This window comes from Cyrtonyx montezumae, unplaced genomic scaffold, assembly GCF_038088225.1.
Source record: "Cyrtonyx montezumae isolate F1298 unplaced genomic scaffold, pur_monq_1.0 scaffold_8, whole genome shotgun sequence".
NCBI lineage: Eukaryota > Metazoa > Chordata > Aves > Galliformes > Odontophoridae > Cyrtonyx > Cyrtonyx montezumae.
Window position 1 is genome coordinate 95,636,738 of NW_027072089.1, and position 105,601 is coordinate 95,742,338.

General features: G+C 37.2%; 3 protein-coding genes across 17 annotated transcripts in view; 1 reads left to right on the forward strand and 2 right to left on the reverse strand.

Moving 5' to 3' along the window:
• LOC136058928 (immunoglobulin kappa light chain-like) overlaps positions 1-7,054 on the forward strand; it is a 13,941-nt gene extending 6,887 nt beyond the window's left edge. Inside the window, exons 4-6 of the mRNA XM_065752752.1 lie at positions 4,631-4,924; positions 6,118-6,189; positions 6,840-7,054. Coding sequence (XP_065608824.1) covers positions 4,631-4,924; positions 6,118-6,189; positions 6,840-6,979 — 506 coding nt within the window. The 3' untranslated portion in view covers positions 6,980-7,054. The remainder of the gene's footprint in view (positions 1-4,630; positions 4,925-6,117; positions 6,190-6,839) is intronic.
• A 13,410-nt stretch (positions 7,055-20,464) lies between these two features.
• On the reverse strand, positions 20,465-71,072 carry LRRFIP2 (LRR binding FLII interacting protein 2). 15 transcript variants are annotated; one of them, XM_065752717.1, is made up of 26 exons: positions 70,821-71,072; positions 62,580-62,684; positions 54,877-54,963; positions 53,447-53,497; positions 50,972-51,025; positions 49,543-49,608; positions 47,073-47,138; positions 46,103-46,177; positions 45,561-45,608; positions 45,437-45,481; positions 44,128-44,175; positions 43,971-44,027; positions 40,402-40,509; positions 37,969-38,013; positions 37,169-37,273; positions 36,652-36,723; positions 32,411-32,581; positions 31,855-31,947; positions 30,022-30,114; positions 26,459-26,560; positions 26,077-26,209; positions 24,761-24,810; positions 23,512-23,632; positions 22,845-22,924; positions 22,209-22,313; positions 20,465-21,486 (listed from the first exon to the last, which is right to left on the reverse strand). In XM_065752717.1, exons 2-26 carry the CDS (start codon positions 62,667-62,669, stop codon positions 21,376-21,378), a joined length of 2,076 nt encoding a protein of 691 aa, XP_065608789.1. In that variant the 5' UTR covers positions 62,670-62,684; positions 70,821-71,072; the 3' UTR covers positions 20,465-21,375. The 15 variants fall into 15 exon arrangements, with proteins under 15 accessions (XP_065608789.1, XP_065608793.1, XP_065608791.1 ...); XM_065752721.1 differs by lacking the exon at positions 30,022-30,114 and having other exon boundaries at positions 70,821-71,071; XM_065752719.1 differs by lacking the exon at positions 49,543-49,608 and having other exon boundaries at positions 20,466-21,486; positions 70,821-71,071.
• A 25,435-nt stretch (positions 71,073-96,507) lies between these two features.
• On the reverse strand, positions 96,508-102,935 carry LOC136058899 (golgin subfamily A member 4-like). The gene is made up of 4 exons (XM_065752682.1): positions 102,841-102,935; positions 98,339-98,404; positions 97,075-97,389; positions 96,508-96,582 (listed from the first exon to the last, which is right to left on the reverse strand). The coding sequence occupies exons 1-4, from the start codon at positions 102,925-102,927 to the stop codon at positions 96,508-96,510; spliced, it is 543 nt and encodes a 180-aa protein (XP_065608754.1). The 5' UTR covers positions 102,928-102,935.
• Between the last annotated feature and the right edge of the window lie 2,666 nt (positions 102,936-105,601).

The window sequence follows — 105,601 nt, forward strand, 5'->3', positions numbered from 1 at the left end:
GCCCTTACCTTGGTGATCAGGTAGTCACCATTTACTTAGTATCTATAGTTAAAAATAAATTATTTTCAAACATCTATCAAACCTTGCAGGATTCTGTTTCCTTTATAAGGGCCAAGGTTTTGGACTAATTAAGAGAGTAAAAAGCTTGTATTGACCTCATGTTTATGATCTGGCACCTCACAAGCACATTGCTAGCTTATTAGAAAGTCATAAAGAAAAGAATTTGTTAATATTTCTAGTAAATAAATTTGCAGCAGGAATTGCAGCAGCAATATTTGATTTCTTTAAATGCCAACCCCTAAATATTACCAAGGAATCTACCACAATTTTATCAAATGCACTGAAGTTCAGTAGTTTAAATAGCTACAATTATTTTTTGCAATTTTATATTCTAAATTATACCTTTCTTATATATAGTTTATGCTTACATCTACTTACACAACTTAATTAAGCTGAGATTCTGCCCTTTTAAATCAAAAATGTAAAGACGAATGCATTCATTAGTTGTTGCTTTTTTGTTTTGTTTTGTTTTGTTTTCGTGTGTGTGTGTGTGTTAGTTTTTTGTTTGTTTATGGATAAGAACATGAAGTTCTGAATAAAAATCCATTAGACTTGAAAGTCCAGACCAGTGTTACAGCGAAAAGATGGTGCATGAATTAAATAAGGGAAGATGTGGCCAATCTAAAGAAAACTACAGAGCTAAAACCTCATTAATAATATTACTAGGTACATTTGCTAATGACTCTAGCAAAAATAACAACGATATCATGAGCATGAAGATTAATTGAGTACCTACCTCTTTATTTTAAGGCAATCTAGAGGAGAAAGAATGTGGTATATTATTCTAAAAAAATAATACAGATGACAGAAAAGTGATGTGGAATTTGCAGTAGTAGAACTCATCTCAAATTCCCTGAAATTCTTGTGTGATACTTCCATTTTGGTATTGACACCCTACGGTATCATCAGTATTCTGTAGGCAATTATGGTAGAAGCTGGAGGTAAACAATCCTGACCCCACATCCATTTAAGCAGACTCCAATGGACCTCAGTATACAGAGAGTTAGGTCCAAAATTAGAGAGAGCTCCTACAGCAAGCATTGAAAGGAGGTGCGGCTGTTCAGGACTGTCCAGCCCAGATATCCTGTAGTGTCTTTCATTAATTAAGTTAAACAGTAGCCCGAAGTGTTTCTTTATGTGTACCATGTTTGGCATAAGACTCATTTTTCCCTCTAAATTATTTAATAAGAAAACACAATCCTTCTTAATTACACCATGATATGAAAGAACTACCTAAATAGTTACCTAAATGATTTATTTAGATAAAGGTTATTTAAATAATCTAAACAGTTACACTTTCAGTTGCCTTCCACTATTTCATAGAAATTGTAAATGGATCACTGAGTAATACTGTGTGATGAGTTTCAGCTTTTGTGCATTAATAGATTGAGCTACAGAAACAGCCTATATATATTGACATCACCAAAACACAGTTTGATTTTGCCCAAAGATGACGAAAATGTGGTTGACAAACCTCCACTTCCATGGATCTTTAGAGACCTTACTTTCTTTTAGGGCATAGAGAAATAGGCATAAAATCTGTTACAAAATGACAACCGTGAGGGCTTGAAAGAGATAAAGGAAAGGTTTCAAAATGAGTGGTCAAGACCTTGCATTGTTTCACATAGAATTGTTCGAGTTGGAAGTGACCCTTAAAGGTCATCTAGTCCAACTTCCCCGCAATGAACAGAAACACCTACAATAGATCAGGTTGCTCAGAGGCCCATCCAGGCTGACCTTGATATAATCAAATAAAATCAATGCTTTTAAAATCATGTGGTCAAAAACACTCAGCATCCCTAAAAAAGAATTACTTTTTAAGAAAAACAAAACAAAATAAAACAAAACAAACAAACAAACAAAAAAACTCAAGGATATACAGTAGCTTAATCAATGTCTCAGAAATCAGCAGCTTTGGTTTATTCTAATATCTTTAAACAAGTAACAGTGAAGATTAGCTTGAAATAGAATTTTAAGTACATTTCACTGAAGTCTCTTTGGGAATAGAAATATTAATGGAAATTGCACTCATAGTTTCCACATATTTTTTTTTGCTAAATAAGTAGACTCTTTTTATTCATATAATGGTCTGAGACTTGTCTGACCAAGATGTCATAAACATTTTCTGTAACAAAATATAGCAACATGAGTTATCTCAGATATGTGGCACTTGTACAAGACATTTCCATCAAGTCATTTTAAGTTTGTTTTTGTTTGATTTCTTTTGTTGTTTATTCTTTAGATTTTGTAATGGCAAGTCTGTGGACTGAAGGTTTATTGGAAGCTCCTTCTTTAAAGTTTCTAGGGAGGCTCAACATAGGCAATGTAATTGCCAATGCTTCAACGCATTCCAAGATGCTGTCTATAAGCTGAGCACTCTCAGCTCATTTTGTGGGGTCCAAACAAGGATAATTAAAATTTCAACCTAAGTCTCCCTGTTTTATTACAAGAAAAGCCATATACTAGCTTAAGAATTATCTGAAGGTTAGATCTTCATAGTTAATATTATTTTAAAAAGATATTGGTACCTCTTCATATCAATTTTAAGGAACTGTTCAATAAAATAAACAGCACATATTTTTGAGAGTGTAACTAAAGAAAAAAAGGCAGCAGAGTGTAGACGTTTACTACATCAAAATTCTTCAGAAAGTATTGAGTTTTGTGCACAGAAAAGTCAATGTAAATCAGCTTGATAACTTTACAGATAAGCGAAAATGCAACAAAATCTACAAACAGATTTTTCACTTCATACACACTCATATTTTCATGCATACTGGAAAAACTTAATTTGTTCATCTCTTCTTTCTCATTCATTTATTTGTGTGTGCATATAAGACTCTCCTGTGCAGACAAGTCACAGTTATTCAAGCAGCACATTTCCTCAGTATTGCAGTATAATTTCAGTATCTCATTTAAGCTAAGCACCTAGAGTCTTTTTACGGTAAATGAAAAGACGCTAGCAATTCTAGAGGTGGGAATTATTCCATCTTAATAAGAAGTCTCTAATGTGTGCAGGATGAAATAAGATCTGGAAGCACCTCTTTCTGTATATTAAAATTTGGTAATCCCAGAGAAAAACATCAAACCAGATGATTAAGATCTGGCCAGTAAGATAGGTAGGGTAATTTATTAAGCACTGAAAATCTAACAGAAACATCTGCAACAGTGATGAGTCCTAGCAAAGCACAATGCCACTGGAACAAGAGCTACATCATGATCTTCTAAATATATACTATTCTGTGACTCTGTGAACTGTGCATCCAGCCATCAAAAGTCAGTGGTGTGGTTTACACAGAAATCCAGTGGGAGAGGGTTGATAAGGATACAAACACTAGATCTATTTTGATAATATCAAACAAGTATTTGTCTGGACAAAATTGGGCTGGTTTGGACTCCTCCTAGCAAGCTTTATTCCAGAGAGGCAAATGAAATAGAAATTAGCTACAGTTAGATTGTGGAAATGGATCACTTTTTTGTTAAAATATACTCAAGTAAGTTCATATCAAGCAAGTTTCATAAAGCACATCACCTACTAGAACCCTGGTATGGATAGCTAGCTATTTGAATACGGAAACATTATCTGGATATTACATGTTCTTCCACTTTAGCTTTGTGAGGTTTTTTGCCTTTTCAGCTGTGTTAATTGAAACATTCCCATCATGTTCACTATTAAAGGAACAACACTGTCAGCCTCCCACACCCAGAGCATTTTGTGGTTGCATTTTCCTGGTTTTATCAAAGTCTTTACATAGATCTAACACTTAGAACTTCTCAAAAAAAAAAAAATTGCCATTTCCTGTTTTGTTCAAAAAATCACAGAATTAATATCACATTTAAAGGAATCACTTATTTACAGTAGACACACGTTAATTAGCAGTGTATTGTTGGCTTTATGATAGGAACATAGAACTGCTGCCTGAGGAGAAGCATGAGCTAAGCTCTCTAGATATTAGCATTCAGTGATCAATTAAGAATTTAATTAATGTTTTGCCACACACATGGCAGAGTATGAAAGCTTATATCAAACAGTCTCTGGACTCAGAAGAGTCTATAGACAGTACAAACAACAGTGAGTTTAGACTACTTAGTAACTGAGTCCTTTAATTTTGCGCTTGATTTCTTGTGCTATAATTACACAGTTTAGTTCTCTATGAAATAGCACATTTAAAAATGAGGTTGAAAGTCCTATTTGCTATTCCCACTCATTCAAAAGTTTTATAACTGGTTTTGATTGTAAATCAAAATCTGCTACTTGGGTTCACTAAAATAATATTTAATATAAACTGTGTCTGAACATCAAGTACAGTCAACTCAAATGAAAGCTTATTTTTACATAAAGGATAGCAAGAGTTGTAATCCATCCATCCTATTACCTAGAATTTATTTTGTGGATGAGCCATTGCTATTCCCATCCTAAGTATTTAGTAACAAACTGGAGAGCTAAAGTGTTTGTTGAGAAGTTAAGAAACATCTGTCTCTGAGTAACCATAACTTACTGCCATATGCTATCAATATTCCAATTCTTCAATTTGTTCTTTTATTTTTTCTTTCCCTCCAAAACCAAATCCAGACAAAGGAAATTCTGCACCAGCGCATTTTGAAATCCTTCGGGAGAGACACAAAAATGAACTAGTGTATGTTTGTCTGATTGAGAAATTCTACCCAGGAGTTATTCGGGTGAAATGGATTGATGAAGCAAATAAGGAGGTAACACAGAACGTAGTAACAGGAGATGTCTGGAAGTCTGCAGAGGAGGAGACGTACTCAGTCAGCTCCTGGTTATCTGTACCACTGGAGAACAAAAACAAGAAATATTTTTGCAGTTATGAGCATGAAAGTAAGGAGGATTCACTGTCTACACAAGGTAAACACTGCATTTTAAATTTTTTTGTTCTACCTATTATGTCTTTATTTCCTTTTTAAATTATTATTTATTTTTATTTTTCAGTAAAATTTCAGAAACTATGCTGTACGTTTTTATTCCTGAAAGCTTCTATATTCCTAGGTACAAGAGATAAAGTTCCTACTAGTAGAAACAACCACAGCTTTCTTAGGAGAAAAATTAATCTGTGCTGATTTTGCCAAGTGAATTTCCCTTTGTGAAAGGGAAAGAGTAGTTCTTCAGTGTTACCAGGTGTCAAGTAGTGATACACAAAAAAGTTGCACTGACCTGGGTCTGTTACTTGTCAGTACACTGAATTTCTTCAAAACAGCCTTCAATACTGCAGTTATAAATGTCTGAGGCACAAATCCCTCTGACATTAGTCATGGATATAATAAATGAAGAACTTAAAAATAAGGCCTGATGGGTATGTAGAACAATGTTTAAATATGTTACTTATGCATGGTCTCATTATCAAGAGATAATAAACACATTATATGTGTATATATATTTATATATATATAATTTAAATACTGAAAAACTGATTATGTAAAGAAAAATCTGAAAGACAGTAAAATTTCAGAGAAAAAAAAAAAAGCAATCTATAATAAATGGCTTCAACCTACAAACTGTTTAAATCATGGTAACACCATTGAGAAAACTGCTTATTCTGGATAGGTGAATCTTTCCTGGGGTCAACTTGCTATAGATGAATACAGCTCCACTCCATGAAAACATGGTCATACGTAACTATTACTTTCAAAACTTAATCTGACAAAAATATGTTTCAAGTGTATTTTGACAGGGGTATGTATTTAAGCCCAACTCCAAACACAACAAAGCACAAGAAATGGAAATTGTTTTAGAGGCACCAATCCACCAGTAAAATAGCAAATTCCCAAGAGGGAACATTAGATCATACTCTGCCCAAGAGGGCACAGGCAAAGCCCCTCATTAAGGCAACAAACACACATCTGCTTCTGGATGAACATTTGCCTCCTTCAATTCCTTCTATGATAAGAGTACTAATGGTGAACAACTAATCTACAGACAGGTCTTGAGCGTCCAACTGTTTTTAATACTAACTTCCACTTCATTGTTGCTCTTTTTATTTCTACGTTAATCTCTGTTAAAATTAAAGACCAATTTTGTCACTTAAACTCTCTTCCCATTAGCTTCCTCAGAGAGCTCTTCTCAGGAGCAGGACTGTGGCACAGAGCATGGAAATGGCACAGTTTTTAACAGAGGTAATGACAATGAATTAAAAATAGGGTAAAGCAATGTGAGACTAAGATATCACTTAATTTGAACATCGTGAAAATGATAATTCTAAATAGCTTTCAGGAAATCCATTTAATTCTAGGGTCGGCAACTTATAAAGGCTTCTGTGCTACTCCGAATCAACATGTTGTGGAGTATAAAAAGGGGCTCTCTTTCTCTGGTCTTTGTTGTTTGGGCTACTGTACTATGTTATTTGACCACATTAAGTGCCACTACTTTAAATACTCAGCACAGTTAAATACTCAACACAGCTGATGTGCCTTCAGACTAGCAACTGCTCAGCACTGTAGACAAAGAAACTTTGCTTCAGATTGAATGAGGATCTGGGAAATACTGTGGGCGCTTGTGTCAAAAAACTGATGCAAAATGATTCCAGCAGATACTGTGTTGGTGGTGGTGCTCTTGCAGAAGCTCTTGCATAACAGGGAACAATAATCTGGCATCCAGTCTAGCACTAGGAAATCTGCTGCATGTACAGCCTGCTCAGGGGAAAGTCAGACACTGTATTTATATGCTTTCCATTGCAGCTCACATAGATGGACCACACACCCTGGTTCTACCTGGTTTTTTTTAGGAGGTTGTAGAACACTGATGTTTTGCCTTGCATTTGTTACAGATCACTTGACGCACAAGGCAGCACAACTGGTGTACATCGTTCTGCTTCTGAAAAGCTTCATGTACTATGTCATCATACTCTTCTTCTTCTTCAAGTACAGAACAAGGACTGCAGCCAAGCCCTCGGGAAAGAAAACATAAATACTGGTTTGGGAAAGGTTTAAAAACATGTCTTCAATTTGCTTTGCTGTATAATTTTCCACATAGGTTCCCGTGCTCTCCGTGCTAGACACAACAACAACAAATCCCAAGAGAACAGGCATATAGGGTTTGCTGTGCTTTACTGCTAGTGTTTTCCTAAATTTTTTTCTGAGTATTGAATGGAGGTGGAGGTGAACAGGAGAAGTAAGTTTACACTGCTTAGGATTTAGAAGACACTCTGTAATGCAAGGTGAGGAAGGTCCTCCTGCTTGAAATATATTTGCATGCATAAGCGTAGAGCTGTAACAGAACTTCCAAAACATAAAACACTGATGCATTTTGTCACTGCATTTAAGGATTAATTAGGAGCATTCCACTGCTGTAAATGCATAGATACTCATTTTTTACTTTCAGTGATTTATTGCAGCTCCACCAAACCGGGACTTGAATATTCTGAAGTGATACGTGCTTTAAAAGATTCAACTGGGCATGATTTTTAAAAGCAAAGGTAGTATTTTGCAGCAAGTTACACAAACATAGAAGCAATTCTAATGTGCACACCTATAGAAATTTAAGAAATTCACCAGGCCACGGGTCAGCACTGCTCCACAAACTGAAAACTTGCATATCGTGTCTTTACAGGTACAAAATGATTGCAATTATCACCTTGTTTAGAGAAATCATTTCAAACTGAGCAAAATCTTAAATCTGATGCTTCGATAAGGAAAGTGTTCTCACAGTAGAAAGAAAGTTCTCAGATGCTGTACTTTGAACTCTTCATCTCCAAGTTGTACAAATTTAGGGCTAGCCACTGCCACAAGTTCAGAGATGAATGCCTGCACCAAACCTGTTATGATGTAGAGGAATAAAAGCTTTCCTAGAAATACATTCGTGAGGCCTCTGTTTGTCTTACAGACTCAACCATAGTGTCTTGAAAACTTCAGTGTTTTCATGTTCATATGAATTCCTTGGAGAATGAAGGATCCTTAAAACCATCCTTTTTTGTTGTTGGTGGTGAGGTTTTTTTTGCCAGTTACATTTTTAAATGGGATGTAGTTTCACAAAGAAAAATAAAAGCCCGTTTAATCTTACCTACTGTACAGTAAAGCTGGGGAGAAACAATGTCCTGCTACAATGGGCCCATCCCTGCTCAAGAAAGGCTGCCCAGGACTATGGTCAGATATCTTTTCAGTATTTCCAAGGCAACCATCAGGAAATCTCTCAACTTCTTCTCATATGAGTGATACTCCAGTCTCTTGATTACCTTTCCTGGCTCTTTTCTGGCCTTTCTCCAGGACTTCTGTGCCATGTCTGTCTTGTACTGGTGAGCCCAGAAGTGGAACCCTCCAAAGTACTGGAAAACCACTGCTGATGTTCAAGACTGAACCAGGGACCTTTAGATCTTCAGTCTAACACTCTCCTAGCTGAGCTATTTCAGCACTGCCCTGGCGTGAATATTCACAAAAACTAAAGGAATGTAATTATCTTTTAGCTGTATTCAGACAAGCTTTGCAGACATCAGCTTGAGATTCAAAGTCATTTCAGGGAACAAAATAGAGACAGAACGGGCTCAAAAGAAATGGTCCAACCAGGTGCATCAGCACGGAATCCTTGCTACGGTACATTACCTCTGCATATAGAGTCTGTATGTGAGCCTTTAGAAATAGAATGGCTCTGGGTGAAGTCTTGAAGAGAAGCAGGGGAACAAAACTTCTGTTCCTGAAGGAATACATTTACCTTTAGATTAGAGAAGGTATATGTCACAAGGAAATCACTGAACAGGAAAATAAAGATAAAAAGTCAGGTCTCTATAATACGAACTTACTGATGAGGCAGCAGAATAACAAAAAACAAGGGTGATGGAGGATGAAGGGAAAGGCAATTTACTTGTACAAAGTGCTCAACAAATGAATGTGAATGGGAAGAAAATAAAAGGGACAGTGAAGAGCAAACTGTTCTTCCTACAGAAAAGGACCTGAGTATCCAGGTGCACAAAAGTTTGACCATGAGCAAGGAGTGTGTCCTTGTAAACAAAAAGGCCAATGGGTTTGTTAAAAAGAGCATGGTCAAGAGAGGTTCTCCTCCTCCTCTACTCCATCCTAGTGAGATCACATCTGAGGTCATGTGTCCAGTTCTGGTCTCCCCAGTTCAAGAAGAACAGGGCTCTTCTAGAGAGAGTCCAGCAGGGGTCTACAGATTGATTCCAATACAAGAGTCCCTTCCAACCTCTAAAATTCTGTGATTCTATGAAGTGAAATAAAACAGTAATAAAAGTACTTGGGGAATGCACTTACTGTAGATTTGAGAAGCTTAATTAATATCACTGTCCAGGCCTCCCTCACTGTTACCCCTTCCAGTCCATCAGGCTAGAAAAATAATCGTTTGCTTCAGTGAATCAAGGCTACTTTTACCAAAACCATACTCAAATCCACTTATGCCATCCCATATATCAAAACCACCTCAAAACCAAAAGTTACTGTCCATGTTGCACAATAAAATAGAGAGAAAACATGACCTTTTCAGGTTTTTGAACAAATGACCCTGCCCATAAGCAACGCTGAACAATGTTGAGAATTAAGCTTAGCTCGTAATTTATGCTTAGCTCTTAGCTCGTAATTTATGGGGTTTCTCAAGCACATAGATACAAGTCTTACATTTGCAACAGATCACATGCCTGTGTAGTGATGTTATACAGGCATATACTACTCACAACATGTTTCTGTTCTTATTTATTTAGCCCAAATAGGAGGACAAGTGGATGTTATAAGGCGTGGGGTGCAGGAGGGGTTAAAGGCAGGAAGATTTGGTTGTTTACTGGAAAAAACCCATAAACTGAACCAGTCACAACCAGTTCAGAGGAGGTGGGCTGCGATGAAAACAAGTGATAAGCTGAGGACAGTTAGACCACAGCCGTCCTGCCTTTTACCACAGTATATTTCTAAACCACGCTGATGGAAATACAAAGCGATAAAACCACATGCTGACGCTACATGTAAAAAAATAGTATAACCAATTGCTTGCTACACACCACGTTGGCCTAACTGTGTGCTTGTGATATCCACATGTAAGGGCTACTGCTGTTGCTGCAAAAACATAGCTGCTGTAGGAAGTCTGCAGGACTTCCATTCTTATATTTCATGCATGCATGCTGGAGTTAGATGCTAAGCGTTAGCTCCTGCTGTCATGACTTTCTTCATACTTGAAAGACACATCTACTCAAATGAGTGTCTTATCACAACAGATTTTCAGTGATTTCAAGCTTCTACAAATGTGAGCATTACAAGTTGCTGTGCTCCTGTCAAGGCTGCAAAATTAATGGAAGTACTGAGTAAACGATTACAGTCAATCTGGTGCATCTAATAAAAAGACAGAATGAAACACACATCTCTAAAACACAAAAGGACTAATGTACAGATGAATTTATTTGTGCAAAGGGATTTCCACTGTTTTCTTAATCTTGCTAGAAGCACTTTGTGTCCGATATTGTACAAGAAAATGCATGGTTGAGAATACTGATTTCTCTTCTACCGAAATTCCCTAGAATAGGTGATAAGGAAATAAACCCACGGATTCCTCTCACATGTATTTGCAAAGAGAAAAATCTGCATAAGGATTACAGAAGCCTGCCAACTAAGCTAGCTTCTGTTGATACCAGTTACCAACACAAATTTTAAAGGAGATCCCTAGAGCAAACTAATAATCATCTTGAGATTTTGAAACTAGCACTAAACAAATCAAAAAACTCAGAAGAACAGTTGAAGAGTTTGTTCCTCTGCACCTAAAGGGAAATAGATCAAATGACAACAATTGACAAGTTTTAGCTACAGAGTCTCAACAATCTCTACATATACTTTCACCATAGAGAAGTTTTATCTCATTATTTTACCAATCTCTTGACTAGGCGCACAAGACACCACTTTCCAGTAATTACTTAGTGTTTGGAACTTCTGGTATGCATCATGGACAAATATTTTTGTACCAGTTGGGAGACAATCCAATATGCATATATCAACAAGGTGTACCTTTGTGAGGTACTGAAGCACAGGGGAACCATTCCCTTTACTTGAACAATGAACAATTTCTTCTACTTCAGCCATTCTTAAAGAGGATCAAAAGATCTCAAATCAGAAGCTTCAGATTCTTGAGGTTTAATTCCTCCTTTAGCTGGAGCTTTGCCATTTGTGGTAAAGTGAATGCAAGATAGTCCTGAAAATAAATTAAGTAATTTCAAAAATGAGAAAATCAACTCTCATACTTAACTGAAGCACACCACAAAAATCTTAAGACACCAGTGGTAGAGGGTAACACTGTTCTGGTATTAAACAGAGTGAGGAGGGTAAAGAATTAAGTAGTTTTGTCCAGGTGATCTTCAAGATGAGTACCTTTGTCCTAGAACTAAAGTAAAAATAAATGTCTTCGTAGAACTTCTGCACTCTCCTTTCCAGAGAAATTTCTTCCACTCCTTCCCCTTCTGGTCTGCCATTATCTTTCTAGGATAGCCACAGAAGAAATGATGGAGGCCAGCCATATGGTTCAAATTTTGGATGGTCCTGTGTGGAGCCAGGTGTTGCACTTGATAATCCTTACAGGTCCCTTTCAGTTCAGGTTATTCTATGATTCCATTTAATCCTGAGATTTTTCATCATGCTCCAGAAGACCTACTTCAATCCCTGCACTTGGATTAGCCAGAATTCAGAGGCAAGTGAGCCCAACTCAGGCTCTCAGCAGCCAGAAACCAGCAGGACTTCCTGTGGCAGGTTCAAAGATGATAAACTCACAAGAACTAATCCACTAGTCAAATTATTTTGGGATGGAGCTAAAAAGAAAAAAGCTACCTATTTTCAGGAAAACTGGAATTCTACACAAAGGTTCTCACATTTACTATGGGTTTTCTACTGACCCATGTCTTCTTTTCTGGAGTCTTCTTCAGGGGAAGAGAAGATTCTGTTGTAAGAAATCACAGGCATTTCAAATTAAGCATTCCCCACAGCTTATTCTTTCTCTTTTAGGCTGGACAGCATATTTTCAGATGTTTCTCTTGGAAGGTTTTTAATTATCAAACCCTCAGGAAATCTCACTAGGGTCATTGCTGAGATACCTTTCCCCACGACAGACTCTGGCAGCAAGGGCTTTCAGTTTCACTGTGACACACTTGGGATAATCAGCTCCACGTTTGCTCCCTGGCAAGCAGTTTTTCCCACTTATTACAGCCTTGGAAGACATCTTCAGAAGTGTTGCTTTACAAAATATATCATTTTTGTAACAAGTGTTCTGGAAAGAGTTTGTCTCACTCTAAGCCATGAACCAAACAGCTCCTCCTGATGTCTTCTCCTTGCCCCTTTGTGTACTCCTAAGCCCTTAAGAAAGATCTGATGGGCACTGGGCCAGGTCCAGAGACAGCTTCTTCAGCAGGCAGGGCTTTGCAGGAGGGTGGTTTGATGTATGAGTCATTTCAGAGAGACTTTTCCTCATCTTCCTCTCTTTCCTCATCTTCCTCATCTTTCCTCCTCTGAAACAGCAAACTTGCTGCTTGTTTTGAGGCTCCAACAGTAAAATAATGGTAGAAATTAACTTTTCACAGCTTGCTTTACAGCTGGAGGAGGCTAATAGAAAGGGAGGACATGATCTGTCATTGAGGCTCCAGTGGCAGCTCACTGAGCTCCAAGCAAAGGCTGGTCATCCCTGGCACTCTGAGGCACGGTAACTGATAGATACAGCATCAACCTACTAAACCACTCATGAAGGCAGAGGAAGGGAATTAGTACAAAGGGAGGGAGTCAGAAACATCATCCATTACTGTTTTCAAATGTGGTCACAAGCATAGTAAAAAAAAAAAAAGGGAGTGGACTTAGAACTTCCTGCATCTTCAGTCTTGATCCACAGTGAAAGATTGGACCTCTTACGTGAGAATATTAACAGCTTATGTTAAGCTTTTGATAAAGCAGTTTGAATCCATGTTTTTAGTGGGAGCACCCTGCTTCCACCAGCATTCCTCAATCCACTGGCCATCAAAGCAGACTGCATTTAACTAGAACACATTTTCCATTTGAACTGTAAGTGCATTTTAAACTCTCTTTGCTCCCAAGTTTTAAAAATCTCTGTATAGGAAAAACTGACTTGACTTCACAACCCAGTGATCAGGATGCATCACTGACAACCTGTATTCCTGTATAATCAGTTTTCTTCTCCTAAGCATATCCTGTGTTGATTTGCAGTGCACAATGCTCTCTGCTGTCCTGCTTTCTCACCTGCACATGGAGCTGCCACTCACCATGTCAAAGCACTGCAAGGTTTCTTCGTGCATTATCAACTCCTAACTCTGTTTTAGAAAGCTTTCATACTCCAGTTCCTAGCAGATACAAAACAGACCTGGTCACCTTCATAGACATGCTGAAGGGCAGGGCACCAGCTGAAGATGTTTTCTGGGAACTAAGAAAAAAAGGGCTTGTCAGGAACAAAAATCCCTTCTGCAGCCAAGGGTCTTTCAGCATATTCCAGCAATCACTCTGAAACACCAGGATAGAAAGCAAGGGGCTGCCAAGTTTCAGAAGGCAGGTAAGCAGTGCCTTCCAAGCTGCAGCAAGAGAATCATCTTCTCTTTGTGATGTACATCCTAAGGCACAAGATAATGTCATCACTTAGAAGCTTTTAAGGCAGCAACTAAGCTGGGAAAAACGCATCACCAACATTTCTATCTTCACAACACAAGATAGCAAAAACTAACTTCAGTGTTTGGTAGACTCTCCAGAGGTGAGAGAGCACAGTGCCATCCACCATTCTCTCTCACCCAAAGGAGGGGAACTTGATAGTATATAACCAGTTTGGAGCTGGGATAGGACCAGAGCAGCATGCAGCACCCTCTGCTGCTGCCGTTTGCGAGGTGCCTGCCCCGTCTCACTTGTCACCGCCATCAGCAGGAGGCCAGCTCCCCCTCCCGCCCGTCCTGCAGAGAAAGGAGCTCTCATGGTTGCAGGGCATAGTGTTCTGCTACAAAAGCACACGGGAAAGCAGCAACTTCTGTGCAGCAGGACGTGAGATGTACAGGAAAAAAAAGGGAACATTTCACTTCTGAGGGGTGCTCCCACTGACTCCAAATAGAATGTAGTAAACATCAGTGCGTACCAAAAGCTGAAGTAGGAAGCTAGCTGCTCGTTCCTGAGGTCTGCGATTTGCTTCAGATTACTCCCCGTTGCTCATCTAGAGAGCGAGTGCCCTCTGCTGACAAACCTTGCCACAGTGGAGGCGTGTGGGTGTGGGTGTCAATGCTTCGGCAGCAGTGGGTTGGCTGTCAGTGTGGGTCCAGGTCCTCCTTCTCTTCCCACGCTTGACAAAAGCATTGGAGAAAACAGGGACACAAAGCAGAGTATCAACAGACAAAAAGCCTTGGACAAGGGTAAAGGACTAAAGCAGACAGCAAGAAGAGGGAGAAGTTGGTCACTACCTAAATTGCTTCTAATATCAGCTCTTGTGAAGCTTAGTCTGGATTTAAGTGTCCCCTGTGTTTCAGCACAGTCTGAGCTCATTTTTACACAGCTCTACCTGCTGTGTTTAAAATTACTCACACCATACTTTCACAGTGACTGCATGCAAACTACACAGAGAATAACTTTTAGAGCAGTGCCTGTGCAATAGAGAAATCATTCTGGTCATAATTCAAATGGGTGTGAATGACAAGGGAGGCTTCCTTGCAAACCACGTGCCTGACTCACGGCCACAAATGCATTTTTGTTTCTTGAAAGTTAGTGTTCAGGAACAACTTCCAAAAAACTATTTCACGGATCTTTTATCAAGTCCTAAACCGATGCAAGTAAAACTGACCTTGCCTGGGGGCCTAACAAACTTTTTGCCTGCAAACTGAAGCTTCGTAGCAACTAAATGAAGACAATTCTTTTTATCTAGACACTTGATGCTACATTGATCTGGTGTATGCAGGACATAACAACATCAAATATCTTTGATACTTTCTTTTGTATATTCAACTTTGGACTATTAGGTATGTCTAATGTGTATCCTTCAACAGGATGAGGCTTTGACACACTCCCTGTTACAGCTCATGTCACCCTCTTCACTGATACATGCCTTAAGGCTCTCAGGAGATTAAAAACCTATTGTATAAAAGATCATGCAGTGTGAAATTGAATACACATACATGCATAATTTTGTTTCCACTGCATCCTAGAGGTAACCTTAACTCTACAGAGAGTAGTATGGTCCTCAAAACCCATCACTTGACATTTTCTAATTAACATTCATGAACTGCTTCCATGAAGATTAAAACTTCCATTTCATTCTTGGTGTCTGACACTTTCAGATGCTACACAGGTAAGTTTTAGGAGGTATCAGACTGGAAAGAAAAAACCAAGCAGCCTCGTGACAACATGCCTTTGTGGGAAAACTGTGAGGTGTTAAATCAAAGGTCTATTAAGTAAGAACAGGCCAGAGAGTAGCTGGAGGCAGTTACAAATGACAAAAATTGGGCTGAATGACAAGAGAATGAGAGAAAGTGTAAATAAAAAAACAACCACCAATGACTCATCAGCAGTCACTGATGTTCCGAAAGACCTCAGGCTTATCTGATTTTCACCATTATTTCAAGAACAAAGACAGTGTTCAAAATAACTCAGCAGATGCCTGTACTTGCTCTGATTGAAGCTTTATTCGAAAATAAAGAATCTGGAGCTTTAGGAATTGACTCTCCTTTCTTAAACAGCAAAAGACATCATAGGCTTCTCTCACTTTGAGCTTTTATCCCTGTAAAGCCAGAGCTAGAGCTGTGTTGTTGCCTTGGATGCTCTTCAGTCACACAGGGCTGCTGGCTGCAAGACAGCCATCTCTCATTACACATCAGAAATTAACAACAGTGCACACAGGGCAAATTGTAGCACAGGCTTAAAGCACAACACTTACGGCCACTCACAGCCATGGGCATGGAGTCTGCACCCTGCCCTATGTCTTATTTCTCTCTTTAAGCATTCTTTCAGGTTACTCTGACTTCTAAAATCAGCTTTTGCAAGGACTCTGCCATCTCCCACTTTCACAAAGTTGTCGCTGAACCACCACAGAAATGCAAAAGTTCAAGTCTGTGGGAAGAATGTCTCCAATGATGGGATATCCACTACCTCTCCGGGCAACCTCTTCCTGTGCCTCACTGCCCTTGCCATAGAAAAAAACATTTTCGTCATGTTTAATCTAAATCTCTCCTATTTTATTTTAAAACCATTTCCTCTTGTCCAATCATAACAGACAGTGATGAAGAATCTGTCCCCCTTTCTTATAGCTGCCCATAGATACAGAAAGGCTGCTATTGAGTTTCCACAGAGCCCAAACTCTCAGCCTGTAATTGTAGGAAAGGTGTTCCACCCTTTAGATCATCTCCATGGACAGACTCTGGACACACTCCAACAGGCTCACATCTCTCCTGTACCGAGGACTCCACATCTGGATGCAGTACTCCAGGTGAAGCCTCACAAGCAGAGTAGAGGGGCAGGATCACCTCCCTTGACCTGCTCACCACACGTCTTTTAATGGAGCCCAGGATATGGTTGGCTTTCTGAACTGTGGGGGCACATTGGTGGCTCATGCTGGTTTGCCATCCACCAGTACCCAAAAGTCATTTTTGGCAGCACTGTGCTCTATCCTTCAGTTCCCCAGCTTGCACTGATAGCAGGGATGGATTACTGAGGCCCAGGTGCAAGACTTTGCACTTGGAATAACAACCTCCTCTACCCCTCACAAGCAAGTTTATCTAAAAATCTCCCTGTGTGAATTCCCCATAATTAAGGCAACACTTGCTTTGTGCTGGGCCAGGCCAACAAGCAGGTTTTGACTTCTAGAAATGTTGGTAAGTTTTTGAAAACTGCTCTTCATTTGCCTGTCAAAAGTATGCACGTTCTGATTAAATGATCTGTGCTTAGCTTAAAAAAACAGCAACAACACAGTAGTAAGAAAAGGTACAACGGCTTAGAAACCTTTGCTAAGGACCAGTCCTGGTTTCTCACACTTTTTTACTTTTTTTCCCCATGCCTATACTTGCATTAAGACAAAATAATAGTGTCATTTTTCTTTTTTTCCTCATTAGTTTTTCGTGATAATCCTAGCAATCTCAGAAATACCTTGAGATATTTCTCCATACAATTGTTTGTCAATCTCTAAAATTCTGACTCACACCAATTCCTGGGAAACTGGATGCTTTTCTTCACGTGGTGATCAGCTCCCAGGAACAGACTCCACCAAAGCAACAGCTTTAACATTGGAGCACTGGAGGGTGCAGCCAGGCTATAAGATATCAGAACGGAAGAGGTCAGCGTGCTGGTTGAAATAGCTGATGTTCAGGGGACACAGTACACAAACAGAGGATGAGGGGACACCTGTCTCCTAAGAATGCCTCTGCATCTTTCACAGAGTCCTTCAATGATGTCTGTTCAGTTCACAGAATAGTTGGAAGGAACCTCTGGATCCACCTGCTCCGACCAAGTCCACAGAAAGGTTACTCAGGCCCATGTCCAGGCAGCTTTTTAAGATCTCCAAAGAAGAGACTCCACAAAAGCTCCTATGTTCTTGCTAGGAGTTCACTCCCTGGCACTGGGCACACCTCATTTTATTTGTGCTCTTCTGTCACATAGTATGTAACAGTCCCAGCTCTTCACAACATCCCAGGAACAGTCCCCTGGCAAGCAACAAGCCCCTTGAGGCAGTAGTTCAGCAGATGAAGGCCTGTCCCTGTCAGCAAGGAGTAACATGACACTACCTTTCTCCAGTTCCTCCCTCTTGCATATGTAATTATTTTTTTTCAGTGTTTTGTAATATGTCCTTTAGGGATTTTAATATTAAGTTCTTAATTCCCATATGAAATAGCTTTTCTAACAAGTTGTATCTAAGAAGTAAAGAAAATCTTCCTTTCTGGAAAGCCTGGGGAAACCTTCTGCCTTTCTTGTGTTAACACAGAGCACATAATTGAGCATCCCATCTACAGTTGATGTTTTGCAGTTGATGTTTTGCCCAAGGAAGAGAAGAGTATTTTTCTTTGTTTCAGTACTGCCAAATAAGATCACAGGAAGACACTGGTAATGGAAATGGAGAAAGGTGACACCTGCAAGGAAATGACTATTGCCACCACTCCAAGGACTTTCAGCTTGGCCACTTTGTTGACTTTTCAGGAAGAAATGAATAGCCACCCACCTGCAAATAAGCAACAGGCAGCTATCCTGCAGCATAAGCCATATTAGAGGGCTGTTTTAAAACTTCAGTGTACTGCATTACTAGACATCTTTATAAATTCTAAGTTGCTTGCAAACCTTATATTGCATCATAACTAATAGCATTGAAAATCATAGCCCAAAAAGCTACATAACTTGTAATTTTTAAGCAGAAATGACAGTTACTCTCTCATCATTCGAAAAAAAATATTGTTGAGATGTATTATTCTTAAATATTTATATGGAAAACTTAATCATGGGACAGGTCTGATTAATTCTGTTTTTATTTATTGCTTTCCCTTTCCATTTTTATTTTCATCTGACATAAAAAAAGGAGTTCACAATGGGCTGGTGAAATATTCTTCTGGTTAAGAACTGCAAAAGGTGACAGGTCCTACTAATGCCTAAAGAATCATACTGAGTTACATAATTCTGTATTATTTAGCTAGTCTAAATACTGAGAATCTCGGTTTTTGTGTTCTCTGTTGAATTTCTTTTGATTCTCCAGTAGTAAGAACTGGGGAAGCAGCACAACTAAAATGGCTAGACTAAGGGGCTTCTGTACTAAAAGCTTTTCAAAAGACTACAGACAAACTTGATCTTTAGAAAGGATGTACTGATGCTTTACCTATGCTTCAGGAGAAGTATACTGGTAAGCTGGTAATTCTTGACTGCCATGGTTCAATATTGAAATCACAGTTATCTCAGTCATAAGATGTCAAGTTTCAAAGCAGTTTAGAGGAAGCAAACCAGAAGATACCCTCCCCACCCTATGATAAGAAAAAGGTTTAAACAGAGGCTTTAAGTGTAGAATCTAGTACTGATGCATGCAGTTATTCCTCCCCAGGCACAGGTTAAGGGATGTCCTGCTGGAGGTGAGCTCTGCGGAGAAGGATCTGGGGGCCCTGGTGGACAGCAGGCTGGCCATGAGCCAGCAGTTTGCCCTTGTGGCCAAGAAGGCCAATGGCATCCTGGGGTGCATTAAAAAGAACATGGCCAGCAGGTTGAGGGAAGAGATCTCACCCCCCTACTCTGCCCTGGTGAGGCCACATTTAGAATACTGCGTCCAGTTCCTGGACTCCTCAGTTCAAAAAACACAGGGATCTCCTGGAAACAGTCCAGTGGAAAGCCACAAAGGTGATCAAGGGCCCAGAGCATTTCATATGAGTAAAGGCTGAGTAACCTTAGTCTGATCAGCCTAGGGAAAAGAAAACCAAGGGGGACCTGATAAACGTTTATAAATATCTAAAGGGAGGTAGGACGCAAATGGTTAAGTCTAGACCCACCTCAGTGGTGTGTAACAATAGGACAAAGAGTAATGGCCTAAAACTTGAGCATACGAAGTTCTGTACATGCAGAACAACTTCTAGACAGTAAGGGTAAGAGAGCACTGGAACAAGTTGCCCAGGGAGACTGCGGAGTCTTCTTCTATGGAGATATTCGAGACCCATCAGGATGCCTACCTGTGTGACCTACTGCAGGGGGATCTGCTTTAACAGAGGGGTTGATCTCAATGACCTCCTGAGGTCCTTCCAGCCCCTGAAATTCTGTGATTCATACATGCGCGTACACTCAGAACCCCTGAAGTATCTAAATCTCCAGAATATACACTATAAGACAAGTCACTTTTGAGAAAGTACACAATAATGAAGCACAGTTAACAGCAAAAAGCATGATTTATAAGATCACCAAACTACAATAGGCCCCGATCAACAAGCAGGTTTAGGGAGACCTACTACTTAAAAGATGTTTCAAAACACAGAAAGCATTTTCTAAGTCCAAGAGACATAAAAACATCAAAGGAAAAAGAAATTACACTCACTTTTCTGATGTAAACACGGCTGTTCCTTTGGAAAGAAGATCCAATAAAGACAGAAACACAGATGTTCTGGATTGCAAATGTCATGAAATCTATTTTGCTTTGAGAAATACTGAGAGGCAACCATTTGCAGCAGTAAAGTATCTGATAGAAGTCCAAAAAGAATGATTCATCTCGCATCAAATGTTTGGCCTTGCTGGCCTCAAGAGAAGGCTAACACTGTGTCAAGCAGCTGAGAACTGCCACTACTGGTGCTATTCGTTAACACACTTGTTGTGCCAGCTTGAGAAGAGTAGAAGTCCTTAAAAGCTTTCAGTGTCCACAGAGAATAAGCTACAGACAAAACAGTTCCAAAACAACTTTTACTGCCTCCATGACAGCATTATCAAGAAGTAACAAACATGCCTAGAGCAAAAAAAATAAAATACAAACTCACTACTTAAAGCTTTTAGATTAAAAAGCTCAAAATAAACTCTTTTACAAACAAAGATCAAAATTCACTGTTCTGTGTAACTTTGTTTATTCTGTTGGAACATCAGCATTTTAAAGAAAACACAAAACATCTGCTTTTGATCAATAAAGCATTCGTTTAATAAACTCCTTAGCCACATTTCCCAACTCTTCCTCCCACCCTAAAATTTTAGTTCACACTTCAGCAGCAGATGACAAATCCATGGTGTACAACAGAAGTTTTAAAATCTGTACTCTTAAACTAAGAGCATCAAGGGCTAGTACTTGACAAAATTATCTAAACTCTGATGTGCCCATGCAAAAAAAGCAGATTTTTATATACAGTCCCTATTTTCTTATAAATTTAAATATTTTACAAAAACGCATTTTCAAAATGTATAAAGTTCAGTGAACACCCCAAATGTATCTTAAAATAAAATGTTATCTGATTTCAAGGGTTATTTCAACAATGAAGTCTAAATTGCACCAGAGAAAAGGCACTTGTGCTGTGTGATGTCTTGAGCAAACATACGTTAAGTTTACAATACAGTAATACAGTGTCTTTTTGAATTCATGCAGTTGTCTCTGAGCATCAAACATCATTAAAGCAGCCAGAAGAGATCATGAGTAAACTTGATTCCACAGTAGTGAAAAATGTTTTCTATCACTAGGTCGAACGTACAGCATTGTGCTCCAGCTCTGACTCTAGAATCAAACGCTACAGAAAAAAATTGCTGTTATTCACAAGGGAATTCAAACTACATTTCATTTTCTCATAAGTTACAAAAAGAAGTATGTCATTTAATTATGAAACTAAAACACCACTGAACATCTCTGTGTTCAAGTAGTGTGTGCCAATGAAAGTCTGTATTTAAAAATGAGCTAGGGGCTAGTTATTCAAGGAGCAGTGCATTGTATTTCCAATTTCCACTTCACTGTTGAGATAGAAGCGCAGATCTATTTGCCTTCATCTTCTCCAGCCTTTTCATTAAGTGGCTGTTGGTCATCTCCATCTCTTCTATCTTATCCAGTGCTGCTCTTAACTATAAAATGAAAGCAGAAGTTACCACCACTATATTTAACTGGACTTACTGCTGTTTTTAAGCCTTGACAAAGAAAATAAAATCATAAATACAGCTATTAAACTTTTTACAAAAGCGCTGTGTGAGTTAAGGCGTGGTATTTGAAGAGTAGCCATATCATTACTGCAGCCAGATGAACAAGAATTCAACAGCTAACATAATAAAGGGGAAGCACTTTGAACATGAAACTCTGTCATCACCAAGCAACAATCCCATTACATGCTATCGAAAGGCAAGGTCCTCTCCACCACTGTCATTAATTGATGGAGTCAAATGCCCATGGGTAGCAGGCATCACACAAGTCATGCAGTAGTTCCAAGGCAAACGTTCTTTCCAGCTCCTTGTGAAATGTGTGATGGAAACTCCCTAGGTTGATACTTGATTATGGGAGGATTGGCTCCTCCATAATATTTACGGAAATATTAGTTTAAGATATATAAGTTACCACATTTAGAAGAAAATATAACTTCAGATCCTCTCTTTCAAGGTCAATACTGCATTGAATGGTATTTAGTACTACTTTCATGTGCTACTGTTGTCCTCCAAATGCAGCACTGAGAGTTAGAGACCTTCTGATAACACTAGAAAGCTGCAACAGAAGACTACTAAAAGAGAGAGCCTGGACACAAAAGGCAGAGTAGTTCAAGACAGAAAGCTCAAGACAAGGGAATCAAGTTAATTACCTCTCGCAGAAGTTTCCTCTTTTCAGCTTTGAGTTCATCTTCCACTTTTTCTGCATTTTCTGCTGCATTTTTATACCTTGCAACCTGTCCTTCCAGCCGTCCAATCTGTAAATCCAAACAAGACAGAAGGAATGATTACCCAAGCTGTTCCACTCAGAGCTTACCTACCACCAGCTCTTCCATTTCCAAAAGGACACTAACACAAGGCAACCTGAGCATCTTACCACCACATTACTTATCTATACCAGTTTACCTACACTTTGCTGATATGCTAAAAATCCCTGAATTTCTAAGAGTGCATCCCACAAACAAATACAACCTTCTTACAATTAAGCGAACATAAATTGATTTTCTTAAAATGCTAGCTTCAGTCCCTCTTTACATTCTGCTGTACACTCATATCTTAATAAATTAACTCCTTTTTCTTTTATGATTAGACTACGCATGGCTATTTTCTCTCAGGAAATAGAAGAAAATACAAATTTAGCATTGTTCTGTGCAAACTAAAGAACAAGTAGTAAATCAAATTAAGAAATATCTTTTCATAGTTTTCTCAAAAAAAAAAAAAAAAAGTACTGTAAAAGTTTGCAGAAAACAAGCAATGATATAAATAAATCTGAAGAAAGATGCACTTACATTTTGTTCCAAGGTGGTTATATCTTGTTCAGCTTTTGAAAGTCTAAACTTGTATTCGCTAATTTGTCTGTTGGCATCTCCTAGAAAAAAAATGACACAAATACTACTCAAAATAGTTCTCTATACCGTTAGTATTCCTTTGAATTAAAATTCATTAAAAAGACCATTTTATTTATATTCAGGTACGTGTCAACCTGTTAAATGAGTAAAATATTCAGCTAAGGAAATAATTCATTTGGAATGGAAAGCAGCCTAACACTTCTAGGAAGCAACACTCTATTTTGTTCTATATTTTAGTAACTTTTCATATGTTGCTTTAGGGAATGGTGAAGTCTTTTTAAAAAGGTTTTGTATCAAACAAAATAATCAGAACATATTAACAAAATAATTCAGCTAAAATTCTAAAAGCTAAAAACTGCATTTGTTCAAGTACTGGCACCCATCCTAGGCAAGACTGCCAGCTGAGAATCAACTAATCACGTACCAATATATATTTTTTGAAGTTATTACACAGTGACAAATTTCCTGCAAGGAGTGAAAAAATATGACATCATATATGCTCAATGACAGATCTATTCACAATACTACTACTGCATTACAACACAGGAAAAGGTAGTCAGCTTCATCTCCCCAGTAAGAAAGTTTTGAACAGTAACCATATACGTACTCTGCATTTCAATTAGCTGCAAGTCAGAACCATTCTCTAAGCCTACTATATCTGGATTCATGCCATCACTTTTAGAGTATTTCTGTCTTTCTTCTTCCAATTGCATCTTCAGTTTTCTAACCTGAAATACAAGTTCCATTTTGTGAAAAATGCAAATTCAGTAGTAGTACAGCTAAACATACAGTGAGGCCAAGTAGTACTGAGATGCCACTTGCTGAGACAATTCTGTCAGTGGAAGTAGCAGAGCCATGCAGGAGAAGCAGGGAAGCCATTCCCAGACATCTGCCTTTGCAGTCCTTTCCCCACTGTTGCTAGGTGAGTGCTCTCTGCATGTCATCCTTGCAATGGAAATTGCAAAATCTCCATTCAGGATATAAATCAAATCTTTTAATTGATTTTTATACCTATATGGCTATAATTTTTCATACTTTAATGCACATAAAATGTAGATATATTCTCAGCAAAAACAGATATTGACAACATCATTTTGTATTTTTTTTACATTTATGATATGTTCAACTACAAGCACAGAGACTAGTATTCTTAACAAATATGGACAAATATGTTAACAGATATAGCTCACTCAATGTATGTTTTCTTGAGCTCTCTTCTCAATATTGAAACTGCATTGGAACACAGTTACTTTGGTAATAGTAACCTTTTGTTTAAGTAACTGAAGTGAGTAAAGAAATAGTACACTACTATCACTCAGCAAATTCACAAAAAGACTCCTGAGCTTCCAAATATTATGTTTTACTTAATTAAATGTTTCTGGATAAGACCAAAAAGAAACTTACACGCACTAAACAATTTTTGTTTTAACATTATTTTTTTTTTCTTTCTGTAGTGCCAGAAACAGAGTGAGCAGCAAATTAGATGTCAGTTACTGAAATGAGGGCTCTTTAACAACCAAGATCCAGGCCACACTGATAAAGACACTAGTGAGAGAAGCTGATCATTCCTGGCAGAGATTTAGGTTAGATTTTAGGAGGAATTCTTTCTCTCAGAGAGTGGTGATGTCTGGAACAGCTTGCCCAGAGAAGTTGTGGATGCCCCATCCTTGGAGACATTCAAGGCAAGGCTAGATACAGCTCTGGGCACCCTGCTCAAGTGTGGTTGGTGACCCTGCCCACAGCAGGGGGGTCAAAACTAGATCTTTTAGTTCCTTTTCAACCCAGGCCATTCCATGACTCTATCCTGTACAAGGAAACACAAAAGGTGTATTTCTGAAAATAGCAGGTTGTTTTACCTGAGACAACAACTCTTCCTTTTCTCCAGCTAATTTTCGTAGCCGGACATCTAAAACAAGAGAATGCAATTAGAAAGCATGACTCTTTAAGTAAGGATCTATTTCTCGTAATTTTTGTTTTCAAAGCAAAACACTCTTCAAACAAAGCTAATAACACTAAGAGGACAAAACCTTGATATATCTCCTAGCAGTAACAATGGTTTTCAGTTAATAGCAGAAAAATGAAAAAAATACTTAATTGTTTAGTGTATAACAGCTCTAGAAGAAAGAGCTCTGAGTTTAGTAATTCTTCAGTGTAAATTAACCAAGACATCAAGTGAAGACTGGTTTTCAATAATAAAACACAGTTTTGTTTCAATGTATAGAGCAGACATTTGCAATGTGTTTTTTCCTAGTTGCATACTTTCCTCCTTGTCTAATTATTCTTAAAGATTGCTACCTCTTCAGGTAATGCAACAGGCTTGCAGAAAGGATACATTTATAGAAAGTTTTATAGTTTCTGCTCTCAAACCACAGAAAAATATTTGGGAAAGGTTCCACATGAATTCTTCAAAATCTAAAATAAGTTAGGAGGTCAGTAATAGCTTTTAAATACCCTGTCAGATAATGATATTTAATGATTACAACAGATTAAAAGGAAATTACAGCTTTTACAGTAACAAAGCATCACAACATGTATTTCACAACAGAAACATATCAAGTCCAGTCTCTATCTAAACAACACTTTAATAATTATATATCACATGCAAACATAATGCAAGTATATAGAGAAATTTATCTGCATGTTAACTTTCCTGTGTTTTAGAGGGTACTGAGTATGCACAGATTAACTTGTTTAAAAACAACTTAAAAGGTCTGGAAGAAAAAAATCTTATCTTTATCACTATTTCATTGCTTTTAAAACTTGTGGATTTCTTTTTCCTTACAAATATAATGAAAATCTGCACTTGCTTTACGCTAGTAAAGGCACAAATACAGTTCTCTATAAAAACTGATTATATATGCATACCCTCTGCACCACGTGGAAAAATAGATTATTCCAAAAGAATATACTTTTAGGCAAGTCTTAGATATTTTCCAATAATAGTAAAACAGAAATTGGACCCAAAAAACACCAAAGCACATACTATTTTTTTTTAAATGAAAAGATGCAACGTCTGCTTACTCAGTGTGAGTAAAGAAATAAATCACAATCTTAAAAACAGTGTAATAATGTACTCAGAAACCTCACAGTTTCATGGCATACATCAATAAAATATACTGCTGGAACAAAAAGCAAGACTTCATAAAGCCTTCTTATTTTTGGATATTTTTACCAAGTGGTCCTTCTCCTGCAGATTCCAAGACTTGAGCAGCTTCCTGTGATACAACTGTTATTGCACCAACTGCTGGGTCATGGTTTATGTCACCATTTGGTGTGCCATCTGGAATTATAACTAATCCATGTTTCTGAAAATACAAAAGAAAATTTGGTACTCATACAAGACCACTGCTAAAAATATAACAGTTCAGAACATTTTTGAAAAAGTTTCTTGAAGAAATTGAGACAGTTACAATGAAACACTGCATTTGAACTGCCCCAAGGTCACCTATCCAGACTGCACAAGATCAGTAACCATTCTTTCGCCTTTTCATTGACCTAGATTTCATGCCCCATCTTGGATTTCTGATACTGTAAAGTAGCTACTACCAACATACCTCTCCTCTCTTCATTGTTTCCTTCAGGTCAGCCAACTCCTCTCTGAGCTCATCTCGCTCTTTCTTAATGCAGTCAAAGTAATTTTTCTGTCTTTCTAGGGCCTGGGTTCAGGCAGATAGCAAGAAAAAGAATGGCATAGAGAAAAAGATGATAGATAGCAGAAAGATTTTTCTAAAAATAAATACAAAAAGCTTAATAAAAGAAATAAAAAGGGGTATTTTATGTATGTAAAATGTATCTATATCTAACATCTAATAGTTACATTTTGCAAGTCACACAGGTAGCTTCCTTGCCATGTTTCTCAGGACAAATTATTCCCCAAAGGGTGCTTAATAAATTCTGTAATAGAAATAATTTAGAATATTCTATTTTTTGATAGACTTTGATAAACTAAACACCAAAAGAATAAGTCATTCTTCTTAACATGGCCAGATACAAAATTTGCTGCAACTCAGTTGTCAAAGATCTTAAAACATCACACTCATTGAGATAATTTCTCTTAACTTCTACAGGGTATGGAAGTAGAATTCTTACCTCATTGAACCACTGCACATATTAAGTCTGACATGCACCCAAAGGTCTAGGTTATTTGTACTAAGCACCTTTCATTATAAGCAAAGTAATCACTTACAGAAAAGCAGAAACAAGTACTAGCAGTTCTACTCCAGCACGAGAAAGGATCACAGCTAAAAGCACAACATAGGGACATAGATGGGTCTGCCTACCTAACTAAACTGCATCTCTGTTACTTGGCAATTAATCAGACATTTTCGCTTGACTGGGCGGGATCCCAGTATTCCATTCAAGCTCAATATTGCATGCATTACAAATAATCCTGACTACACAGCAACTGCAAAAACATGCACAACTTTTCCCAAGAAAGTTATTTAACTAAACTCTGCATCATGCATTTAGGAAGGAATAATAACAAGAAAGAAATGAAGGTGAATACCACTGTATTGTTTGTTGTTTGTAATTGCTCCACATGACAATTGCCATATGCTGAACTTCAATAATTAGTATGAAACATTTAAAATATAGAATTTATGAGATATCCTTTCATTTCCAGACCCATGCTATATCTGTGTAACATCATCAGTAGTGTTTCATGTTCCAATTAAAGATGACTTTACCATTTTTGAAGCAGAGAGGGTGGGGGGCTTTTATGTTCACCCATATGGAAGGGTGAACACAGAGGTCTAAAGCCACATTGCAGAAGCAGAACCTGAGTCCCTGGCAGTGCCCTGTGATGCTGCTGGCCTTGCTAGAACAAGCTTTCTATCCTCCCCCAACACATAAAAGTGCCAGAAATCAGGAAACTGTTATAACTGCGTACACCTCTACTTATGGAGAGATTAATAATAACTACTCAAAACTGAAAAATCTTGGTAAAACTGCTAGTTTTCATATGCTTGAGGATTATGATTTGACACAGATTTTACACTAGATCTTATACTACTGCAATTCTTCTCTTGGGAAAATTAAAATAATGATAATACATTTAGGCCAACTGAACTCTGCAAGCACATTTTAACATACCAATATGACTGAAACCTGACTGTAGGTATTTGTCTGTGGTGCTACTTATTAAACATTCCAAAAACCTTCATGAAATCTATACCAAACTCAAGACACACCATTATTAATTTCAAACTGGTCACACACATACTAGACTAAAACAGCAGTATATTTTGATAATGAGCTAACCTGAAAGTTTTGTTCAACGTCCTCAAATTGACCACATTTAAAACAAAGTACAACAAAAGATTTTGATTGCTTTGTGAAAACAGGATAATATAAGGAGGCATGTGTAAAACAAGTCATGCCATCTTAGTTCTGCTTGCCTCTTTCTTCCTCTGAGGTACCATCAGTCTTGCATAGAATTAAAACCTACTTCTAAAATGTAAGCCAAACTACCCCCTCTGCAAAGCTTCAGAAATTCAGAAGCTGGAATAGCGTAGAATTAGCAAGACGATTCAGTATTGGGGAGAAAGACAAAAACTGTGGGCTAAAAAAAAATGTAAATTTTTTTCCCCCTCATAGTACCTAAGACAGTGGCATTATTACATTTCAGCAACTAGGAAATTTTAAGTTTGAAATGAGAACACAAACTGCAAGAAAAATCCTATAGCTTTTGACTTTGTGACTGTATATAGGAACTAAAGGAAAAAAAAAATTGTCACGATAGCTTTTAGTTCTTCAAACATTAGATAGACAATAGCTTCTGCATTAACTGTGGTGAGGTATTCAAAAGAAAAAAAACAGAAACTGAGACAGTCTGGTACAGAGGCAATGAAGAGTAAACATGGAAGAAACAACAGTTAACTCAAAGATAAAAAAAAATGTTCCTGGAGAAAATTCAGGAAAAAAAAATTCAAAGTTGAAACACTGTTTTTATGATGGAAGAGAGTTGCAGTATGGTTTGAAGGAACGAAACAAAAATGACATGAAGAAAGAGTTTTTTGTGGTTTTTTTTTTAATATTTTTTTTTTTCAAACAGACATGGACACTGCAAGCTAAAGATAAGTTTTCACACTGACTTGAGCTCCAACAAATACATTAATATTCAAAGAAACCTGAATAAGTCAAAACCCTAGTGTAAAATTAGTTTGATAGAAACATCCCTGAAGTTATTAAAAGGCACTTCTCTTCTGAAGACTATCCACAGTTGACTCCTTACCAGTAGGCAATTTACTTGCAGTCCAGAACAGCCACAAATTCAGGGCCATGTAATTGGGGTCAGCCTGAATCTGAAGCAGCTCTTCCAGTCTGACTGCCCAGAAGCAAAGAAGACAAACCCTCCCTGAGCTATAGTAGCTGCGTAATAAATACATGACTGTTCTTGCTGTACCACCTTTCTTGTTACACAGCAACCCCAGACATGCTCCTCAAAAGAGCTGATACAGCCAATGTTTCAAATTCAATTCTCAGTTCCAAGAGTTAGTAACAGTCAGCCTGGTTCAGTACTGTATTCAAAGTAAAGCCCTACAAGAATCAGGAGCACAGTATGGAAATGTGCATGTGTGGCACACGGAAATTCAACCTAAGTCTGTATGCATATCTTAGCACTAGGTATGCTACATGCAAGCTTAACAAGTATTCACTGAGATTTCTCTGCATTTTAAGCATTAGCACCTGCAGCTCCCTGGGTTTTCCACTATTCTGAATTTTGGAAAGCAGACAATATTAAAATCCACTGATTCTTAGGCAAACTGCTAAGATGGCAATAAAGGCAGCAGAACAATTTTTATATCTGTTAAGGATAAAGAAACAGTTACTTTTGCTAGTCTTGACAGCAAGTTAAAAACGTTGTGTAAAAAAACATTATGCATGACAGTTCATTCCATATTTTATTTGTATTAGTATTATTCACCATTATGTAAGAAAAGAAAATGAAGTTAATTTTCCTTTCTCAGATGAGATGACTGCAATACATTTTAGATATTTAAATCAGGAGCGGCCTTCATTTCTTTGGAGTACACAACATTCCTTGGGAAGAGGAGGGGAATTAGTCTACTTCTAAAATTAAAAAGACACTTTTGCCCCCATATTTGTTTCCTACCCCTATTTTTTTATCTTTCCAATTAATTGTCTCCTGGAGATCAAACACCTCTTTGGTTATGCAATCTATATTCAGCTGCATGCGTTGATTCTCCTGTAGTAAGCAGTATAAGGGAAGAATAAAAGAGGAAAGACAGGTAAGAAATGAGGAAAAAATCCCCCCCCCCCAAAAACACATTTGAATGGGTAAAGGAAATAAAGCAGTAAAAGACAAACAGAGTATGAACATGAAGTTAAAGAAAAAGGGTGACTAAGTATAGCATAATATTTTTTGTTTGAGTTCATGCAAAAGAACTAAATTTTACTCCATTATTTCACGTAAAGGGCAGGATTTTGTACAGCTAGCACTACTGCTCTTCAGTAACAGCTCCCATTGCAGTCTGGGGATAACAAACCCTCTTTAGATGAACAATTACAATGTGGCAGCTCCCAGATACCAGTACTGTTTGGAAGTGAATGTTCCATCCCACCTGCTAGCTTCCCCTAACCCCTCTCCAGATACACACACTCTATCTAGAACTGTTATCATTCTGTTATCTAGAAACAATCTTGTTTATGGGGTAAGACCTGAGAGGAACCACATAATAAAATGTATTAGGAAGGTTACTGCAACAGAACAAATTTTAATTATGTAAGATAGTACTTATGCAAGAAACTTTGATAGATTTTTAGCCTGCACTTGTATTCAATAAATTTGTCTACCATTGGTGGCAAAATAAATACTTCATTAATCAAATATAAAGCTACCTTATAGCCAATAAATTTAAAAGAGGGTGTTTGCAAGATACTAACCATTAACAAAAAAAAAAATTAAAAAAATCTATAACTGCTCAGGAGAGTATTACGTATATAATACCTTTTCCATGTAATCTGCTTTCAAAGCATTGCAACATTAGGCAAAAACAGTAAGACATATCTGTTTTAATAGAGGAGCTGCAATATCCAATACTGTTGAGCAAAGACATTCAGAAATATAGTAAATGCACAGGACATGACAAAAAGAAAAGATGAACTAATGCAGAAGATTCATTATCAGCCGATACTTTAAATTTAGTTGACAAGGACACAATAGAATTATATCTACGTATTTATAGCTATTTTAGGAACTAGTTACATTAAGCTGACAAAAAGCACTGAAGTGCTTTTTACACAATTCTCTTGACAAGTGGTTTTATCAGTATAGAAAACTCTTCTGAAAGCATAAAAAAGAATGTCTGAATCCAGCATCAAGGAACTGAAGTATACTTGCTGGCTGCTTTCAGGTATTTTAATCACAATATTTCAAGTGTAGCACAAAAGAAAAAAAAAGCAACATAGTTATGGCCCAGTAACAGGTTGACCAATGTAGCTATATTTATGCTTGACTGGAAAGCAAGAAATCAAGCAAACTACTGAAAACTTCAGTGTCTGATGGTCACAAAAATCAGAAATAGCTGAAATTGACATTTAAGGGAAAAGCAAAGAGGAATAATTTGTACTATCCACCCTTCAGAACTTCTGAATGTGTGAAGAGATTCTGGTTCAATCTCTGATTCAAGCAACATCTCTGTCCTCAGAAGAAAGTAAAAGAACATGGAATATTCATGTGACAATCATGTTTATCACACAAACAAAGAATTTTCTAATATGTAACATACTTGAAAATATTTTGGGGTACTTTTAACTTTATAAGCTAAGAGGCTCATAGCTAAAATTCTATCCTCTAAAACAAGATAAATTCTTTATTAAAAACGGGAATTGGTTTAGCTAATTTTGCGTGTGATGACTGTTCAAATCTTGCACTGATTTTATTTGTAGAAGCTCTATCATGCATAGTTATCATACATCAACATACCTCTATCAGTTCATCTCTCTGTCGAAGGCCCTCTTTAAGTTCATCCAGCTTATGCTGCAGAACACTGCACGTGTGTTTCTGTCTTTCCAATTCCTGCATTGAATTAATGATTTTTACTCATTTGTCGTTTCATATGCATCTTAAGTACATTTAAGTTAAAAAAGCTGATCTCAACGTGACATATTATCTGAGAAACTCCTGTAACAACTTAAATTCTAAAAACATAATATCTAAAAACCACAGATTAAGTTTTAGGCAAGTTCCCCAGATTCTTGCTATACAGAAAACTGATTTTAATAAGATATGGAACAGAGTCAAAGGACTCTATAAAGGTTAAGCATAATATTAATGATATCTATGTATTGCTTGAAAAATGCCACACAGATTTTCCAAAAAAAGCATGACCAAATTTGTCCTATTCAGTTCAAATGCAAATGTTGCTTTAGTATTTGGATAGATTTTTCTAAGAAATTCAGGCTTCTTATGAGCTATCTTCTCAAGGGAGGGGGAAGAAAAAGAAAAAACAAGAAAAGAAAATCATCTCAAAAATCATTACCTTTGACTTCTCTTCATATTCCCTATGGTACTCTGCTATTTGCTCTTCTTTCTCCTCAATAACATCCTTCAGAGTATCCACTTGATACACCAAGTTGTTTTTCTCATTGTCTAGTTGAGCATTGGAAACCATAGCTTTCTTGTACTTCTCTTCAACTTCAGCTAGCGAATCCTATAAGTAGCAGGAAGGGTTAAATTTGTCTTTTTGATTAACTGCTTTAATAATAAAAATGGAAGTTTTAACTGCTACACAATCAAACTCTGTAACTATTTTTGTTTCTAATTTATTATTGTATAACATCTTTATGGATATATAGATCAATTCCTACTATTCAGGTTATGTTATAGAAAGCAACAGATAATTATCATGACACAAGTATGAAAATTATAGGGTAGTATTCCGCCTGGCATTTAATGCATTGCAAACTTCATAACTTATAGGAACAAAGTATTAGCACTATATTATTTATTACATATTCAGTGCATGCACAGGAAAACACTTCAGAATGCAGCAACAAATCTGAAAGAACTCAGACAAATGACTATAAATGTTTACAGAAAAATCTCTCAGAGTAGCTTGAATTTTACTCTCATTTAAGAAAGGCTTTATAATCTAGATTCAAAGTTTAAAGGTAGACATCTTTTCAGTAATTATGATTATTTCTGCTTAAATTGCATTATCTTCCTACCTTTAATGTGTAGAATAAATAAAATTTCCTAAGAAATATCAAGTCATGCGTAGGTATCTTAACATCTATGCTTAATTATTTATGTTATAATAAGCCTTCATTTTCAGGAAGTGAAAGTGCATGTTCTCTCTTTTATTCTATCATGATTATACACATTTATACTTATAAATTCAATACATTGAATTCTGGACTTCTGTGGTGAAAAATATAGTATTTCAAAAACTCCAGAAGAAATAATTCCCGAGATGTCTAGATAGATTACAGATCAGAATAGACAACACAACATAAGAAGTATTATGAAAGGTACTGTGATCAACCAGGAGACAGAAAATAAGTAGAAAAGAAGATTCTGGATGAGATGCAAGCAAATAATGAAAAATAAAGACTACTTATAAGAGCATTCAGATAATTCAAATTTTAGATTTAAAAACATGACTATGCAATCATGACAAATCCTGTAATAGCTGGCAAAACAAAACACCAAGAAAACAGTAAACCTTTCCCAGAGATTCAAAGAATAAATCCATTTGGAGGAAAAAAGGAAAATAATACGAATGATAAAAGATGAATGACATAGGTCTTCTATATTTAACAGATTTAGCAAAAGCAATAACACAAATGATAAAAAAAATCAATAAAAAAGCCTATTATCAATCATTTCTGTGAGTGCCTTTGAGTGGAATCGTACAGTTGTGCATGTTGGCAGAGGTCCCTGAATGCCATCTGGTCTAAACTCCTAATTAACGATGGGCCAAGATCATGCTGATTAGAGCTCTCTCTAGTTTATTTCAGAATGATCACAAGGGAAGAGGACTGCACAATGTGATGAGATAACTTGTTCTACTATTTGACTACCTTCCTTGTGAAAACTCTTTCTTGAAGTCAAACTGGAATTTCTCTTCTTACAGTGCAACTTTTGTCTGTTGCATCTTGCCCTGCCTCTCTGTCTCTGTATGGAATCTGCTCTGTCTTCTCTATTTCTCCTTAAAGGCAGATGAAAATAGCACTATGACCTCACGTACCAACTTAACAAATCCACATCCCTCTTATTTTATGCCATGTGCTCTAGAACACTAGTCACCTACAAGAACTAAGAAAAAAATAAACAATGATTGTGAAACAAATGCCTAACTGCCTTTAAAATAAATAAATAAATAAAAGGAGACCTGCTTGGAGCTTAAAAGATCAAATTAACATGTAATTAATCAGCAAGTTAATGCAGAAAATCTGCAGTTATGGAAGAGGAATAAACCGATTTTGAGACAGAAGAGTGGCAATTGTTTCCAAGAAAGGAAACAAGCTATGCTTAAGAGTCCCTGACCAATAAAAAAAAAGTGAATCTTACTAAGACATTTTTGGAACTGTTTGTTCTTTTTTTTTTTTTTAAAGGGAAGACTGTCTCACAGAATCATTAATCTTGGAAATGACTGCTAAGAGCACCTGATCCGACCATCAAGCCATCACCTCACAACTATGTCCCTTAGGTGCTCCACCTACCTTTTGGTGGTGGTAGTTTATGAAAGCATGACTTCAGGATATAGCAACAGATGTTCCAGATCAGGTATAAATACTTGTAAGCAAAATGCACCTGTATAGTAGATTATTAACTATCTGACTTAAAAGTGATCAAAACACCTGAGAAGCTTTTGAGATTAAGCCAACTGTATAAGAAAATACTTTTTTCTTTTTGCATTGGAGAAATATTCATTTGTGTATAATTTTTATGCTACGTTCTCCTCTAGCTTAAGTTACCATAGCTCCATTTTCTGCAATTACTGATTTCACAATTATTTTCTTTTTTAACCATCATATTCCCTATGGTACAAGAATTATATGCATTTCCAGTAATATTCCAGTTTTGCAAGAAATAATGAAAATTTGGAAGAGTTTCTGAAACACCTGGATGAGTCAGTAGCATGCCTGAGAATTAAGCAGTAGAAATGCACTGGAATGAACAGATAGATAACCTGTTTCTAAGAAGAAATGCCACTGATAATTCTATCAGCAAAGCCAAAGGGCTGTACAAATAAACCTCTGTAGTTGGAACCAAATGATTTAACAAAGCAGACATCAGGATAGAGCTCCATAAAATGCATAAGAGAAAACCACTGAGGACAAATCCTTTCTAGCTGATGCAGGAGAATACAGAATAAGGCAAACTGAGACATTAAAATGTATGAAAAACTGACTAAATCACAAGTACTCAGATTGTGGTTTATTGTGCTGACACCAAGATTTGTAGCCAAGCAGAAAAAGAAAACTTCCTTGTAGCATGGGGGAACTACAGATATGCAGGTAGTGGAACTAGAGATCACTGCTGAAAAAACTGCTACCCAACTGCTGAAAAAACACAAGAAATAGAAGCAGGAACTCTAGTAGCTCTGTTTAAACAAAACACCAGAGCTTGAGAAGAAGGCAGTATCTTCCTAACTAGAAGGGTTCCTGAAAGAATTTCTCTATATTATTAACTCAGTAATATATACTATTATTAATAATTAAAAATAGTATAAAATTTATTCATTTTAAGTCAAGCATAGGTCAAGATACTACTGTATACTGTACACCTGTGCTCTTCGGCAAATCTAACAGATAATACACAAAAAATTCTGCTTTGTAATGACAGAACAGTTGACTTGACACAATAGTAAACATGCAGAAGTGTTAGTGGAAGACCCACTCCAAAAATACAATGCAAAACAAATATAAATGTAAGGTAAAACAAAGCTTTACTTTTATACAGAGCCATTCATGACCAGATAGAGAACAAATCCTGGACAAGATATTGTAAGCTGCCTGCTTTGTTGTATTTAGTTTCCCTTCAGTGCAGAAGAGAGACCAATCATAACTTAGATTAAGTGCAAATTTAATTGTGGGAAGAATTACAGAAGAAAAACATATTCATTCAAGCAAGCCAAAATACAGACAAATCTCACTGACCTAATACTGAAAATACTTGAATCTATAATTCAAGAGAAATACAACTGGAATTGAAACCACAAGAATCAAATAATTATCTTTTATAATTGCAGTCTACAGATGATCAGAACAAAATTATCTTCCCTGCAAGCAACATGCTTGCCTATGTGCATATCTCTCAAAAGTATTACTTCATTTTTGCTGTATAAAAACATATTCTTCCAGTTTCCAAGAAGCACTAATTAAGTTATTTGTCAGAACTGTATCTTACTTCATCGTTCCCCATCTGATACATAGCAACTATGTTGAATATCTATTTATTTGCTAACAAAGCACTGAAAAAGTATATTAAACCGCTTAAAATCTTTCCTCAAAAGACTCACTAAAATGTGAAAGTTAAAATAATGTTAACGTAAACCAAATAATGATTTTAAATGTACAATGAGATAGTATATCTTAATGTTTTATCCAAATGACAAACTTAATCTGATGCTCTCTATGCATTAAAAGTTAGGTACATGCTTTAAGGAAATTTAAGAACTTGTTAGTAAAGCTTTATTTAGTTAGTGAAACCAGTGATATCTCCATTACCCAAAAATGCCCATACAGAACGCATGCATGGGAGAAGCCCTAATACCTTTAGTTCTTTAAGTCCCTGCATGTATCTCCCCTCTACATCGTGTATCTGGTCCTTAAGATCATAGATATCCTGCAGGACATAGGAATGAACCATTGCATAAGAAGTATGGGGAAATAAATTTTTAGTTGAAAGATTATCAAAATGTTTATATGCATTTCTATCAAATGGCAAAGCCTGCTAGAATTCATACAAATTGTATTTTATTCACAACAACCATTAAAATAAGATTTTGTTTAACACACTGAATCCAAGCTATAAGAATTAAAACAGATCTCAAACAGGATGTAACTATTTCAAATTTGGCATAAACAAATTCTACTATTAAAATAAGCTATCAGCAACATAAACACCGATCAACACAATTACCAAGACAAAAAAACCTGAACATTTTCTCCCCAGTTGAAAATTAAACCTTTACAGCATTTTCTTAATATTACGGAACCAGAAGCAACCAGCATTCCTCCTAATCACAGATTTTAAAGCTAGCTCCAAATCCTTTGATAATGCAGTTTACCCGTAATTCACTGAGGGAGGTATCAGGATCCAATAAACTGCTTGTATCTCCACTTCCTCTCCTAGATGAGTTGCCACTCAGAGGAATTGAATTGCGAGACGATGGCTTAAAGAGGGGAAAACATTGCATCATGTATGACATATTGGTATACTTGATGTTATTATTTATAAATAACTTCATAATTGTAAAATACTTTTCTCTTGTCTTTGCTTTTTCTTATTCTTCTACCAAATGTTTTCCAGAACTTAAGTCACTTCTTGATGAAATGTTGGTTTCTGTTTACAGACATCTGATTTATGAGCTTAAAGAACAGAGGTTATGTGGCAGCATGGAAAAAAAAATAGAAAACATACCAGTTATTTTAACCTTTCAAGTTTATTTCCAATTTTCTGTTCAGAAGATATCCGTAAGGAGGCTGAAAAAGCACTTAAAATTTTCTCTCTCACACAAGATTCAGAATTCTCCAACTGAATCCAACACTTGTGTTTTTAACATCTTAGTCTCTTAAAATAACACCTTTCCTGCTGAGTGTTTTACCCAGAAAATGATTTCTACAAGAAATCAAATACCTCTTAAAAGGCAATTAAAGAATAAAATTATTTCCTTTGGGAATAAGATGCAATGCATTAATTTCGGTAGATGAGATATGTCTAAAAACACTTCTTTGCAAGTTCTTAAAAATTACAAAGATACACTCCACAAAGAAAACATGCATCATTTCTACTTTTGGAAATACTTTAATGTTTTTAAATTGCTGGATGAATACCAACTATCAAAAACTTTCATTTAAAAAGGCTTACCCTTGAAAAAATTTCTGAATGTGATTTTTCACTCTTTTCTTCCAGCTGAAAAAGTAAAGGAAAAGTGGTCACAATACACCTTTTACAACAAACGAATAATGAAGCACTATTCTGTTCAAAGATACTGAAAAATAATTTAGAACAAGAAGTGAAATGAAAAAGAAATATCAGAAGTTAACACAGATCAAAATGTGTGGAAAAAAAATACAGCCTCAAAACATGTTTTTTACCTTAACTGCAAAATTAATGAATGCTTGTAAAGAAAAAGTCAGAAACTTCTTATAAAGTTATCCAAACAGTCATTATTTGGAAAAAAGTGCTGAACAGAAGATCTATTACTTTAAATTCGAACACAGTGGAGACTACAACACTCAGTGGCATAACACAACCATTCATGCAAGTGCACTTCAGACAAACAGTGATACCAGTGCAAAAGTCTAGTTATTAGAATACACATTTGCTACCTCTAACTTTTCAGTAAAACCAGAAGTAACATAATGACAAGAATAGTTCAAGTGAAAACTTTGAAATATTAACTAATATTAATTCTTTTTTTTTTTTTTTTGGACAAGAGCCTGAGCAAAAAGAACTCCACCTTCACATCAACTTTTTATTTCAGAACCTTTGGTAATCAAAATTTACATTGTAGACTTCCGTAGTATCAACATTTCCATGAAATAAAGCAGTGAAATTAAACAAATAATATTAACACACTGATCAATACTTTCTTAAAGTGTGACTTCTTCAAAAGCTTGTTTCTCCAAAATTCCACATTTCGCTCGCAGCCCAATGATAACAAATTTGGGAGTCTGCTATAATCACAGTAAAAACAAATGTTTCTTTATGAGATCTTTTTCTTTCTGCTATGGTTTCTACAGGTTGACAACACATTTCCATGGCAGACTCTATCATCTCCAATGATGCACTGAAATTTTAATTTGTAATATTCGTCACCTCCAGGATGGTAAAAATGAAAGATTAAAATGATCTGAAGTACCATTTGGAAAGATGAAGTCTATGTTTACATTAAGAATAAGTAGTTTTACATAGTCCAAATTAATTCACACAGCAACAACAATAAAAACAACTTGAGAAAATAACAATTGCTCATCTCAACTTTCACACTTTTCCCTCAGAAGAGCAAGCTTCAGTAAAAAAGCTTTATTGCAAGTTATAAAAAGCTAAGATTTAAAATAGATAAATGATTTCTCTATCATATCTTCACCACATTCAGAAACAAATGTAATAGTACAATACAAGTTATCTAGCACTGTAAGACTATTAAATCATCAAAATGTGGAATCACAAAAACAGCAGTTGTAAGGGTACTCTCTTGTAGTCATCTAGTCCAGCCTTTCAACCAAAGCAGAGTTGCTGCCAACATAAATCCAGGTTAGCTTTTATTTATAGGTTCTGTGTGGCTAACGTTCACTAGCTCCTGAGGATGGGGATTCTTCAGTCTTGCTGTAACCTGTCTGAAGGCAATACTAGTCTCCTTGTGGAGCTTCTCCCAGGCTCTATCCCTGAGAAGCTGCATGAAGTTGCAAGATGTACAGATAAGAAGAGTTTGACTTTTACCTAATGAAGCAGTGGCAGGCTGCTAGCAGATCAGGTAGCCTCCCTTTCGCCCAGCTAAACAAGCCTAGTTCTCCCAACCCCTCCTCCTACGGCATATACTAGCCCTGACCACTCAAAGACAAGGTTAGAACAGGAAATTCCCTTTTCTTTCCACTATTAAGCATAACAACTTTAAGTAACAAAGTTTTCTAGAATTAACAACAGCAATTAAAAAAAAAAAAGGCAGCTAGGTTTTTGAAGCTCAGATCAAAGGAATGCCACAGGAAAAACTGTCATCCACATTTTTTCTGCAAGGAGCTCTGTTAACCTAGGACTCAGTGCAAGAGCACAGATGGCAATCAGTTCTCCACAATGGAATCCTTACAAATTCTCACAATGGATTAATGAACTCTAGACCGTGCTAAATTAGCGCACTTAGGTCTGTTTTTGTCATTAAAACAAATATTAGTTCTCTAAAACTCCACAAAGAAAAACTAGATACTACTGACTTCATAAAATAAGCTTCTACAAGAAAAAAAAAATTACATTGAAAAGAGAAGCTTTAGCTTATCACCTATTAAAAAAAAAAGTGAAATGTTAACACTTTACATGCTTCAAGCAACAGGAAAAATCTTCATAAAATAAAGCAGCATGCAAACACAGAATGGTTTTTAAAACTTGATGTACTTGAGACATTTTTAGATACAACACACTATTTAGTTTGAAACAAGCCCCAGTCCTTCAACAGGCCTACTTATTTGACAAAATAACTCAGAGTTCTTTTATAGTATTGACTTATTTGTAGTATGAAAATAAAATTCATGGTTAGTGAGTTTCCTGTATTTGGTACAGTGTAACAACAAGCATTAGACTCACACTATTCAAACCTTGGACATCATCTGCATCAGAAACAATGCTTCCCCTGCGGTTCGAGCGACTGAAATAGTCAGCAGCAGTTTCACTTTGATCAGAAAAATCAGAAGACTTCAAAAAACAAAATAAGGAAGTTGAAAGAAGACTGAAGACTATACAACAGAACAAACAATATTCAAATACGTATATATGTAGTAACAACTTACACTGTCATTACTGCAATTTATTCCTTCATTTTAAGTATAAGTAAAATAATGTAACAGAAATTCAGAAAAGATTAAGTGTGTCTATAGGAATAATTTATGTGCCACACCATTATCAAAGCTTTAGCCATGCATAATTTTTAAGTACTCTTCACATTTACTATTCTAATCATTATCTATTTATGTATTTACTTAAAAGTAAGACCAAATATTTATCGCTGACTCATTTTTCTGTAATCTGAGTAATACAAAAAGTAAAGTTAAATATACAAGAATGGTTTGGTATTAGTAGTGCCAGACAAACTACATAAATTCTTAAAAAAAAAAAAATAAGGTTGCAATTGATAAAAACATGATACAGTCTGAAGTGAAAAAAATAGAAGAATACTTTTGTCTACAAATGTTTTCTTTTCTTTGGATCACAGTCTATCAATCTAATCTGGGCTTTCACTGTCTCAATTTTAAGAATTAAAATAGAATGTAAGCTTCCTCCCTGAAGTCACCTTCAGGTGTCAGACACCTAAAAAGTGAGTGAAAACGTGATAGTATTTCACATCACTTGCAGAAAAGGCAAGATATATCTGAACACATTACAATCACTACAACTATCATAGGAATTCAAGTGAAGTATTTAACAAAATCACATTACATATGTTGAATGTGTTAATGTGAACAACACATTTAGTTTTTAAAGTACTTATATGAAAGAGAATCACAGAATCTTTAGTTTTAAAATATATATCCCCCATTCAATTTTCACCATTTAAAATAATTTGGAACATCTTTGTACTTGATACAAGTAATTGATGTAGCCTCAGCTCATTCTGATTAAAAGATGGTGAGATGCCTTCTGTGCAAATTTGACCAGTAGCAAAAAATAGTCAGCTGACGAACACCTACAGCCACCTTAAAGTAACTAAGGGACCAGAAAGAATTCCAACCACCACTGTGCCACCTGGCTCACAATATTATCGCTCTTCTCTTGCATGGCAATATCAGAGAACATGCAGTTCTATTTCATCATCTGTACATCAAGGAATCAAAAAAATACCTTTACATATAAGTAATTGTAATTTTTATATTCCTATGTTTTATAATTGAGAAAAAAAATGTTTGAATGTTTGTCCATGAATTTGTATATCACAAATGAAAAATCTGTTCTGTGAGGAAAAGTGAAGAAACTATGCTTATAATTAAAGCACTTTAAAAACGAATCAAACCTTAAAATGAGATAAAATGAATGACTTCATACAAGCTTAAAATACAGCTATTTAGGCATAATTTTTTTCAAATGGAATAAAGATTTTTTTCTTTTATTAAGAGGAAAACAGTCAAGCCAGAAGGCTGAAAAAACTAAATATGGTTTACATTAAACAAATAAATAATAAAAGTAATAATAGTTTAAAAAACTCCTATGGTATTCAACAATTATTATGGGTCTAACATATTTATTCTGTCAATTAGAAGTCAAATAAAAGGCACAATAATGGATCGAAATATTGAGTTTTTGAATAAAACTCAGTATTATACATCTTAATGGTGGCCAAAAGGACGAAAAAAAAATTGTTCAGGTGCTCCTCAAAAAATTACCCTGGTTTTTGACTTCAATAAAGATTTAATTCATTACTGCTATCTTCATAAAATATATCTTCAAAAGCCTCATAGGAAAACTCACGAATCTTATCTCTGAATCCTCTCTCAGAAGGTAGTCAGTAATGTAACTAGTAAAGTGGCAGGCACACATGCATGTTTTCCCTAACTGGTTTTTCAGATGAGGAGCATCTGAAAAAAAAAAACACCACATTTGTATGTTTTTCAGTGTTGTTTTTTACTCTGATTTCATGTTCTCTTCTATTTTCCCTTTCAATTTCCCACAACTACTGAGTTGATTTCCATCTAAACATCCAAATGAAATAAAATATTAACAATAGAAAGAATACATGAAGTGGTGACTAAGCTACAAGTAAGATTTTTGTTTTGTCTATTGACTTTATATCCTTTTCAGAATTATTTCATTCAATTTTTTCAACTTTGAGCTCTATTGACTTCACAAGTATACCCTGGCATTAATGGTATCACATATACACATATACTGTGAACAGATACATAAAACCCTAAATATATCACAGAATCATAGAATCATAAGGGCTGGAAGGGACCTCAAGAGATAATCGAGTCCAACCCCCCTGCCAAAGCAGCTTCCCTACACCAGATCGCACAGGTAGGCGTCCAGGCGGGACTTGAATATCTCCAGAGAAGGAGACTCCACAACCCCCCTGTGCAGCCTGTGCCGCCTGTGCCAGTGCTCCATCACCCTCACCATAAAGAAGTTCATGCGCACATTCGTGCGGAACCTCCTGTGCTGCAGTTTCTGTCCGTTCCCCCTTGTCCTGTCTCCACACACTTCTGAAAAGAGTCTGGCCTCACTACTTTGTCCCAAACAGCTCAGTTATAATATATACATATATATGTGTATGTATGTACATATATATGTATATAATATATACCTATTATACACATATAAGAAATTACACTCAATCTCCAGAAAGGGAGAAAGGGAGAAAATGATTAGTACATTCACAATCCAAAAGACTTCAGAGATGGATGGCAGTACCTCTTTGAGTTTCAGAATCCTTTAAAGAAAAAAGACACTTTTTCCTAAACCCTTTACAAATTACTCTGAGGTCTACTGTAGCAGAAAATCAAACAGTTTCTGACAAATCTTTTTTGTTTTTTCCTTTCCAACATTGTTAAGAACACCTAAGAAATGAAAACGCGACTGAGTACTTCAGTTCAATCTACACAAAATGCTGACGTACTTTTATTGGGTGGCATGAGAGATGAGCAGTTGCACCAGTAAAAGAGACATTTGTTCAGGGTCAGAAAGATGAACTACTAAAAATCACTTTGCAGCACAAAATATCATCTCTGGAACAGTTTCAGCACAATACACAGGAACAAATTCATGAAATTTTTAAGCACCAGTCACTAGAAAAGTGAGCCAATTATTTTAACTGCATGATATAATAAAGTTGACATTAGTCCTCTTCCCCACAGAGGAAGACTTCTACCATTTGCCTGCTCCAGCTTAGACATAAGGTGGTAACTCAACAAAGCAATGTACTTCAGCACTTAGTTCTTTCCCAGTTCTGTGCAAATATTTGAGAGAGATGCTTAGAATAGGAAATTCCTTACTGCTTCTTTACTGCCAGAAGCTCACACCCTGGTAAAAAATTAGACCTCTGATAAACAGATATTTTTTAATAAAAAACTAAAAATCCAATTTATGTGTTCATCACAGTAAAAATATTCATAGCAGTTGTGTGTTAGTATCAAAGCATTCAGCAAAACATGCCAAGGAACGCTCACCACAGGACTACTTCGAATTGAGCTTGCTCTTGAAGAATGCCAACTGTACTCAGATGGCTAAAGAAAAGTTTTGAAGATTTTCTTAATTTCCATTGATTCTTTTGTCTCCAGAAAGCAAAGATTTTGAAGGAAGCAATCAAAAATCTTTAACACTTACAGCGCAAGAACTATATGAGCTACGTAATCCATCACCAGACAAAGATGCCTGAGAAACAGAGGGAATTAAATGACATTTATATTCAGACTCAGAAAAAACTGTCACACACTCACACACTGAAACAAACACACTGAGAAATTTAATCTCATTCTTATTTACCCAATTACACATTTTCCAGTTACTATTTATATATTTTGGAAGGATGAACGATAATTTTTTAAGAATTGCCAGCAGCATTTCCTCCAACTAATACGGATGTCAACGTCCTAATATAATCTAAACTTCAGTGAAAAATAGCTAAATTTTTAAAAGTCAGCTATTTAAAAATATATATATTTAAACAAACTTGATTTTAGATGTTGCAAGTCACTCTGGGAACTGAACTTTACTGTACACTTATCCATATAGTAAGCCCCATGCAGATTTCCCTGAAGAATTTTTCAGAGTGCAAGGCTGAAATCTATTTACGTATGGATTAACAACAGAAGTTCTGGGCACCAAGTTAAATAAAAATGTACAGTCTCACATGGCTTTGCCCTATAGAAATTATGAATTATATGTAATGGCGGTTATCACAATCTCATGCTCCTACTGGACGTTCTAACGTTACATCAAAAATGCACACAAAATGAAGCCTGCAATTTATGTGCAAAATAGAATCTAACTGCATAAAAATACACATTTAAAAAATTTGACTATTTTCTTATGTAGATTCAGAACTTCTCTAGATGGCAGTTAAGTTAGAGCTGAATTACCATAGCAGCAAAAGACATAACATTTCAAGCATACATGGTACCTTTTAAATAGAAGCTCTATAGAGCCACTTAGCCATTCTTGTTCTACCTGCTTTGTACTTTGTAAAGATGTGCACTTGCATTTTTGCATGCTTACAAATGTTACTTCTGGCATCCTATTTGAAACTATACAATACTTATTTACCACAAATTTCTGTGAACTCCTGCCAATGATTCTCTTATTCAATTGCTAGGGTTTTATGGTTTTAAATATTACACAAGCAGTTGCTTTTTAGCATGCTTAGTTTAACTTGTCCTAAGGACACTATTCTTGAACACTACTGCCATATTCATAAACTTTATGTTTGCTTGTAAAAAGATCAGCAAATAGCAATTACAAAAGTAATTTAAAGGGGGAACCTATCACTTAAGGACCCTGAACTGACGCTTCCCCAAAATGAGACACACAAATTGTCTATATTTAGAAGTACAAAAAGAATGCACATGTAATGCTGTCAAGCCACACGGCCATACAACGCAAACTTAAGGCAACCGTGCAAATGGTGTTTACGAACCAAACTGATACTTCTTATCAAACCCGTGTTTACAGAAGGAGACACCTATAAAGAAAAGTGCAATTTTAACTTTCAAGGGCCATTAAAACACCTAGACAAAAAATGACTTTCACACAGTACTAACCCTGTAACTCCTAGTTGTTGCCACAGGATCACTGTATAGAGAAGATGACTGTAATATGAAGAATAGAGAAAAGAATAGAGAAAGAAACATTTTCTGTATACAGCAAATGTTTTTACCTATTGCTTTATATTCACTAGAAGTTCTAACGATTGAAGTAATGTATTTAACAACTATAGCAGACACAAACTTTTAGGAAAAGTATGGATAAACATTCCAGGAAAATCCATTATCTTTGAAAACGTAACATCAAAATTTCATTAGAATAGTCTAGATTTTTTATCAAAAGATTTGTAGAAGAAAATAGTAATAAATTAAGTAGCTTTTAAAACACACATTGTTTTAGACACTTTTACTTTAGACTTTACCCTTTAGACACTTACTTAAACCTATGCATGAACACATGTACAGTTACTGTGAGATGCCCATCAGACTGTTAATTTATCTCATAGCAGTGTACAATGAAGTAGAATATAGGGTTGAATTTTTAACATGCTTTATATATTTTACATATTAAGCAACAAATATAGGAAGAAAAGACAGACCCGAGTATGATAGGAAGGAATCGGTTTACTATATCTAAGGCTGCTATAATTTCTTTGATCATGGTAAAGTCCACTCTGTGAAAGGGAAAGAAAAAAAAGAAATACTAATATTGCATTATAGCATTTGAAGATCTTGAGAATAAGAAAAATAAGAAGCAAAAGTTCTATTCTGATATAGCCCAACTATTCCCACGTTTTGAACTTGGTATTTTTTTTTCCATATATTAGCAAATGCTGAACTTTCAATGTCTTGTCCAAATGGTTGTGTTACACTCCATTGTAAGTGATAAAACCCTAAAAAGTTTGACTAAACCCTGAAGAGTACACGAAATACATAAAAAGCATGAGACAGAACTCACTAATAATTACTATATTTTTTTTTAATCTTTTTTTCTATTAGACACCTTATTGAACCAGAAATTGGACCGAGAGAAGAATCTAATAGCAGGTGGATGTTTACATCATCACAATTAGTCTGTAATATAACACTGTGCTTTACACACCAATCTCAAATTCTGAGATCTAGCAGCTGAATTTCTAGCTTATTGCTGTTGTCTTTATAAATTTCCAAGACAAATAGCATATATATATACATATACGTAAGTGAGAAGAAATTATGTGAGAGAGGGAAAAAAAAAGGAGAGGCAAGTAGGTAAGTGGCACAATGTAGCACTTTGACAAACTATCACTTTCTATCCCATCAGGCCAAAGGCAAAGAGACTGACAGTACATGTTTAAAAACTGAGGGTATTACTTTTTTATTCAGATGAGCTCCATGTACATAACCCTACTGACACGTCACAGCTTAGAACACTCAACCTCAGTCAGAATTTGGTCACTACAGGTTTTTTTTATTACCAAAAAAATTATGCATATATAAGCAAACTAATCAAGTTATTCATATACTGTATTAGTATGTAACTCTAGACAGTTAGTATATCTGTAATAAATATTCTCATAGAAAACTAACCAATAAATCTTTACGGGAATAAGTAGCTTTCTTCTTTGTATTATGAGATTCACTGTAAGCATGACTCTAAGAATAAAATTTAGAAAAATTAGTACCAGTGCATAACAGCAGCTGCATTCCTAAAACACAAAATGTCGAACAAGGATTTAAGATATCTGCAAAGGAAATATCATAGAAAATTCTAATTACATTACTAGAAAAAATAGGCCATATGTCTAATACTGTGTAAAGAAATGGTAGGTGAAACTACAGTCGTCCCTATCTTCGGTTAGCACAGGCTTTGCTTAAGCCAGTATTTACCTTTCACAAGAAATGCAAAAGCTATAAACAACTTAAAAATGATTAATATTGCAGATTATTTTAATCATACGTTGCCTATTTACAGGTAATTCAGATAAGCAAATTCAGCTTTTTAAGCTGCTAACATGCTTCTTTGAGTAGCATCAGTGCTTGATTTTACACAGACACAAATCTTGTTATAATATCATACCACAAATACTATATTGTCTATATGTTAATTCATTAGAATTCTTCTCCACAGAAAGCTTATACAAGCACCCTGTGGAAAATGTTAAAATGATATCGGTATCATGATCTTAGAGTGTGATAGTACAAATTATTTTTTTTAATCATTTTGAAAGTTGCAAGTTAGTGCCAATACACTTTCTAAAAACAAATCACATACTAGTCTTCATTCATACAAAAAACATGCAAGATGTTAACATACAGGGACCAAATATCATGTAGGTCTATCTTAGTACTGACGTACTGAGATAGAAGAAAAAGAAATGAAAATGCTTATAACAAAAGGCAAACAGAGCAGAAATAAAACTTCATTAAACTAATGCAGTACTTGTTAAATTACACGCTGAAAGGCAGATAGTTAGAGGAAAAAGTCAAAAGGACCATCAGCCAATCCCACTGTTGAGGTACAACACCTATCATGATGCAGGGTCTCTCCAGAGCACCTCACAGACCAAGGGAACTTACAATCTCTAGGGCATGGGATGTGGGGAAATAGCATTTAGGTATCAGGTGGGGAAAAGGCAAGAGAGAAGAGTGTTTCCAGAAGGAAAAGGTGCATGAAGGAAGAATAGTGGGGATAAAAGAGGCTCTTCTGTGTGTAAAAATACTTCTGGTGACTCCCTGTCTGGCCATGCCCTCTGCTTCATCAGGATAGTCTGATCTGTCTTCTTATTAAAACCCATTTCTAACTACTTTCCTGGGTGCGTATTTGGGCATGGAGGCCCATGGCCAGTGACTGGACAGACTGCGTGTCTAAGGTCAGTTACTGGAGGGATTCACAAAATATACACTCATTGCATACGTGTATATATTTCTCACTAACAGATTTTCCTCTTGGTCAGTCAGACAGAGTAACAGAAGGCTGTTCGTGCTCATGTGGATGCTGAGTGTTCCTGTCCATACAGATCTGTGTCATCAGCCATGTGATTATATAAACAAAACAAATCTAACAATCAAGTATTGTTTATTTGTCTTTTTGGACATTCAGCAACAATATTACTAGCAGAATCTGTTAAATGGAATGACAGAGGTCTAATTTATCACTCTACTAGACTCAGCAACTCCTCAGGAAATTGGTTAGTAATAAGTTTTCCAATGTTCCCGTGTCTTTTGTCATTCAAAGACTTTTACAAAATCTATATATTCATTTAAAAAATAAACAAGAATACAAAAAAATAAAGTTAGGTTTTCACAGTAAGCTTGTGCTTATGCATCATGCACATTCCAAAATGTTACTCATTATCATCCTAAGCTTTCTTAATGCAAAAATAAGTAGAAATTGAAGATGATTCAAGAACATGATAATTTGTTAATAGCATGCTAGAGCATTACCAAATGTCAAGTGTGATGAGAAATACTGAGAGGACTACGAGAAAAGTAATTTTTCTTACTTACTGGTACGTTTGAAAATTCTGCTGAGTTTAACTTACAATTTAACTATAAAGCATTAACAACTTAAAAAAAATTAATTATTCATGTAAATATTTCATGAAAAAAATAGCCTAAGCTCTGAATAACACGAACTAGATGCAAATACAGATTTCTGAAAAAGGAGTATTCCTGTTTGTATTTTAGTCCACAGTGCAGGAATAGCATAGCAACAAGTTTACTTTAAAAATACTTGAGAACAAATGCTTCCTGACAGACCTTTTAGGAACACTCTTGTAGCCATCAAGGATGATTCACAACCTTTGTCACTTCATTTTACTTCTGTTTTGCAAACATTAGGAGAGACTTTGAAGGTAACTCCCTTCAAATTTCAATTTGAGTTTTTCTTTAAGCCCTCAAATTTTCCTATCACGGATAAAGTGCTTGATTATGTCAGTTTTTACAGCAGTTCAATAAAATACTGTTTTCCTTAAAGAAGGAAGTACTGCTTTGGTAAGTAGAGATAGAAAGAGTTATAATGGGAAAGTATCAAACATGCTCATTCCAGGTTACACACCACAAGATCTCTCCTTCTGGAGGTACTTGTTCTGCTTCTGTGAGACCCACTGATATCCAAAGGACTCTTAAGAATGAAATTGTAAAAATATTTCAATATATAAAGACATTAGAAGACTCTCTAATGATAAATGTTAGTCTTCACTAAATTATTTACTCTCAATGTTCATGTATGTTAAGTAAACAAGAGTTAAGAACAGATCTGAGCAAATCTGTATTATCTCACAAGTTTTTGCCTCCATTTACAATACACTAGTTGTTTCCCTCCCTGTCAACCAATTACTGTTTGGAAAACAGCCAATGTTAGGTCATTTAAAGTACTTACTTGGTGAAAATTGTGAAAAAATGTAGAATCACTTATTTAACCCTAAGATATGGAAGATGTTACATTAAGTTCAGCTTATCAAAGATTATATCTTATTGCTCAAACCTCTTTGAGGATGGCAATCATTTTTATTTAAGTCACACTAAAAGAGTTTATTCCCCTGCCTGAAATAAAAAGAACCAACCCTTTTATTTTTAGGAACTTGTCCCTTACTTGGGTCTTTTAATACAACTATTCTTGAGCACTATTTTTGATTCAAACAGGATACGGGAAAGCCTGCACAACACAATAAATATTATAAATATCAGTGTTTGGGATATCTCACTGCATTCAGATAAGGCTTTGTCACTAACAAATAATGTATTCCCACATTCTCAAATAAATAAAACCTTGCATTGTATTTCTTCTTCAGAAAACATCTTCAGGTGCTCCTCTTTATCCCACAAATATTACAGAAACAGTAATTACCTGAAGTGCAAAAAAACACTTCTGCTCACATAACAGAGTCAACAGAACAGTGAATTGAGTCAACAGAAATAATTATATATTTTTTTCTACTTGCAGAACTTCTGACACAGGCAAAGTGGAAAAGTGAACTTGGTCTTATTAGACCACTGCTACCTAAACTTTTATTGCTAATTGCAGCTTAACATCCAACCATGAGTTGTGGATGCGTAACAGAAGCCACAGAGACAATGGACAACTTTTGCAGGAATTTTAATGCTCTATCCTTTGAGGAAAAACAATTAATTCTTACTAACTGGCAATATCTGAAGCCTAAACGAGTAAAGTTACTCAGATATTTTAAAAGAAATACTTCATTTAATACTAGACTGGACTAAAAGATGATTGATATTCTTTTTAAATGCAAAGAAATAAATGCATACAAATACATAAAAATAATTACTTAGAATTGATGGAAATAAAATACCACATGAAGTTTAACATCACACGTGATTTAAAATACTGCTGCCCAAATTGTTAACACTCAGAAGACTTAAAGCATCCATCTGCTTTCCAATAAAATGAAACCCAACCCCAAATTAATTGTACTTTTCAAGAAGGGCCTTGTGACAAGGGAAAAATGTACAGTTTAATCACAAACCAAATATGAATGTCGACTGGACCGGTGAGAATACCTGGCCCTCTCTGAATCTTCCTGAGAAAAAAAGAAATATAGTTATTCATGGAAAAACTAAAAAAAAAAAATGACAAAGTCAAAGCAAGCAAAGGTGAGCAACATGCTGTTAGCACTTTTAATGCTATGTATTATTTTCAATAATCCGCTGTGGTAAGTGAAGTCATTCAAGGCAGGAGGAACTGTGATTTCAGCTGATTTTGCTAAATGTACTAATGCATACATTAAAAAATTAAAATGAAGGAGGTGAATATAATTAATTAGTCCAGTACATAAAACTTTTTTGATTGCTGTATTACTGTAGAAAAATGTGCAAGATATTAAAAGAAAATCAAAAAGCTTTACAGAATTACATTTTAACAAAGGCATTTTAACCCTCAGAGATTATTATTCTCAGTTTCCCAACGCATATTTCAAACATTCTGTCTTATAGGAACAAAGCTTTTTAAGCCAATGGATCAATTACAAATTGTATAGGAATTGTAGTAACAGTGGAAAATGAACCTAAGTTATAAAATTAGGGTGGTAGCTAAGACACCTTTATCTTTTATTTTGAAGGATCAAGGAACGTTTATTTTGTCTTAAATAAGCATCTCAAAATTTAATTACAATAGCGAAATATATTAAGAATGATTTCAAAGCATTCCCTTTGAAAACTAGAACAGGGCTCTATAACTAGGATCTTTACTCAAATCACTTCCTACCATTTTCAATTTATCAAACTATTCTGATGATCCTAAGCTATTTGTCTTCAGAGGTAAAGACTCAGCCTCCTATAAATGGCTTTCATATTCCTTATTGTCACAAGATTACTTTTTATATTATCACTGGGTATATCAGCATGTTTAAGTACTAAAAAAATGTCTGGTTAATTATTGACAATAAAAAAAATTGTACACCTTTTTATTATTCTATTGTTGCATTATCGTAAGAAGAGATGGATTGCATGACATTTTACTTTTCCTGTCTGTTACAACTACTTTGAGTTTTAAAATGAACACTTTTGATACATAAATTTTCAACACATCAGTCCGACCACTGTGACATGGAAAAATATCTACTATTCGCTTTTGCAGCTTGATGCTTAGACAGAATTCCTCCTAGCTGCCTGTGTAACACCAGTGTTTCCCCAATAACATACTTCCATAATGAAAAGCCTGATTATCTGCACAGTTGCTCTAAGTTACTGATAAGCGTCTTCCTGACATACAAGTCAGTGTTAAATGTTCACCGTATTGCAGTCAAAAGAGAAAGTAAGAAGGACAGTATATATTGCAAACTTCAGTATTTCTAAGCCTGATTCTTCAGAATTTAATCTCTGAAACATGCACGTAATCTATGACAGAGGTTAGGTCACCTGACAGAGGAGCAGAATTTTAACAGATAATTCCAATGAGGTGGCATTCAACTGGAACAATGTTAATTTTGATGTGAAACTGTTTACAGAGGAGATTTGCATTTTACAGTTATGAAACACAGGTGTTTTTTTGTTGTTGTTGCTTGCTGTTTTTTTGAGGGGGGAGCAGCGTGCATATATGCACATTTTATCACAAGTTGCATTTTTGAGCATTTTGATTCTTCATAAATAACGTGAAAACTAACATACAAAAAATGCTAGCTAAGCAAAGAGTCAGTATCAGGCCAACACAACTTCCACGAATAAAATTCTAATGACAGATACCTCATTTTTCAACCTAAGTGCCAGTTAACAGTTATTACCTCTCAATTAATTTCAGCATGTCCTCAATCTTCTTTATTCAAGTAATTCATATCGAACACCAGGATAAAAGCAACCCCCAAAAATCCCACAAACTCACAACAAAATTTATTTTTAAGAACTCTTTAAAAAGACAGACTAAATTAGTATAAACTTAGCAGCAGCTTTCTAAGACTGTAACTCAACTATTTATGTGCATTCCTACTTAGAGGAAGCAAAGGGCAAGGGGTAAAAGGATGAAAGACATGACAAGCTTTTTTGTTTTGTTTTAAACAAATCTTTGAAAATATTTTTAAACATCATAAAAGTGACTTAATCAATTATCAATGAAATAACTGTTCACTATGTTACTCAAAAAGGAAACAAATGCAAGCCTGCCAAGAAAACCACAAGCTAAATCCCACAGGCCAAATACCCCAAATGAACTGAAATAAAAATAAATTTACTTTTCAAAAGACATTTACCTACACTGAAACTGAAGTAAATTTGAAACAGGACACATAACTTGAAATCAGCACATGATGGAAACAATCAGCATCTCATTTTAGTTTATTTGTTTTTGCTTCCATACAATGTCTTGCAAATCCACACCCATACTAAGCTTTTACGTATGCTTTTTCAGCAGTACCAAATGACACACCACAAACCATTAGTACATTACTTCCTCCAAACCCTGTTAGTTCCTTGAGTGGCAAAAACATGCACAAAAGGTGGTTTTAGCCTACCATCCATTTCTGGATATGAGCCCATTTTGTATCATATGAATGCTGAGAAAACTACAGAATGTAAACAAGAACAAACAAACCATTTATAAAATAGTTTCTAAATCAAAAACTCAGACTAATCTAAGTTAATTGCTATGCAATTTTCAGAACAGTATCAGATACCTACAACAACAGTTAGAAAACAAGGTACGGAATAACAAAAGCCATATAAAAATATATTTCATTTTATAAATAGTACTTATTATCACAGCCAAAACCAACCAAACAAGCAAGCAAACATCATTTACACAGATTTGAATAATTACATTAAATAACTGAAATGCCAAAACTTCTGCTTGCCATGTGAAAATATGAGCAGACTGCAGTAACCACGGAATAATAAAATGCAGCTGACAATCTGCTTTTTATGCTTTTTCACTCAAAATAGTGATTCTTTTTAAAGGAGAAATGTGTGTAGTAAAACACAACTGTGTAAACATTACTCCAATAAGTTGTTCTAAATAGAAATCCTAACAATAGGTATTTATTGTAAACATTTTGAGTACAATCAACAGAGGAAGAAATTGATTGAAAATTGTGAATCTGAAGTCACATATTCAAAATGTCCATTTACTAAATTTATTATAAATAAAAAATAGAGCAAAAATTACTTCTTCATGGTTCTTTACCCCAACATTAAGCAGTGTTTTCTGCATATTTAAGTGTATTATTTACAGTGTGCTTCCAGTTACCCATACTTACAATGGAACTTTTTCACAGCAACAACTGACAAAAACTGCTGTGTGTTTTAAAGTAAATGTTTATAAACGCGATAAAAAGTCATCAGATAACTCGGCTGTAAGTATACTAATTCAAATCCAAACAAGCACCAAACTCCACATTAGAAACCAAAAACTGCTCCCTTCTACACAAAACTATTTGTGTGCACCTGAGTCCTGGACATTGCCATTTACATTCTCTTCTACTCATTTACAATAAATAAGGAGTAATGTCTACTGTTAAGTGCTAACATTGAATTCATTGTTTCTGTTAATGGTAAAACATTCAAATACCACATTTGCATGTAAAGGTAGAATTAAAAAAAAAAGAATTTATTTCTCATTTGGGAGCATGAGTTCAAACAGTCTATTTGGATACCAGAACTTTTATTCAATACAATCTTAAATATTAATGAAGTTCAAAATCAGTGTTCAGATTAATATTTTATGAGGTGTTAACCACAGATGAAAGCAAAGCCTGATATCCTTGAGTATATCATCTACAGGAAAACATAGGGTAAAGAGAGTACAGTTTGGAGCAGAAGGGGGAGGGGAAAAAGAGCTAACAGTTATCTGATGCTCCAAATCCAAGAACACCACTAAATTATACTGAATGACAAAACTAAGAATTTTAGTACAGGTTTGTAGTAATTCCTGTCAGTTCAACACTACCTCTTTTTGCTGCCGCTCCAGCTCTCGCATACGTATATCTCTTGCTTCTGCTCGAGCTGCCCGTTTCGCTGCAAGTCTGGCCTCAGCCTACAACAAATTGGAAACATTCAATGCTTAAAATACATTTTGCATGTAAAGTCTGAGTACTGAACTTAATGACCTATTCACAAAATTCACTAAGTTTGTAAAACACAGTCAGGAAAGCAGAACTCTCAGAATGACATTTCAGGAGGTATGTATTCTTTAGTCTTTACACATATAATGACTAGACAAAAGAGCTACTTATTGACAGAAGAATTAAGTTTAGAAATACTGCCACCAATAATCTAAAAATTCATGTAGGTCTTGATGAATTTAAGTGACAAAGTTGCCTATGCATACTATTTAAACTGGCATCTAAGTATCTACAATATCTCAGGCCACAGAAGTACAAAAAAGAAGTAATCAAAACAAATTTATAACTACTACTGTTTATGTTATATTTAAAGGTTCTGTTTCCACTGGTATAATTTCAATTTCAAAAAGCAAGCATCAAGTAGAGGTAAATTACTTACAACAGCAATCACAGAATCAGACTAATTATTTGTCAAAATAAGAGGCAGAAATCTAAGTTTACAGTTCCTGAAGAATTGACTTAATTCTTCACAATCACTAAAACACAGCTTTCTTTCTTTTTAGGACCTCGCATTCCCCAAAACACAAGGTCAAATTTCTCACATTTGGATAATGAATCGATGAAACTTGTCACTTAATTCTTCTGAAATATTGAACTACTGATGACAGGTTTGCCACCAAAAATTCCTGGTGTTTGTTTAGTGTTAATTAAAAGAACACTTCCATAATCCTAGACAATTTTACATATCTTCTTCAAGGTTGCAAACTTCCATGAGATGTTGCCTTAATTAAGGGGTTGTTTTTTTTTTCCTGCTTTTGTCATTGGTACACTATAGACTCACGTAAAACATTAAAAACCTATAAAATGCATGAAAATTGTAAATAATTACTGTGCTTCAGGAAAAAGAAAAGGATATTCGTGTTTACATTGTGCTATAAGGACAAAAAATATCAAATAATTATCAAATACTACCAAAAACAGCTGCAAACATTATATTCTTATTACTTAAAATAATCTTTAATTTCAACTAATTCTTATAAAGAATGTTCTCTTTATATTTTGCATACTTAAATGAAGGGACTGGAAATCAGTGCCAGCAGTGTTGACCGACACTATTCACTTCTGAGTCTGTTCTTCCTGCTTTATGACCACATACAAGAGAGCAAGGGAATCCCCAGGAACAGGAAGTCTTTTCTCACTTGTAACCCTGCTGTGCAATTGCCTGTAATCATAGCTTATACGGCAGATAAACTTCACACACATGCACGCAGAATAGAAAGGATTCGTACAGCTGATATGCCTCATTTTAGTTCTGTCTATAAATCAGCAGATATAAGCAAACAGCCTTTAGACTGGAAAGGCTTTTTCGTTAAACGTAGCAAATGCATTCGTTTATTGACTCGTGACAAAGATCAGACCCCCCCTCCCCCCATCATTCTCTCCTAGAAGAATTGTCTGAAAAAAAAAAAAAGCACCACAGTTTGGTACTATATTAATAATTAATCTGAGCAACTAGATTCCTCAAAAAAAAAAAATAGAATTGAAAAAGGACCAAAAATGCAAAGCATTAAACATATCACACTGCATTCAAAAGGCCAACAAATTATATATACAGTAAACTTGTTAGATAGCAGATCTCATGAAAATCATGATAACTATGCAACTGAAATTAAAAATTAGCATTCATAAAGAAATAACTATAAGGACACAGCAGCACACAGGAGGAATGCTATTTACTCTCCTGTGCTACTGAAGATAGCTCATTAAAGTTGTTGCAAAACAAAATAAATTCTTCAACAAGACTGAAATAATCAGTACATATCTACTAGAGGAAATACAGTGCCACAACAACTCTGAACAGAAAAAAAGAAACAATAGCTGAGCTTTCTGTCATTTCAATTGCAAATAAAATACACTGGTGACTAGAGAGAAAAAAAATTCCATGATTACACATAGTACAAGGCAAAGAAGAGATAAGGTACAGACAACGATTTTGCCTGAAATTTACTCAGAGAAACAACCAAGAAAGGAAGTAACAGACTACAGATAAGATACCTGTAATAAATACATTGAGTAGATAGAAACACAAGAAAGAGGCCCTCAATACTTTACTTGGACAGAAAAAAGATTTAGGTCATATTTTTTTATATTGCTCTGTACATAAATATACACACACTGCTACTCATCTTCTACCTTTAATCTAATCACAATCATGATTTTAAATCAAGTGCTGCATCTGCATTACTTCAGGTGTTAACTTTGTTGCTCAAAGAAAAGCTAAAAAATTAATTTATTTCTGAACTCTGGAATTTATTTCATTCAAAAATATTAATTTCAAAACTGATATAAAGGTATAATATACAAAAACATCTTCTTGAGCCTGCATAAGCATCAATTCACTCTAAAAAACTTTATGCCTATTTTTGCTGTTTTCAAGCATATCACCTACCAAGAAACATCCATCACTGGAGTATGTATATGTATGAGTATGTATATATATTCTCTTTGCATTACTGGTGAGATGGTCAGTTTCTTCATTTTCACCTAAAGATAGTTACTAACAGCTACTTATAATTATTTTTAAAATAGTCTCTGCACGCATTATTTTTCCTCTTTTCCATTTTTTATTTTAAACACATTCTCTGCTGTAATCTTTTTAAGAACTTCCAAACTATTTTATCTAGCACCTAGCTCTTTAGTTAGCATCAAAGTAATTTCTGTAGGAAAGGGGAAAAAGAAAAAGAAAAAAAAAAGGAAAGACCAGATTGAAGTTTGAATGACAGACAGTCTGGAGTCTTCTTTCTGAAGTGTTTTTTTCTTAGCATCTTCACAGCACTGATGAAATTCTTCAGAAAGATAAAACGCTTAGTACCACTCAAAGTTGATAAGGTAGAAGTTTTCCTCTCTGCAATGTTAAGCAAATATAAAATTTGCCTCCAAGGTGCAGAAAGGAATTTTTCCTCCTTCCACTCACTTGCGAGAAGGCAATCACTAGAAAGTAACAGTATTTTGATTTTAGTTTCCATACTGTGGAAAAGGAGGTTTGTTAATAAGCCAGATCCAATATAAAAGCTTCATACAAAGCATAAGCTGTACTAAAATATATAATACACGTGTGAAAAAATATGAATGCTTGAATCTAAACTATTAACATTAATTTGTCATCACAGGCTACAACATAGACAGCTTTTATTTGTTTCTTTTTAACCTCTATCAAGGTATATGCAGTATTAGCAGTTCTGCATTTTCTAATGCTTTCAAGGCTCAGGAGAAGACAGGTTTTCTTCTTCCATAGGGTGGCAGTTGTGAGAGGACCTCCTACCCGCACCTAGCTGCCAAATTCAGTTGCTGTTACCAGGGTGCTGGACAGAATAAACAAGACATTATGTGATCCCTGGCAGAATTAGGATGAACGTTTAAAAAAAATTAACAGTATTTCTTAATAGACTACTACAGTTACCTCACCAGCCTCAGAAAGCTTATTTCATCATTTCTTATTATGGGAAACTGTTTCAGTCCTCCCCTGTGTTGCTCATTTCTTCTGCGTTATTTCCATGCACTTCTACCCTCATCCTCTCCTTCCTGTCACTACAAGACAGCTCAGTCATGTACACGCCAGATGGATTTCTTATTTCTCCTCAGATAAACGTTCTGTTTTCTCCAAGAGCCATGAAACAAAGAATAAAAACAGCAAAATCTTAACATTTACATGATGAAGATTTAGCATGCTCCTGCTGCCTTTAGTGCAACAGCAGGAAGGAAAGGCTCATCTCAATGCAAACTCCCACATCAAGCAGAAGACAGGAAAATTCTCCAGGCCAGTAATACAACAGGTAAAGGGGAGGTGATGCTAACAGCAAAGCTGTCTGATACAGGAGAGAGAGAATTAAAGAAAACTGACAGGAGGCAGTAATTTGTTCAAGTGCCTCAAATCCCATGACAGTGACCTTCCATTGAATATTTCCATACAAGACAACACATCAGATTCAACTGCTGAAGGAAAAAAAAAAAACTGTAGAAAAATGTGAGTTTATTGGTTCCGTACCAAAGAATTTGACAGCCAGAATTTCCTGGCTTGCAGATGTTTATTGATACCAAGAGGAAGACAGCATTCTTTTGACACATCCCACAGAAAAAAAAATAAATCTCAATTATGTCAAATTATAGAGTGGTGAGAAACAATGAGATTACTTTCTTAAATCTGAACATTTTGAGAAAAAGAAAAAACAACCCCAAAACCTCATACACCACACCAGGGAACTCTGTTAGTATTACAGCCTACTGACAATTCCTAGAGATGCTTTGTGACTGCTCAAAATCCCAAAGCATTTTCCATGAACTTTCTCCAGGCTGACCATCCTCCTGTGCCAGACTTCTGTTTCAGAAAATTCTGTTCACTGTTTCTGACTGTCTAGAACAACTTAACAAAACACTTTCCTCACAAGACATCTGAGTCAGAATAGTACAATTTGGTCCTGTAATCTACATCACCGCAAGATGGCCACAACTTGTACCAGAGGTTTAGACTGCACATAAAGAAAAACTTTTTCTCTCAGAGTGGTCAGGCACTGAGATGGCCTGCCCAGGGAGGTGGTGGAGTCACCATCCCTAGTAGAGTTCAAAAGGCATCTAGATGAGGAACTACAAGATATGGTCTAGTAGCTTGTGACAGCAATAGTAGTGGGTGGACGGCTGGACAAGATGATCTTGTAGGTCCTTTCCAACCTTGTGATTCTATGATTCTTGCTGATGTTACCTTTTTAGCAGATAAGGAAGTTGAAGAAGAGAACATTGTTTGACAATGAAAAGATAAGCCATGTTGCTAAGATAATTGACTCAGATCAGTTGAGTACATATACATGCATAGAGAATTGGAATTCCCTGTCATAAGCATGTTATGTGGAAACATTTCTGCAGCCTCAAATGAGAAGGCACAGCACAGAAGAGTCCAATAAAATCAGATGTTCTTTAAAGATAGATTTATTAACTGGTCTTTGCTCTTATGTCCTGGGAAATGAGTTCTGTTCCTTTAGAGTAAAATACAAGTTTCTTTTTAGAAAAAAGTTGGCTAATACTTGAATCACAGCAATCAATCCAATGGCAACAGCTACTCTCTGACATGGAATCTAATGGCCAGCTTGTCCTACACAGACCAAGGGATTATTAATTTGACAGTAGCACACAGTGCTAATGAGTACTCAAGATATACGACTTTTCACACTATTTTAAAATTGGATAAAAAGTAGAACAAAGACTCATTATAATGAAAACTGCATGTGGTAATTAAAAAAAATGATGCTACATGGAGCCTCAAAGCCACATATATAAAGGCTGCAAATCTGATTTTAAAATAGGCTGAATTCACTTTTCCTTAGCAAGCCATGAAAGGTGATTCCAGAAACACAGAAAAGTGCTAGGATATTAGAAAAGAAAAAAGAAATATGATCAGATGGAATGTTTGGAACAATTCAAACAGGTTTAAGAATTATTAATAGACAAAGACATCATAAGATGTCTGGCTCTTAAATGCCACATGAATCAGAATAACAAATTTAGCTGTATTCAGAAGATTTAGCTTAGCCAGGAATACTGATTAAATGTAACTTAATTGAACTTTTCAAAATGCTGCTTTCCACTTCATTTTTCATAGAAGAAGGAAGACTTCTGTTATTAATCCCCAGAAAAAGACATATCCAATTTAATTCATCCCCATGAGAGAACATCTCCAAGTTGGGATGTCTAATATTAATTTAATTTAGCTATTGATGGAGGGAAACCCTTCATGTTTAATCTAAACTCATGCACAAATTTTAGTTGAGGGGTAGCAGTCTAAGAGAACATAAAGCCCTGGAGTTAACTTTAAGTAAGGTAATATGTATGACACCTTGATATTGAGAACATTTTATTAGACCCAGTTGCAAGTTGATGTTATTTTATAGGAACCATGCAGAGAACAAGTGAAAAGACAAGCCAAAGCCAAAATCCTTCTCCTTGAAGCATTTTGCCCAAAACCAAGAGGACGAACTGTATATGACTCAAAATCCCACACAGGATATACCTGAGACAGTGAGAACTTACAGGAGATCCGGTATGAAAACATTTTTCAGAAAGCTCATAACTTAATGAAAAATGACTTCTTTGCTGACAGAGGATATCCTTTGCCCACAGTCTGTGATAGCCCAGTTTGAAAACACTTGCTGTTTTCAGACACCTCTCTGTTTTGTCTTATGATTTGATTTTACTTCACATACATACATACATAGGTTGCTCTGAAAGTAATGCCTCCTACTTATTCACACAGAAACTACAACAAAGAGCTTAATATTTGATAGAGCAAATTCTCAGCTACAAAACACTGCCCTTCATAGCAACCAGCATCAGCTATGTATTCATCACTGGCAACAATGCAATCAACATCCCATGCTCATAAAAATCTGCATGAGTGAAGGTAACCCACAGTCATTGCTGCCTCTGCTGAAACGCACCACCTCACTGCTGGCCTCACTGGGCCAGCCTCCACTGTCTGTTCTCCATAAATGTTCAGGATTGTTGATGAATATCAATTGGTGAAAGATTCTCCCCACATCAAAGTATTAAATGACACACATTTGCTTCAGAAGCAATTCCATGTCAGATACCATTCTGTCAGACTGCTCCTCTGCTGCTATCTTGTCACACAGCAACAAAATGTAACAGAATATTGTCAGGAAGGTTCAAACCCTACTGCCATACTATCAACATCCACCTCTGAGGTCACAGGCAAACACAATGAAGTAGAAGGCATTTCTTTCAGAGCAGCTCTCAAGCATAGTTTACATTACAAGTTCAACCACAGTATGCTTTTTGCACTTAAGTCAACTATGGTAGTTGTTGGCAATTTTGTAGATAATGTAGCTCAAACATTCTGTATCCATCACTACACAAACAATAGTAAAGATTTTGTTTCCAAACACATAGCATTTCTTCACAGAAAAACCGAAGCCCAAATAGAAAGCTATAAAACTTCAAGCTAAACAGGCCTCCTTACAGCACACACAGAAACAAAATTTCCCCTTGTATCAACTTCTTAATTGCTTTTTTGACTGGTTACTTCAAGCCGTTTATTTTTAAGCTGCTGATCCTATTAGAAAAGTCCTTGTATAGCATATGAAGCTATTTTTGACAGAAGTATGGCTTCATATTTGATATAGCATACATTTGTCAACGCTTGTAAATACATTCAATAACTATTACACTTCAGTTCTAATACACTACACTGACCACTGTAGGAATACTGAACACTACAGTAAGTTAAATGTTCAGGTTTTTTTCTATTTTACATTTCAGAAAGCAACTGGATTTCTCATATATCTTAAGGTAACAAACGTTTAAAGCATACCTACTCAGAAATAGCTGCTAAGCTTAAGCGTGACACTATGAAGCTACACTAACCATATAAGTAAAAGTAATGAATCTTTATGACAGTATCCCAGTAAATGACATTTTTTGAAAGTACTCTTCATTTGTATTTCACTTTTGTCTAATTACTGGATAGTAAATTTGCTTTCATCTCTATTCATGAATTAGTAAGAAATTGAAATCAACAGACCTCTCTGGCAATGCTACTGAGAGCTTCATCTTCTGCTGAAAACCTGTCCTTCACTGGTGTTCTCTTCCGTCCTGATCCAGGAGTCCCCATTTTTATTCTCTAATTCTGTATTTAGAAAGAGAAATAGGAAAAAGCTCATTTTTCAGATCTAGAAAGCGAAATAACACACAAAGAACAAACCTACATCCCACAAACATAATAGTTACCTATTTTTTGGCCATGTAGTACTCAAGAAACCTATATGACGTTGGCATAAAGGCTGTTTTTTTAAAAAAAAAAATCATCCCAATCTTATGGAAGCTTTATAAAACACCACTTCATCCCACAAAGTGCACATGGAAGTTTTTCTACTGAACAGAAACCACCAATTTACCTACAGCTTCAAAGTCCATGGTTATGCACAACCATCAACTACTCCTAGATCAGTGAAGATACTTACATACCCTATCATTTTTCACAACTCCTAGGAATAACAATTAAATGAATTTCATGGATTTACGAGAGCCCACAATCAGCATCAGGTTCAAGAATTATACTTACGTGGTCATTAGAACACTATCCAAAACAGAAAGAATTCAGCAAACAAAATCATTTTCAAAGTATCCAAGCAGGTAATAGACATTTATTTATTTTAATACAGCTGCAACTGAATGCAAACTTCAGTTTATTACAGTAGAATTAAACACAAACCCAGGGAAACAAAAATATTCTTTTGCTTAAGTTGGAAAATGAGGAGAGAAACATTCTAGTGTCATCTACTCAGTATAATACATAAAATCTAGTGTCATCTGCTCAGTATAATACATAAAATCTTCCAAACACCTTTTGCAACTACAAAGATCACCAACTAACCAAGACACAGCCTATGTTTACATATACAGCTACAGAGAGCAAAACATTACTCAAAAGTAGGTGAACAAGCTAAATAAGCTTTCTTTTTTTTTTTTTTAATCTTGGTGAACGTCTACATCCAGACATTCAGTTCCTTACACATACCAGATCAGAACTCAGTGGTAGTCCAGCTACTTGAGATAAAGGAGATAAGCGTTTCACATAGGGCTTGGGAAAACACCTTATTTAGGAAAAAAAAAAAACAACCCTTATGCAAACAGAGAAGTTCTAGGAATGAACTATTATTGGCCACCCTTTAGAAAATGAATCGGTTTAAGAACTCTCACCACTCTAACTTGGAAATACTCAAAAATCCCTAATACTTCAACAGGCAAAACAAAACTGCAACAAAGATTTTTTGTGCGTGGACATTTCTTCATTTCTTACTCCATTATCTTCATTAAAATAACAAAACCAAAATATTTGGGCTATTTTCTGGCAAAGATATCAAGTAGCATAATGGTGCTTTTTTATTATTATTTTTAATTTGTCTTCTACACTTCTCATCCCCACCATAATATCACACTGCAAATCCTCTCTCTCTTGCAGGCAGGATGCCTTTCATCCTACTTCCAATTCCACAGGTACTTTCCTAATCATTATGTGTTTAGAGTATGGAAATATTCTACTTGCTAAAAGACAACAGTGCCTCGAAGCTAACCATCTCCCTTCTTAAAGACTTCTGCATAGGACAGACACTACTATTACCCAACATAATCTTATCAGTTTCCAGTTGCTATTCTGAGATCAAAACTAAAATAATTAAATACTACAGGTGTTAGATAGAAGTGCACTTTCAAGAATAAATAAAAGATTCCAATCTCACTCTTATCAGAAGTTGGAATGATTCTTAAAGGACAGCAGAGCTGAAACTCAAGGTGACCAAAGACAGAACTAAGGTCTGAACAAGTTCTGCCACTGTTGGTCAGTTCTGTAAGAATCTGTTTCTTTTTAAGCTTTAAAACAAAGCTAGCAAGCTCCTACTTTGTAGTCTGATGAATTTAGGTATCTACACTCAGAAAGCAGCTCAAAGATGTCTTAGCGGCAAAGATAAAAGTTCAGAACTTCAGCCTGTCGCTCTCATTTGGGAGAAAGGTGTCCTAAAAACTACATCTCTTTACAGTAACAAACACTGACTGTTTTCAAGTAAAAAAGCAGATAGACCACAACACAGTAGCAGCATCAACATATAAAGTAATGGTCTCCCACTACAAAAGGTAGTCAAAAGGTTATATATTAGTCTAAATAAAACAAGAACTTATGCTAGACGCTACTATGACAATCCAGTTCATTTAACCAACAGCACTCAAAACTATCTACTAAAAAGGACAGCAAGCACAACATGAAACTCTTATCATTTGCATGTTCAGAGCTGTATTTGTCTTTCAACATTTACAACATCAGCATTAACAGCGCGCAAGTAAAAACTGCAGAATACCTGCACACACAATAGACCTAACTACATTTGTGGATATCATTTATACAATTTGTCACTTCTAACAGACAATTAAGTCAAGTTTGTGAATTCAGTGAGATCCTCACAGGATCAGAGTAATTTAGGGAATGAAATATAACAGGTTACAGAGCTATTTTAGTTTGGCTATGTGCAGACTGACAGTTAAGTATTTAATGCATAAATAAAGAGCAGTGAATGCTCAGAAAGAACTTCATCACAGTTTCACTGGAGCATAAAGGTGCAGGAGTCACTGTGCTGTAAAGAGAGCATGGCATTCCTTACAGCCATCTGCCAGATTTGCTCACCACAGATGAGTACAAAACTCCTGACTGAGCTCAACCCCAGAAAAAGAAGCATGAACAAACTACCTAGAAGGCACATAGAGATACTCCTCCTGCATAGAAAGACAAGTTAGAAAAGCCAAAACTCATCTAGAGTCAAAAGTTGCAAAGGCTGCTAAAGACAACGAGAAAGGGCACTGAGAACAGAAGACAGACCAAGAAAATAGAATGATCATTGCTCAGTAAGGCAGAGGACATATGTTAGGGGTTAGACAATGATAACTGTGAAGAAAAGGACTTTTTCTGTGAATCAAACATGCAATTATCTGACTGCTTTTGCAAAAAACTGGCCACCATGAAGGGCAAGATGACTATCTGTTCCATCAAACAGTAAGCACGGAATTACAAAGAAATGCTTGAAACAAAGTAATCAGTTTTAATGAAAACTGGACAAGAAATATAAGCACCAGTGGGAGAGGCCTTGGAGAGGAAACAGCAGCAGTCATAACCTGGTCTGACACTACACTGTGATCCCTGTCCAGGTCAGACAGCATCCCTCCAGGTTGCAGGCGGTCAGTACAGGGCGCAAGAAGCAAGGAGAACCTAAAATAAAATCTAACCACACAAAGAACAGTTTGTTACACTGCGCTTCCTGAACTATAAAAAGGAAACTACACTGTAGTCTGCTGCATTTAAAATTTGGAATTCCCAAGTCACATCTCTTACGTGCTTATTTCTTAACATACACTGGGTTACATGTTTTATTACACAACCGATGAAGCAACATGTCATATTTCATTAAAAAAAAAAGTCCTAAAATAAAACAGAAGATTCATGAGGAAATCCTTCAAGTTCCCTCTCTGATTTCCCTTCACTTCAGGGATATGTAAGTTTCATCCCTTCCACAAGTTTAATATTTCTGCGTACTCTTCTTCCTATGATCTTCTGACTAAAGGTAATCTGTTTATCTTTCTTTCCTAAAAAAAGGTGACCCGTCTTATGTAAAACAGAAGCTACTCTACATTTCAAGGCCCTATCACTCACCACCTTCAATAGCACCACCTGTTCTGATGCCTGGGTCCACGCCAGCGTATTTGGCATTGCATACATGTGAGGCATTCAGATACTACAGCGAGAAGACGCTATAAATAAACAAACTGAAACTTTCCTTTTCTCTTTCAAAGAAACACCACCAAGCGCTTAAGAAATTCACCCGTGTAGAAGCAATATTTCTGCATCTGATCCAGTATCAGCAAAGAGCGGCTCTGAAACCACTGTCTGTTTGAGCCAGCCTTGCAGTTTCCTAACACTAAAGCACACATCAGCAGATCCTGCATATTAAAATAAATAAACAAACAATTTTTTAATCTGGGGAAAAAGCTAAACCTCTTGTCCATAATACCTAGATTCTTGAACAAACTTAGTTGTCCACTTGCAAAGTAGGTTTACTGACCTGTTTTAACTACCCATAAATGAATCACACAGAGCATTAAATACCATGAAAGCACTACCTGCCCCTGGTGGATAGCTATCTCTGATACATAATAGGACAGAAAATACTACTAGGAAGCTGTTCATTACAAAAAAACAGGTACAAGTAATTTCACACTATTAGACTACGTACATGGCTATGATACACACTTTTATCTGCCTTTTATCAAACAAGAGCTAGCAGTAAGAATTTACTCAACAAAATGCAAAGATCATGTAGGATACACAGTAATGGCCTACCTGATCAACTTCAGTTATAAGTTGATTCATTTAAATTTGCGGGTAAACTATGATTTCACTATGACAAAAATGCAATGAAATCAGTTGGGAGCTGATCAGAAAGGAGGGCAGGAATTTCTAGAAATAGATGTAAAAACCTAGTACACTGAATTAAGGTTGTGCAGATGAACGTTAGAAACACAGTAAGTAAGGAGGATGGATGTAAGAAGCAGAAAGAAAAACATTCATCACAAACAAAGCAAGCACAGACTGCTGATAAAAAGCAAACTCATCTTAACTTCTGACAGATTTCTGAATTCCACAAACCCCAAGAATGCTAACAGAACAAACTTGTGAAATATGCTTACTAAGTACAAAAGCTTTTTCATATACCTTACTAAAAAAAAAAAAAACTAAGAAGCAGGACTGCCATGCAACAATGATGGAGTTAAATAATTTGAATACACTTCATAATTTAATTGAACACCTGTCCTTTAATAGATAATACAGCTAATTCCATAGGTATGAAAGGTATGGAAGCTTACAAGGTATGGAAGCATACACACAATTAAAACAAAAGTTAATATTCTCAACAGAACATTCCCAACCCAGTAATTTTGAAGAACCGTCTCATGAAACTGCAGCTCAAGTAACACAGATCTGTAAACAAATCAGAGGTATTATTACTGCAAGCCAGCAGAAGGAGCATTTATATTTAAGAGGGAGCAGAAAGAATCAGACTGGAAAATTACAATGTTAAATTTTAAACTTCAGGGCTTTGTGAGAGCAAGCTTTAAAGTAGAAAAAATAAATACAGAGAATAAAGATATATGACTGAGTTAAATTACGCAAGACTGACACAAGAGTGTTCCCTAAAAGGATGCACTTCTATGATTCCTCTAAGCAGGGACATGTGTTTTGAAATTAGAATGTCTGCTGATGGCTCTGACAGAACATGAGAGGAAAAAATATAGCAGCTTCAAGTACTACTGATCACAGTGACCACGAGGAAATGAAGAAGAGAACAGGAGAGGGAAATTAGCAGTTGTTTACATAATGGACTTGAGCACTCATTCATAATTTTCAATCACTGCCACCTTGTTCAGAAAAAGATTAACAGAAACCAGAATCACCACAGGGGGGTGAAAAAAATGATAATATGTGTAAAAGACCCTATCATTAAAGGAACAAGACTGACACAATTACTGTCTGCCAAAAGATCACAGTGCTTACTTACAACTATGATGGAAGCAGTTATTCCAGTTCATGAATAGTGTTTCCACTGAAAAACAGAAAACCAGTTTGTCTCAAATCACATCCTACCTCAGAAACCGTTGACACAAAGATTCTGCTCTGGATGAACAAGCTCACGTCAGCCTCTTCAGGGCAGAAAAAAAACAACCAAAAAACTTATTCTATGTACACTTGTCAGCCTGTACTGAATTAACTATCAACTATCCAGTATGCCTCTCTGGTACAGCATATTCTGTTTATTTGCCATCTTAGAAATAGACCTTTTTATCCATTCATGGTGTTTAATAGTAGAATGACAACTCCATAGAGAAAGCTGAAATCCCTTAATTCTTGAGTGCTATAAAACTAGAAGTAGACAGAAAATCAGCAATTAAGATAACCAAAAAGCAATTATGTAGTCTGTAAAAGTACTGCCTGACAGAGCCATGAAGTGTAACTACGCCAGGCTAGTGCTGGTAAACTTCAAGCAGTGCAAGACAGTAGCTGTACTGACACATCCAACCACCTTGTAGGAGTACCAAACACCCACAGGCCCATCCATATGTCTTTGCTGACCTTCCTCTGTCTTTGCCGGCTACCAGAATCCTGAAACAACACCACAGAGTGGCTTCAATCAGTGGAATTTATTTTAGGAAGCATGAATTCTTTGCCAGTCAGCTGCTTACAGCTGCAATTGTAGATACTGTTATTCTGCAAGATGATAAAAAAAATGACACACAGTATTATCATCAGTGACAAGAAGTATCTGCAAAGCTGTTCTAAGAGTCACACAACCAAGGTTATCTGAGGGCACAATGCAAAGCATACATAGGTTCCAGAGAAGCAGAGTGGCACAGTTAGACATTTACAGAATCAATGCTACCAGCAATACTGAAGATCCAGGGAAAAAAAAAAAAAAAAAGAAAGAAAATCAAGCATGATTTGCAGATATGAGGAAACGCCAGTACTACAATGAACACAACAAAAAAAAAATTAGAGGAATGCATAATGAAAAACAAAGTCACGTGAATCTTCTGAAAACAAAGCAAATTGCATTTTTACACTGTCAGCTTTCATAAAATGAGTATCCTTTATCATATTGCAAAAGAATGATTCATTACCCATTAAAAAAAAATACCCCACACCGCAAGACACTGCTACTATATTGAGAATATTTTTTAATGAATGAAACAAACAAAGAGCCCCATGGTAACAGCCTACGTCCAGCAACAAGCTGCAACTACTGAAGATATTTTTCCATTAACAACTTAATATTTAGAACACTCCCACTCCTTTCTGCTACTGCTGCAGTTACTCTACATTACAGGAAAGCTACTGAAGCCAGAGCGCAAACCTTCCAGGGCACCCTCCAAAGTTGGGGATCCCTTGTGCTGTCAGGCCCTGGGGAGTTGCTCGTTCACCTCTGCCATGGCTCTAGCTCTGCATGCCTAATAATTATGAACTTCATTGTCCTCATCTACCCATACTTCCACACATGAGCACTATTTTGAATGAAATGTAACGCAGAAGATTACCAAGATGCCAGATTACATAGAAACAAGTTGTCCACTGCACACATTCACTTCCTAACTCCCTTCTACATACTCAGGATAATAAATCTGCATTGCATTCTCAGAAAGCACCTCCATTATTTTTCTTTAAAAACATGCGCTGCACTGACCTCTGTCACCACTGACACCAGGAGACAAAGGCAACAACACATCATCAAATCTATTACTGGTTTCTCATCATTGTCGCTATATACCAGATGTACTCAGTAATATATCAGTCTAGATTTTAAAAATGGCACGCGTATGCAACAACTTTCATGACACATAAAACTCTACTTTGTTTTCTATTTAAGACCTTAACGTGTGCTACTCAGCCCCCTGCAAAGTTTTAGACAGCGCTGGTTAAACCAGACTGTGTGTTAAAAGACTGTGTCACCTCCTGCACCATGAGAGCCATAAAGGAAAGGAGCTCATCTGGAGTCTGTTCACAAGAAGTGCTGATATCTAGGTGAACAAGCTCACACCTGACGTTTCATACAGCTGCCTAACACACAGGAGTTCTTAGCCAGAGCCAGGAATTCTGTTCACACCCTAAGGTAAATATCTCCAAATGTAAGTAACACAAAGCCATGGGAAAAAGCACATCACTTACATCCAACTGCACTGTACTGCTGGAGTACCTTTCATCTGTTCTTACATCACCGCTAAGTAATTGCACTACTCGAGGAGGCAGATGTGCGTTAAGAAGATACCTGTTTCTGGGCCCCACTTGAAAGTGAAGACATAACAAGTGTTTAAAAAGAAGCATTTTTTTTTATTTACCTTAACAGGAAATTTGTGCAAGTAAACAAATGATCCAAAGCTGTTCAATTCAGCGCAGGGCACAGAGAGCCGGCCCAGCACGCCGCGACTCGCGGGAGCGAGCCCGGCCCGGCAGCAGCACGGCGGGACACGCCCTGACAAGCGGCGGAGAGACAACGCTGCGCCTCGAGGAAGTGCGGGAAGGAAGGGCACGGACGCAGCGACGGCCGTGATTCGGGGCAGCCTGGTTTCCCTTTTCTTTTTCCCTCTCCCCGCCCTTCCCCGCGGCACGGTACCCGCCGGCATTGTTCCCCTTCCCGCCGCCCCACGGCCTCCCGCCCGCCCGCCCGAGCCTCACCTGCGGCAGCGCCGGAACGCCCTAACGGGGACGGGGGGTGCTCGGGGTGCCCTCCCCGCCTCCTCCGGCGGAGTTCCGCCTCAGGCTCCGTGCCGGCGGCCACGGAACGGAGGCCGAAGCCGCCCCAGGGCGAGCGCGGGGGCCGGCGGGCGGAGACAAGCCGGCGGCCTGGCCCAGGCGGCTGCGCTCTCGCCTCACCCTGCTCCCTCCGCCCTTCCCCGCCCCGCCCCGGCGAGGAGGAGGAGGAGGAAGGAGGGGAGGGAAGGAGGGAGGAAGGAGACGGGAGTGGCGCTGCAGCCCCTGCGCACACCGCGCATGCGCGGCCGAGGAGCGGTTTGGGGGCGGTGGTGCGGGAGGTGAGTGCGCTATGTCCCCTAGCGCCCAGCAGGCACGTTTGCGGGGTCACCCCGGGGCAGGGAGACGTAGGTCCGCGGCGTTTCTTTCTGCGTTCGCCTCAGGGTTCTAACTGGCTTTTGTTTTTTTGTTGCGTTCCCTGGGGAACGGTACGTGGAGGCCGTTCGGCCCCACGTGGCGCGGCACGGCGCCGTGGGAGAGACTCGCTTTTTTAGGTGCCGCTCAGGAGTTGCGTGTAAAAATCTTGTGTAAGCGCTGCATCTGATCTCACGCCTCCCCGAACGTTGTTGGACTTGCACGCTGTTAAGTTTCAGGTGCAGCAAACGAGGTTCCTAGGGATATGGGACATAGAAAGACGAAGGAGCGTGCCATTAAATATAGCCCAGTTCGTTCAACACGAGTCGGCTCACGTTGATCACAACCCTGGTGAGGATCCGCCTCGAAACAGCCGCGGGACCAGACCTGCAGTCATCCGCCTTTCCAACTCCTGTTCCTACTGCGGGCTAATTGCAGAGAGGGTTAGAGCCCTGGTAGAGATGGTATTTTGTGTTAGAAGCCACTTGATAATAAAAAGGCACTGCTGGGTTGACAAGCCTTGCAGTAAGGCTCGGGAATGTTCCCAAGAGCCCTTGGCACAGCTCAGATATTACACTAAAGTAAGCTCAAGTAGATGAATATAAAGAAGGGACATCCAGGCGAATCAGATCAATTACAGTAGATGTAAAGCAACCTCCTGGGGTTTCATCAGTATTTTGGGACTTTACTTGAGAAACATTACAGTGTCTGTCTCCTCCTTCATGCAGCGTGGCCATTCCATGCTCATTTTTAACATCGTGTTAATTTCCGTAGTAATAGATGATGATCTCACCGCGGGGAGATGAAGTAGAGAGGAAGTGCTGCTGCAGAGGGAGTTTTTCTTGGAATATCAGTAGGAAACACAAGAAAACAATGCTGATTTAACTTCAAATAAGGACGTAGTTTTTAATCCTTACAGAATGACTTACATGCTGATTTTCTGGGCTTTATGGAGAGAGTCTTCATTAGAAAAGTCTCAGGTGCGCTGCTGGGAAAAGTATTTAGTGCCCTCTTGAACAGAGAGTTTGTGTGCAATTTTCGGATGGATGCTATGCCCCCCCACTGCAGGAGATGATTCTTTGTCAATGTATTGCCATGTAAAGAGGAAAAATGTTGTCAGTTGTTTGTACTTTTTTTTTTTTCCAATGAAATGTTAGGGTTGCATGTGTTTGGTCGTCTTATGATGCAGCAAAAAGCATGTCTCCTTGAGAGCAGGCATGCATTTTTGTGTCTTGAAAGAGCAATTGTTTACTGAAAGGCAATGTACAGAGCAGTGTATACACAAAGCAGTTACTACAGGCAGTGGTACAAGATGTCACAGTAGCAATTCTGAGTTCAGCATCATTAATGAGGAGTTAAACAGTTAGGTTACGTACAGTTTTCATTATAGACCTTTAATGAGAAGGTAGAAAATAAAGTTACATTGAACTTTTGCTGTGGAATGGCTGCAGTTACAGAATAGAAATTGATTTGTGAATCTAATTTGAACAAAATATTATTGAAGCTGCAATAAAGCTTGTTCCGTTAATAGTGTGTTTCAACTGAAATAAATAAATGAAGTAGCTCTGGAACTCCCTTTGAAGGTATTTTCTCTTGAGGTATTTTCCCTTTTTATACGGTAGATTGTAATATAGATTGCTTCTCATATGTTACTTAACCTGCTGATTTACTCTCCCTTTTCTCTAAAAAGTTCTCTTTAATACTGTTTTGCTCTTTTGAGGCCTTCAGTGGGTAAAATCTTAATTCTATTTAGAGATCATCATCTAAGAAAGTGTTTCTAGGATGAATGTGTAGGTCTGTTGTATAGAATGCCTCAACAACATCAAGTTCCTGCAATAATTTGCATAGTCTTAAGATTTCATGAATTTTAAAGAGCTCTGTTGAACTCCTTAGAAGAGCTCAAGGTTTACTCAGAGTAAAAGCAAATTTTCAGTTACATTCAAAGCAATAGGTAGAAGTCTACATAGGTTGAATGTAGATGGTGGGAAACAAGCTAGGGCTCACTTCAAGAGCGTATCTGAAATCCTTACAAAACAGACTGCGTCCAGGCTGTATGCTGAATACAGTTATGAAATTACTTGATAAACTTCTGTAGAATTTAGTGGAATAATAAGGGACTATTATCAGACTTCCTCCATAAGGCTTTTGTATGCACAAAACATTTACCAAATCATAGCAAAAGCAAGCATCTTTTGTTCCGGTAATATTGGTGTATTTCACAGCTGGTCTTGTAGGGGGCCGTGAAGGTTTGAAGGTTCCTGGTGGTGCTGTCATTGCATAGTCAGTGAGCTTTCATCTTTCCACTTACCTCATTTACTCTCAATAGCGCAAAATAGGGCACAGTTAAAATTATGTGTGTATGTGATGCATTTTGCTGGGGACTAGCACCTGCACATCTTCTTGCTGTTCTTCAGCAGGAGGATTGCAGGAGTTCATTCTGGTTCAGACCCTTTGTGTGCTCAGCAGGGGAATGGTTAAGGATGTTCATTAAATAGGTGTGGGTGGTGCTAACTGAAAATCTGGTATTCCAGTGTTTTCCCAGAAATCTAGATTTCCAACTAAATACAGTATTTTGCAGAAAACATCTGTTTTCACTGCAGATTTGTTAATTTATCAAACAATCGAAAACAGAGCTCTTCTCACTTCCTTCTCTGCTGTTTTGGTCACTAAATTCTTAGTGAAGAATTTTAGAAACAAAGTAAGTGCTGGAATATCATGTTTTATATTCAGAATGTATTTATTGTACAGTTTCTGTAATTACTATGGGTTTCTATTCGTCTTATACTTTAATATTTTAGTAGTCTAGTGCTGAACAGCTAAAGATCAGCTTGCTAAATAAAAAATGAGAAGACACTGATGTTATTTTGAACTATACTGTTTACATGTATAAAACCATAAAATATATTAACAATGTCTATGAACTGAGAGTTTGTTAGAAACTTTTTTTTTTGTTGAAATAAAGTGAAGCTGAAAAAAAGGAATTTAAAAATCAGTTGTACTTTCAAATTTGAAAGTTTAATATTTGCACGGTGTATTTAATTTTCATATGAAGCTTTTCATTATTATTCCAGTGTAAAAAAAATTAGGGATCTAAGTGGTGTTGTCCTTATAGACTTGATAGATGCACTCTTAAATGTATTTATGTTTGATACATATAGAAATGTTTGCAATTAATGTACACTAAGCATCATTCTTTAAAGTTCTATCTAAAATCGTGATCTGTTCCATGTGTGTTATTATCCCCCAAAAGAGATGGTGTAAATGCTTGTTGATTTTACTGGTGACATAGAAACCACATAAAGGAAATCACCTCATGCTTATGTAGTCATGCTGACTCTGCAACTCTGGCAAGCAGTGTCTAAATTAAGCGTAAGCAACTAAATGTGAATTTTTTAGTATGTACTCAGGTGTTTTTGTTAGTTACTTTTCTGACCATTTACATCTATATTTTTTAAGTAGACATCAGTAGAATATAAACATGACTTCTCAATACATTTAAACTTCAGATTTTATAACACACTGAAATCTAATAGGTGTTTATTAGATGTCCCCTATGCCTGACAGGGCCACTCAAATTATATTGACCTACTACAGAGTTCCCACTGGCTGTGAAAAGGAAAACAAGTTAACATAACCAAGACATATTTACTACATTTTTTCGTTTTTTTGAAGAATATAAAAATAATATTTTTTTTGTTCTTTGCTTCCTTTGTGAAGCAGCAGCTCCTTTACAATTCTCTTGTAATACTCAACTGCAAAGATTCATTACATAGCAAAAACAGTCTTTACCGCATTTCCTCCAGCAGCAAAGCTGACTCTCAGTGTGTAAAGCCAAATGGAGCAACAGAGCCAGCTTGAGAGAGATGCTTTTCCATTACTGTGTAGTGCTTGCATGCTGCTGCTTACTGCTTCAGAGCGCTCATTTCTTTGTATATCTGTTGCTAATTTGCACCATACTTTGAAGGTGGAGGTGGACGCTTCCTTCATATAAGTACTGTTCAATTAGAGGAGCAGGACACCGAAACTGCAACTTTAAATTTGTGAGGCCCTCACACTTTTTTTTCCTTTTCAGAGATTGTTTAATTTTTTTATTGCTCGTGAAAGACAGTCAAAGGTAAGCAGATGTTGTTGCTTCAGTCAGTGGAAACTATGAATGCTCAACACTTGTGATAAAGCTCATTCAAATTAAACAGATTGAGTTTAATAATTCTACTTAGTAAGCTGAAAGATCAGCATATCCAGAAGCTTTGGAAGACTGGAAAACAAGCAGTATTTGTCTATAAAGTACATGCAATGTAACTTTAATGCAGATCTAGGGCAAAAAATGCTTTTCTAAATTATGATTAGAACAGTAACCCCAGTGCCTGAAGTTTTGGACTATCGTGCTTTACAAATGGAGATTCTTGTTCTTAAGATAGCAGAGAAATACTATGTTAATGGAATTCAAATACTAGAAAACAATGACAAAGAAAAACATAAAACATTCACAGAAATTTTCACAGTACATCACATGAATTTACAATAATTCACACTTCTTTTAAATTCAACACAGTTTACACCCCACTTCACTTGTCTGTAAAGTCTAACCCACTGATTTGTTTAATCATTTCCTTTACTCATGACTGTAAGATAGCATGTTCCCCTCCACCTGAATTAGAAAGTATTTTATTCATTAAACTGAAGTTGATAATATTCTTATAAATGCATATTCCATTTTAAAGCTTGAATGCTAGGATACCTTGATTTTGTAGCGCAGTTATCACTATGTGTACCTCATGTTGTTCTTGTCTTAGGGTTGTGACAGCTCAAACTGTATGACCTAGAAGGAGTAAAAAAAACAAGTTTTTATGTTCCTATAGGCAATGTATAGTCCTGATCTAAAAAGCTTTGTAGAATTCTGTATGCGTTACATAGAAAAGATTGTTTGCAATTTCTGAGATTTTTTTCTTCTTTTCACTGTTTTTTTTTCCTCTGAAAACTTTTATGTGTGCTACTCTATGAGCTACTTGAACTACATTACCAAAAATCAAAATGTCTTACACAGTGAAAATAGAGACAATACAAGAGGCAGAATCTGTCTTCTATTCTTTCTAGGCTGAGCAAAGGTAAAAGGAGTACTAAAGACAAAAATTCCAAATGCACGCAGTGAATTTTACTCCCAAACGTGATTTAATTCTAAAAAGTAACGTGACAGTCTTGCTCAGTATTTCTGTAGCATTCAAAAGTAGAGTCGGTAACTCTTCTAATGATTCATATCTAAATATTTGTACTCTTATTGACTACTCAGACCAGCTCAACTAAAAAGAGAGAGAACGCACAAACTGGATTATATTTTCTTGTGCAGACTTGTTTGTTTGGCATTCAGAGAGTCAATTGGTAACTCATACAATTTCAGCTCAGCTTACACAGTTGTCACCAAAAGGGCACCATTTATTTTTTTCTGAAAAGAATTACACAATTGTAACGTGGACACTTTTGCAGTGAGTGCATCTACAAGAAGTGAAGCACTGGAAGTAGTGCTGGTTTCCTACAGGAGTACAGGAGCCAAGGTACAAGGAGCCAGGAGTACAGATTTGTGAGCCTGGTGATTAGGTAAAAAAAAAAAAAAAATCTGAAATAAAGCCTTGAACAAACTCAAAAATAAAAATAAAAAACACTAAACCCTCCACCAAAATATTAAAAAAAATCCTCTCAACATGACTAGAAAAAGCACATCTGATACCAGTATGAAGGCACAATAAATATGAATTTTTTATACTGTTTTACATGGCAAAATCATACCTGAGGTGACACCTTAAGCTTTTATGTAACAACTAAGTTTTGCTACTTTGTTATACACATCTGTTTTTCTTAAGACTGAAAACAAATATTTTTAGTATTTATTAGTAAAAATAGGAAAGGTTAACCAACCATGGGAATGGTTTTAAACTAAGGGGAGATTTAGGTTAGATGCTGGGAGGAAGTTGTTCACTTGGGGTGGTGATACACTGGAACAGGTTGCCCAGAAAGGTTGTGGATGCCCCATCCCTGGAGGCATTCGAGGCAAGGCTGGGTGTGGCTCTGGGCAGCCTGCTCTAATGGATGGTGACCCTGTCCATGGCAGGGGGGGTTGAAACTAGATGATCTTTGAGGTCCTGATTCTGTGAACTAGTTTAAGAATTCTTCTAATTGTCAACAGAAACTAAAACTTTTGTCCATTTGTATATACAAATATATGCAAAAATATATATATTTATATATACAAAATATGCATGCATACATGTGATGTGTGTGTAAGTCACAACATCAAGTACTAATAAATTAAAAGTAGTCTAAATGGAATCTCGTACAGGTTACAATGTCTTATGACAAGCAGTTACTCAACCATTTCCAGTCTTTAGGTTACTAACTTTCCGTGTCTGCTTTACTTCAAAACCTTGGAGAAGAAATGTAAAGGGCTGTCAGAGCAGCGAAAGTCAAGTGTGTGCTGACTTTTCAAGCTTTGCCTGTTTCCTGTGGGAGATACCACAGTTCTCAGTTCCTGGTAAGAAAACCACTGAGGTTCATTTTTAGAACAACCAGTTCTGCATCTGTATTTATCTACTTTTACATTATGGAAAGGACGTTTGTCTGGGTTGCTTACAATAAATGGTACCGGACATAGCCAGTGGAATGATAACAGTTATGTAAACCTTAGGCTATGGTTTGATGCAAATAAAATTTAGTTGCTTGAAACTGTTTAACTGTTGTGTCATTGACAAGTGTAGTAATATTATGTCTGGAATGTAACCTCACACAGAAAAGACAGAGGAAAAAGGTGGCTTGCCAACTAAATGTAGTTATCGTTAAAATGTGCACAATGTTTCCTCACAAACAAGTGAAATAAAAAAAACTATCATGCTGCATGGGGAAGGTTATTAAAAACTCTTCATTGAAGTTAGCTATTTGAGGGTTGTGTTTGTTCATACACGTGAAACTTACAGGAGTAGCATCCAGAAGGGTTTCAAAGGGATGGTTCTGAAAAAGCCACTTGAGAAATTATTGTGATTACAAAGAGTTTCAATGAAGATGTTGATACTAGGGCATCACAAGCAGCAATAGGTACATTTATCAGTTTATACAAACCAAAATTCATCTAGCCTTTTCTTAGATAAAGTTATTTTACTTCCTCTTTTTGGCAACAGTGAGTAAGATGAAAACTGCACTAAACTATTGTATGTCCATCCTTGACAGTTCAAGGTTAAAACAAAGAATGTGAGAGTTTGGCTTAGAAAAACATCTCAAAGCTTTTAATTTGAAATTGTTTCCTTGATAATGAATTGCAAAATAAAAGTTTAGAGCACAACGCACATCAGCGGTTCCCTGAGCTGCTCTGCTGCAAGCAGACTCTGCCCTGACTGGCAGAGTGCTTACTGTGGACAAGGCAAGAGCCTGGGGGAATGCACTGAGGTGCCCCAGCTACGAGCCACAAGGGCAGGGTTGCCCTCACTGTGAGCCAGGCATCTGGCTGAAACCCCAGGAGTAAGGACCTGATGGTTTAACACCAAGGGGACAAAGGAGTAGAACTGATTTAGTAAAGGTAAGACAGGAGAGAAGTAACATGCAAAAGTGGAAACTATTATCCCTGAGCACCTGCTGCGAACTGCTGCTGTTGGCAGTCCCTCAGCACTTGGAAAGTAAGGGTCATAAAAATGTGAGTGTTATTACACTGAAGACCTGGTATTTCTGTCCTTAACACTAAGCAGTGCCACTACTCTCATTTCTGAGTACCGTTCTGTTTTCTCCACCGGGTTGCCACTTTCTAATCCTTTATCTTGTCTCTTCTGCCTTAGTACTGTGAGGTCTGATTTTGAGACTTAACGTTTGGAATTTTGTCAGGTAGCATGTTTTCAGTATCTGTACTTTTCCCTGTTGTCAAATGTAGAAACAAAAGTATACGTAAGCATTTAGAACAAAGGAGTCAGCAAGGTGATAAAAAGCAAACAACTCTTATTTTGATTTGCAAATTAGGAATATTTTGTGGTGAGTAATGTACCCTGTTTCTCATTCTTAAAAGATCCACTTCATTTTAGTAAGGAAGCTATTGGAGTGTATTCATTATTTACATTCTTCTCCTTTCCCGCTGAAAATCATAATCTCTGCAAACACAGAGTCAAATCTCAGTTTTCTACACTTTCAGCATTTCTATTTTTGATAAGCCTCCACACTGGAGCAGTCTTAGTCCTCTTCTATATTAACAAAAGAAATTCTTTCATTGCAGCAAAAATGGCATTAGTTTCACTAACCAGAAGTAAAATCGCTAGTTGTCATTAATGGAGTTTATGTCATAGGAGTTACCACTTGTCTGCAGTGGTTTATCTTCTCAAATAATTACATTGGGACTCTCCTCTCTCATTATTTCCTTCGCAACACACACAAAAAAAGTTTGACTTGATCCTTTTTGCTTTGTTATCATACACGAGTGATGCGTTATTTCTACATGAATGATACACCTGGATTTATGTGCATGTCAATCAGCAGTAAAAAGAGACAAAATTGCATTCAAAAAGTATGAATGTTTGATCCTAAAATTTGTAAGCTTCATGCACATTTGGACCAGGGGTGGTTTGAAGACTGTTCATGTGTGTGTCTATGCTCCAGACTGTGTTTTACCACCTATCTGTTCTCTTTGCTCTAAAGCCTGCACTAAGCAAACACTGTTTTAACCTGTATTATGTTTGCTTTGCAAGTTTTCGTTTTAGAGGCTAGGTACTATCCTGAAGCAGCAATTTCTCCTTTGATCTCCAGAGATATATCACTTTGCTTCTAAAGTTTTCAGTCTGCTTAGGTAAGAGAAATTGCTTCCGAGACTGTTTGATAGCATCATGGCTGCTTTGCAAAGTGTAAGGCGACAGTGACAGAAGAATGTTTTATAAATACGCACTGTGTACTTTAGATTACCAACACAAACGAAAGCAGCCTCATTCCCAGTGGTTTGTTATTGTATAATACTCCACAGTTATCTCCTATACTTAAATTTCCACAGTTCCTTCTGCTTGAACACACCAAAAGACCCCAAGCCCTATTTGGCTTCTGGGTAGTATATTACCTTAGTGAGACCCTCTGGCATCGTTCCTAGCTATTTAAAGATTAATAGGTTGCAACAGAATGTTGGCAAGAACAATATTTGATCTTACCTCTGCAGTATGTTATTTGCTTAGCATTGTCCCTAATGGACTAGAAAAAATCTGGACTGCTTAACTATACAGAATTAAATGAACATTCATATTGTGCTTAATTAGATAAAGCTTAGGGCAAGAAAGCAATTGTTAGTACACAGAGAAAGAGGAGAAACATTTTCAGTGCAAAATGTTAGGTGGTGTAGGGTATGCACTGAATGAGGATTATATCGTGACAATGGTTAATGCATTATGACAGCAAGTGAAGTTATCTTCCTTACAGTATCTGAGTAAACCCAAAATGAAGTTTTGCTTTCCATTTAAGTATTTTTGTGCATACTTACAGTTCTGAAATGTTAACTGTTTGCACCACTTTTTCTCTTCTCCCAGTATCTTAAATGCAAAATTGCCTGTGGATCCCAGCAATTTATATTGAAGTTTAACAGATGTATAGGGAGCTACACAATGTACAAAAACCATTTCTTGCTATTTCAAATAGTTACAGGGATGTACTGAATAAAGGCAATAAAAGAACAATACATGGCATCTTACATTTGGTAATCAAAGACTAATTGTCATCTCCATTGTAGTTCTTACCAGGAGAATTACATCTGTGTTTCAGTGTGTTGTGTGTATTCTGACCCAAATACCCGCAGCAAGCCCTCCAGCCTGAGTGCAAGGTCTAGCCTTCAACTCTGGTAATGAAGTCAGTGTTGCCCTTCTGTGATTAAGTATTATCACCTGTTTAAAATAAAGGGTTCATAGAGTAAAAATGATATTGCAAGCTCTTTAATAAGCAAAGACTTGCATCATGACTGGTTGCATTACTCACGCAGATTGTTGCTAAATTAGAAGCTCCCAATATGGCTCTTGGTTTCACAAGGAGGATCTAGCAGTGTCAAAAATAAAAATTGCTCAAAATCCTTTAAATCAAGCCAGACACAGTTGGTTTCTTTGTTTGTTTGTTTGTCTGTTTTTCTAATGCCAAAATAGTTTGCTTGATGTTCTAGTTCCGAACAAACTTGTAAAATTGCTAATATTTTTCTAGATCTGAACTTCTAGATCCTGACCTCTGACTCACCCAGTGACACTGAATGCAGCTTAAAACTGGTGTAGTTCCCATCAGCTCAGCATCTCTTTTGTCAGGAAAAAATCTCATCTCCCACAGATATTCCAAATGAAGTTTCAGATCCCGGTGGACAAGCTGAGCTCAACTTAGTTTTTCTTGCTACAACAGTTTGAGTTCACATTGCCTTTACTATAAATTGAAGTATAAAATTGCAATTCTGAGACTAACACCCCCTCCCCTTTCAGAGCCTTAGGATTATCAATGTAGTTTGAAGACAGTTATCGGGGGATACTTCTGTGGAGACTTGTCACTGTTCTGTGGTGATAGGTCTGGTTTTGTTTCTTTCTTGTTTGTTTTCTTTTCGAGGCAGTTTTTAACTCTGTACAACTCTGGTCCATTTTAATAGATGCATTCTTTTAAAAGAAATATATTCAATTAATAATGAAACTTTACTGTGCTATAAACTGCAACTTGCATTTAAGCCAAACCAAATGTCTTTGGCCTTTTAGGAATAAGCAGAAAAAGACTTCATAGTTATGAAACAGAAGTGTGGAATCAAAGCAAAAAAAAAAAAATAGTGAATGAGGTCTGAGAGAGAACAATTGGATAATTAGAGTTTGAGATTACTTTGAAATTACACATGTTAACGGTGAAGATGCAAAATCATGTTGTTGCTTGGAGCATTCTGAGCAGCTTGGAGATAATTTCCTTTTAAGTAACAATTTTCTCAAGTCAAGAAGTGTTTCATGCCAGGCAGTACTTCTTTGCTAACAAGGGGTCGTGCCACTGGCTGTCATTCTTACGGAAAAGAATCATAGAATCACCAAGGTTGGAAAAGACCTCCAAGATCATCCAGTCCAGCCATTCACCTACCACCAATATTTCCCACTAACCCATGTCCGTCAGTAGAACATTTGTGCGTTTCTTGAACACCTTCAGGGATGGTGACCCCACCACCTCCATTAGCAGCCCTTTTCAGCACCTTCCACTGATTCAGAGAACTTTTTCCTAACGTCCAACCTGCATTTCCCCTGGTGCAACTTGAGGCCATTCCCCCTAGTCCTATCACTAGTTACATGAGAGAAGAGGCCAACCTCCACCTCTCCACAACCTCTCTTAAAATGAGCTTTCCCTTATCCAGACTAAATAATCCCAGTTCCCTTAGCCACTCCTCGTAAGACTCATGCTCCAAGACAGTACTCTAAGTGTGGCCTCGCCAGAGCAGAGTACAGGGGGATAATCGCCTCCAAGCTCCTGCTGGCAGCACTATTTCTGATACAAGCCAGGATGCCACTGGCCTTATTGGCCAGCTGGACATTCTGCTGGCTCATGTTTAGCTGACCATCAATCAACAACCCCAGGTCTCTTTCCTCTGCAAAGTCTTCCAGACACTCTGCCCCAAACCTGTAGCATTGCCTGTGGTTGTTGGGGCCAAAGTGCAGGACCCGGCACTTGCTCACTCTGAACTTCATTTCGCTGGCCCCAGCCCAGGGATCCAGCCTGTCATATCCCTCTGTAGGGCCTTCCTAACCCCAGGCAGATTGACACTTCCAGCCAACTTGGTGTCATCTGCAAACTTACTGAGGGTGCACTCAGTGCCCTAATCCAGGTCATCAATAAAGATATTGAACAGGACAGGCCACAGTACTGACCCCTGGAGATTATGAAATAGCATGAGAATGCAGGAAGGGGAGGGACCTCTTTTTACTGTGTGCGTACATAAGTAAGGATTTCTTCTAGACCTCCAGATTAAAAATAGTTTTAATTATAAATCTGGAAACAGCACCAATCCATTCAAACCCATATCTACTAGGAATTGCTGTACAATACTTGTCAAACCTGTCTTCCAGAAATCACTTTGGTCTGCTGTAAAACAACTTGTGTTTATTTTATGGGCATATCATCAGACTTAACCTAGCACTTGTTTCTAAGTCACTTCAACAAAAGCAGATATTATGCATTTAAGTCAATGCTGTATCATACTGCTCCTGCAGTAGTTCAGTGGAAGTGATAACGTATCCTCTTTCTTCTGCTAAAAGGCAAGTAATTCTTTTTCTAGAAGCACCCTATGGATCTGTCATTGAGAAACAGGTCAAACGTGAAAGGAATTTCAGGCCTAACCACCTTGGGTCTCTTCAGCCAGCTCTTCCACCCTACTCAGTGGGTGGCAGTTTGCAGTAAATCCTTGGAACTAGAAGGATTTAAGGAGGATAAGAAACAATTCTGTCAAAAACATATACAAATTAAGAGTAGTGGGGAAATTAGAGTATGACAATACTTAAGCAACATTATACTAGTACCAGCATATTTTCTTAATCTGAAATTGGTTGTGTGTTCCTAGTTCTACTATATTCAGGAACTTAGCAGTCAGTTCTGCTTGGTGTAGCATCTCCAGCAATGTGGTTTCAGAAGTTCCACACTTAGCTAAAGGGACCGTACAAATTACCTACATGTATTTTTAGCTCTTCCCAGCTGAATATCCTTTCTGACTCAAGATATTTGCATGTATTCTAAGCACCGCTAACTGAAAATTATTACACAGTCATTTGTTGTTTCTTAAAGATGGTGCTTAAGGGGAAGTATGATCACAGAATCAAAAAAATCCTAGCAAGGAAATAGTTGAATCTATGAATCTGTGTGTCAGTATTCTTAAAAAGGATGACATTTATACCAGCAATTGGGAAAGCAAAGAGAAAATCTAACAGTGTGTTTGCAAGATGTTGAGTAGCATCCTCTTCTTGCTTAAAAGACCAACAGAAGAACAGAACTGCAAAACAGTTTGCCCAGGGTTGACAAGCAGGGCAGTGCTGGGAATCAAACTGAGGACTCCTTGAAACCAGCAAACATACTGCTCTGCCACAATGGCACTGCCTTCAGAAGCAAGTTCTTTGCTCTTAAATATAAGATCCCTGCCCATGTGGATTTCTTTATATTGTACTCGAATAAATAAATAAATAAAAGAATTAAAATATTCCAGTGAGAATCTGCTGCCAGCTCATTTAAAACTGAACTTGTGACTGGCGTCACTGTTGATGTGAAGAATTCCTGTTTTATGGCATCCTTGTCTCCCTTTCCATGGCATCCAGAGATTTTAAAGGAAGTACAGCAATTAAAGCAAAATACACAGAATCACAGAATTGCAGGGGTTGGAAGGGACCTCTGGAGATCGTTGAGTCCAACCCCCCTGCCAAAGCAGCTCCCTGCACCAAGTTGCACACGTAGGCATCCAGGCGGGTCTTGAACATCTATAGAGAAGGAGAATCCACAACCTCTCTGGGCAGACAGAGAGTGTCTCAAATGGAAGAGTTTTGACAATTTAGACTAAGCAGAATGGGAATGCCACTTAACCAAGATAGAGATAAAATGATTACCTGTGTTTTAAGAAAGCAAGACTCCTGCAAGATCCTGGCCCTCGCTATTAAATCTCTCCAAGGCTTATGTTTCTATTCACAAAAAGATGTCTTATTCAGTTGAACAAATACAGATAACTTTCCCTGTCTTGCAGTTACGTGATTCAGTTTACTCAGTGGCTCTTCATAGCCTTCAAAGCCTGAGCTTGCACTTTGTACTTTTGGGAAGAGAGGTGCGTTGCACAAAATGTGACCTCTGAACAACTTTCCCACTAGAGCAGAGAGATTCCTTTCTCTCCCAGGAAGCAGAGAAGCAATGCCTGTCAGCTTTTCCTCACTCTGAAGTGAGTTTCTTGTCTCAGCTGAAACAGCTGCACATTCTGGCCTGTCTTTCAGCTGTCTCAGGCTCTGCCCTTGCTCTTTACATAGCTTTGAGCATTTTCAGCAAGTTCACAGATCTTATTCCTCTCACGTATATATTTTTCACATGGTTGTTGATGAACCTTTTTGCTCATTTTTTCCTTCACTGAGCTCAGAACAATAACCGGGCACCACAGATGAACATATAAATACATAAATAGACTGCTAAGCAACCATCAAGCCAGACACATGGCAAAGAAATGTAGTATTAGATATCCAGCAGGCTGCTTAGAGCAGTCTGCTCTTCGTACACAAGGATGAGATGATTAGGTAGTTGTTGTATGTCTTTGTTTGTTTGTTTTGCTATTATCTGTTCTGCATAGTTTACAACTCTCATTCCGTTGCTGGTACAGTTTTGCACTTGCATTACTGACAATGACTACAGAGGCGGTCGTAATCTTCTGGAACACTGACATCTTCTGGTAGTTGGGAGTAATGACGTTTATACAGAAACCTAAAACTGTCAAATCAGGCTGAAGTCATACTCTGAGGATTCACTAAGTCCAGCTTTCTTTTTTAAACCAGCAGGGTTCTAGTCACATTAATACACTTAAAGGATGTATCTAGCACAACTACTTTTTATACCTCCGTAGCTTGCTGTAGGGGCCCTGCTTTGCATGGGAGTTGGACTTGCTTATCTCTGGAGGTCCCCTCCAACCCCTTCAGTTCTGTGATTTTGTGATTCTTCTCACTCTGTAAGGTGCATCCACAAAAAGTTGTCACCACTTTCACTGTACTATCAGATAATGTGTGGCTGTTAGAAAACTTTGTGCTGAAATAAAGATACTTCCTGACTGATACTGACTACCTCTGCACCTGTGTATGTTCCATTGCATGACTACTCAATAGCAACATTAACATTTTGAACACTGGTGGGGTAAATAACTCCCAAGGATGGTACTACTCAAAGAAAGAGTATAAACTAAATACAGATGATGGAATATTTTGAGTAGTTCTATACAGATAGGATACAAAAAATACAAAAGAGAAGATGGCACACCTTCAGGATATCAAGGCTCACAGGGGACTCCGCATGGGAGAAATCTCTGAGAAAAGATCCTACCCTGGTGGTGATCAGCCCTTAAATGGGGTTTGGGAGAGGTGGAGCCAGGCTCCACCCCTTCCAATCACACAGGTATATCACCTTCACCTGTGGCCCCATGGCTGACATGGTGATCACCTCAGGTGACCAATCAGTGGTTCAGGCTGTGATTCAGCACTTCCCATACAACGTTATGAGTTGTAAACACTGCAGTTACAACAAAATGACACATTCTCTAAGCTGTCTGTAAAGAGCAGCAGTGTGCATTGTAAGCTCTGGTCAGTAACTCCTGTTGTTTGGTTAGGACTCCTTCTGCTTACATTTATGTTATTACCAGTTCACATTAATTTGTTCTTATAGCAATTCCTTCTACATCAAATAAGATTAAGTAGGAGTAATGGTAATGCTTTTATCAGACATTACATTAACAATGTGATGACGATTTAAAGAAAAATTCAAGCATTCTTGATGACAAACCTCCTTTCAAAAAATTTGAACCAGCAGAACAAGTTATCAGAAATGACACATATGAGACACTTCCTTAGGTCTTTCCATACCTGTGATGGAGGAGTGGATTGAAAGAACTAACTGTAAGCAAATTCATACATTTGTCACAAAGTACTTGGAATTGAGGTGTAGAAAAAGAGTACTCAAAGCCACATTCATAATTCATCCCCAGGGCTTTCTTGTGACTTCCACAGAGCTGCAATAACTTAAAGAGAGAGTTCTGAAAATCAGGTTAGGCTGACTGGAGGCCATTTCATGAACACTTTAGCTGTATTAGTAGCCAAGATAAGTTACTGATTGAGAAACAGAGCCGCTTGTTAGCTATCTTGAAATAGCACTTAGTGGGATTACTTCAGTTTAAAAGTAAGCAAATTGCTCCACAAAGACCTGAGCGATACATTCCTGAGTGACGTAAAATAAGAACTCTGGCAATGTAAAGCTATCTAGCTTTTGGCTGCCTCTGTTTCTCCTGCAGTCGTGAAACTCAGCACAGTAAGTCAGCAGAAAGTTATTTGCTCTTTTGTCAGTTCAGATTTCTGCAAAGTCAACACACAGCAGTTGCTGAGGGAAAGGCCTGACAAGCACTGGCTCTAGCACAAGGTGAGGAATGGCACTGCAGGGATATGTGGGCCCCTGTCACTGACAATTAGGGAAGTCTAGACTGCTATGAAAACACAGTCTTTTACGTTAATGCTCAGTTTCCATTCCCACGGAGATACATTAACAACTGCTACAGATTCACTTGGGAACAGACTTTTATTCTCGATTATCTACCATATCCAGAACTGTGCAGAAATACATTTATCTTTCACTGACTTGCCCTCTAGAAAGAAAGTACTATTCAGTTACATAAAAGGTATTGTAACCCAGAAAGGGTGGGAATTAATGTGATTCCAGACAGTTCCCCCCAGGACCTGATTGAGCTTGAAGTAAATTCTTTGTATATTGCAATGTGTTTAAATCAACCTTGCCCAGGCGCTACAAAATTTGAAGGTTTATGAACATATTTTGTGGAATTATCAGATATATCTTCAGAATTTGAATAGGTATGTTCAGAACACAGCAACTAAATGTTCCAAGGAAACAATACAGAGCTTGGTTTCATGTTTTGTACATTTTATGAAGAAATGAACAAAGCTATAAATGATAAAAAAAAAAAGAAACCATTAAGTAAAAATGACAAAAGTAAGGGCAGGCAGTGGCAATAATAGTAGAAGACATGATGAGAGAAAGGTTGAAAGACTTGACTTACCCCATTGATATCTGAACAGATAACCCACCAGGATAATGATGCCCTATGAGACAAAAGGCAGCTGTAAGCTCTGCTCTGCTTTTCTATCTGATGACTGTATGAGTTAGCTTCCTTTTAATCTGCATCAAGCCATCAAATTCACACAGTATACTTAGTGACATGTTTAAAATTAGAGTGTAATTACAGGTGCTGCAGAGACTGGGCAGCACTGAGAAAAAGCACAGAGGTGTGGGAATTGGGGACCTGTTGGAAGACCGGAGGTGAGGCTGGAGGTGCAAAGGTTAGAGAGTTTCCCAGGCAGTGCCCTCACTTACTGCCTGGGAATGCTCTGTGTCAATGCAAGCCAGCTTTAGAAGGAGTTGAAACCATCAGGCTTAAGTAGCAAATTTTTGCTTTTTAAAGCTACAGTTAAATATAATCACCCACTCTACCTCATTTCCGTGTGGGCTGCTCTTGAACATTTTTCCCCTCCTCAAAAGTGACAGAAACTCTTTCCTAGACCTCTGTTTCCAAGTCGGCCTATACAAAAGTATCACAATCGGTCCTTCAGTTTATTTTCTACTAAAGATTCCTTTTCTCACATGCAGCAAAAAATCAGGAAAACCTATATATGTATTTGCTGTGAATGCATCTTGCTCATTTTGTGGTCAGTGCAGCAAACTAATCATCTACATACTTTTTTTTCCCTCAGTTTACTTAAGGGTGACAGCAACGTATGTCAGTGTAAATATGTCAGGATGCCTGTGATTACCAGGTACACTGTTCGCAGAGCGGTGGGATATAGAAGGATCACGGTTCAGCATTTCTTGCAAATCCCATCGTGTATTTCTAGCTCTCATATGACATCACAGGCAACACGGCAGTTTTGAAATAATCCCACTGTTGGAGAATGAATGGCAGCTGCTTGAACAGCTCTCTGTGTCTCACTGAGGGCACACATCCTATCTGTAAACAACACACCTCAGGTGTGCAGATAGAAGAGGACCCACAAGGTTTCAGGAGGTGGCTGCCAGCAGGCAGGTTTTCAGCCAGCTGCAGAATCCAAGCGTGTTTTCCAAACCCTCACACACCCAGCAACAGGCGCCTCAGAGAAGAGCTCTGTCACTCGACGGAGGGTTTAGCGAGCTCTGACTGGCGCTTCAGTGAGTCACAGGATCACAGGATATCGCGAGCTGGGTCATCGGGTTCTGCCTCCACACAGGACCACCCGAAATCCAAACCCTAAGTCTGAGAGCGTCGTCCAAGCGCCGTGCCCGCTGCTCTGGGGAGCCTGTTCCATGCCGATTCCCACTCACATCCCGGCCCTGATTCGCCGCACCACGCATTGCTGGCCGCCGATTCACCCACGCTCCATACCACCGCCACCGCGCTCCCCTCCCGGTCCCAGCCTCAAGGGGCCTCGGGCCTTAGCCACCCCCACAGCCGAGCCGAGCCGAGCCGAGCCGAGCCCGACAGCGTATTCCCAAGGGAAGTTTGTGCCTCGCTGCGCCCCGTAGCGCCCCGAGCTCTCGGCTCCACGTTGGCCGCGCAGGCGCGGAGGCGCGCTCACCTGCCGGGGGGGGGTACCCGAGCTGGGGTAGGCCTTTGGCGGCCAAGCGGGGCAGGGGCCGAGCCCCATTGGCGTCTCACCGCAGGGGGCGAGAGAAGAAAAGGAGGACGAGGAGGAGGACGAAGGGCCGCCGAACGCGCCGCCATGTTCAAGAAGCTGAAGCAGAAGATCAGTGAGGAGCAGGCGCCGCCGCGCGGCGTTGGTAGCCGGGCCGCCCCTCTCCAGCCGCAGGTACCCATGGGGGGCTCGGCCCGGGGGAGCGGCCGGTCCTGCGGAGGCGGGGGCTGAAGGTCTCGGGCTGGGACGTCACACCGGCTTGGACGGAGGGGTGCGGGGGCTGCGCGCTTTGGTATGCGCTGCATTTAAGCTCGATTCTCGTTCTGACTTCTGCTCTCATTCCAGAGTCCCTTCTGCTTCCTTCGTTTGGAGGCCTTAGCCCCACGCGTGTTTTTTTAAAGGTGGAAAAGCCGAGGAAGACTTTATTCTCGGCTTTACTTTTTCATTTTTTAAGCGATAATTTACTTGTCCTTTTCTTTCTTTCTTTCTCTTACACGTACCTCGTTAGAAGTATATGATTAGTATTGGTTTCTAGAAGATATGTTTCATAATGAAGTGCTGAGCATTCGGTTTGCTGTGTTCACAATCTCTGTCTGGTAGTGGCCGTGGCCAGGAATGCTGTGATGATTTCACGCATGTGCTGAAGCAGAAATCTTCTCTGTGCCTGTTTAGATTTGGGTACAAAGAGCTTGACAAGTTTACTTTACTTCATCAGACTTTGTGCTGGGACAGATACGTGGCTGGACAGCTACCTGTGCAACCTGCTCTAGGGAGCTGCTTTGGCAGGGGGGTTGGACTCGATGATCTCTAGATATCCCTTAGAGATCCCTTCCAACCCCTACAATTCTGTGATACTGGCAGCCCGTGCCTCTTTGGGTTTTTGCTGGGTTAGGCATCCTTTAAACCTTGGAACTACCAGAGTAGAAGTGATGTGAACTCATTATGGTGTGGATGGCAGGCTGCAGGCTGAAACTGCGCTCTTCTGACAGATCAGCTGTCAGCTCCCTGCGCCTGGGCTGAGTGTAACATGATGCATGGGTGATCTGAGTTGTGTGGTCTCATGGTTTCGACCCTGCTGATATCCAGCTACTTAAGTTTTCTTTTAATTGCTTATTTGTCGAGTAAGGGTGGTGCTTCTGGAGATGGAATGCCTGCAAAGCTCTTTATAGTTTGTCAAGTTTAATTATAAGCCCTTTCATATGTATTAATTTTGGGTCTTCTCTAGAGTGTAAAAAAGTATGGTTTTTTCATGGTTCAGACTAGCATACTGAGTTGGCATATGTGCTGAATTTTCAAGTGCAATTGAAAGAGAGCTGCAAAACTTACTTAGCAGTCAGATTACAGTACTTTGTACACAATATTGTTGCCAAGTCAGCAGCACAGTCATACGTTAGTATACTCACTGTGTGTGAGTGCTTAATAGAAATAGATGTTGTGGAGAAATTTGGGCCCAGGTGGATGTGGTTGCATTTCTTTATTTCTTTCTCGCATCCACCAGTGCCCACCAGTTCGGTATGTTGTAGTCTTTACTTGGCTGTTAAAGTCAACACTGACAAAGCCTTAAGATAAGTCTTATGAAACCTAGTATAAGATACTTTCACCCGGTCTGCAGTGCTGTGGGCAGACTGTGCAACTCAATGGTTGACATGAGGAGCAGACAGAACAAGAACAGATTTTTGTTTGTGTATGAAAATTTTCTTGTGGTTGTTATTTTTCGATTGATCTCTGGTACTACTAGCAGAAAATTGGCATTGAATTTGTTCCTAAAACGGACTGATCTGTTAGCTCCTTGTGCCTCGTTTCAAAATAGATTCTGTTACTGAGGAAGGAGGGTGAAGCTACTGAGGCCTGTAGAGTGCTGCAAGCCCAGCCAGGCTGTAGGAAACACCTCCAGAATGCCCTTATCAGGGAAGTCCTGTTTCCTGATAGTGGTTACTTCCTAGTCCTGTGTAAATCTGCGGAGATTCTGTCGTCGGTTTTAGTGAGGATTTGCTTTCTTACTGTGTTTAAATGATCACCTCAGAAGTGAATGAAATAGGCTTGAATGATTGTTATCATAAGAAGCAGCTGTCAGGTTATTGCTTCCGATGTGTAAATTAAGAGGTGTTTCAGCAGACTTGCATTACTTCCATTTGTGTTCTTCGAAACATGTTAGAAATACTCAAGTTCTTTTGAGAACAAATGCTAATATTTTTTCCTTTAGATTTTTTTTTCAAAATTTGGAAACATAAGAGAATCTTCACGAAGCCACATTTTTCCAGTGTCCCTTCTCATTGCGTTCATAGCAGTTTATATTGAGTGTAGACAGAGAAAGGATGAAATCAGCAAAACCCATCTCTACACAGTACTGGGGAGAAGAATGTAAAGGTTATGCTGTGGGAAAGAAAATTCTGTAGTGAATAAAGTACAATGGTATTGTACATCAGTATTCTGTCCAGGAAGAGTTTTTTCATGGTTTACTAACAAGGGACAAAGTTATTTAAGTGTATGGTCAGAAAAAGAGCCCTAGTTTGACTTGCATGGTTGATACATAACTATTTGAAGGGAAGAAATAGAGGCTACTGAAACCCAACAGCATCCAAGACGTTTGCGGCCATTTATCTTTTTTTTTTTTTCCTTTCTAGACAATAAACTCATGTGAGTTCTTGATGGATTCCTAAGCTCACTAACATAGTATTATTATTTTAACCTTTACAGCTTTTGAAGAGCTTGAGAAGGCTCTGAGTATCGCCCAAAGAACTGAAGAAGCCCGGAAAAAATTACAGGCAGAAATGGATTTAAAAATCAAAGCAGTAGAAAAGGCAAGTGAGGAAGAGAGAATAAATCTTCAGCAAGAATTGACCAGAGTGAAGAAAGAGGTGGCTGAGATTATGAAGGTAAAAGCTGAAACTCACCGTTATTTCTGTTTTTTAACCTAATCATTAAATGACAAATAAGCTATAGTTGTAAAGTGCATTTAATATATCAGAGCTTTATTGTAGAATTCCAGTTTTTAAAACATTGTAGAAAACTTAATCTCTGAAATTAAAGATTTACTCAGCATTTAAAGTGAAATAGAAAACTGTACTTTTTCACTATCTGTTTAAAATCAGTAAGTTTCTCATTGTAAATTGAATTCTGGTTCCATGGTGTTTAATAAAAAGTATCAACTAGAAGTACACTTGTGACTTTGAAGAGAGATGATAAGAATATATTCCAGTATTTACTATGGATGAAGAAATTAATGTCAGTGAACTCACACAACATCGCTAGGATTCTGAGCTCTAATGCTGAGTACTTCCAGTAATTACGCTAACCTAGTAAAAGTTTTAAGAACTTGTTGCCAACTGTTTATCACTAAGTTAAGAATAGCTAAAATCGGCTTGATCAAAGCAAATTTCTTTCAGCTAGTATCAAACACGTGCTACACATGTCTTGCAAAGCAATAAATTTCAGTGCCTGTCTTGACATTTGTTCTGTTACTAATTTTCACTGATGCTTTGGGAGAATGATTTATTTAGATAATGTTATTCATGAGTAAAGCACATATGTAAGGTCTGGATAGCTGTTTAGTAGGTCAGGTGATGATACTCTTCTGGCTCATGAAATAGTGGGAATAGAGGGAAACTCACAGACAGCAGCTTCTGTTCCAATTTGTTACTGCATTTCACCTAAAATTGTAAACAACAAGTTCATAAGTTCATAAGGTTGGAAAGGACCTATAAGATCATCTAGTCCAACCATCCTCCTATCACTATCTCTACCCAACTACTAAATTAAGTCCTTTAGCACCTCATCTAAACTCTTCTTGAACAGATAATGGGAATAGAGGGAAACTCACAGGCAGCAGCTTCTGTTCCAATTTGTTACTGCATTTCACCTAAAATTGAAAACAACAAGTTCACCTTTTAGAAGAGTCTTTAGAAAGTGTGATGTTTCTTTACAAGAACTGTGGCAAGTTTGAAAATAACATCTGTCAGGTCTCATTACTAGTAAGCATCTCAAATAACTGTTACTTACTAAAAGGAAGCAAAATCTGTTCTCCTCTCTCTGCGCTGTCTTTCTTATTGAGAAATAATACCAAGTGTTTTGTTATTTAATTTTTTGAAATTAGTTTTTTTTGTGATTCACAGAAGTCTTCAGAAGATCGTGTTACTGAACTGGAAAAATTTCATGGGAGATAGAATCTCCTGAAAATTTTAAGTGGGAACAGCAATACTAATGTTAACATTGCTTATAGAGGCTAGATGGACCAGATTTGAATTCCTATAGGAAGTCAGCACACTGTATGGTTACTGTATCCTCTGTGTGCCACTCTGTTTCCAGAAAAAGCATCTTTCTAGAAAATACGTTGAGCCTTATGTTCTTCTACTCCATCGTAAATAATAGCAAGCGTATTCCCCCCAACAAGACCTCTTAAAATAGCCCCAGTACCTACCACTGCTTCCTGGTTCCACACTATTTTCTGCATTCACTTCTTTAGTTTGACTTTCAACTTGTGGTTCAGACTGGTTATTGGGATCAGGTAATTCAATGCCTATCTGACCATTCTGTAACCTTTGCTTCAGCAACGATACCTAAACAAAAAGTTATTTCCATTAAAAGGCAAGGATTCTAAGATGACCACATTTTCAGTTGCAGAATAAGAGAAAATTAAGAAAAGTGTTTCCAGGAAGCAGAGAAAGGAAACATTTGTCTGGTTATTTTTAGCATTTTTTAAAATCACAATTATGCTTTCAAGCAGCAAAAATAGTATAATTATGAGTGGAGAAACAACAAAGATCAACTAAGGAAAATCCATGCGTTTTACAAAAGCATTTCTAGCTCAAATACCTGTTACATTCTTGGTAACAATGACATTAAAGAGATCAAACATCTGTATTTAACACGAATGAGGTTTTTCAAAGGTATTCTAAAGAGATCTACTTAATTTCTAGAGAATCATAAATTCTCAAGCTTCAAAACACAACAGCATTTACAGTACAACATGGACACTCAATACAGGAGATTAATAAAAAAATATTAGGAAAAATTAATTTTTAAAAACATCTCTTGGGTATGGTGCTCTACCTGAGTCTGCAGAACACTAATAAGTTGATCCTTTTCTTCTAAGGAAGCGTCAAATTCCTCCTGGAGATGTTTCTTAGCTTCTTGATCCATCTGGAGCTCCTGTGAATCACAGATAAACACATTTCAAATGAAAACTGACATGTGAATTTAAAAAGATTATCCATATATTATGAAATAATAAAAATCTCATTGTAACTGTAACTTCAAAAAATACCTTGTAGCATCTATTTCTTTTACTAAACAACGTAACAGGAAAACCCGATTCTAATACCAGCATTTAAATTTTAAGAGATTAGATCCAATGAGAAATTATCAAGGATTGTCTCTTCCAGAAAACAAGTTTGTCTCAGGATCACTTCAAGCTTGTTCCTAAAAACTGTTTTCCACACACACATTTCTCCTGGGAACTGAAGAATCCACTTTGGTAAACCAGGATCTGCATTTAGGCACCAGATTTAATCGACATAAAAAGCAGAAATGTATATTTCTCTTATGCTCATTCAGTACACTAGAACTGTAGTATGACACATGCCATTTGCAACAACAGAAAGTAGACCGCTTTTTTTAAACCTTAAATGTGTCTCAAATGAGACAAAGGATGACAAAAAAAAAAACCAGAAACTTCTGAGTGGTTTTACTGGCTACTTAATTTAATTCATTTGGCTGAACACTTTTAGAAACATGTAGATGTAACCTAAATATGTAAGCAATATCTACATGACATTATAAAATACTTCTTCAAGGTGGTTTCTGATTGCTTTTAAAGTTGATCTATTTTAAAATAGTTATCTAAATAATTAGTTGTTAGGATGATAATTTGCATTCAACTTCTCACTGAGAAAACCAGAATCATGCACGTTTTATTCATGCATTCATGCAACAGGTCTATAATCATTATTCTGCAAGGGTGTTGCTTGTGTAAAAGCAAGGACCACTGGTAGATATGGGATCTGTTAGCCACACCTAGTTGCATCACAGAAAGTATAAAGGGGATGAAAAAGCAAACGAGACAAAATGCAAGGCTCTGAATGCCTCCTGCTTTGCTTTCACCCAACTCCCAAACCCATTTTCATGCTCTCCTGCTATCTATCCCTTCCCCAACCAGCAAATGCCAACTATGACACCTGCAGCTGTGAGCACTGACCACGCTTGGCCACCACCAAAGGGACAGTGTTGGAAGGCAGCTACAAAGCTGTTCCCCTCTCTTTTCAACTAACTACATTCGCTTCTGAACCGTACGCTGCCTCTTGTTCTCAACAGCTACTGATCACAACTCTTCCCCGTGCTTCAGAACTGTAGAGGAAATTCCTTGCACAGCAAAGAAGCCAACAAAATGTTCTGAAACCAACACTGCAATAAACCTCTGAATTAAAGCCCTTCCTGGCCCTTGCCTGACAACTGTTGATGAGGAATTATTTTTAATAGGAAAAACCTAATGCAAAACCTAACACAAAGTATTTATGTACAAGGATTATTTGAGCAATTAGCACATAACAAGGAGAACTTAATTTGTTCTTGTATTGCCTCCTCAAAAGATCCTTGTCTTATCCAACACATTTATGGGAAGAATATGGTGAAGGACAGCTCTTATGGGTTTGGTTTTTAACTGCCTTTAACTGGTAAGTGGCTACATCGATGAATGATGAATTTTGTAACATTTTAGTTTCCACAGTTAAATATTTCCATTTTATTGGTATGTTTTAATTACTATTACTTCAAATTTTATGACTGTCTGACTTCATGTTGTAATACTCAGGCTTTCAGAAGACCAAATAATTGTTTTTTGAAGATTTTAAGGCCACCATCAAGATAATGAAGAGATCAAATCACCTCTTCAACCAGAAGAGGCTGAGACTGTTCAGCCTGAAGTAGAGGAGGCTCTCCTCAGTGTCCATAAATACCTGAAGGGAAGACAAAGACAGAGCCAAGCTCTTTCCACCGGTTCCCAGACGTGCAATGGGAACAAACTGGAATACTAGAAAGTTCCACTCTGAATACTAGGAAGCACTTCTGTGCTGTGCAAGTGACAGACCACTGGCCCAGGCTGCCCAGAGAGGTTGCAGAGACTTGTTCTAGGAGAACTCCGAAAGCCACCTGAACGTGCTCTGGGTGGCCCTGTTTGAGCAGAAGCTGGACCAGATGGACTCCGAGGTCCTTTCCTACCTCAGCCATTCTGTGAAAAGTATTCCTACACTGTACTGACATCAAAAAACTTTTAGCTTGTCTAGGCCAAACATAACCAGACTTAATATCATAATTACAAGTCCATGCTAGCTATAAGAGGATCTATTTGTTCCAAGCAGAGAAAAACTGCAGATAAAAAATGATGACCCACTACTGTGGTGTGCTAGGCTTACTTTGTTCCTTCCTCTCCATCCAGTGCCTCTGCTTACCTCAGTATATTTTCCTCTGTAGTTGCCCAAGCTGCGCTCCATTTGGCGGAGTCGCTGCAGCAGCTGCTCCTTGCTGAGGCTGTCTGCCTTTCCTGAAACCTCCTCAGTCTCGCTTTCAGTGTCAGAAGGTGGATCGAAGTTGGGAGCAGCTGCATCCACATCCATCCGATTCAGTGAATCCCTTGAGGATGTTCGTACCAGGGACTCTTTAGAAGAAGAGCGGAACAGGGACTCCTTCACTGGGCTTCGAACCAATGACTCCATGGAGGGAACTCGGTGCTGAAGATGCTGGGTGAAAGACTGAGTATCACTTGGCTGCAAAAACCCAAAGCAAGAAGTTACTTCTGTACTGGTTTTAGGCAGACAAAACACTAAGGCTATGGAAACAGAGACCTGAGTAGGGCCTAAGAACCACTGCCACCCAACAGAGCACCTTAGAGGTGACATCAAAAAGCTTCCATTCCCTTAACAGTCACCCCTCTGTGCAAAACAGGCATGCAACTACCAGGTGTGTGCAGCTTCAGAGAACAACTAAATTCAATACGTTGCAGCTCTGATTTACTCTCCTGTAAACATGTGTTTCTGTGCAAACCCATTAAAAAGTGAATATGTAACTAAAACAAATAGCCACGTTTACTTTTTATCTCAAATTAAAATGCAAGTTAAATATGACTCATTTTCTGATGTATTAAACAGAAGTTATTTGCATTTATATCAGAGATACAAACACCTCTTCCTATGGCTGAGAAAATAAATCAATTGTAAAAGTCCTTGTACAAGAGTTCTAACGTGATCTTGAAGAGTCTTTTTTTCATTTTAAATGGCTTAATGATTTTTACACAAAATGCAATTACTGATTTACGCAACACAAGTCCTTGTGTGGTTTTAAAACAGCAGAGTCTATGCTATGGAAATATACACTGCTGGTACTGCAGCAGTGACTTCACAGCACTACCAAATGATGCAGACCACACAAAAGCTGGAATGCACATACTAGGAACTGCTGCTAATCCCACTCGAGCAACCCAGACCTATTTCTGAGACGTATCAAAGAATGACCTCCAACTTTATCACTAGTGATGACTTTTTTTAAGCCTATCAATTCTTTTCCTTCAACTAGGAAGTAACTCTATCTGAATATCACCTTAGTAACATGCCAAACTACTTCACATCCCTTCTCCAGCATGAAGATGCACACTGGGCAATGTGGCTAAATACAAATGAAACATGGCAGTGAAAGACAAAACAAAAACCCCATAAGTACCTGAGGGTATGCTGGCTCACTTCCATTCTTTTCAGTGAATCTGGGAACTGACTGCTTAGGTAAACTCTGCAGGAGGAAAAAACAACTGTTAAAAGGAATAGACTAATGATTAGATTTCTCCATTCCTACAAATAACACCCGTGCTTTTTTCACGTCTCTGTTTCTAGTACTTTCTTTAAAATGTATATTACAGTATGTTCATGCAAACAATCTATTTTGTTAAACTCAAAACAGACTGCTGCAATATAGAGAACTACAAAGCAGCTACGTGTGTAGATTAGTATGAGACATCTGCAAACACCAACGTTTCCAATTAAATTATTCATAATGATTATTCATGTAACATTTATGCACACATCAAAGGAACATCAGAAAAAGACAAAACCATAGCAAGGGAAAAAAACTATATACTGAACTGGTGTTTACAGCTGATGTGAGGAACACTGAAGTCGCATTATCCTCCTCTACTTAAGAAGGCAAAGAAAAGAAGAAAAAAACCAAAACCACAAAAACCTGCTACCTGCATAAAAATGCTGTTAACACTATGAGACCCCAAGAAAGACCAGAATTAATATTAGACTTTCAGACAACACATCTTGTGTTAAGACTGGACACATTTCTCTATACTCCCAAAATAAGGAGGGGGAAAACCTACAAAAAGCAATACTTTTATTTTCATTACAGATTTCAGATGTTTCTGTCCTTTGTCTGTTGTGTTGTTCTTTTGCCCTGTGCTCAGGTGCTCCCTAACTTGTAGAAATTCTGACAGTTTTCCAGTGCTTAAGCCAGGTCAGACTGATGTAGAAGAACAAAGTAGAAACTCTCTTGGATATTTCTTTTTTCCAAGAGAAGCACTGAAAAATGTTGAACAAAACATTAAGAAAATATAAGGGTTAAGACCAACGTAACTTTCTAATCAAGATGTAACTGGAAATTCATATGCAATCTGTAAAATCTAAGGTATGTATCCAGCTAAAATTATCAATTATCACCTTTATATCTGCTATATGATTATGCCCATACCCTCTAATCTGTGCAGATATGCATGAAAGTATAAGCATAAAAAAGAAATGCATAAGAAAAAAAATAATAAAAAAAGGGCTTCAGTGTGGTTTGATATGGACCAAGCTCAATAAAGTATTAAAACACAACAGAAGATAGAAATGCAGTCAGCTAAGGAAGCCCGAGAAATTATCATTCATCCATACAGAATCAAACTATGTGAAATGAGCAATAACAAGCCATGTAGGAAGTCTGTTTGGATTTGGAAATTGCAATTCATCTGGCTTGAGCAAAATCTGCATTCTGTTTAACAGCACCACATTGTCATGGTGGGCTTGGTATTAGCGGATTGAGAGCCCTTTCTGGTTTTTAAACTAAAGCATTCCCACATTTTATTCTGGGCTGCATTACCTGTTCTCTCATTTCCTAACTGGAAAGCTAACAGTAAGGGTAATCCAACTAAAAACATCTAACTTTCTGCTTTATAGTTAATAATTAAGCATCTACTTTATTTTGGTAGTGAGTCCAGGTCTAGCACTTCAGGAACAAGAGAGAAAAGACATAGTTTAGCAAGAATTACACACCAACTACATCTCTCAAAAATCATGTATTCTGATTATCGTCAACAGAATTAAAGGAAGCTGCACAGGGTTTGTACATCTACTTCACAAGGACAATTTAATAACATTTAAGTCATTTTAGAACAAGAGCAATTAGACTTATTAAATCTAATAAGGCATTTACAAATACATATAAAAAAGTATTCTTTTCAACTCTTAGGGCCCTTTAAAAATGCCATCACAAAACTAGATCTAATGCCACCTCTTTTAAAGTTTTCATCTTCATTGTGCTGGTATCTTTGCTTTCAGTCTACGTAAACAGAAGTGGAACCTATATTTAGGATTGTATTTGCTATCAGAATAAATCACAAGGACATAATCATTATCTTCCATATAGAACTTGGACCTTCACACATACCTAGCGGCTGCAGTTCTAACTGCCTGTGCTCTAGGACAAAGGGTCATTCTGAAGTACCCGTAAAGTGAAAGGTTAAGTATGAATAGAGGTTGCTATATATAAGTATAGATTCAAGAGACTTTGAAGAGCTTAGGAGCATTTCATAAGCCTCAAGAGTTGTCTTGATGAAAGTGGAAGCAAACAGCGCAGTCATTTTGAGTCTTAAACCTGCAGAGAAACAACAGGTTTTCTGGAGACCGACAGAAACCTTTCTTTCATTATCCTCCAGAACGTAACACAACAATTGTAACTGTATCTGAAGACAGCTATGCCTACAATTATTAAAATAATTATAAAAAGTTTGCTTTCTGTCATTAAGTTATATAAACCAAAGCTGAATTTTAACTGAGACTCTTAGGGGATTCTAGGGATATTTCAACTTCCCTGTTCCTGAAATGCAAACTAATTTATCTTACTATTTATTTCCCAAAGGTATAAATGTTTTCATGTCTAAAAGTTTAAAGCTTAAGTGTCTGTATTTAAAAACACTTTACTGTTCTTCCTCTCTTCCTCAAGTATTGCAAAATTTTCAGTAAATTATGGAAGGAAGAAGGTTTTTGAATATATTCTCATCCAATAGTTTTTTCTCCTTGAAAAAAAATGCCTCAACTTTTAAGAATGCACTGTTTCTTCATGTAAGGAAATCCACAAAGCTCAATTAGTAAAGAGCTTACACTAGCTTCCTCTATACAGAGCAAAAAAGCCTCTTCACCCTGATGCCCATTCTCTTGGATCGCACATCACCCATACACACACCGTTGAAATACATCTGTTTTAGCAAAATTTATTTATGTTTGTGTGTGCTCACGAAACCTTCATTGTCCTGTTTCTTTAGTTTACCCAGGCTTCCCAAATGTTTATCTTTGTTTTTCTTGTATTGCAATAATTAGCACTCCTCTTCCTTAAAGACTCTTCATCACTGTTTCCTCTTCTTCAACTGCCCCCTCCCAAATTCTTACACTGACAGCACTTCTCTTCAAAAAGTTTAGAGAATAAAATTAGTTTTACAGGTACGATTATTCAATACTCATTGGTAACACATTAACTCCCGCATTATAATAACTTGCAGTGCATGCAGTTTTGTATAAAAATATACAAGATGATGATTCCTGTCACTGAAGTTTATACAGAGAATCCAAAGGCAACTTCAGAGCACTCACATACATGTATTATTTTCAAAACGAGGCTGTACAGGGGATATTCTGCAGTGTACTGAAAAACAGACCATAACTGCTTATGATTAATTCTACCTGCAGAATGTAAAGTAACTATTACTAGACTTTGAATGTGGTCAAGATACCTAGAAATTAAGAAACGCACACAAAATCGAATAATTACTCCAAAGCTACAGATTTCAGTAGTCTGGATGTCAACTTTCTCCTTCATCAAAAAGCTCAATCTGGAGAGCACCATGCCTGAGCTAGTAATCAGCTGTACTCTGAGATAAAAAGCAAAAACACCCTTTGGCACATACAAAGATTTTCCACAAATCACCTTTTCTAGTAGTTTCAGTGTCATCCTTTTTAGCTGGAGACACAAACCCAGCACAAGATAGTGTACACCCTGTTATAGCCTTCAGTGTCTTTTCATTTTCAGCCTCTGCATGAGCAGCAAGAAAGACTTGCTAAATCACAAAAGGAAAGTAAGGAATCGTGAATCAAGGATGGTCTGTGACTCTACATATTTAACGTGGCTTTGAATCTATGCACTCAGGAATTCCATGGCTCTGAAGCGCATGAAAGAAGAGATCCCAGTCTCAGAATCATACAGCTTTGTATCTGGAAATTAGAAGCCTGCTTTCCTTCTTCTGTCTGCTATTTTCTCTCCAGTTGTCTTGTTTTCTTCCAACCAAGCTTCTCCATTTGCATGATTTGCATATCACGCAAACAACATTTCCAGGCAAAGAACTATATATTTAAAATGAAATCTAACAATCCAGAAAAAAAGACCATTTAGCCTCACAATAATACCTACCATTCAGGTTACCAACTAGAAGCAGTTGAATTTCTGTGTCTATGATAATGATTTCCTCCTGCCATCAACAGTAAATTACATTTAGCCTTCCATTGTAGGCAGCAAAATGTTTGTGTCTAAAAATTACATGCAATCTCAGTGTTTATCATGTTTATTTATCTTGAAACACAAGCCTACATAAAACGAAGAGGAAGACTTTCAGTAGCATTACTGAATTCTAAGCAACAAGTGTACAAATTTGTGCAACAATTACTTATAGCTTGAGTAAAGTATTGTTACCCACGTAACAGATAACGTGTTAATTTTTGTGTTACAACAAATTCAAATCATACAGCACAGCAGCCAGGAGCTATCAGGTACTAACTCAGTGAATTTTAGTGCAGGGTTAGCAACAAGGTAGTTAAGATGCCACTGTGAGAACAAGCCACAAGCAACACTAGGTTTGCCTTCTAGTACAGGACTCTCCTGTCTCTCCTACAGGCATTGCTAAGCGGGGTGGGAGGACTCACCACACCGTCACTCTGTGGCTTAGGTTGCTTGGTGGGATCCAAAGCAAAGATAGTATACTCAGAGAGAAAAGCAGGCTCTGCTATCATCCCGGCTAGAAGCTGTCATTCAATGCAAGAAGTACAAAAATGAAGACAAATCAAATGATAAGGTAAAGAATGTTGCAAAATTCTACTCTTTTTCCACACTATTAAAAACATAATAAAAAGGTACAGCAGTTTATGAGTCAACAGACACCGATAAAGGTAGGACGCGAGCACAGATTATGCATTAGACTATGCATTCAGTTCAAAGCCACAGAAATACAGTTTTGATTATTTAGAAGAAGGATAAACGCACATTTTTTAGAAAGTATCGTAGCCAAGCCCAATGTAATGAAAGCATTTCAGGTACTGACATTGACTTTTTTTTTTCTTTAAAGTTCTGCAGGTGACTTGCCTTCTGATACACTGAGCCCACTTTGCTCTCAAAGCTACATGTGAAAAACTCATTCTATCAGTTATAATGCGTGTCTCATGATTTTTTAACCTTCTCTTCTAATGCTCTTAAACATTAGAATCCTCACTGTATTGAATATATTATATATATACTTCTTCCAAATTATTTGAAGTACTAGCATTCTACTACTTTATGAAAACTACACAAGTTGAATTAGTTAATTTTTATCAAGTCAGTACTAGAGAAGGGATTTAAACGCATAGAAACAAAAAATGTGAAGAGATTCTGGAAAACGAATTCAAGCAGGATGCAGACATGCAATGTAATGCATTTTAATACTGTTAGGATGCTGCTACAGCTTTCAAAAATATTCCTCTTTCACGATTTTACTTAGAGAAGTTCAAAGCTCAACTTTCTTACAACTTGAGACTACAAAATGTGTTGTTTAGTGACTAAACCAAAATACAATGTGCTTTTTTTCATTCACATTATTTTAAATTTTTAAATCTTATTTCAAGTTACTAAACAATGTTTTTAGGAATAAGTTCTACTGCAAATTAAGGAGGATTTGGTGCAAGGTGCTAAGGCAAGACACGGTCCCACATTTCTGACTCCTAGCTTTCTTGCTCCAGGCCTGGACCTTCCTGCTCATTGCATCCACACGCTTAGCTTGTGTTGTGGTTTTGTGGTGTTCATGCCGGTATTCCACATCAGAGCATCATGCAGCAGTGAAGGAGTTAATGCTGTGGGAGCAGCAGAGGGGCGGAGCTCCGCACCGGATGCAGGCGGCGCTCGGTCTGGGCGCGTTGCTCTGGGCTGCCGTGGAGGTTCAGCACGTGTGCTTCCCCTGCAATTCCTCCTTAACGTAAGCTCACAGCTTTTGGTTTGGAAATATCTCTCTCTCAATTGTTCAATTTTCTTATATTTAGTAAACTTACCGTTCCTTCTCAGATCGTGCCGTTGTTTTTTTGTAGACCCATCTCTTCCCGCTGTTTCCCCCTCCCCCCGGAGCGCACAGCTCTGCTCGGGCGGCCGCGCGGCCACTGACGCAGTTTGTTTTTTTTTTTCTTTTTTCTCTCCTCAATCCCTTCTTTCTTTCCCTTGGGTCACTTTCACGGATAACACCGTGACAGCTTGGTCACACATTTTAGCAGTCCCTATCCCACCCTTTCAGAATATTAACTTCTCTATCTGATCAATAAACTGACATACAGTCACATCAACAGAAAGGGCACTGAGGTGCTGCTCACCGAGGGTGGGACTGCCTTTTGCCATCTGATAAGGAAGAGGGCAGTGTGAAACTTCAGACATTCTATTCAGGATAGGAATTGAACTAACACTTTTTGCAAGAGTAAGCTCTGCTAAAGCTCCTGGTAAAAAACGTTGACAAGAAAAGTGCTAATAAACCTAGAAAATCTTCCTAAGTGGTAACTGTTGCAAAAGCTCCTAGCTATAACCATGGCGTTCATTTAATACATACACTTCTGAAAGGATATATGTCAGAAAAAGAAAAAAAAAAACGCAAATACTACAAACAGAGAAATGTATAATCACTAAGCAACTGTTCTACAAGCAAACCTGATGGCCTCACAAATCACAAGTGTGTAAATTCTCAAGAAGAAATAAAACGGCGATGATATGTTTACGACGAACGCTTCATAAAGAATCACGTTTAGACGACATCAGTCAGGATGATGAAACACCATTTTGAAAATACTTGTAAATAGATTATGGCGAACACACTAACCAAAAAATTATGAACATTTTAAAAATGGAACTTAGATTATCTTCAGCTTAGATTCATTACTTTCAAAACATGACTGCCAAGAGCTTGAAGAATCCAGATGGTTTTAATTACCATTTCTTAGCAATTGTAGGGTAATGCTTACTTCCCAAAATACAAGGCCGTGCAATTTCACCATGCATTATTTTGCTTAAACCAAATCCCTCATATTATGCAAACAAAAAAAACTAAGATACTATTCTTCATCTGAAATAAAAAATCTGGACAGCCATCCGTGAACTGCTATTTTTAATCATGCTCTCAAGTCCATGTCTAAGTGCAATTAACACCAGTTGATGTAATCGATAAAACTGAACAAGTAGACAAGCCAATCGGTCTAAAGCATGCTGGAAACAGAATTTGCAAAGATGTAAGTGATCCTGTGTGTTCTCTAATCCTTTGAATGCCATCAAATCGTCCCTGAAGCTCCTTAGAGAAATCCTACTAAAATCTTCCAACATTCTACGCTTCAAACACGCTCCAGGGTAAATGAACTCTCTATTCCATACTCACTTTTAATTCTGGTACCAAATTAAGAGCGT

What these genes read in the sequence shown, in the direction of transcription:
- LRRFIP2 (XM_065752717.1), bottom strand. Translation starts at nt 62,669, where the DNA reads ATGGGGACTCCTGGATCAGGACGGAAGAGAACACCAGTGAAGGACAGG. An exon ending in ATTCCCGTAAAGATTTATTG is followed by an intron (nt 46,178 to 47,072) that starts GTTAGTTTTCTA and finishes TCCCTTTCACAG; the next exon opens with AGTGGACTTTACCATGATCA. An exon ending in ATTCAGAAATTTTTTCAAGG is followed by an intron (nt 37,274 to 37,968) that starts GTAAGCCTTTTT and finishes CCCCTCTTTAAG; the next exon opens with CCATCGTCTCGCAATTCAAT.
- LOC136058899 (XM_065752682.1), bottom strand. Translation starts at nt 102,927, where the DNA reads ATGATAGCAGAGCCTGCTTTTCTCTCTGAGTATACTATCTTTGCTTTG. An exon ending in GTGAGCCAGCATACCCTCAG is followed by an intron (nt 97,390 to 98,338) that starts GTACTTATGGGG and finishes GGGTTTTTGCAG; the next exon opens with CCAAGTGATACTCAGTCTTT. An exon ending in ACAGAGGAAAATATACTGAG is followed by an intron (nt 96,583 to 97,074) that starts GTAAGCAGAGGC and finishes TCTTCCCTTCAG; the next exon opens with GTATTTATGGACACTGAGGA.